This window comes from Hermetia illucens, chromosome 3 (assembly GCF_905115235.1).
Source record: "Hermetia illucens chromosome 3, iHerIll2.2.curated.20191125, whole genome shotgun sequence".
Lineage (NCBI taxonomy): Eukaryota > Metazoa > Arthropoda > Insecta > Diptera > Stratiomyidae > Hermetia > Hermetia illucens.
Window position 1 is genome coordinate 92,318,796 of NC_051851.1, and position 144,179 is coordinate 92,462,974.

Here is a 144,179-nt window from a genome sequence, read left to right on the forward strand (position 1 = left end):
TCTTGTTTCCTTTCCTGCCGATTTGGGTGGATACCAATGTCAGCTATCGTTGGTTCTACTGTACGTTCCCCGTTGTTTGGCAAAGGACAAATCTTAGAAATAAGTCGTTTGATTATGTTATTTTCTCTCCTTTGTCTCCAGGGTGACTACTCTAGTAAGTCCATCGTTTACAGGATGAACTGCCACAATTCTTCCTAGAGGCCATCGGCCAGACGGTTGATTTTCGCATTTAATGAGGACTAGATCATCCACATTTATTTTTCGATTCTCACAAAACCACTTTGCTCGTTGCTGCAACTATGTCAAATACTCCAAACTCCATCGATGCCAGAACTCTTGTTTGAGTCTTTGTACTAGTTTCCACTTTTTTGTCACATTGTCTTCTGTATTTCCGTCCGGCAGTTCAAACAGATGTTCCCCCCGTTGTCACTTATCAAGCTGTGACATATACCTCTCCTTGAACCTTGACCTTGAACCGTCTTATTGCTGCAATACATTTTTTCGCTGTTAAATTGCTAGCGAGCTCAAGATGTACAGCCTTTGTAGATAGACATACGAACACAACTATGAATGCTTTGGTGGCCTTGGGCCCTCTACCGTTACTCCATTTAATTGTGATTGGCCCAGCATAATCAATGCCCGTCCGAGCAAAAGGTTTTCCTGGCCGTACTCGTTCTTGAGGCAATATTCCCATCAGTTGTTGAATCGGTTTGGTGTTCATTCTGAAACAATGGGTACATTTCCTCCCAAATTGTTTCCAGTACTTCGTACGAATCGTCGAGTGTACTAGCTGAGCGGGGCCATGCAGCATCAGATGGTGGTAATGTTTTATGACCAGATTAGCCATATGTACTCGGGGTAGTAGTATAGGGTGCTTTGTATCGAAATTTACAGCTCTCTGCTGTATCCTTCCACCAACCCGCAAGATCTGGTCTGAATCGAGGAACGGTGTTAACCTAATCAGCGAACTAGTTTTGGCCAAAGGTTTGTTGGTGTTGAGTAGATTGATATCATCTGCAAATGCCTCTCGCTGAATCATCCTAATGAAAGCGGTTTCCGCTTGTCGGAGCTCATCTGACTTTAAAAATGGGTTGCAAGAGTTAGACCTCCATTTTCTGCAGTAAGCGATGACTCGTAAAGTTTCGTGAATGATGAGAATCGTTTCGTTAAATTCTCCCTTTCTTCTGCCTTTATAGTTGTCAAGCATGCTACCTTTTGTCGTACTTCTAAATTGGTGACTGCTTTGTTGCATATGAATCTTGATTTCGGCCATTTGTCTTTATGGTCCTTTAACCAGTCCGGGCCGTTCCACCACAGTACATGATTCTTCAAAAGGTTGGGGAAAATTCCACGGGATACGACATCTGCCGGGTTTGCTTTGCTATTTATATGTCGCCATTGTTTGGAATCGGAGGAGGAATGAATGTGGCTGACTCTATTGGCGATAAACACTTTCCATTTAGCTGCTGGACTTTGGAGCCATTGTAGTGCGATCATCGAATCTTTCCAATAATAGGGAATGACATCCTTCCAACCATGGGCTTCTAACGTAGTTGGCATCAGGCCGCACAAGAACGCAGCGCTGCACAGCTCCAACCGTGGAATCGATTGGGCCTTTAACGGTGCGACTTTGGACTTTGACGTTATGAGTTGAACAGTTGTGGCACCGTCACGTTCCTTAATGTTTACGTAGATGACTGCCGCATATGCTGCTTCTGATGCGTCACAAAATCCATGGACTTGAATAGCTGCAATATCACTACAGTGTAGCCACCTTGGAATAGTAATTTCCTGGAGAACCGGCAACTGTGAACGGAAGTTTCGCCATTTCGCATCAAGTTCTTCTGTGATCGGTTCATCCCAGGTTCTGTGCTGTAACCACAGCTGCTGCATCATTATTTTCCCTACAACAATATACGGCTGCGACCATCCCATTGGATCGAATAATTTTGCTACTTCAGAAAGTAATTGTCGTTTCGTGAGCACAGTACCTGTGATCTTCTCTAAGGTAACCTTGAAGAAGAAGCAATCCCTTGCTGGATGCCATCGGAGTCCTAGCGTCTTGATGTGATCTTCCTCATCGATGCTTAACGGTGGGTTCGCTTCTCAATCGGAAACAGGAATTGACTCCAACAGACTATCGTGATTTGCTACCCATTTCCGTAATTTAAACCCTCGTTTTTGTAGTACTTTGATAAGGTCTTGCTGTGAGGTCTGCGCTTCCTTGATTGTATCTCCGCCCGTTAGGATGTCATCCACATAAAAGTCTTCTTTAATGGCTCGACACGCATTTGGATAGTGCACCTTTTCGTCGTCCGATAGCTGATGCTAAGTGCGCATCGCTAAGTACGGGGCGCTGGCCGTGCCATATGTAACTGTTGTTAACTTAAAATGTTTAATCGGTTCGGATGGATGACTTCGCCACAGGATTCGTTGATAGTCCTGATCCTGAGGATGCATACTTATCTGTCGGTACATCTTCTCGATGTCAGCTGCTATCACGTATCGATGCGTTCTCCATCTCATCAATACACGAGTGATGCTATTCTGTATGTTGGGAGCGACGAGCAAGATATCGTTAAGTGACTTGCCTGTCGGTGTTGCTTGAGACGCATTGAAAACGACTCGAAGCTTCGTGGTGGTACTGTCATCCTTGCCTACGGCATGGTGAGGCAAGTAATATGTCTGTTTTGCAAACTTATCTGCGACTGGCACTTCCACCATGTGGCCTAGCTCAAGGTATTCCTCCATGAATGCTACATATTGGTTCCTTAAGTCATCGTCGTTGTTCAATTGCTTTTCCAATTGCGAGAATCGAATATACGCCTTTTGCTGCGAGTTGCACACGGTTTTTCCGCGGTCCGCATTTTGCTTAAACGGGAGCCGAACAATGTATCTGCCAGACTCGTCCCTCCTGGTCGTCTGCTGATACCATTCCATAGGTGCCTGCTCGTCCCTTGTTAACGGCTGTTCGCTCGGTATCTCGTTGATTTCCGAAAACCTCTTAACTAGCCTATCCATGCTGTCTTAAGTAGCGATAAATGTCAATATGCTCTCTTGATTGTTTCGAGCAGAAGTCCGACCGAGTAGAATCCAGCCAAATCTAGTATTCACAGCACAAGGAGATCCCTTTTTGAATCCTGCTAACACGATCTCGTTGTAGGTGTCTGCTCCAAGCAGAATGTCGATTCGTCCTGGAGTTCCGTATTAGGGATCAGCTAATTTTTTTACTGATAGTCCTGCTGGCAGCTTGACTGGGGTTTCGGTTGACGAATGCAAGTTCGTTATGGCCGGTAGTACTAAAGTTGACACGTTAGTTGTGAAGTCTCCATACTTTACCTTGATCACTAACTCCACACTACCTTTACTCTGCATTCTTGTACCTGCTCCGACTCCGCATATATGTATTTTTGAGAACCGCCTTCGTAGACCAAGCAATTGAACCGCTGATTCCGTGATGAAACTCCTTTGCGACCCAGAATCTATTAAAGCTCTCAAAGTCACAAATTCGCCCGAAACACTCTGTACATCAACTCGAGCGGTTCCGAGTAATACGGTTTGATCATTCGTTCCATCCCCAGCCAACAACGCTTGGGTAGTCGGGATGAACAGTTTAGCATCGACTGTCAATTTTTTTGAAATGCTTGTGATTTCACTGTTATCTAGTAACGAATGGTGCTTCTTCGAACATGTCCGGCAGCTGCTACTCGAGGGGCATTGGTTGCCGCCATGTCCCTTGCTCAAGCAATTATCTAAAACACAAGTTTTGTTTCCTTGCTTCATTTTTCCGTTGTTGCTCGTCCATCTCTCTGAACTTGTCGCACTGATTCACATAGTGGTCCTTGATGCAAATGCTGTATGCCTTTGTCGTTGTAGTCGTCAGTGAGTCAACCTTAGAAGTTTTCCGAGGAATGTTCAACGCCTCGAGTGTCCTGACCCGACTCGTCAGGAACTCAAAAAACGATTCCAAGGTGGGTAACTCTGCGTTAGCACCCAGTGATGCTTCCCATAATCGTGGAGATTGTTGGTCCAATTCCTGAGTTGTTTCGAAAATGACCAATAAGTCCCAATGTTCAGTGTTGACGCCGATACTGTTCATATTAGCGATGAACTCTGCGGTGGCGACCATTACTCATTTAATAGAGGAATCAGAATCTTCCTTTGCCATTGGCAAGTTATGGAACTTGTGCAAGTAATTCCATGCCATAGCTCGCTTGTTGTCATACCGTTCTCGCAGTATGTGCCTTGCTGCCTCGTAATTTTCGTTGTTCACATCGAGATGTTGAATGACTCTTGCAGCATCACCTTGAACATGTGTTTTCAAGTACTGCATCTTTTCAACCGCAGACAGCGTCTCGTTGCAGTGAATTAACGAATTGAACATGTCATTAAACATGCGCCACTGACTGTATTTCCCATCAAACTTCGGGATAGTCAATCTTTCCAATTGCAGAGTTTCGACGGCGGCATCTGGAAGACAATGGTAGCTATAATTAGAGCAACACGTAACGAATTTCAGATTCAAAGCGGAGTGAGTCATAGTCTACTCTGATTTGCCCTGACAATGGTATTAAACTTGATGTTAGTGAACCCATTAACAGCTCTAAATGGTTCTTTCCAGTTTGGTGGAGCGGCAGCAATCTCAATAGCAATATCAAGTTGACCCTGCTCCATGCCAATTATGCTTTATGGTACTATACTGGAGTAGCACATGGAAAGTAATCGCCATTGTTTCCCAAAACCTCCAAGCCTTCGGTAGCGCTTCTCTGCTTCGTGTAATCGGGTGTTCTGATCTGGGACAATAACAAAATAGGAACTTCGTTAGTGCATGAGCCAAATACCCGTGGATTTTCATGAGAAGGTGTTATTGAGAGGAGATATCTCCCACTTTAGAAATGTCCATTCTTGCTACAATGGCTGCCCTTGAATGGAGCTCACTATTCCAGGATAGTCTACTAGATGATCGCGCCAGAAACACGTAGCGCACAACAGCGGAGGAAGAGTGCAAGCTTCTCGGAAAATTCTCAGGGGAATTAACCGACATGCACCTTTAGGGAGAAATAAGAACCTTATAGAGCCTTGTGGATTGGCGTTTAGAATACAAAGTCTTCCCTGCTTGTCGTAAAAGCCATCTAAAAGCAATAGAAATTTGTCGGTTAGTAAACAGCAAATTTTGAAACTTTAATGCTACCGAAATGTCAACAATGCCTGGGATTGGGATTGACCTCTCGGTTAGGAACATCGGCTATCGAAAACGATGATTGGTTTCGGGAATATGTGCACGCTTTTTGAAAACGAAATCGAGCGTTCTCAGAATGATTGTCTTCTCCAACTGGAGTTTCCCGGCCCTAAGCGAAATATGATGGTTGGATTCTGGAGTATACTTCTTTCCCTTTTGTGACAATTTTTTATTCCGGAAAACTAAGTGACGGTCAACGCAAGACGCGCTCCCTTGACCTGGGAACTAGTTTCTGATAGGTTTCTGACTAGAAAATTCTGATCCAGATTGAAGACACAATTCCATAATGCTATGCACCAATAGAGATTTCCAATATAGTGAAGAAGGATGCTTCTTATAAGCAATTACACGCAGTTCAGGGGAGGCTTCCTAAAGGTAACAAGTTGATCGTGATGGATGATCTGAATGTCAATGTGGGCTCTGACCTTGATCGGACATGTGATAGGGAAGCACCGTCTTGGTGATCGTGGCAATGATTATGATAGGTTTGCGGATTTCTGCAGTTTCCATCGTCTCGTCATTAGTGGCACATTGTTTGAGCATGGAGAGGTGCATACATCGGCCGCGAAAAGGATCACTATCTGATGATTGATTACTTGCGCTTGCGTGTTGTGTCCGCTACTTCTCGCAGATTTGGAGAGCTGCGAACCCCCAAGTTTAACATTGACCGCTTGTGTGATCCAGCTATCGCTTGACAGCAGGAAAACTATCTTACTGATAGAACGGTAGATACACTGAGTAACCAGCCTGAAAATAACAATGAAATACTCTTTTCTCGGGTGCTTCCCAGGTCGGCGGCCACGTTTCGAAGGGTTTCATAACATACAGCTGACTAGGGAATCGTGGAAGCGGATCGATGAACGGAAGGGATTGAAACTGTATTGACCACTGTGAGCGATGTCGGACATGATGCGCTCGAACTCCGATACTCGGATATCGTGCGATTTCCTGGGAAGGTAAACGTAGTGTGCTTCGTGACAAAAGCGAATTTGTTATTGCACTGGTCAGGGAAGCGGAAGATGCCGTAGAACGCAACTATTTCAGAAGTGTATACCGCATCACGAAAGAATTAGCATATGGTTATACGTTCCCGGTCGACTCCTCATTCCTGTTGACGACCTGCTGCAGAAGTGGATACAGCACTTTACCACAGTTCCTAACCGAATTAATCGAATTCGTTCTCTTGTGGTTGAAATGCTAATCACCGAATTTGGAGAAATCATTTCAGTCATCAAACTCAAACAGAGTAAATTCACTGAGCTCGACGACCTCCTCGCAGAGTTGTTTCTGCGTGTGTGCGTTAATATTGGAGTAGCACATGAAAGGTGATCCCCAATGTTCTTCAAAAGCTTTAAGCTTTTATAAACAACTGTAAGCGATGTGTTATCGGAATACGTTTTTTGGGAGTTGGGTAGCTGAATGCGTTTACGCACAGAGTGTCCGACTCCCGCAACAGTACGCTGTCGGACTACCAATTAAAAACCTCCCTGTCATCAGAGAACTAGCCTGGAACCGTTTAACACATTACTTCCGCTCCCCGGCTTTGGGAGCATCTAAGCCAGGGAATCCTTTTCATCAACGGGCGGGCAGGGGAAGGAAGGGGTTGTTAGTTCAGGGAACCCCTTACCATCCGATCCCTCTGCCGGTCGAAATCAATCTTCTTCGCAATAAGAAGAGCCCGAACATAATACGCAACAGGATTCCAACTGCCAGCGCTCTTGAGCATTTCTCTGACAATGTCTGGAGAGAGCTCCCCTGTGTCTGCATAAAGCTGCTGACGAAAGCCGTCCCACCTCTCGCAAGAGCGTTATGTGTCCAGCGTTGTCCGCCACTCCATTGCAGAACACACAATCAGGTGATTGCGTCTTCCCAATCTTGTACAGGTAAAACTGAAAACCTCCATGCCCGCTCAGAAGTTGGGTAAGGAAGTAATTAATTTCACCGGGCATTCAGTTCAAACACGGGTCAAAATTGTCGATGAGCCGCGCAGTCCATCTGCCCCTTCGTTCATTTTGCCAAGAGAGTTGCTATTCGGTAGGGGTGTGTTGACATTCTCCACGGGCAACCGCCTCTCTTAAGTTCTTGCCCTTATGGCGGTAGATAACTTTACGCTCTTTGGCAAGGAGGGTAACGAGGATCCCTCCCGCGATTACCATCATGGCCGGTTCGGAGACGGTGCGATAAGCAGACGCCACTCGCAAAGCTCTCCGCCTCTGCACTTGAGCAAGGCACTTACGATGCACCTCATTGTCATCAGCCCATACCTTCGCGCCGTAGAGCAGAACTGACTGTGTTGCTTCCAAGAGGAGACGTCTCCTAGTAGATATAGGGCCCCCAATATTCGCCATTAGCCCACTCCAGCTGCAGCTCTGTCCGCTGCTGCTCTGATTTGCTCGAAAAAGCTCATCTTTGAGTCGAGCAATAAACCAAGGTATTTAACTACTGGGTTTGACTCTATAGTCAACTCGCCGAACGATATGGGACGCAGGTCGGGATTCTCCTTCTGGTTAAGATGACTACTTCGATTTTTTCCAGCGCAAGGCTGAAATCGTGACCAGTCATCTATCCGTTTACCCGTCGCATCAATATTTCAAGTCTGCTTTGCGCCTGTTTAACAGTGCGTTCGGCAATAAGTGCATAACCGACCAGGCGCGACTCTTCAGGCATATCGGCAGACTATCATAGGAAGCATTCCAGAGTTCCGGCCCTAGGATGCATCCCTGTGCTACTCCCGACGTGAATACCATCCTCGTTTGGCCCTTTAGCGTCTGATAGAGCTGGAAGCGACCTTTCAGATAATCCCTCAATATCCGTAAGAGATAGCTTGGCACGTGCACTGAGTTTTCTAATGTACCTGGCATATCTGTCGATCTTACAGGATTGAAGGCATTTCTGACATCAAGCGTTATGAGCAGCACTATCCGTCGAGATCGGCGGCTGCGTGCCTCGGCTCGATGAACCGTATCTACGACCTCCATAATAGCATCCACTGTGGAGCTCCCTGGTCTGAACCCGGACTGCCTCCGGGATAAGTCCCGGGCAGCGCGAGTCTACTCCTGATGAGCTTCTTGAGGACTTTTCGGGCCGTGGCAAGCATACACAGCGATCGGCATGCAGACGGGAGCTCCGGATCTCCTTTACCCTTGCTGATCAGCGCGAGTTTGGCCGCTTTCCAGCGACAAGGAAAATTGCCCTCTTTTAAGCAAGCGTTGAACGCCTCAAGCAGCAATTCTGGCTGTTGGGGAACACCAGTTTGTAAACTTCCGCCGGCATGCCATCAGGACCTGGCGCCTTCCAGTTTTTCATAGTGAGAACCGCTTCTCCGAGATCTCTCATTGTGAAAAAGGGACAATCCTCGACGCTTTCCACGCTATTGACATCAACCCATACAGGATGTCTGGGGATCAATACTCGTACAATGTGGTCCATAAGATCGGTACTTATCGTACAGATCGCAGAGCTCCAATTTTCCGGCGGGTAAGGTATAGCCAAATCCCCACGGGTCCTCGGTCACCTCGTTGACAAGGTTCTGCCAGCCGCGCATTTTGCTTTTATTTATAGCGCTGCGGAGTCTCCTCATTTGTTGATTTATACTGTACCTTCATGCGCATGCCTCCTCGTTGGCGTGCAGACGTTGTCCCAAACGGCGGAGATTATGACATTCCCTCTGTAGGTCAGCAATTTCTGCTGTCTACCTGTATATAGAAGACTTGTCGCGGCTGGGGCCCCTCCGGGGAATGGAAGCCTCACCCGCCGTCGTTATCAGGTTCATCACTGAATTTACGGCGGTGTCAGTTGCGACGCTACCACCCCCGGAATGCCCTCCAGCGCGGCTCTGCCTGCCCCAAGAGCTTCGACAAACTTCCCGATGTTCATCCTTGCGACATTCCACAGGCAGGGAGAACGTCGTGCTGGTGCTCGCCGGCAAATAGTGTTAATCACTTCAAACGCAATGCTTTGGTGATCACTTGCCGAGAAGTTTTCCAGGACTCGCCACCCGTCCACTGATGATGACAGAGATTCCGACGCAAAAGTGATGTCAGGAATGCTTCCTTCACAGCCGGGGCGCCGAAACGTTGGCGTGGATCCGGTGTTTAAAACTACGAGAACGATTTTCGCCACCATTTCCTGAATCCGTTTTAATCTGGCATTTGACTCAAGCATGCCCAATTCAAGGGCCCTGGCATTAAAATCAGCGCCGACAGGATTCGTCCTCCATGCTCGAAACGGCGTCCTCCAGAGCGTCAAGCCGGAGCCGAAAGTCCGGCATCGTCTCGTGTGGTGTCAAGTAAACGCTGAAAAACGTTATTCCTAAATACCGGCTCCAGACAAACGCGTTCCCTCGGCCTTTGGCAAGAACACGAAGTCGAACGTGGTCCCGAACCAAGATGGCAGCGGTGCTCAATAAGTCGAGATGCCATGAGGCCGGGTCCTTATTTCGGTATTGCTCGCTAATTAGCACTAGATCAACATTTACTTCCACAGCGAACTGTGCTAGCAACTGGTGAGCAATTGCACTCCGGTGCATGAGCCCGCAGTGTGTGCGACACTTTTACCAGACGCGGCACTATCCCTGCAGGGAACGAAACTCTCGCTTTCATTACAAGTCTTCGCTTGATGCTGTTGACGTGTGTCCATAGTCCAGACACCTGTAGTACTTGGTGGAGACTATCTGCATTCGTACCCAGCATACTCATTATTATCAACAGCGCCACAACCGGTATCCTGTCTAGGCCTGCCTTAATAAGGAACTCCAAACATCCCGGTTTTGTGCCGAGTTCCACCAATTCGATATTCCTAAATGTTGTCTGCGTCCTGACTTACGCCATCGCTCCATCTTAAGCAGGGTCTGTCTCGTCTTCTTTTTCTACCATAGATATTGCCGTTATAGACTTTCCGGGCTGGATCAACCTCCTCCATACGGATTAAGTGACCCGCCCACCGTAACCTATTGAACCGGATTTTATCCACAACCGGTTGATCATGGCATCGCTCATAGATTTCGTCATTGTGTAGGCTACGAAATTGTCCATCCTCATGTAGGGGGCCAAAAATTCTTCGGAGGATTCTTCTCTCGAACGTAGCCAAAAGTTCTCAATTTTTCTTGCTAAGAACCCAAGTTTCCGAGGAATACATGAGGACTGGCAAGATCATTTTCTTGTACAGTAACAGCTTCGACCCTATGGTGAGACGTTTCGAGCGTAACAATTTTTGAAAGCATAACTAGGCTCTGTTGGCTGACAACAACCGTGCGGATTTCATCATCGTAGCTATTATCGGTTGTCATTTTCGACCCTAGATAGGAGAAATTATCAACGATCTCGAAGTTGTAGTCTCCTATCTTTATTCTTCCCGTTTGACCATTGCGATTTGATGTTGTTGATTTTTGATCCTGACAGCATATATTTTGTCTTGCACACATTGATGTGCAGCCCAAGATCTCGCCCCATTAGCCTCCTGCTCGATCTGGATGAAGGCAGTTTGTAGGTCATGGGTCGTTCTTCCCATGATGTGGATAGCGACAGCATAGGCAAGTAGTTGGGTGGACTTAAAGAGGATGGTACTTCTTGCATTTATCTCAGCATTACGGATCACTTTCTCCAGCGCCAGGCTAAAGAGGACGCATTATAGGGCATCCCCTTGTTGTAGACCGTTGTTGATGTCGAATGATCTTGAGAGTGATCCTGCTGTTTTTATCTGGCCTCGCACATTGGTCAGGGTCAGCCTAGTCAGTCTTATCAATTCGTTGGGATACCGAATTCTCTCATGGCGTTGTACAGTTTCACCCTGGTTTTTTACTGCGGCGGCTTTAAAATCGATGAAAAGATGGTGCGACTGATGGCCATATTTCAACAGTTTTTCCATCGCTTGCCGCAGAGCGAAAATCTGATCTATTGCTGATTTGCCTGGAATGAAGCCTCTTTGGTATGGGCCGAGGAGTTCTGGTCATAAGGGGCTATTCAGGCTAGCAAGATAGCGGAGAATATCTTATAGATTGCTGCACTGTGTGATATTTCCCTTTTTTGTAGGAGACAGATCTTTGCCAGTCGTCAAGCATTGATTCGCTGTCCCAAACCTTGAGCACAAGTTGATGAACCACTTGATGTAATTGGTCGCCTCCATATTTAACCAAATCGGTTGTAATTCCGTCGGCTACTGGCGACTTATGATTTTTAAGCCTATGTTTATTCTATATTTGGTGGTGGTAGAATTTGTCCGTCGTCTTCAGTTGGCGGGACCTCAAAGTCGCTTCACCCTGCTGACTTGTTGGTAAAATTTCCGCGCCTCCAGCGGTTGCTCCCTGTACTTTTCGAGTTCACAGACTTGTTGGTTCTCCCAGGCTTCCTTTTTCCGTCTATTAAGTCGCTTCTCCGCTCGAAGGAGTTCGTGATAAGTCTCCATGCGCGTCCGCGTCCTTTGAGAATGCAGCATTACGGAGGTATGCAGCATTCTCCCTTTCCGTGGCTAGCTAAAATTCATCCTAAAACCGACCGTTCCGACTCTTTTTGCGGCTGGGGCCAAGTATCTTTGGGACGTGTGATAACGTTCTTCAGGTGGTTGTGAAGATCATTTGTTGATGCTTCATCTCCAGGATCTCTGCTGATTGTGGTTATTGCGGCATCCATTTCCCTCTTATAGGTGTTTCGGAGGGTTGTGTTGTGGATAGCTTCAGTGTTAACTCTCACCTGCTTGTCAGAAGGGATTCTGGGTGGTGTTGTTAACATGCCAACGAGATAGTGATTCGAGTCTATATTGACCCCCCTATATGTTCTGACATTCATCAAGGCTGAGAGGTGGCGGGGATTGGTCAACACGTGGCCAATTTGGTTGAAAGTGGTCCCGTCTGGAGGCGCACGTTTGTTTGTGGACCGCTTTCCACGCAAACCAGGTATTTCCAACAACCATTTCATGTGACACTGTAAATTGAATGATCCGCAGTCGGTTATCATTTGTATTTTGATGTAAGTTATGGGAGCCAACGTATCGCCTGAATATGGACTCCGTCCCTACTTGACTGTTGAAATCTCCAAGTATGATTTTTATAATCATATATACATGATTTTTATATCATACTTGGAACAGGCTTCTAGGGTCCGCTCAACTGCCTCGTAGAAGGTGCATAGCCTTTCGCTTATATTTTCAAAGCCGATAACAGCAGGTTTTATTTTTTGGCTGACTAAGGAACCTACTCCGAGCACATGGTTTACTGGATGGCCACTATAATATATGGTGTAGCGACTTTTCTCCAGGAAATCGGTCCCTCTTCAGCGCATCTCCTGTAACGCCGTTACATCATCCCGTTATTGGGACAGGGTGTTGACTAGCTGCTTGGCAGTTCTCTCTGAACAGGGAGCGCACGTTCCATGAGAAAATGCGCAAATTGTTATTCCTTTGTCGTTTTTGGGTTCGTCGTTATGTTATCCGTCCAGTTCGAGGCTCCTGTTGTGGCTTCGTAACTTCGGTTTTCCATGTAGGGTTGTCAGTCCTACCCAACCCCCAACCTGGATGATCAGTTGGTACCATTTGTCCCGTTTTTAGGCACGGGAGACTCTCCTTCATCCTTCTCCGTCTGCAGCTTTTCGTTAAAAAAGAGCTCCCAGCGGTCACCACGTGGAGGTGGAGATAGGATTTGGTAGTAGAGCTGATGGTGTTGGTTCAGCAGGCGTTTCCCAGGTTTTATGCTCCATCGCCCTGGGACCTATACTACCCTTTGACCACACCTTGCATACTACCAATCCAATTTCCTCGCATATTGCTCGGAGACTTCCATCACGGCGAGCTTTTGGCCTGGAGCACTTACAGAGGTGATACCTATCCGGGCATTGGTTACCTCTGGACATTCACGCTTTATCGCCTCCTCAACTTCGACCTTTTCTGTGAGGCAGTCAGGATCCCAGGATTTCTTGAAAGCACATGGGCTCTAGGCTGCAAGCAAGAGCTTTCTCTTCCAATAAAGCTTTGACTGCTTCGCAGAACGTATTTTTTCTAGTCGTCTTTGGGCCCAGTTCAACGAGGACTATGTTGAAATACGTTGGCCTAATACTGTTTGCACAGTCCTTTCATTCGTGGGTGATGTGATCAGAAGGCGGAAGTGGAAGTGGATAGATCACACGCTAAAATGGGGCGAAAATTTCATTGCTGGTTACGCCGTGTGTCCGGATAGCTAAGTGGTTAGAGCACAAGGCTGTCGTACGGAAGGTCGCGGTTCAAATCTCCCTGGTGGCAGTGGGATTTGTATCGTGATTTGACGTCGGATACCAGCCGACTCAGCTGTGAATGAGTACCTGAGTGAAATCAGGGTAATAATCTCGGGCGAGCTCAATGCTGGCCACATTGCCTCCTAGTGTACCGTTACGGTCTTGAATGAAGTGCTCTAACACACTTCAAGGCCCTGATCCAATATGGATTGTTACGCCAACGATTATTATTATTATTATTACGCCGTGCAGTGGAGTCCACTCTTCCGAAGTAGTCGATGAGAGGGTCCGAGATAGGGCCGAGATAGGGGAGGAATGCAAGCACCTCGATAAGCCCTGAGGAGAGTTAGAGCGGGTTTTATGTGGACTGTGAACCATGGCTCGTAGGTGCGGTTGAAGTACTGTACCACGTGATGGTGAACCAAACCAAGTGAGGAACACCTTATTTCCGCTGTTTGTTATCCATTAACTCCTCTGGTACGGTCACGGCAGCGCAAAGTCATCAGAATTTGAACTTCCATAACAATTTACAACAAGATTTGCACCAAACTTTCCAGTATTGCGCGCTTGGTTATAGATTACGTTGCTCTACAGGTATATTTGTAGTATGAAGAAGGATTTTCACGAATTATCAACTTTACTTGAGAAGAGCTTTATCAATATGATTTTTTTTTGGATTTTAGTTTTGTTGTCCACTCCCCTCCAATTAGAGTAAGCTTCAAAACGTGAGATCTGCTTCATAGAGTACTAACTGAGACCTTTTATTTGATATGAGCTATATTCGTGAAAAAATGTACTCCTTTTCTTTACGTCTAAGATCATAGCAAAATGATGTTGTATATTTGTGCGCGGGTTGGGTCAGAGCTGTCCGCTATATGATTGGTGAGCAGTTCAAGAAGGAGAAACGACTTTTGTGGGAATATGATGGGATAATCGAGAGGCGGAGCTGTCGATCCCGACGACTGTGATTTATGACCGCGAGCTTGTGTCCGAATTTGAGATAAATGCCTAGGACAAAACATAAATGCAAGAACTACATTATTGACATTGTTTTAGTGATGGTGCAATGGTGGAGTTGGCTGAGAGTCTGAATCTCGATCCAGTCGCATTACGTTCGAATACCGCTTAGTTACAAGTATTTGCATTGGGCTTTGTGTTATCCTGCTGCCTTGGGCGAATACAGCGTTAAGATGGTAATGAAAGTGAAACGCATTCTCATTGAAAATAAAATAGAAAAAAAAAATCAACATGAAGAAGAGACTATGTAAGTGCCCTGTATGTCAAAAGTCTGAAGAGGAGAGATACATTGGGTGTATTACTTTCCCATCGTAGAAAATAACTCTACACGGGATAAGGAGGAATGAACCAAGGAGGACCCTTCCGGTGAAGAGGGCATATCAAGCATTTATAACTGAAGGGGGTTGACGCTGTGCTAGTGAATATACTCGGTGTGGAAAACTACCTGAAGAAGATAGGTAATACCTTATCCCTTAGGTCAAGGCAAGAATATTATACGCAGGAAGAGCAATTTTAACGGCAAAGGGGCACCGAATCTCATTGTGCACTTTTCAGGTAGGGAGGAAGTATCAGTATGTCGATGTCGCCTAAATGGTGTTCTTCTTTGAATTTCTTCCTGGTTATATAACCAACTTTTGCATACCGAAAAAGGGTTCCTGGCAAGGAACTGCAAGAAAGGTCTTGAAAAGTTATTGTGCAAGAGTAGAAGCTGGAAAGTCCTTTACGCCATCGTTTCACTCCAAGATATTACATTATAAGGACAAGCTCCCTGTATATATACGAGTATATGTTGTATCTTTACATATTTATAGATCCTCGCTTGGGTACTTCATAATTTTTACGGCTTCCTCATGTTTACCTTAGAATATGTACAAGTCAATTTGATTTTATGTTCCATTTATTTCAAATTCTAATTTCCGTTACAAACATTCAAACATTCCACAATTGTTTAATGAAAAAGCAAAACCATTGTCTTCCAGATATTATACGTCTACACATTCATATATAATTTTGTACATTTTTGGCCGATTCAGTTTCACCTCGCCATTCATCTTAAAGATGACTTTTTTACAATCTGCATTGTTCGTTAAAAGCTCATTACGACAATATCATCTCAAAAGCCATTGGATACTTCGAACTTGAACAATATTTATCTTTCGGGCATTTGTATATATTTACATACATAAATATTGAAAATTATTCGCAATTTATCGGAAGCCTTGAAGATGGCACCTAACTAGCGATGGTAGCTTCAAGAGGTTCGCCTTGGTGTTGCACGTTCTCCTAACGTAATTAATACGATATAAATTAGCAATTTATGCATGAAATGTGTTGGGCGCTTTGTTGAATGCATATATGCAGCCAATAACTCAGTCAGAAAACATATTTTAACAGATTTTGGGAGGTAATTTAGAGCAAACATGGCAGCTTGAAATATGACTCCACTGATAGGAGGAAAGAGATAATTTCCGAAAATTAGAAAGTGAATATTACGGAAATTAATCTCATTGATTTATGTGGGAACAATAACCTGAAAGCGTGTTCTTCACCTACTGTTGATATATTGACGTACAAACATGACCAACGTTTTTATTTTCAATTTTTGTGAATAGATTGTTGTCTATGATTAGTGCCATCTTCTCGTCCTCATACATTGTCATATTCATCGTAATTTGGTTACCAATCTGGAACGCTTTTTGCATTCATTCTCGATACAGTTGCCATACAGAACTTTTGCCAGTTCTTATTCACTTAACGTTTGAGATCGAGATGCCACACTGGTGATATCTGTTTGGGAACAGTGTAAATATTATAATTAGCTTAACCGTGAATATCTAAGATTGCAATTCAACGAACCAGATTTTCCTTTCGGCTTTTCGATACTATTGTAATACTTTGACTTCTTTAATAGCCTCTACGTCATCTGGGAAAGCATTATCGGAAGTCCTCTGCGGGCAGTGCATGTTGGATCGATTCGAGATTGCCAGGCGACGAAAATTATCCGCGTTATTCACTAAGTGGACAGAATTCGAAACGTTTCGTAACAGCCGCAGCTCACATTCTTGCTCAATTATTTCCTGGGAAACGATTTTCATGTCGACTTTATGCTTCAAGTCATCCACCGTTTTGTGTTCACTAGATCTTCTCGTGAAACTGCGAGATAGGACACTGGATGAAGTGGTTGTGGTATTGAAGGTCGCTGTCCTGGGTCTCACCTTTAGATTGCTGTTGAAGGGTTGCCACCAGAAGCACAGCTTCAAGAAGCCTTTACGAAACTTCGATGACATAATATTGTATAGAATCGGGTTGATTGCTGAGTTAATGTATAGCATGATCCGGCAGAAGTATAAAATATTATAATATGCTTCTATCCCTATATTCATAAACGCTTCATGCGACCCGATTATGATCCAGAGGGTAAGGACCCGAAACGGAAGCAGGCACAAGAAGAACGAGAGAACAACAGCTCCGAGCATAAGAACAACCTGCTTCCTCGCTTTATAACTTAGTTCTGGTTTGTTTGGTCTTATCTTTACCATTCCGTCGTGTTTTGAGATCAGGTTACGCGCTATTAGAGCGTATAATACTATTAAGATAATGAGGGGCAAAACGAAAAAAATAGAAATTGTCATCAGAAAGAATCCCGCTGTCCATCCACTCGAGGCTTGTGTAAGACACACAGCTACGTACGTTCCGTCGATGTATTCCTCGAACTTGTATTCCGCAAAGAGTAGAATGGGGCTGAAAAATAGAAAAAAATGTTCATTTAGTAACTGCTGACATGATTATTTTCAACTAAAATTTTGATTTTTATAAGAGTCATTGAGCTATTTTTGGGACAAACTCTTTGATATTGATATTGAATATTACCCCGGTAAAAGAACCCTTTCATCATCAACGGTGCAACAACTGGTATCCAGTCTAAGTTTTCTTAGTAAGGAACCCCAAACACCAATTCGATATCCTTAAAAACTGTCTGGCGTCACTGCATTTGAGGCAATGTCTGCTACGTCTTCCTTTTCTATCATAGATACTGCCTTTACAGACTTTTCGGGCTGGATCATCCTTGCCCAGACGGATTAAGTGGCTCGCGCACCGCAATCTATTGAACCACTCTTTATCCCCAAACCAACAATTGTGATATCGGTCGTACATTTTGTCGCTATATAGGCTACAGATTCATTGGTCTCTTGTAATATCCTAACAATTCTTTGGAATTTTCTTTACTCGTACGTGGCTAATAATTCATAGTTTTTCTTGCTAGGAACCCAAGCTTGGCAAGACCATTGTCTTTTACTGTAAGAGCTCTGACCTTATGGCGTAAAGTTTCAAGTGACTTTTGTAAGCTGAAATAGGTTCTGTTCGTTACCAACGATAATGTACAGATCTCGTTTTTGTAGCTGTTATTGGATATTCGACTCTAGTTAGTGTGTTAGAGTGTTCTTGGGCAACCCATTCAGACAGCATGAAGAACGCCTCCGAAATAATATCGGTGGCGGACTCCGCTTTGGACATCAAATTTCTCTAAGATTTTACCTCGATCCAACCGGTGACATTTTGCGCCATCATATGTCGCTCTGATAATAGCTGTTAGATTTTCCGCAATGCTTCTAGTGCCCTTCTCCCCGTTCACAATGTTGAAAGCTTACACAAAATCCATGAAGAGCAAAGCGTAGATACCAATGCGAGAGGATCCAGAGCGGAGCCTTTTCTCTTTCGATTAATCTTTCTAGGTAATCTACGATGCGATTCAGGATTATTTTGCGGCGACAGAGCACGCAGATATCAATCCAATTGTCACACCCAAATCGGGTTCCCTTCTCTGAAATTTTAATGATCCTCTACCCCATTCCCAGCATTTCCGTACTAGTGGAAGTAACAGATCTGTAGGTGCAGCGAAAAGTAACTCCTGTAGCGAGATTTCGAGCCTAGCGGCTTTACTCCGTTTGAGTATATTGATGGCCGATAAGATTTCTGTCCTGCTTGGAAGAGCAGTTCATGGTTACTAACCATTTCAGCCACAAAAAAAAATCTCACCGGATGTGGTACGCGCAAAAATCATGTTAAAGCGTTCATCATCATCAACGGCGCAACAACCGATATCCGGTCTAGGCCTGCCTTAATAAGAAACTCCAGACATCCCGGTTTTGCGCCGAGGTCCACCAATTCGATATCCCTAAAACCTGTCTGGCGTCCTGGCCCACCCCACCGCTCCATCTTAGGCAGGGTCTGCCTCGTATTCCCTTTCTACCATAGGTATTGCTCTTATAGACTTTCCGGGCTGGATCATCCTCATCCATACGGTTTAAGTGACCCGCCCACCGTAATCTATTGAGCCAGATTTTATCCACAACCGGACGGTCATGGTATCGCTCATAGATTTCGCCGTTATGTAGGCTATGGAATCGTCCATCCTCATGTAGGAGGCCAAAAATTCTTTGGAGGATTCTTCTCTCCAACGCGGCCAAAAGTTCGCAATTCTTCTTGCTAAGAACCCAAGTCTCCGAGGAATACATGAGGACTGGCAAGATCATAGTCTTGTACAGTAAGAGCTTTGACCCTATGGTGAGACGTTTCGAGCGGAACAGTAAGCTGAAATAGGATCTGTTGGCTGACAACAACCGTGCGCGGATTTCCTCATCGTAGTTGTTATCGGTTCGGTTTCGACCTTGGATAGGAGAAATTATCAACGGTTTCAAAGTTGTATTTTCCTATCCTTATTCTTCCCGTTTGACCAGTGCGGCTTGATGTTGTTGGCTGGTTGGTTTTCGGTGCTGACGTTGCCACCATATATTTTGTCTTGCCTTCATTGATGTGCAGCCCAAGATCTCGCACCGCAGTTTGTACGTCTCTACGTGGTTTTTCCCATTATGTCGATATCGTCAGCATAGGCCAGTAGTTGGGTGGGCTTAAAGAGGATCATACCTCTTGCATTTACCTTAGCATCACGGATCACTTTCTCAAGGACCAGGTTAAAGGGGAAGCATGGTAGGGCATCCCCTTGTCGTAGACCATTGTTGATGTCGAATGGTCTTAAGAGTGATCCTGCTGCTTTTATCTGGCCTCGCACATTGGTCAGGGTCAGCCCTATTATTTTCGTCGGGATACCGAATTCCCTCATGACCGTGTACAGTTTTACCCTGGCTATGCTATCATAGGCGGCTTTAAAGTCGATGAATAGATGGTGCAATTGTTTTCCATATTCCAACAGTTTTTCCATCGATTGCCGCACAGAGAAAATCTGATCTGTTGCTGATTTGACTGGAGTGAAGCCTCTTTGGTACGGGCTAATAATGTTCTGGGCGTATGGGGCTATCCAGCCTAGCAAGATAGCGAAGAATATCTTATAGATGGTATTCAGCAACGTGATACCTCTATAATTCCTGCAATCGTATCGATTTTTTAGCCGATGAATTGCACGGATTGTTTCTCTTAAACTTGGTGGTGGCAGTATTTGTATGTCGTCTTCAGTTGGTGGGACCTCCAAGTCGCCGATGTTCTAGTTGTTCAGTAGCTCATCAAAGTACTCAACCCAACGCTCCAATATGCCCATTCTGTCGGAAATCAGATTTCCCTCTTTGTCTTGGCAGGATGAACATCGAGGTGTATAAGGCTTCATCCTGCTGACTTGTTGGTAAAACTTCCGCGCCTGATGCGGTTGCTCCCTGTACTTTTCGAGTTTACAGACTTGTTGGTTCTCCCAGGCTTCCTTTTTCCGTCTGTGAAGCCGCTTCTCCGTTCGACGGATTTCGTGATAAGTCTCTGTGCGTGCCCGCGTTCTTTGAGAATGCAACATTACTCGGTATGCAGCATTCTTCCGTTTCGTTGCTAGCTTACATTCATCGTCAAACCAGCCGTTCCGACTCCTTTTGCGGCTGGGGCCAAGTACGTTTGTGTCCGTATCCATGATAACGTTCTTCAGGTGGTTTTGAAGATCATTTGTTGATGCTTCATCTCCAGGTCCTCTGTTGACTGCGGTTATTGCGGCATCCATTTCCCTCTTATAGGTGTCGCGGAGGGTTGTGTTGTGGATGGCTTCAGTATTAACTCTCACCCGATTGTCATAGGGGATTCTAGGTGGTGTTGTTATTCGAGCTCGGAGCGCCATGCCAACGAGATAGTGGTCCGAGTCTATATTGGCCCCCTTATATGTTCTGACATTCATCAAGGCTGAGAGTTGGCGGCGTTCGATCAACACGTGGTCGATTTGGTTGAAAGTGTTCCCGTCTGGAGAGGCCCACGTATGTTTGTGGACCACTTTCCGCGCAAAACAGGTACTTCCAACAACCATTTCGTCTGAGCCTGCTAATTGAATAATCCGCAGTCCGTTATCATTTGTATTTTCGTGTAAGCTATTGGAGCCAACGTATCACCTGAATACGGGCTCCTTCCCTACTTGGCTGTTAAAATCCCCAAGTATGATTTTGATATCATATCTGGGACAGGCTTCGAGGGTTCTTTCTACTGCCTCGTAGAAGGTATCCTTCTCCGACTCTGCAGTCTCTTCTGTAGGGGCGTGAACGTTAATGAGGTTTATATTTCTAAACTTGCCTCGCAACCGCAGAGTGCATAGCCGTTCGCTTATGTTTTCAAAGCCAATAACAGCAGTTTTCATTTTTGGCTGACTAAAAAACCTATTCCAAGCACATGGTTTACTGGGTGGCCATTATAATATATGGTGTATCGGCTCTTCTCCAGGAAACCGGTCCCTGTCCAACGCATCTCCTTTCACGCTGTTACATCAGCCCTATATTGGGACAGGGTATCGGCTAGCTGCTTATCAGCTTCATCTCTGTACAGGTAGCGCACGTTCCATGAGAAAATGCGCAAATCGTTATCATAGGCAAGACATATCTCTCTTTGCTATGCGTACGTTCCTCTATATTCCTAAAATATCTTATTTTGTTAAAGTTTAAGTAAGTAAAATTTTGGGCCCGGAGGGAATCCCCCTTTTCTCTCGCCTCTCCTCCTCTAACTATAACTAAACTGGACTGCACTTTCCTCCATTGTGCTAAACTTTGTGATTAGCTCGATCCAGCATTCTGCGTTTATAGTGTTTTGGACAGAAGAGAGGCAAGCGTCTGTTAAGGAATTTAGGAGCAACCAGGTGAAATCCAAACTGGTATTAGAATGTCTTAAAAGATTGACTATGCCCGGCTTCCTTAACAGAGTCGGAAATTGGTTCATCACTACGAGCTGGAAAACGAAAAGGAACGGGCGTGGGAACTGTACTGCTCATGGCGGATACGAACCCAAACGTTAGAAGGATTGTTTAAACCTCGCCAATTAGAGCTTCCGAACCATATTGAAAATACTCACTGCAGGCTAAATTACCACCTGGGAAGCTGGGGATATCTACGCACACTGCGAGTAGATTCTGTGAGGAGAGTGACGAAACCTCTATACATGTTCTGGGATAGCGTCTGGCACTTGTGCAAAATAGATACTAGATAGATAAAAACTTCTAATAATAGATATATTTCACCAGTGAAGGGGCACAATAGTCCTTTTAGGACGTACTGAGACTTGACAATATTATTATCATTATTGTTAGGATTACCTGTCATCTAGGGCGTTAAGGATTAGTTTGGAAATGTGAAAAGTGTGTAAAGACGTTACTTATAACCTTCCTACCTAATACATGTTTTAAAACTTTTATCCTTACAAGTGTTGTTTTCAATCTGTAAAAAATATATTTTGAGAGCTGAATTTAAAAAGAACCCTCACAAAGTTAATCATGAATACAGAATTGAATAATCAATTCGCTACCAATAGCCCCAATTAGCAACTTTATGACAGAATGTATAAAAGTGGCATCAAGAAGCCGACAACTGTTATTAAGTCTGATTTAGCTATAATCGTCCAGGTATGGTGCCAAACCAAATTATGATTAATTTAATTACCGATGTTTGACAAATAGCTAAAAATTATATCTGCTACTTAGAGTTAGCTGTAATTTGTCTTGCAGAAAATGCACATGTTCATCAACATAACAAATTGTCGGTTGTTTAATGAACTGGAAAAACGGCTTTGACAAAATTACAAGCCGCATGCCCAAGCAAACTGCTTCACTTCTGCTTGCAACAGTGTCTATGATTGACTTCAAAAATATTTTATGCAATTCGAAATTGGCGTTTATCGCTGATTCTATTCCATATACAAATTTATTCAGTAGGTAATTGAAATATTATATATTTTATGCATATATCTCTGAACTAGTTTTAAACAATATTTATTATAATGAAGAGCTGGCTCTGGGAGAGAAGGCTTCCATTTAATACGCCTACTAGCCAGGTTGCATGCTTTGTTTTCATTTTTTAAGAACATACAAATGTATAGCTTTATTCAATTAAATTGATAATTTTCCCAATTAAATTCATAATTTTCCCCAGTAGACCCGTATTCTTGGCAACCAATCCTTTCCTAATTTTGGCATTGTTGAACCCAGCAATAAACTTGAACTTGAACTGAAGCCTCGCCCTGTTCATGACCGTGGTGTGATGTCAAAATAACATATGCTCGAGGTACCCCCTTATATAAAATACAATGAATCAGGGAATGTAGAGAAACAATTCAATTCAGCCATTCGGTGGACTTCAGTAGCCTTACGAGATGATCGGGTATCATATCTAATCTAATCTAATCGAAGGTATCCAATCATCAATCATATAATACTATCCTTGAAGACTTGGTGCGGCTAATAGTATCCTTGAAGACTTGATCGAAAATTCGATCAACATGTCAATTCACCAAATTTTGTATTCAGATTTCTCATTACAACAATAAAATCATATTCATGAAACCTCTCCAAGCTAAGACGTGGGATAAGTGTTGTCAGAAGCGGGCATATTACGATATTAAACAAGTCGGAATACCGGAAGCTGAACGCTTCGGATATAAAGATTGATTGTGTTCATCTTTTGTGATAAATTCTCTACCAGTTTTTCCATTCACCTCATCTCCAATTCAAAATATTCCTTGACATCCATATGTATTTCCAAGCTCTAACTCCGCCGTTCATATGAGTTCACTTTATATGATGATAACCGGGCGTCTTAAATCGGGTCCAGATCGGACGCGTTTGCGCTTCGCCGAATAGAAAATGGAAGCGCAGCGCTGAGCAGAGAGACGACAATCCGCGCAACATTGTGCAAACCCGAGCATTAACGGACACGATCCAGTCGATGTCGGTACATGAAATAGTTGCGCAGATCAGCGCGGCGCAGCGTAGCGCGTCCGGTGTGGACCCAGCTTTAGAGTGCAATAAATTCACGTGAAATACACAGTTTTGACCGTCCAGCAATAATTGAAAAGCCCGAGTTTATCAAGGACGAGCATAACGAGTATCAAGCCGTTAAAAACATTGTCTGAACTATTAGGATCCTATATAATGGGGGAAAGAGGAAGATAAAGATCCTGAAGAAAAGACGAAATCTGCTGCCCCAAAAATGTCACAGACTATCCCATTAATTCCAAACTACACTAGTTCCACAATTTAAGTTGGGGGAATTTGGAAACACTGTGACTACAACGATCACGAAAACGCAAAACATCTTGAAGATGTTGACTTGTACTTATGCGAAGCAATTAAGATTAGTTACAGAGGGCAGGACTAACGCTTGCGTACAAAAAAAGCGGAAGCGATGTTCGTTGTAGAATTGCAAGCCATCTCATCACGTCCAAACCAGTCAGTATAAGTAGGTAACAACAGCGATGCAATCGCCTCAAAAAGTTTGTTGGTTGATTCCTACTACTTTTGGGGAGCGGCTGGAGAGAAAGCATGGAGTGATCTGTTTCAATCCTCTAGGGCTTACTGGATTTATCTGACCAACTTCGTCAAGCCCGAAATGGTCGCAAAGGCTATTAAGCAGAGTAAAAACAGGATTTCAACCAGACTTGACAAAGTTGCAACCATTATCTACACAAAACGTTATGCAACCATTAGTCTCTTCGCCCCACTTCCCTGCGAGCTGGAAGTGTGGTCAAATCACTTCTATCCCCGGAAAGAATTCAAATATCCTCCAGTTGCAGGTCTATTTCTATCCTCTAAACCTCTGCTAAAATCTTTGAGCGGACCATCAAACTAATCATCAATGGACACTGTAATAGGAAAAATACTGTCCCAGATTTCAAGTTCATCAAACAAACAGTTAATTCGATTGAACACGTTGTCATCATCAACGACGCAACAACTGGTATCCGATCTGGGCCTGACTTAGCAAGGAACTCCAGACATCCCGTCCCCAACGACATAGACCAGTAGGGAGGTGGGCTTGAAGGGACTGGTGCCGCGCTCATTTACATCAGTATGGCGGATCACTTTTTCGAGGGCCAAGATAAACAGGATACTTGAACATAACATCGTAATACTCAACGTCGATACTTTTTTTAAGGTTCATCGCAAAGCACTTACAATTAGCATCCCTCCTGATTAGTCATTGACTGGCCTATAAGTTCAATAACATCGCGAGTTTCTATCCCCACACCTGCCAGGAAATACGAAATGGAAAATAGAGCTCAATTCTCAAAGCTATCAAGAACCTGTCCTTCAACTTCTTTTTTTTCTTCAGCCTTTGTTCTGTTTAGAAGCTTGGCTCGTCTTTATAGGGTGCGTCATTTTCCTCTGTCAAAAGCTTGTTCCAGGAGATGATCTGAAACCAATCGTGAATTCTACAAGTCCTAACCGCTAACAAATGGTCGAGCAGAAAATCTGTCTTTGGAATGCAAATGGCATCAGTCAAGACAAACTTGAGCTGTACAGATTTTTAATCGACAATTCTATGGAAATTTTGCTAATCTTCGAAACCCACTTTACAAAAAAGAACCACTTCCATACGCAAGGATGCACATTCTACGACACCAAGCACCTAGACGACAAAGCTCACTGTGGAATCGAATCCCGGGTTAGACACTTTGCTCTGAACCGTTATTAGCTTCAATCACAATAATGTTGGAGATCAAGACTAATTTCTCCGAAAGGCAGACACCATAAGCAAATCCAAAAGGCTTGATGTTATTTCTTCAGAATAGCCTATGTATCGACCTTATCGATTTTGGAGTTACCAAAAACATCCGTCGAGTTTGATTTATCTTCGGATCACTCCGTACAATAATCACTATCACTAGTCAAGGAATAAATTCAAACAGGCCCGACAAACTAATAAATAAGAGGACAAACTAGCTGAAGTAAAAGAAATGCATCAGCGCTCACCTCCCATTTCAGAGTTCAACTGAAAACTTGCCACGACATCGATAATACTATCAATCAATGGATCGTCTATAAGTAGTAGGAGAAGACGAGGCAGACCCTGCTTGAGATGGGGCTATGGAGTAGGTCAGGACGCCAGACCGCTTTTAGGGGTATGGAATTAGTGGACCTCAGCGCAAAACCGGGATGTATGGAGTTCCTTACTAAAGCAAACCTAGACCGAATACCCTGTATTGCACCGTTGATGATGATGATGAAAAGGCATAGCAAGGCGGACCAAGTTCATAGAATTCTAACGGAAATTAGCCGAGCATTGGAGGGTAGGAAGTATTTTTCTACGGTGTGCCTGGCTGCATCACTGGCATTTGATAGAGTATGGCTCAAAGGTCTGGTGTACAAAATAAAGAAACTCTTTCCAGCTAATTTCACAAGATTTTTGAATCCTATCTAATTGGGTGGAAGTTCATAATTCGGTACAAAAGTTTTACCACGCGTAACCACAACATCAATGTGGACGTACCACAAGGAAGAGTACTAAGACCCATGTTGTAGCTTATCTACGCATCAGACATGCAAATTCGCAGTAAAATAGTCACGTTTACATTTGCGGATGATACTTCGTTTCTGGTCACCAGTGTCGAATCCCGATTAGCATCTTGTGTCCTAAAGCGGCATTTAAACCGAATCGAGGAACAGCTGACGAAAGTCAATGAGTCTAATTGCACTCATATAACAATCACGCTCTCTCGGGAAGCTGTCCTCTAATCAATTTAAATGGAACCCAAGTTTTCCAATCTAGTGGTACCAAATGACCGGGATTGGAGAGATATTGGATTCAGAGAGAAACAGAAGACCATTAAAGCAAGGAGTCTACATTGTCTTTTAAACAAGCGCTGCATGCTTAAATTGAAGTAGAAGGTCTTTTTGTATAATGCAATCATACAGCTTATCTGAACATATGTATGGGATCCACTTATGCGGTTCTTTGAGAATATTTAATATAGAGCAATTGTAACGCGCATAATCCAGAATTCGGGGTACAATTACAGGGGCGCCTTAGTTTGTGAAAAGTAACTAGCTTCACAAAGACCTTCAGATACCCACAGTCTTGCACGAGATTGTAGCCTATACCAGTGTGTACAAACTGATAACTCAGCCCAACAGTTTGGCAAAGGATTTGTGGCGAAAGTCCAAAACTCGACGTCTCAAAAGACTTCAACTATTTGAAAAAACGATCCAGTAATATTAAAATTTGATGAAGACAGAACGTTCTACCAAGACATACATACCTCGTTGTTTGGAACCCTAGTATTAAGATTTGATTACTTAATGTGAGTTCCATTTTCTGTAAATGAAAGATTCATAAATGAAAGAAAATAGATAACACAAAACAAAAAGCTTAATCTGGATGCAGTCGTGATGCTTTCAAATCGCCATCCAGCGTATCAAAACAACGCTATTTCAGCCGTCCTGTTGGTCAATTCCCATCGACTTCGATGTTCAGATCAATCTTGCCAACTGAATTTTCATTGGTGCGAACAACATGACTTTACCATCGTCGACGCTCCCTTGCAATTTATTCATTTTTCGATCGCGGATATCCTCATTTCGAATGTGATCATGGTGTGTTACGATACTGGTCGTAGTCGGGCAACACTCAGAACCATAGAAGGCGACAGGGAGGACGACACTGCGGCAAATTTCGATTTGACACGTTCGTTGATACGTCGATCAGAAGGAACGCTAGTTGGGGAACGCCAATTCATTCAGGTTGCACTAATCAGTGAAACAATTTCGTAACTCAGTTCACGATTGGCAGGCAGCATTGATCCGAGGTATTTAAATCGGTCAGTTTTTGGCAAATCACTGCCACTGATAGTGAAAGTTTTTGTGATCGGTCCTTACCAATTTTGTTTCATGATTAACCACGTGCAGTACACGTGAGTAGTTCCACAGTTCTTGATAGACATTAATTCAATTCTTTCGTTTCAACAAACCCACTTCACAAAAGATTAAAACTTGCTGGTACAAACGGTTAATTAAAACTGATCGCTTTCGGATTCACCTTCTGGACAGATATCTGCCGTAGACATATAGAGAGACTACGCTTTAAATACAAAGTACGAGGGGCGACCCAAAAAACGGGAATTTCGTCATAACTTCTTTATTTCCCAATATTTTTACACCAAATTTTTATCACCTTCAAAGTATTCACCTTTGACTACAACGCACTTCTCCAAACGATTCTTCCGTTGTTGAAAACATTTTTTAAATTCTCTCATCGGGATGTCCTTTAAGCCTTCCCGCGATTTTTATTTCACCTCTTCTACAGTGGCAAAACGCTTTCCTTTCATATTTCTTTTGAGTCGTATCCATAGTACCACGATTCATCACCAGTAATCACCTTGGAAAAAAATTCAGAGTCCTCTTCGAGCTGTTTTTGAAGCTCAAAACATGCCTGAAGTCGACGCTCCCTTTGCTCATCTGTGAGAAGATGCGGGACGAATCTGGCTGCAACCCTTCTCATGTGCAAATCTTTGGACAAAATTCTCTGAATTGAACTCCATGACATTCCCGACATCTCACAGAGTAGATCAATGGTTCGGCGACGGTCTTCACGAGCGAGGGCATTGATTTTGTCGAAATTTTTATCAGTTCTTGGCGTTGAGGGGCGTCCTGAACGAAGTTGGTCTTCAATATACATTTCTCCATTTTCAAAACGTGAAAACCAATCGTAAACTCTGGTTTTACTTAAGGCAGCATCCCCATAACTAGTCTTAAGCATTATAATAGATTTCCGAGGCCGATTTCAGCAACAGGAAACAGAATTTCACAGCCGCGCGTAGTTCTCGACAATCTGCCATTACGTTTTCGCCGAAATGTAAAAAGTTGCTTTACTAAAAAAATGTCACAGGCGAACGGATACACTCTCAGCGACACAACTTCGCACACTGACGCAGGTGGCGTAACACTAACGGACATGTGGTCAAACAATAGGTTCCCCCACTCTCCCTCCCCACGACAGCGTAATTCCCGGAATTTATAGGTCCCCCCTCGTATATGTATATCCAGCCAGATTTTCTACGTTTCCTCTCAAAAGTCGTGCATCAATGCCATGATGCGCCATGACGTGGTTAAATTCTTAGAAAAGTGTTAATTACACTGCTACTCTGGGATCGAGGTGGAAAATTTCTTTCACAGGAAACAAGTTCCGCAAGTCCTTATTCTCTCAGTGATAACCGTCTGTTAGATGGTGAAGGTAGGATAGTCCTTTAGGTTCGCTACACCCAGTGTCAAGACGGCCCAAACTTATCCCCTTCCCATCCCCAAACCGTATTTCATCCCTCTTCCTCTTCTCCTTAGCCATTGGTCTAGGTAGAGCGCATCAACTTTAATCAACATAGTTACATTTTATGAAGTCATAATTATAACTGCCACAGTTTCATTATTTATTACCGAAAATGTGGTTTGAGTTTAATCTACTGCCAGAAAACTACGAAGCGTTCATTATAGACAGGAATTGATCCTTCTTGCTTACTAGGCTACAAAAATATGTAGTTTTGATACGTCCAGTTTTTTTAAGCTAGTATCTAGGAACTCGTTTCCATATTCTGAACTAAATTAAGCCGCATAAAGTACCTTTGTGGTCTGATTTTGTATTTGTCCCAAAAATATATCGACTTATAGACCAAAACACATATATTATGTCAGCAATATATCATATCTGAAACCTCGGCTAAAATTTAATTAGAGTCAAGTTTCCGGATAAATTTTCCAAATGGTATCTGCCTACAAGGAAGAAGAACGAAAGATACGTCACATATGGAAATTTTTTAGTTGCGTAAGATAAGAAGCCTCGAATTGCTCGTTTTCTTTTACTGGGGACATTAGCCTCGTTTGCATATCGTAAAGCCACACTTGAAATGAACGAGCACAGGTATCGCCGCCTAACAATCCAACGAATCCCCAAAGCAGCTCCTATCCACAGTATCTAAACATTCAACAATTGTCTGTGCCTGGCTGGGAACTTCTTATTGAATTGCTCAAAATCGCGTACAATCGCATTGTGTAGTACACAATGAAGCGCTATTCGCCTATTTGCTTTATATCCAAGGAATGAAGTGTATCTTGTGCGTACTCCACATATTTCCGTCATATCTGCTTTCTACGGTTCGCTTGGCTGCCGTTGCCCTCCATAAGTTGCTATCAAGAAATGGTATACGTCATGCGGGAGGTTATCGATTGTACATATTTCGCAACCAACGCCTATACTGTATAATACTCCACGCTTAACTGCTTCGTTTTACGACGCTCCCGCAATAAAATCAGAATAGGTGCAGCTCTAGATGGCTGTTTTCTACATGAAAAATGTTTCGGCGAAGTGCGATTAAAGCACCCTAAAAGTGATGGGTCTGATGTCAGAGGGGAGTTTTTATACTTTCAAAACGAGTTGAGCGAATATTGGTACCGGCAACCGCTGAATAGCAACCCAATGCCTGGTGCCGAATTAAAGTATTAACAGAATTACACACGAGCCTTGATAATCTGACACCGCCAGTGGAGTGGTGCGAAAACAGATGGATAGCAGCATCTTCTGCAGCATCATACATCATAAGGAATAAGGAGCATCGTGGGTAATGTACCAAGTGATTGATATGGCTTCCACATTAGGCAGTCATTTGCAAGCCGTGCTCCTGAAAGAAGATAACATTAGATACTTCCATTGTCGGACTCTATTTTAGGTTCTTCCTTTCTATGAACGCGTCCGTCCTTTCAAGTGATACATAAAACTGAGCTAACAAAATTTTTTTGAACTATGTTCCTCGAAATGGCGGGGGTATCCCATCTTAGAGATTACTTCCACCGTTTTGGCTTCCAATCATGGGAGGGTTCAATCATTTACTTCATACTGGAGGAGGATTGAAAGTCGAAAATTGAGTTCGAGACATGAAAAGTTTTATGGATTTCTCCCGTGAGTAGATTGGTAAATTCCACAAAAAGATTCATTCAAGAAAAAGGCTAAAGCATTTGCTTTTACGATATTTTTGGAGCCAGAATTAGTGTTATCATCTGCGAAATATATTCATGACGAGCGGTAAAATATAAAAATAGATCAGGTGCACTTTGATCATTAATGATTCTTTAAGATTTGTGAAAATCGACTCAATGTGTTTGTGTGCCTATCTCTCTGCCTGACAAAGTCAATTTGCTCCAAACTGGCTTGTTCTTTAATACAAACGATTAGGTGATGTATGTAATATCACATTAGGTAATGTTTCTGATATTACTTTGTAATATCACTTTTTTCAGAAAGTGACATGATATTATGTCGCTTACTAGGGTGATATTACATGTAAATCTATTGTTTAATGGGCTTTCATTCGGTGGAAGGCCGAATGAGTTTTTCTACTTAATTTGGTGAAACATCATATCAAGTCACTACAAGTGAATGTATTAAAGTAGTGTTTTAGCTTCCTCACTAAGAAGAAAAGTAATAAGTCGTTCGTTTGGAAATGTGAAATGCACTAAAAGTTTTAACTACCGGATATGCCTTAGATACTAGTGAAATCACTTACATTCTAACTGTGCGCTTGTACACCATCCAATGTGGGTTTAGAGTCCTTTATAAAAAATGTTTACCAGCGTTGAAGATGCCCGAATTTTCGCTCAGAGCCTAAACAAACAAGTCTGGCCAGTTGGCTGAATCATTTTTTATTCAATCATCGGCCACCTGGACAGTCAAAACTGACAGATCAATTGCATCTCATGCACATTACCGGGCACCAGTCAGCTGTGGACTCTCAGGCGTAACTGACAGGCCGAACTGAACGTGGATAATAATAATTATAATTGTTGACGCAACAATCCATATTGGATCAGGGTCTTAAAGTGTATTAGACCACTTCATTCAAGACCGTAACGGTACACTACAGGATTACAGTACCCTGTAGGAGGCAATGTGGATAGCATTCCGCTCGCCCGAGATCATTACCCTGATTTGACCCAGGTACACATTCACACTTGAGTCGACAGGTATCCGACGTCAAATCACGATACAAATTCCACTGCCACTAGTGAGATTTGAACCGCGATTGTACGACAGCCTTGTGCTCTCGTAGATGGCAGGCTTTAAGGAGCAAGTCAATCGCTATTCTTGACTGAAAGCAATTATAAGTTGTTTGTTTACGCTTCTAGTAAAGATAAATATTCCCGCGGCTATAATACCCCAGAGTTCAACTCTGCCAAGTTATTTAGATAGCATGTTGGTCCCAAGACAGGTAAAAGAGGAGGGTTTGGGGAAACAAACTTTATACCACCTTCAGCAAAACGAAAATAAATTGCTGAGATCAGGAAAAAAGATAAATAAAGTGTAGCTGGAGTTATTTCACTATGCCCAATTCTACCTGATCTCCCTGCTGCGACATAGAACGCGAACGCAGTAAAACTGGTTATAAACTTCTGTATTCTGATATCCCACACACTCAATAAGGTGTTTGCATAGCCATCTCTGACGCCATTAAACAAGTCGGATGATTCTATGAACGGCTGATGAAACTCACCATTATATTAGCTGATCGCACTTATTCACTTCTTCATCGCCTAAGCACCACAGGCAGGGGGACCTGATGCCGAGAAGGATGCCTTGATGCCTGTAACGCGCCCACTGATGATTGTATCATCATGAGGGTGAAAAGGCAGAAGGTAATAAGTGCCATGCGGGAAAAGGATTTGGAGCGTACAATGAGGGTGGCGGGGGTGTAGTTGATTTTGAGGACACCTATCACCATGCAATTATGAATCCATGGTTCATCAAACGATTGCCTCATCTTCCTACATTTTATAGTGAGAAAACCCAAATCTGCTAATATTCTCATAAGACGCCGATATTTTACCACCGGCAGTGACAGAAAAGCCGTTTTCTATGAAACCATCACACCTCCATATTGACTGTTGATTACCCTCTTGTGAATCAAGCCCCCAACAAAACAGCTTAGGAACGCACTAGAGACTTGTATCGACTTGCCAAAAGTCGACACAAACGCACACACAATATCGAATACTTCTGTTGTGTTAACGACAAGAGCGGTACTTTGCTTACAACCGACGAGCTGCGACGGATGACGAGAATATTTCGAGCAAATTTCGAGAATATTTTGAGTAGATTTCAACGGAAGAAATTGTTCATCGTCCACTTTCACTGACACTGCGCGGTTACACATATAGAAGCACCGTGAAAAACATCGCCCTTTTTACATTTTTGGATCCAGACAAGGTGTTTAACCGCGTTTGACAACAACGTCTAGTAGCAGAGGAACTCGTGCGCAGGGTTAAATTGCTCTACTACGAACCGAAAAGTAAAATTCGGAGTGTGGCGGGTGTATCAAAACCGCTTCGAGTCTCTGTCGGTGTTCATCAAAAAAGCCCCCTCTCACCTCTCCTCTTTGTTCTTGTTATGGACATTGTCTCACAGGACATTTAACGTCCAGTTTAATATACGCTTTATGCAGATGATGTTTTCCTAGCGTGCCATAGCAGAAATGATTCCGAGCAACTTGTCCAAAAATGGAATGATCGTCTCATGCAACACGGTCTCAGATTTAATTTGAATAAAATTGAATTGAAGACCGATCCCCATGAAACAGGCACTGTCACTGTTAATGGCAAGTGAATTCTCGTTAGCCCGAATTGCGTGACCATACCATCGAAGACGCCTTTCTCGCAATTTTTCCACGCCCGGTGTAACCCCATAATATTCGCGGATATGCTCCTTTCGGATGTGATCAAATCGTGTCACACCACTAGTGCAACGCAACATCTTTGTCTCCATTACCGCAAGACGCCGTTCATTGTGTTTTATAGTTGGCCAGCACTCAGAACCGTAGAGGACGAAAGGACGGACGACATTGCGATAAATTTTAGATTTGAGACGTTCGTTAATACGTCGATCACAAAGAACACCAGTTGTGGAATGCCACTTCATCCAGGTCAATGATATTAGTCAATAAAGAACTGGGTTTTGAAATTGCATCACGTATTAACGCAATCTGGATGAAGTCGCGTTCAATAACTGGTATTCTTTGTAATCGATATATCAATGAATGCCTCAAATCTCCACCCGACCCCGCTTGTGAACGGGATAAAGGTTAAAGAAAAAGAAGAACTAATGCCTCAAATCTAAAATTGTCCGCAATGTCATGGGTCCTGTCGCCTGCTATGGTTCTAAGTGTTATCCGATTATAAAAGACAATCAGCGACGTCTTGCAGTAATGAAGATGAATATGTTCCATTGGATTAGTGGCGTGACGTACTTTGATCACAGCCGAAATGATGGTATCCACGATGGATATGGGGTTGCACCGATTGTGGAAAAATTATGAAAGAAAGGTCTTTGATGGTTTGGTCACGTAATTCCCGTTAAGGAGAATTCATTCATTCATTCATTCATCAATAGATTACTTAGGTCTATGTCATGGCTCATGTTGCTACATGGTAGTGAAACGAATTCAGCAGATTGCTCGGGAATACTTGATGCACTTGAACACAGTTCAAAATTTCACGTAGTTCAGTGATACCACTTCCTGCTGGGGTCACCTGAGTAAGTGTTGTCCTTAACATTGACGCTTCAACGTTGTTTATAATAGTAAGATTCTTTCAAACCTTGACAACATTATACCTTTTATCATGAATTCAATCAAAGAAAACAACAAAACAAATATATTACTAACAATTTGTTCCTTCGTAGCAAAGAGCAATTCATTATCGACTCGGTAGTTGTAGGACAAGCAACTAGAGGCCAAAGAAACCTCTTTAGTTGCTATATCGATTATGTCAAGGCTTTTGACAGCGTTCCGCATACCTGGCTAATCCATGTCCTACGACGGTATCGCATTAATTGATATTGAAGTTTTTGACGACAGTCGTGGAAGGGTGGCACACCACCTTATCAATGCGTTCATCTAAGGGTGGCAGTATCTCAGAGCCCATCCAAATACAGAGAGGCGTCTTCCACACAACAAGCCTGACGGGCTGTTAGTTGGCAACATTAAATGGAAATATGTCGAACTATGAGTCGCGGGCTCGGGAAATCAAAAAAATGTGGGGTCTCTAGCGGGTGGTGGTAGTTCCCAAAATGTTGTCAGCTACAGTTGTTGTACCTAAATCCCTCACGGCTTCTCTTGATGTCCTGGGACTCTCACAAAGTGTGGTTTAAACCATGGACAAGTACACCATTCTGAATTTCTGCTTGATTTTGCAGGTAGTTCTCGACGAATTTGGCACTTAGTGCTAGTATTAGGTAAAATCCGGTATCTGGCGAGATTGTAATAATTCTGAAAATAATAATAATAATTATGGGATTGGTTGTGAGAGTGAGACCTGTTTCATATTTCGAGATACGCATTTTGGCTAATCAATCCTTGTTGGTTTGTCCACCCCGTTTAAAACCCCACATAACCATGTTGCGCCCCTTTTCGTATACATGGTGAGCAGGTTGTCAGGTTAGTAGACTTGGGAGAGAAGCAGTGAATAATCGCAAGATGGAGCAGGTAATTGGTTTCTTTCTGTATTTCCCATTATACCAGAGCTAATAAGGACAGGAGGATTTTACCCCTAGTCAAGGTTAGTCTCGAGTCCCAGTACTTGTGGTTGCCATTGAAGTCCCCAGATACAATAAAGCTTCAAATAAGCGTATTAAAAAGTTTAAAAACAGAGACTATGAATCCCGGAGAGCAGTACACAGAAGAAATTTTGGTAAGATCACCGCATTTTACTAGACGTATAGATGTGACTTGCACATTTCTTAGTAAAATGTTCCATGACATAGTGCTTTATGTGATTTTAAATGAGAATCCCAGGGCCTGCATGATCTTAGTAATCAGGGTGCTTCGTATTGTAGAATCAGCAGCCGGGTACCGAGCAGCCGAGATTTATGACTCTTCGAAATCAAGAGGATGCCGGTCCCACGGTTGACGAGGAATGCATTCAACTCCGTTCCAGGAGAATGAATATCATTCACATTTCATCAACTTATGAAGAATCAATCTAGCTTCGCATGAGTTTTGGCATCATGTTTTGGATTGATAAATGAATCGGTGAATCGGTTCGTGCTCTGAATGAGTTGGGCCATTATGATTCTAGATGCCCCCTTTGAAACTCCACGTAAATTTATGTCACTCAGTGTATGCTTGGAATTTCATAGTTCCCATCTGTCCGCCAAATTTCGTTGGGATCGGTTTTGCCGTTTTGGAGAAAAGTGGGTGTGAATAGACAGACAGTGAATCGATGTAAATAAGGTTTTGTCTTACACAAAACTTTAAAAAAAATGATAAAAGAAATTGTAGCTTAAAACGATTCAAGATACCTCACCCAGAGTTCTGTTTGATTACAATGTGCTTTTATGCATTTGTTTCTTTTATAACTGCACATAAACTAAGAACTCTCTGCAATTTGAATTAAGTACACGCCCCTTCCTTGTCGCATATATATATAAAAAAATCTCTTATATCTACTGTTGATAGTCACATAATCGGCAGTATGTAGTTGCTACCGCTACACTCGGAAAAAGAAGTTATGCACGACTTTTAACCAATCACGCTTCACCCACTGAAGATTATGATGATCGTTGGAGTTGCACTCTGGCTTCTCACAATATTCTCCATTTGAAGAGATGTTTCAAGTTACCTTGCTTCTTTTCATTCACTCCTTCTGATAGGTATCTTATCGCCGGGCAGCAAGACATCGAACTAACTATATTTCCCGTTGAGTACCTATGTTTTCTTTTTCGCCGTAATTTAACCTCAATGCCTCCTAAATCCTCTTTCAAACGCCTAAACTCGTAAACCCAATATCTGCAGTGAAATTTTTAAGGCCCACATACATACATTACGTACCATATGAAGTTTAAGTAAATCACTGGAAATTACTTTAATATACACTAACTGTTACCACTGTTATCTCTGAGCCACTCAAGAAAACCGTTTTAAAACAAACTTCTCCTTCGACTACTTATCGGTCTACTTTTTCCCTCCAATGCCACCTTCTTCCCCCCAAAACTAGAACAATTTCCTTTTCCCAATCCAATGGCACTTTCTTCCTCGAAGTGAATGAACTCCCCATGTCCAAGTAGTCAACTGTCCATCCAATCAGCCGGTCCCGGTCCCGCTAATCCTGATTCTATGGAACACGGCCTTGAACTTAAAAGTCCACGCCGGCTCAACGAAAACAGCCATTGCACATTATTGCGTTGTATTATATGACATGCAATTTCCCCAACAACGATCAATCGCCTGCCTACATCTACAAGCTACGGGTGCCCTCCCCCCTCAATTTTTGGCTCGATCGTGGCGCGAAATTGTAACGATATAATTTCGGACGAAGAACTAGATTGAAAGACATCTGGTGCACAATAGACTAATTAAAAGCGAAAATATCATTGAATGGATCACACATTAAACAGTCACGGTGTGCCAAAAAAACAGTCGCTCCCCATTAATATATTGTAGGAATTTAGTTGTTGATTGTAACGGACATTTTAAATAGTTAGGCCCGGAAAATGAAGAACTAATGCTTTTTTGGATAATTTTGGCAAATTTATCACCTTTTTTGGGCACCCGTATGAAAAGTGCAACACAAATATTCAAACTTTCCAGGAAAGAATATTCTTCTTTGTTCCGAAGAGCTTCATTCGTGGCTCCACAATAAAGCGAGCTAGACTCTAAACATATTAATATCTTATATGCAACAGCTATTTTCATTTCCAAATCCATATAACCCAACTTACTGCTTCACATTGTCTTAATTTAAATATTCCAACAACAACTACTTGGCAGACATCATAATTACCTGGTGAAGAGTGCTGCAATGGTCCAAGAGATAAAGCAAATCAGCAGAGCCCTCGTTTTAGTGCAAACGTATCCCGCCTTTAACGGCTCGCAAATTGCATAATACCGCTCAAACGAAATGGCTAGAATGGTTAAAACGCTGGCGTGCGCAACTGTTAGCTCCACAAATGGCACGGCTTTACCTACAATAATAAAATGCTAAATTATTATTACAATCGTTTCATATAATCTGAGCAAATGGTTAGAAATTACAAAACCTACACTTGGCGAATTTTATATTAAAGCGAGAATTCAGCTGATGCAAGCACCATAAAATGCAGGCAATAAATTTTATCAAGAGATTGAAAGCTGAAATAAAGTATTTTGAAAGCTGATGAAGTCGATTATAATCTTATCTACATAATTTTTTCAAATTTATTTGTATGAAATTGCACGAAATGTATTATGGACATATATTTGCGGTGATAGAAGCGGACCTCATAAAAGGAGTTATAACACTCGAGTGGATTGCGAGCTAATGGAGCCCTAAAACGAAGCTTCGAAAGTGTAACCTGAGCTATTATGTGGTTGTCTAGTGCCTCGAGGTTGACCTCCTATGTAAAAAATGCCAAAAAGAAAGCCCAATTTATCAGCCGAATAACATGAAATTTTGCACCGCGTTGACTGAAAAAGAGCGGAAGAAAACATTTCTTCACAGCACAAACGCATCCCAAACAATCACCGAAAAGATACTTAAATCTGATTAAAAGCAAAAATGTAGAAAAAGTTAGGAGCTTCAGCTATGATAGGTTTGCTGTTTTTAACGTAAAAAAGTTAAGGCGCGCCTTCAGGATAGCGGCCTACACTAATGTACCACCTCTAATTAGTCAAAGAACCCATTTAAGAGTGGAAAAAGAAAACTCACTGCCGCAACGTCAAGCCTAAAAAAGTTCTCTCTCCTGTTCAACACTTCATATAGGCGCTCAATTGTGGCTGCAAGGACTTTCGGGAAACATCCACGCGAACCAAGACGTGTGTGCAGACATCCAGATCCTTGGGGATGTTAACCTTCGTCGAAGAATGACGGGAAAGCAGCGGTGATTTTAATTTTGCAACGGTATCCCGGAGGAAACGCAGAAGTTCAGTAGTGGAAAGGGCTGACCAGGTATCGAACACAGGATTGCTGAGGGGTCTCAAATTCCTCCGTATGCTAACTCTGCGGAGCTGGCGGCGAACTCTTCACGGCGGGCTATACGTAAGACAAGTAAAGCGAAAGCCAGGACTTGCAATCACGAAGAGCCATCGTGTGCCATTAAAGCGGCCTTCAGGGTCTTACGCCAGCGTTTCAGCATCCCATTGGAATGCAGGTGATACGCAGTCGTCCGGGGCCGTTTGAAGCCCAGGAGTTTGCCCAACTCTGAGAACAGGGTAGACTCGAACTGCATTCCCTTTTCAGTAATGACTTCGGTCGGAGCTCCAAAGTGTGGTATCCATTCCCGACAAAGGGTCTCGGCGCACGATTGTGCGGAAATGTCGACCGTCATCGATGATTGTGAGGCAATACTTGCAGCCATGTGAACCTCGCATGGGGCCAATGACGTGGATGTAGATCGTCTGAAAACGCTTTATAGACCGAGGGGATCACCCGACTTCTTTCTGTACATGTTTGGTGAGTTTGCACTTCTGGTACGCGATGCACTGCTTAGCCAAAGAGTTAACATCTTTATTCATTGAGGGTGAGTTAGTGGCAAGCCGATTCGTTGTCCGAATGCAGCGCAAGTACTGTATGGAATACTTTCTTACGAAAAGCAACCGGAATATATGGCCTAGGTCCCTTTTTAGAGGTATCGCAAAGTATTTCAAACGTTGAACCGAAAAGGAGAAACTCCCGAAATTTGTATTTGGAGTTGTCGCTGAGGCTCTGAAGCACTGCGTTATTCTTCTGTGCCTCGCCGATTGTCGAAAAATCGACTGTAGCAAGGATTTTAACCTCTGAAACGCGTGACAAAGCATCTGCAACTACATTAACCTTGCCGGATACATGCTGGATGACCGAACTAAAGGTGCCAAAGTTGGCGAGGAGACGCTTTTTCTGGCTTCTGCTTAAAAGCGAAGGTAAGAGGCACGTGGTCCGTGAACACTGTGAACGAACTAATAGCGGCTAATAGCTCATGATCATAGGTACTGTAGTTCAGTTGAATTGTATTCAATTTCATGGAAACAAAGTCGACGGCTGCCAGATTTGGTTCACCTTTTGATGAAGGGCAGCACCTACTGCGATGTCTGAGGCATCGGTGAATACGGCTAGGAATGCATCTGTTTGAGGAAATGCCACGAGTGTAGCGTCTGCCAGCTGTCGCTCAGCTAGCTCTCCGTAGACCACGCAATCCCAAGTGAGTTTTTGGTATTAAGTGCAGACACGTAGGCATTGAGGATCGTTTGATATTGTGGGTTGGTTGGATTCCCTCAGGGGAAATCGTGTGGCCTAAAGCTGCACCTGCTGCCGTTGAAGAAATTTGCACTTTTCAATATTAACAACAAGACCGGAGACGAAAAATACATTCAAGATGTTTCAAATGCTCAGATTCGGAGGAGGAAGCCCCCAAAACATCATCCAAGTACACGAAACAAAACCTAAGGTTTCGTAGGACAGACTGAAGAGTTTGCGCCGCATTGCACAGACCAAAACCGTTAGACTTTAAGACCATGTGTAGTGGAAATGACCAGCGGCTGTTTGATGGTCTGCAAATACCTTACTTTAAAAGTGTGTCGAATTCTTTCTTAGCAACAACGAGCTTCTGGGGTGGTAATCGACGCACCTTAGAAAAGAGCGTGGAACCAGAAATGCGATGTCGTGCTCCACACCACGCTTAGCTGGCTGAAAGAGACTACTTTCGGTAGTTTTGTTGCTGAATTTTTAAAGAAGCGCGAGAATGCGAGGGCCGGCTACTTCTTCAAAACTGATTAAAAGACTGACAGTGGTGCAATTGGCAAGTTTTCATGAAGACCTGAGCGAAGTTACGTGATCTATAAGAGACCAATTCTGCAGATCCACTAGCAACCTATTGTGGACTAGAAATGTCCGCAACAACAAAACGTCATGAAAATGCCGGGGCTCCCAACGAGTTTAGTTTTTGGAAGTCGCGAACGTGCACGAGCTGATACATTTCTTTGCTTTATCGATAAAGATGCGATTGTACCAACAAATTGCAGGGCTCGTTGAGGTACCCGACGCACGACTACTCGCTCACCCATTTCGATTGGCGGACCGCGAACGTTTTCGGGACCCACCACCCGAACGCAAAACTCCTACTGTTACCTCTAGCTTAGAGACGGTAGCCGAGAGGATTGCCACCGTCTGCTGCAGTTCCCAAATTTGGCCTGTGACTTCTCGCGATACTTCACTGACAGAGCGCGCTTCCAACTCATAGATGTTATTCGCTAATACCGCAAGTATTCGGAATATATATACGCAAGCCAAGATGGCCTGGATGCTTTCCGGAAGACGCTGCAACCACAGCGACCTAAACCTAAGGTGAGCTCCGTCAGCAAGTGATTCAACTTTACTGACTCACTTACCGATAGTCGCTTGATGAGGGTACCCTTTAATTTTGAGTAAGAACACTCATCTAGAACGTCGACGACGAACCCAATCCACTCTTCATCCAGGCCGACCGGCGCGGTATTAAATCGGCGAGTGCGGAGGAGCCGGAGGCGTTTGCCACGCTGTTTTGTTTTGTTTTTTGTTTTTAAAATCATTTTTATTTTTAAGAAATAGGTAACAATAGTATATAGATTGGAAAAATGAACAATAAGAAACAATCTTTTAAAATAACAAAAATAACTTAAATCTAATGGCCACTGTGGGCTCTCAAAATTTTTGAATAACGATTTACAGACAGAGAAGAGAAACAGTAAGAAATGAAAATCTAATTTTACAATAAGTTGTCGGGAAATGGTCAAAAACCCGACAGAATTCACTTGGCCTTAGTGGCAAATAAAGAAATATAAAAGTAATAATAAATATTTGATCGCTTCAAAAGATATTTTTAACTTAAATTATTGTTCTTAAAGCTATCATAATTATATATTTTATATAATACATTTTTTCTTTTTTTTACAATAACAGCCACACAAAAAAAACAAAGAATAATAACGTATGTATTTATAAGTTACAACTGGAGACAAAATCAGCACCCGTTCAATATGTACATATTTACTAAGCCCCACCAAGAAAGAAATGGCAGATCTGAGCACGGCCACCGCTAACCGGCATCCCGCAGCCACCAGTACCAAGATTTCTTTTTTTCATCCCGCTTAATATCAATTGCTCTCGCTCTGGAGTATCTCCAGTCGAATCCCGGAGCCCCCACTGTCAAATTCGGGGGGTATTCTATCCTTTTGTCCGTGCCCCGTCTATGTATATGATACATAACCGGATCACCGGCAGAATCAAGAATTAGACCATTCCTGTCAAGATACACGAACGCTTCGGGAGGAATGAAGCCTGTCGTGAGAGTTTTCTCGAAATACCCATCATTTGGGTAGAACGGCTGCGAAACCCAAGGGTTCTCACCATGCGAAGCAGATCGCGCTATATGATTCCGAATCAATCTGACGATAACTGTGTCGATTCTTGGCACAGCAGCAGCTGCATACATCACTTCATTAGTTACATAGTGCTCATAGTTTGACGAAGCAGTCCTATTAAGCCCCGTGCAAGCACGCAGACATTTCCTTTCAAAGATCCTTATTTTCTCCATTTGGCTAGCACTCAAATTAAACCAGATAGCACACCCGTAGGTGAGCACCGGTCTAACCAAAGTAAGATAGCAAATAATCTTAACCTTCCGGCTAAGATGTGGAGCATAAAAGAGTCTTCGGAGAGACATGAATGCCTTGCGAGCGCTCTCTAGCGCGACTTTAACGTGCTCGTTAAATTGGAGACGCTCGTCAAGACGCACACCCAGGTATCTAACGCACTTCTTATGAGGAATGCGCTCAGAACTATCCTCGTTCGCGACAATGTGGAAATCTCTCCAATTCCTTTTCAAGTTCCTACTGGCATACGCCAAGGAATTTCGAAACAGAATCGTTTCACACTTTTGCGCATTGATTTTCATCCGCCAACTGTTCGTGAAGAACTTAATATCATTGAACATCTTCTGAAGTTCAACTTGCACCTCAGTTACCTTCTTGTGCGCCGTGTAGGCTATCAGATCGTCAGCAAAGGCAACCAACGACCTTTTAGGAGATTTATTAAAATCGAAAGAATTGAGCAATTCGCCGGCAAATACCGCAAAAAGTGTAGGCGCAGTCACTGTCCCTTGCTGTAATCCATTCAGAACATGAAATTCTCTGTTAGTAGTGAGATTTCCGTCCGTAATGACAAAGCACTTGCCATACAGCATACTACACATCATCGCTACGAGGTGACTGGGAAACTCATTCTTCAGGAGCCTGAAAATCAGTCCATCCAACCAGACGGTATCAAAGGCTTTCTCCATGTCTATAAGGCAAGCGCCTACGCACTCACCATTGTTAATCCGCCAGCAAATATCAGACGTTACCTTCGTTATTGCATGTATTGTCGAATGTCCAGATCGAAATCCGAATTGCGCGTTCGGCAATAATTCCTTCTTCTTGATATGCCCGTTCAAGGCTTTCAATACCAAAACCTCAAACACCTTGCTGATGTTAGGCAGCAAACTGATTGGGCGGTAGCTTTGAGGGCTGGATGAATCCTTCCCTCTCTTTAAAATCGGGAATACTCGGGCTTTCTTCCATTGTCCTGGAAAGAAGGAATTGTTCAATAAATTATTGAACAAAATGCAATAATTACGAATGGCAATGTCTGGTAAATGCCTGAGGACCACGTTGGGAATGCCATCCATACCGGATGATCTCTTATTGTTTACTCTTCTGAATATGGAAGTTAACTCAACACATGACACAAAGTAATCAAGCAGATTATCACTCGGTATGAGATCAGCCTGCAACGCAGAGCTAAATTGGAGAACTGTGGTGCCGTTCAGGCTATATTTGAAATTGTGGACATCTCGTTCTACAATTTCCGAAAGTCGCGTTGGCTCTAAGTCCGTTCTGGGCCGATGCACCGATTCAAAGTGCTCCCCTATAAGTTCAAGTTTCAGAGCATCATCCATCACAATGTAATTGCCTTGCGCATCAGCAGTTACACTATTCGTGTCTATACCAGAGTTAATAAGGTGTTGTATCTCGCTGCCACCGACTTTAATTCTCGGCACAGTTATTCGTGACTTCTTCCGGAATAACGTATTTATCTTAGCAAACATGGAATCTGGATCGCTTGGTGAAATACCCTTTAACTTCTTCCGCCACTGGGAGTTCACTTCATTTACGTAATGTTGACGGATAAGATCCCGCGCGATCTTTAGAAGTGATTTGAACTCAACCAATATGGGATGATGATAGTCCCCATATCTCCGATAGATTTTGTTGACGCGGGTGAGCAGAAGGCTTTTCACTTTTTTCAACCGTTTTATGGCTGCAGTTTCATATCCTTCCATATTATTGCGAGGTTTAATTTTAGGGACGACTTGTTCAATTGTTTCCAGCGTCAAGTTCTCCAGCTTGAGAAGATACTGAAGTATTTCCTCGTTGCTCAAGTTCCTGTCACCTGGTGCAATTGTACTATCGTTTTCCCCATCAAGAGGTGGGCATTCCTCTCGATATCCCCGAATAAACCTCTCTTGGAATTACTTCCAATTTGTTTGTTTAAAGTTCAGCCTGTGGACGCCACTGTCCATCGGCAGAAGGCGAACTCTTCGTCCATCAAACAAAACTTCAATAAGAATAGCGTTATGGTCGCTATCGTAAGGAAGAGTCTGTAGTTTCCGTTGAGGATTCCTAAAATTAAAATTCAAGCGCGCCTCAGCAATGCACAAATCCAGATAGGAATTTGCCCTGGGCCAGGTTGGACTCTCTGACCCATATAATTCGCATTTATACTCTATCTGGTATTGCTCTATCCAAGATTTGAGGAATACCCCTCTGGTATTGTTTGTTTCGTTTAGCCACGAGGTATGCTTAGCATTCAAGTCGCCAGCTATAATATAGTAATTATGCAGCCTATTCAGTTCGAGTATCGTAAACAGAGAATGGAATTCCTCCCTGAACTTGGCTCGGTTGTTTCCCACTGCATAGACTGACAGAATGTATAAATTCCCTCCTCTAGGCAGTGAAAAAAGAATACATGAGACTTCGATACACTCAAAGGTTTCAAATTCAGGCCTATTAATATGCCTGAAACGATAATGGCGACCCACAAGTATTCCGGTACCACCTCCCCCATCACAATTTCGTCTATCGTTCCTCACGAATTCAAAATCCTTGAATGTTATCGAATGCCTCGGATTGAGGTGGGTTTCTGAAATCAAGACTATGTCAGGCTGTTGTCTGGCAGCGAAATCAAGGAGCTCCGCTCTTCGATGGATTCCTACGATGCAATTCACATTAATGTTTGCCACGCTGTCATCAAACGACATTTGCCATAACGATACCCGGAGAAAACGGAGAGTGTCCGATTTCCACAGCGAACGGGAAACCCAAAAAAAAAACTTAATAACGACCGAAGCGGAACTCACCCTCGAAGTAGAAACACTCGAGCACCACCGTCGACAGTAGAATGAGAATCAAAAGAACCAACGGAGCAACAGATTCATAGCCTACCGAACTTCCTTTGATTTAATATTTTAATAATTTGATAAAAATTTCATATAAGAAAAATGAAGTTAAAGTGTTTTACCATCCGATCGTTGCAGTGCTGTTTCGCCCACGATGGAGGAAGATTGCCACTGGAAAAAGAACCGGGTTCAATTGGTGGACGCCCTGAATATCCCACGGCTTTGGGTGAGTTTGGCTTTGATTCGGGGAAAGTGGCAACTCCACGTTGTCGTTTAGTGCTGACAGACACCTGCTGTGAAGTTGAGTTGATGTTGTGGAGAACCCAATACAGCGGTGTCGTGAATCTTCATCGGTTTCCCTTCAATTCCAACAGACCTTCGCAATGTCAAGGTAAAAGTTGTTTGGAGGTGGAAAATTGCGCATCCAAATAAGAAGTTGTGGCCTATAAGGTTGTTCACGTTTTCGAATTCCACACAGTACAGATGCAGCGTCTGGTACGGGGCGTTCAAGTCTGCAGCACAAATCTTCCTTGGATTACACTTACCGTTCCTTTTGCTCTGCTCGCTTTTGATCGCATGTTGCTTTTTCACAGAATTCAGGAGCTGAACTTCCATTAGTACCAACTGTTCGTTTGCATTCTAATCCCCTTTGCACGGTATCTATATCACATACGCAAGCAATTTTTGTGTCACGAGCACGTCACGTCACGAACGTGTCACGGCAGGCTAACTTTCCAAGATCGCTTGGTCGGCCCCGTGGCCGTCAATCCGCTACCAACATGTAGGCGAGCCACTCAGGTGGGTGAGTTTCGCTTGTGAAACCGTTCTGATGTGAAGCTCAGACGAATGTCCGCTAATCGACTCCACACTGCAGCGCCTCCACACGGGCATCAGCAAACGTACGGCACTATATCGGACTGGGAGAGATTTATTCTGAAAACTTCAAAGCTGTTTTTTAGGCGAATTTCCTATAAATCGCTATCAACCTGCGCTGTCGTTATTCGTTTCACTTTTCCACTCCCAGAAGCCCTCTCTAAAGATTGACTCTCTCTTTATCTGCGCATGGCGGCATCCTACTTTCCTCCTGATCACGGTCGCTGACAGATTTTCGTATCTTATTTTCACAATTGCAAATTTCCCCACACTAGTCATTTCCACTATTTAATGCCGGATACAATTGCCAAGCCTCAACAAATCGTCGCTAATTTAAACGTTTGATAGACTATTTTACTTGGTTTGTGTAAGTCCGTAAGCGCTTGCAACCGATCCCATTAAGTGTTGGCTTTTTAACATAAACCGGGGAATTTGGTTGCCTACTCAGAAAACACTAATACACTTGCAAACATCTGGAGGGCGGAGTTTGGTCACCAAAATCAAGTCAATCGTTTGTGGAGGTTTGGAGTTTGCGGCAAATGTCAAGCATGTGGAGCCGGAATAACACTTTTCACGCGTATTTTTTTTCAAACTTTGCTTCAATTAATAAAAACAGCCAGCTTCACAACAGTGATCGTAGAAATATTATGAAAAAAAATAAAGCAAGCAATGTTCATGTTTTCCATTCAAATTTGCTAGAGGGCACTATTGTAACGTTTATCTAGTCACCACTAAGTACTACACTGCTGCAAAATTTTATGATGTTAGAATAAACTTAGGCAGAATTCCTAGTTAGTTCCCAAAGTATAGTATATGGTTGCCATCTACCCCTTGGTGGAATATAGTGCTGTCGCTCGCGGTTACCTGAAATGTGCTTCAGTTCTCCCCACGACTTCCCGAGATGCCCACATTCCATCTCTACTGTTCTGCGGCAAGTGTCCTTGGGGCGACCCGCTCGTCGGTCAACTTGGAAGAGTCGATTCCACTGCATGGTGTAGCCAGCAATTGAGTTCTCGCCCCTCGTAATGTGTTACCTATCCACTTCCACCTTGCGATCACATCACGTGCCAGATTTGTCTGTCGATCAAGCTCTTCATTTGTAATAGTATCACGCCAGCATACTCCGATGATACGTCGCAGACAGCTGTTCACGAAGGGTTGATGCTTTGGGAGTGACAGTAGGGGTTTACTTTCCATGTGCTACTCCCATATAGTAACAAAGAAAGAACACTTTGAACTTGATCTTGATGTTGAGATAACTACATTTCCAGATTTTAGATAAGGTAGCGAAACCGGATCTAGCAGTGTTTTTCGATATCTAAGTCAGTGCCGCCGTCGGCGGAAACCATACTTCCAAGATATATAAATTGATCGACGCTTTCGAGGCTCTGCACATTAACATAGATAGGGAGAGTACTATGATCCGTCAGACGGAGTACCGTGGTTTTCTTGGTATTTATCTTCAGTCCAACTCTACTTGTCTCTCTTTCCAAATCCAGAACCGTAGCAAACGACATAGCAAACAAATGTCATCAGTGTAGTCGAGTTGTTATAAAAAGATGGCTTAACTCCTCCACAATTCAAAATTCTCTAAAATTTTATCGCGGTGCAGCGCTTGACATTTTGCTCCGTCATGTGTCGATTTGATAATAAATATCATTTCCGGAATGCTGTTACAGCGTAGAGCACGCCTGATACACTTTTTGTTCACAAATTCAGAAGCTTTTTCGAATTCGATGAAGATTAAGTGAAGAGAAAATCTAAATTTCGCGCACTGTTTCAAAATTATCCGTGGGGTGCTGATATAGTCAACACAGGTGGATTCGGAGATATTTTTTTGATGTGTTCCGGGATTACTTCTGCTCTTATCTTTGTGAGAGCATGAAGCACGCAGAGTCCTTTTCAGAATTTTAGCTATTATCCCCTTCTTCCACTCTCTGAGAAAGGTTCCGGGTTCTCGAAATTTCTGTACGAGTGAAAGTAACAGATCTGTAGAAACTGCTGGTGGTGAATCACAAGTGGAAGAACATCACCGGATCTAACACGCCCTGCTAAACTGTTCCTCATCGTGGATGAGAAGTCGACAGGACCATCGAAAAGCTTGCGACCGGTACAAAACTTCTAAAATCATTGCGTTCTGCGGTACCTTCCACTTCCCTGACTGGCTCAATAGCAAATTATCTTTTGTCAAGGCAGACACTACGTTGAACTTCATCGCATTTCACTCCAGCTCTCCTTTCGAGGCAAATGCCAGCACATTCGCACATTCAGAAGAAACTCTTACATTTACTGTTGATAGCAAAGAGATCAATCTGATTGCTTATATGGTGTTTGTCGGTTGAAAACGAACTGACCTTATGACAGTCTATTCACTAGTAATGTACTATCAATGGCAAAACGATAGGAGTTGCAGAAATCGATGAACGTTCCACCATTATTGTTACTGTCGCCATGACCATTTTTTTGCCTTCACATGTCCGAGCTGTTGTCAGAGCTCACCTTGGCATTCTGACCATGCATCACGATCACAATGTCACCTTTAAGAAGCCTCCCCTTAACTGCGTGTAAATTGTCGTAAAAAGTATTCTTCTCCAGTATATCGAAGGTTTCCCTTAACTCTGTACAATTTTGATATTCTTTAACTTGGACCGGAATCTTGCAGTCAGAAGTCTGTCAGAAACCGGCTGCCAGCTTAGAAATGCGTGCCTCTTAGTACTAATCAGAAACCAGAATACGAAAGCACATTGCCTTCAATGAGGGGGAAGAATATTCTCCAGAGTTCCACCATCTTACTTTGCTCAGGTCTAGAATGTCCAGCTTATATCGGTGGAATTCCGCTCAAGTTGGAGAAAGCGAGCATTCTGGGAACCTTCGGGACCGTCGTCGAAGAGCGTGCGAACATTGCAGAACCCATAACAAATCCTATTCTGTTTTTGACAGCCGTGTAAAGTCAATTCCCATCCGCGGCGGTCTTGAAGTTCCGGTAGCAGTAAAGGTTCAAAATTTGCCCATTTCTATTGGATATGTTGATGAAAATGTTAAAATGGCAGAAAGAAAAGGCGGCAACAGCAGAAGAGCAGAAGGCTAGCGTGGGATTCTCGCGGAGAGGGGTAAAGCACATACCGTTGAACAGGTAATGCGCAGTGGATGCGCTACGCTTTGTTTAGGAGATATTAACCATCATATCCTATTCCCTTTACACTCAATTCCAAAACTTTCATTTGTGTTTTTTTGATATCCCAAACGACTATATTCGGTAAAAAAATACGCAATAAAAAATAAACCCTCCTATTAAGCTCAATGCAACATATTGTCATCCACTACATACGGCCATCCACAAGCAGCCAAAGAAATGGTAAGAACTGTTGTACCGTTTTATAACAGGCTCCAGGAGGAGAAAGCACCTCCCAAAGATCAGGCAAAATTTGCTACCTCAACAGCATCACAAACGACTTAAAAAACACTTAACTGTACCGCCACCAAATGCAAGGAAGTGTCTGTCATACGTGGAGATAGGCGGGAATGTGATCAGGAACTGCTGAAAATATCCCGATTGGGCGGAGGTAAAAGCTTTCGAGTTTAGGAAAATCCTATGGAATCCTGCAAATGAGGCAGTCCCAAGTCATCCGGTCCACCAGAAAGCAGTCATATAGTATATGTTGTTATGCCCCATGAATTTGCACACTGTGTGGATTTGAAGACATAGTTGGCAACGTTGCTTTCGACGCAAGGAGCCCAAGCTCAAAGGTGGATTGCCTGTGGGCGAGTAGGCAAGCAAAGAAACTAACGCAAGGAGGCGCAGATTATTAGGAGCTTTTGTGGTAAACGAAGGCGAAGTAAACATAAGTTTTAGATCTCGCTTCTGTCAACTCACGTGTACCACTCAGTTGTTAAAAATTATACAGAGGTTTTTCTTTCAGCAAAAGAGGTGTGTAGGTGATTTCTAGTGACATCTGGATGCAAACACAACAACCAAACATGAGCTGCTGGGGATCGGTAGGATTATAGGGGACAACAATACTTGAAAAGCATACCGAGGAAGGATCTGATACTTGAAGTCTAGATCAGACGTTTTCGCTCAGTTGTTCGAAGCGTGAATGTTGAAGAGAGTACTTCGTGCATTACGTAAGCGATAGCGATTAATGCTATAGCTCAAAACTGGTGAACTTCAAGACCATCCACCAATAAACCCATATGTCTTTGGGCAAAAATTTAAAGCCGATTATTTACTCGTTGCTCCCGTTGATAAGAACCAAAATAACCGTCCTGATGGGCAGTATGGGTTCCATGATCAACAACACGATTCACGAAAGGGATACTACCAGTAAATATTGCGTGGTATTGACGTCGCGCATGAGAAATTCCTTATATGGGAATTTCTAGTATTTCTATTTATCTCGTTGCTATTGTTGATAGCTACTTAGAAGAAAGATGGCTCCGGGATAATCTCGATGATGGCTCAAGGCATACGTTGTCTCCGTCGATGTCCCGCAGGTCTTCGCACTGGATGTGGTGAGGAACATTGTAAACAATGATGTACTCCATCTCCCGATTCTCGAGTAAACCATGATAGTGGATTACCATGACGAAATAACACTGATTTCGTTGCAAATGTTATCAAGCGGTAGAGGATGATGAGTTACACCTACGCTGTTAAAGCATGGTTAGTGGGTGCTGGACTCGCTTCGAAACTGAGAATCATATCATCACCTCCATAAATATGTGTCACCTACTGAAGGAATGTCTCAGATGCTACACAGCAGGTAGTGAACATGTACAACGTGAGGATCTATAAATAGATGACAATAGCGCTAGGAACGCACAGGAAACGGCTGGTGGAGGCAAAGGCCGGTTCATGCCATCAGATAGTCATTGGAGAGGCGGTATGGGGACGTCAATTATAACCTCACTCAGTTTCTCACAGAGTAGACTTTTCATGCCAGGTTCAAATAGGACAATTCGCTAGATTAGGCAAGCCGCGATAGAGCCCCGGAGAACCTAAAGCTTGTTTTTTTGAGAGTTGCAAACGGGAGGAGAAAACTAGAGGAAGGGATTGGAATACGATCAACTTCACTATTGGATGTATTTGGCACAATCTGTGGAAAGCATAGAAGACCAAAAGAGCGCGTGATATATATAACACAGGAGAATTAGCCAGCCCGTTATGTAATACTTTATGAATATTCCACAGGGCAGACGTCGTGTCCAAGTAGATGCCTTCCTTAAGAAAACGACAGGCAGATAGTAAATCGATTTTACAGAGGGTGGCCAAATTATTACAGCCACTCATATTTTTTATCCAAATTTAAGAACAAGATATTTTTTTCATATTAAGTATGTATTATTTATTTGTCATTATTATTCTCTTTGAAAGAAGTGTTCTATACCATACTTTGTTATACTTTTCTTGAAGGTTCTGGCGATAATACGTTGTCATACAATAGTTATTTCGATGTACACGAGTTCTGCATTCATTTTAAGATTATTTAGATTGATTTTAATTAATTTTGTGGATTTCATCGCTCTACTTGATCAGTACCTATTTATTCATTACTTATTTATTTGAAATAGCTTATGTATGACACAGTTATATAAACACTCATTATTTTATGTTTTTACTACGAAGAAAAATGAAGATCTCTCACGTCAATAATTTCGCAGATAAAGACGTTGATTTATGAGATAAAAAAGTTGATAACCAATATTGACAACTTAAATTGATTGATATCTCACATTTCGCGGTCAGAATGAAATGAACAGTTATTGCAAAACTACAATTGACACTAAATAGGATTGTAGGGGGTTAACCTCGCCTAGAGGTAAGTGAAAAAAAGGGAATTTGTGTACAAAACAGAAAGGCTTCTCTCATGAGTATAATGAAACAGATCCAAAATGCCGGTATTTCAATATCAATAAGGACAGCGCGTTGCCGCATAAAAGAATTAGGTCCTTCACGTCGACCTCCAACAAAGAAACCACTTCTTGCCCCTACGATGACAAAAAAGTGAAGTTAATAACATTTGAAGTGGACTCTTGATGATTAGTAGTAATAATAATCGTTGGGGCAACAATCCAATTGGATCAGGGCTTTGAAGTATATTAGAGCGCTTCATTCAAGACCGTAACGGTACACTAGAAGATTACAGTAGCATATAGGAGGCGTGAGTTTGTGTATTTGAGGTGGAGGAGAGGCAAAGCGTCGGAGCACTCAGACCATAGTGGTCCATTGTACTTGATTCCCCCTTTCTAACGAAATATCCCGGATTCGTCTATGTATCACAGGATTTCCGTTAGTGGATATGATGCTACCCGTTATAGTTGGAGCACATTAGCATCAAAAATCTGATGTCTGATACCTCGATAGGCGGGCAACTTACATAGAAAATGTTCCGTGGATTCCGCTTTCTCATTACAGGATGGACGTGTATCATCTTGGAGAATTCCTATGAATTATGACCAGTCAGAATGCCCACAATATTTCTGTAAGTCTTAGTGCTTTTCGACAGGATAAACTTTGCGGTATGTTTGTTTGGTTCTGACAGGAAAAGTTTGGTGTGTTTAACAACATTAAGGCTCAATCACCTGTCATTATGGGAAGCTTGTTCCCAGTTTTGATAGCAGCATCAGCCAATGCCAGGTGGTCAAAGTGTAGTATAAGTTCCAGGAGGAAACGTGGATTGGTACCCACGGTGGAGCATAAAACCTGGGAAACGCCCGCTGAACCAACACAAACAGCTCTACTACCAAACCCTATCTCCACCTCCACGTGATGACGCTGAGAGCTCTTTTTTAACGAAAAGCTGCAGACGGAGAAGGATGAAGGCGACTCTCCCGCGCCTAAAAACGGCACAAATTGTTCCAAGTGGTCCTCCAGTTTGGGGATTGGGTAGGGCTGACAACCCTACACGGAAAACAACTTGTTACGAAGCCACAATAGGAGCCTCGGACTGGACGGATAACACAACGAACCCGGCAACGAGAAAGGAATAACGATTTGCGCATTTTCTCATGGAACGTGCGCTCCCTGTACAGAGATGAAGCTGATAAGCAGCTAGCCGATACCTTGTCCCAATATAGGGCTGATGTAACAGCGTTGCAAGAGATTCGATGGACAGGGACCGGTTTCCTGTAGAAGAGTCGCTACACCATATATTATAGTGGCCATCCAGTAAACCATGTGCTCGGAGTAGGTTTCTTAGTCAGCCAAAAAATAAAACCTGCTGTTATCGGCTTTGAAAACATAAGCGAACGGCTATGCATTTTGCGCTTGCGAGGTAAGTTTAGAAATATAAGCCTCATTAACGTTCACGCCCCTACAGAGGAGACTGTAGAGTCGGAGAAGGATTCCTTCTACAAAACAGTTGAGCGGACCCTCGAGGCCTGTCCCAAGTATGATATCAAAATCATACTTGGAGATTTCAACGATACGTCGGCTCCCATAGCTTACATAGGGATACCAATAATAACGGACCGCGCATTATCCAGTTAGCAGTATCGCACGAAATGCTTGTTGGAAGTACCTGGTTTGCGTGGAAAGCGGTCCACAAAGATAGGTGGGCCTCTCTAGAAGGGACTACTTTCAATTAAATTGACCACATGTTGATCGAATGCCGCCACCTCTCAGCCTAGATGAATGTCAGAACATATAGGGGGCCCATATAGATTCGAATCACTATCTCGTTGGTATGGTGCTCCGAGCTCCAATAACAACACCACCCAGAATCCCCTCTGACAATCAGGTCAGAGTTAACACTGAAGCCATCCACAACACAACCCTCCGCGACATCTATAAGAGGGAAATGGATGCCGCAATAACCGCAGTCAACAGAGGACCTGGAGATGATGCATCAACAAATGATCTTCACAATCATCTGAAGAACGTTATCATAAATACAGCCACAAACATACTTGGCCACATCCGCAAGAAGAGTCGGAACGGCTGGTTTGACGATGAATATAAGCTAGCAACGGAACGGAAGAATGCCGCATACCGAGTAAAGCTGCATTCTCAAAGAACGCGGGCACACTCGGAGAGTTATGACGAACTCTGGCGAGCGGAGAACCGACTTCATAGACGGAAAAAGGAAGCCTGGGAGAACCAACAAGTCTGTGAACTAGAAAAGTACAGGAAGCAACCGCATCAGGCGCGCAAGTTTTACCAACAAGTCAGCAGGATGAAGCCTTATACACCTCGATGTTCATCTTGCCGAGACAAAGAGGGAAATCTGATTTCCGACAGAATGGGCATATTAGAGCGATGGGTTGAGTACTTTGATGAACTACTGAACAACTAGAACATCGGCGAGTTGGTGGTCCTGCCAACTGAAGACCACCAATAAATACTGCCACCACCAAATATAGAAGAAACTTAGCGGTGGCTTTTAAATTCCTTCCTTCCTTTCTACTAGCAGCAAGGTTGCCAAAATTACAGGACTACCCTTCTATATTTCTGTTTTAAGAGCCATGGATTTGGTTTAGCAACGACCTTCTTCATGAGAGATTCTCAAGACTCGGCGTCGTGATGTCAAAATATTAGAGGCCATGTTAAGACAATTCTGTTACCAGGCCCTAATTACAGTCATTTTGCAATACTATATTAATAGCAAGAAGAAAAATGTGATAGTTGCATCTGCTTACTTATCCTATGATTCGCTGTGTTCTCTGCAAGAGCTACGGGATTTGGTAGAGTATGCAGAATCAAGTAGACATGAACTCTTGATGGGCCATGAGGCGAATACTTAATAAATTTGTTGGAGGAATAGCAAATTTAGTCCAAAGTAGGGGCCAACAGGAAATGAAGTAATTGACCTAAAAATCTGCGCTTCAAGGTTGATAAAAATCATTGGAGACTGGCGAGAGCTACAAGAAATATGACTGTCACACTAACATTACTTGTAAATTAGTCTGACTTTTGCGGGAAACAGGCTTCGATTGAATTAAGTAAAGCTCAAAAAAATGATTGGCAAAAAAGTGCAGCTCATAAGACGACTGTGGACCCCTTGGCGATAGAAGCTTCATTGGAAACTCTTGTCCTATTACCTGAGGTAAATGTGTTAAAACCGTTTCCTGGTGGAAACGAGAAGTGTAAAAAGTGGCGACCTCTGAATTCTGCTTATATAAGCAACAAGAAGGAAGAGTGCTTTAACATTTAGAATTTCACTGCGTGAATATAAGTCACTCGTAAATCTCTATTCATTCGCCAGCTTTTCTGACGTCTGAGAAAATGACTGTTCAAGCAAGAAGAAAGAAGTCACCGCAAAACATAAAAACAAAATATTTTTTGTTGACGCCATGTGTAATATAAATGTTTAACATTTTTTAATAAAAAAATATTAAAAGATGTTCAATGTATGCACTTTAAGATCATATTATGATCGTTCTAAAAAGTTTGAAAGTTTTCTTAAAAAAATTCGTGGATATCATTTATTTTCTGCGCAACAAGTGGGGTTTAGCCTTTAATCATCATCATTGTCCAAAAACTGTTGCTACCATAGAGTGGTGTCGATAATATTTTAATTAAGTGAATTTATACTATGCCAATTCTCTGGGTTTTCATCGCTAACTGACATTTAAAGTAGAAAAAGACTGTAGGGATATTACAAGGATGAATCTGGCAACGAAAATGGACTAACGATTTGTGCATTTCCACATGGAATGCGAGCTCCCTATAGCGTGAGCGAATACTACCCAGCAGCCAGCGCATATCCTGCCTCAATATAAAGTTGATGTAGTAGCTTTACAAGAGATGCACTGGACCGGAACCGGTTTTCTGGAGCCTGAAACCACCACACCATATATGTGACCAACCAGAAAACACTTTTCATTTGCGAAATTTAAGTTCAGGCCTCTACAGAAGAGACTGCAGAGTCAGAGAAAGATAACTTCTACGATGCATAAGAGCGTGCTCACCAAGTCTGTCCCAAATATGACATCAAAATCACACTTGCTGATTTTAACATTCACGAACCCTCATTCAGACGATACGTCGGTTCCCATAATAATAATAATAATCGTTGGTGCAACAAGCCATATTGAATCATGACCTTGAAGTGTGTTAAAGCACTTCATTGAAGACAGCAATGGTACACTACAGGATTACAGTAACCTGTAAGAGGCAATGTGGTCAGCATTGCGCTCGCCCGAGGTTGTTACCCTGATTTGACTCAGGTGCTCATTCACAACTGAGTCGACTGGTATCCGACGTCAAATCACGATACAAATTCCACTGCTACCAGTGAAATTTGAACCGCGACCTTCCGTACAACAGCTTGGTACTCCAACCACTTAGCTATTCGGACCGGTTGGTTCCCATAGCTCACATAAAAACGCCAATGATAACGGAAAATGGATTATTGAGTTAGCAGTATCGTAGGAAATTGTTGTTGGAAGTACTTGGTTTACCGGAAAGCGGTCTCCAGAAGGGACAACTTTCAACTGAATTGACCACATGTTGATTGAACGTCCCCACCTCTCAGCCTTGACGAATGCCAGAAAATATAAGGGGGATCATTATCTCGTTGCCATGGTGCTCTAGGCTTGAATTATAACAACACCTAGAATCCTCCTCTCAAAGAACGCGGGCGGTGCAGAGACTTATCACGAACTGCGTCGAATGGAGAGGCCATTTTCCAGACAGAAAAACGTCCATGATAGAGTTCGACAAGAAGATGACCTATTACGCACCTGCATCCTCTTTAGCCTGGCAATCCTGATGGAAATGCGAGAACCATCATCTTCTGCAAGTTTACTCAACTATTAGCCTTGGTTACGATATTGACATTATTGGGAAGAACAACCCGAGATGAAGAATCTTCCTTCATCCACATCGGAAAGGCGGGGGTCTTAGCTTGAACATTAATAATGCAAGATGGAGTGCATGGTAGCAAAGGAAAGAATGAACAGTACTAATGACGGTCAAATGAGAACAATGTAGAAAGGAGACTATAACTTTACGACCGTCGATAATTTCTCCTATATAGGGTCGAAAGTCCCAACCGATAACAGCGATGACGATGAAACCCGCGCACGGTTGTTGGCTGCCAACAGAGCCTATTTCAGCTTAAAAAAACTGTTCCGCTCGAAACGTCTCACTATTGGGTCAAAGCTTTTACTGAAGAGGACAATGATCTTGCCAGTCCTCATGTATTCTTCGTTGGCTTGGGTACTTAGCAAGAAACATTGCGAACTCTTGACTACGTACGAGAGAAGAATCCTCCGAAAAATTTGTGGCCCGCTACAAGAGGGTGGACGATTCCTCGGCCTATATAGCGACGAAATTTATGGTCGATATCATGACTGTCTGGTTGTGGATAAATTTCGGTTGAATAGTTTGCGCTGGAGTGGATGGCAGGCTTATTCGGAGCGGAACATCTATAAGGGCAGTGTCTAGGTAGAAAAAGGAGACGCGGCAAACCTTTTCTCGAAGCCTCGTAAGCCATCCTGATCAGACAGCTTTAGAGATGAATTGGGCACTTGGACACTTGTACATACATTCCTATCATTAGGAGGTCTGACGAGAGGAGATGAAAAGGGTCTGATTATTACCCGATGTTCAGTTATGCATTCGTAGTGTGGTGGGTTAAGGTAAAACAAAAGAGTTTTCAGTGTAAACTAACCTCTTTGCAAAGAACTGTGTCCGGGTATTACTGGTGCCACAAGAACGACGTTCGGCGGTCTTCTAAATGCATTACTGAATTTGCAGCTCTTGGTTTTATACATTCAGAGCATCGAAAGAAGAGAGATAATGGGCTAACTCGTTTAGGCATTAGATGCATGAGGAAGCAATGAGCGTGGGGGGACACAGAGCATTGGAAGAGTTAATGGGAAAACCGGCTCCACTTTTTGCAATGCTTTTTGATTCTCGGATCTGCACTCACCTGCTTCGTAGAAGATATGACTTTATCCTCAAACGTAGGGAAAACTGTGACTAACCAGGATAATGCGTGTCACCATATACTATGGTCCTCTACACCGTTGACTCAAAAACAGAACAGGGTTCTATAGCAGGAGTTTACCTTTCGAATAGAAACGAGAAGTGGGCTTTTCCTTTGGGACAATATGGCCTGCAACCTTGGTGACTGACGAGTGATTGAGGGGCATGAGGGAATACAATAGACTACTTCGCTCTGAATGCTATCCTGCATCTCATACACACAAGGCTTTACTTTCCACAAAACCTTAAAAGGCATGAAAGGAAACTGCTTCTATTAATCGATACTTGAATGTAAAATCTTCAATCGTTAATGAATCATGGAAATCGAAGAGAGGCTGCTTTTCTGGTACTTTTTAATATAACCAGTTTCGCTTTCGACGGTTAACTTTGAAAAAAAATTGGACAAGGACTGAAATATTAATTGTGAATTAACCTCCAACAGTTGATGTTCATGTCAGTTTCGAGTACCTCTGAACCAAACGAAGTACTCATAATAAACGAGTATTTAGACTACCTGTGTGGAGTTGCCAAATCTCCCATCAGGCGCGTCCCTTCGTGCGGATAAGGGAATGCTCGGCGAATGTGTCATGGCCATGCACATGCACGCATCCGGAGATGTGCGTGTATGGGCATGTTTATGCGCAGGCCGGGTAGGTGGGAAATAAACGCCCACCCGTGGATAAAAATTGGCTATGGGAAGGATACCCAGAAATAAAACCAAACATGGAGGAGCAGAAGAAGAATGAAGTTACGGTGCAGGGCTTCGGAAACCCAGTACCGGCGGTTTTTGGTAGTGAGCAAGCGGGCTCCCGGCCGTCGATATCCAACGACCGCAGTGCCTCAGTAGTGGGAATCTTGGCTACTGTGGCATCTAATGTTACAAGCGTACGGGAGGAACTTGAACTGGCTCCAGTGATGGATCAGTCTGGAGCTGCCTTTACTGCCCTCGGTAAAAAGATCATGGAGCTGTGTAAGTTTATAAAGGAGCGCAGGAACATTCACCAAAATATAAGGGCCATGATAAGAGGCATCCGTTTGACGTATGGCAAGGCCCAGAATGAACGAGTAGGGAAGTCGCCGATTGGAAAAGTGAACCAGGCAACTCAAGTAACGCCGGTTCAAAACACAAAAGGGGAGAAACCGGGAAAGAGGCTGCGCGAGAAGCTGAATGACTTAACAGGCCAGTAAACCCCGAAAAGAAAAAAGGACTCAACTCCCAAAAAGGCGGAGTTCATGAAAAGTACGTCTGAAGCTACCAGTGAAAATACTGCAGTGGCTACCTCGAGAAAAGGGATCGAACCTTCAAAGGCGGATGCGGAAGCTTGGAGGAAGGTAGAACCGCGGAAAAGAAATTATCGGAAGATTAGACCGGAGGTGATTTTCATTTCCAAACGAGGCGAAGGGTCATACGCCGACATTCTCAGGAAAGTGAAGGCAGACCCCGACCTCACCAATTTGGGAGACAACGTCAGCCGCATTAGACGGTCCCAGAAGGGAGATCTTATGTTGGAACTTAAGAAATCCAAAGATGTAACCGCGGACAAATTCTTAAGCCAAATCGGGAAGACTTTAAGGCAGGAAGCCGACATAAGAGCTAGCAGGCCGGAGATCACTATAATCTGCAAAGATATAGATGAAATCACGACGAAGGAGTAGGTTCGCGAAGCGTTGGAGAAACAGTTCGATCTTGCCGGATTACAAGAGTCAGTGGTGGAAACGCTAAGGAAAGCCTATGGGGGAACACAAACCGCCGTCATTAGCCTACCAGTGGAGAACGCACTCAAACTGTTAGCAGCAGGGAGAGTGAGAATAGACTGGGTTATGTGTCGCCTTAGGGAACAGGTGGCATTAAAACGGTGCTTTAGATGCCTTGGCTTTGGTCACATTGCGAAGTCATGCACTAACCCAAATGACAGGTCAAAGCAATGCAGGAGATGCGGAGCTGACCCAAATTGTCTACTGTGCAAAGGAAATGAGGGTGTGGACCATCGGCACATTGCGGGCAGCAGCAGGTGCCCGGAATACAGGAGAGCCCTTAGCACAAATCGCAGATGAAGTTGATAGAAATGCTAAGTGAACCATACCGAAACCGCGGTGGTAGCGTTTGGGTCAAAGACCAAACGAGCCAAGCAGCGCTGTGGACTTTTGGAGAACAAGCCTTCCAGGAAATAATGGAGCACCCGGAGGAGGGCTTCATCAGAGCGAAGGTGAAGGGCATCCACATCTACAGCTGCTATGCTTCACCCAGCGCTACACTCGTCGAGTATGAGCGGATGCTTGCTGCTCTTGTTTTGGATGCAAGAGGACGTTCACCGATCATAATAGGAGGCGATTTCAATGCGTGGGCAGCCGGATAACTAATGTGAGGGGACGTGTTCTCCTCGGAGCATTCGCGGAGCTGGACGTGGTACTCTCGAATGTTGGGTCTTCGTACACTTTCCGGGGAAGGGGCCTAGGGTCTATAGTGGACCTGACATACGTGAGTGCCACTTTAGCCAGTAGAATCGCTTGGCATGTCAGTGAGGACTATACTCACAGCGACCACCAGGCAATCTGCATAGAGATCAAGGGCGGATCGAGCTCGAAAAAGAGTTTTCGCAGAATGCCGGGTGGTATGCTTGGCTGGACAGTGAAAGCTTTCGAGGGGGACACGTTTTCCGCGGTGCTCAAATCCGACATATCCCTGAATGGTACGCCTGGAGAGAAAGCCACCCAGATCACTCGATGGGTGACGGAAGCATGCGATGCTACTATGCCCAGAAGGCGATTGCTCCCCAGTAGGCAACTCAACTACTGGTGGAACAACGAAATCGCAAGTTTGTGAGCCGCATGTTTTCGGGCAAGGAGGCTTTGCCAGGGGCTCAGGGGAAAACCCGGTGGCGACGGTAGAGAGGAGGCATACAAGCAATTGCGTGGCCGCCTAAAGGAAGCCATTCGGAGGAGCAAAAAGAACTGCTTCAAACAGCTGTGCGACCATGCCGACATAAACCCTTGGGGCGAGGCTCACAGAGTGGTAATGAAAAGGCTGTGGAAATCACCCCAGGTGACCTGTCCACGCCTCCTGAAACAGATTGATACCACTCTGTTCCCTCACCACGAAAATAGGGGAAGGCAAATTTTTGTCCAGCTAAATGACGGCATAATACCGCCTGTAACTGTGGAGGAGCTGCGGGAAATATGTGGTAGGTTCGGTGACAACAAGGCCCCAGGTTTGGATGGCATCCCCAACCGAGCATTGAAACTGGCAGTGAAGACTAGGCCCGAACTTTTCGCCAACACCTTCGAGGCGTGCCTAAAAGAAGGAATATTCCCTGCCCAGTGGAAAAAGCAAAAGTTGTTGTTGCTTCCGAAGCCTGGCAAGCCACCTGGAAACCCAGCCTGTTGGATACAATGGGGAAGATGATGGAGAGAGTTATCTACAACAGACTCCTGCCCATCGTCGAAGCCAGCAATGGTTTGTCGGAACGCCAGTTTGGTTTCCGACGCGCCACTCTACGGTGGACGCAATTGGCATGGTGGTCAACCTGGCAAAAGGTGCACTGATTTCTGACGGCTGCTGTGCCGTGGTGGCGTTGCATGTCAAAAACGTGGTGGTGGCAGGCATGATCCCGGTTGACATTCTGGCCAAAGAAATGAGTGTCCTGTACAATGCAAGACATATGGAGGGGCATGCACAGCGTAGAAATGCGGCAAGGTCAGAGTCGCTTCTCTGGCAACGCAGATGGGAAGAGTCTGCGAAAGGTCGGTGGACGCACAGGCTCATTCCCAACATTAGGGTGTGGCTTGAGCAAAAACATGGGGAGACCAACTACCACATTACCCAGTCCCTCACGGGGCACGGTGGTTGCTACAGGCAGTATCTGCGCCGCTTTGGGTTGGATGATTCTCCGAACTGTCCCAGATACGATGGCATACCGGAGGATCCATAGCATGTGATGTTTCACTGCCCACGATTTGCGATGAGGAGAAGGAGCTTAAACCAGGTGCTGGGCAGGAGCGGGACCCCGGAGAGCTTGGTTACTGAGATGCTGGAGTCCGAGGAGAAGTGGCTTGCGGTTGGCTCCGCAATCGTCCAAATGCAGGAGGAGTTGCTGAAGGAACAAAGAGGGAGGAAAGTTGCAAATAGGAGAAGGATGAGTGCCTAAGAGCAAACCTACCCCGCGAAGTGATACCTCAATGGTGGCCCCGCGGGGCTGGGGCTGAAGAGACCGGGGGTGGTTTTTAGTGGGTGTGAATCCCACACGCGCCCGCTGTAGTTCCGCCGTTCGGGCGGCGGAGCTGCGGCGGACGTGTCTTTCTAAGATTTTCCACCTCCGTGTACGCACAAAAAAAAAAACAAGTCGGGAAACCGGAAGCTAGACGCTTCAGGTATGAAAGGTTTTGTGTATTTCTTTTATAAAGAAATTTGGGTGTGCATTTGTCCCATTAGCATGTAGCACGTAAAATATGCATATATTATGTGAAAATAGCCACTTTCATGTGATATTGACATTCATAGTCTTGAATTTGCAGAGGAGCACAGATTTGACCTAGTATAGCTTTGTTAGTAATAGTGCGATTTTCACCAAATTTGGTAGGATCATGATCTATACTGTAGCCTACATTGCTGCAAAATTTTGCGATTCTAGGGTGAACCTAAGGGGGTTTTATTGTCAATTACTAAAATTATAGTAATATACTATTATTAACTTTATTTGAACAGGTATCGATATGGAGGGTATTTCGGGCCTAGGCACCATATAGTGGCAGCCCCCTGATTTTTTCCAGATTTTTCGGTTTGGTAGTTCCTGAGAATAGGTTCGTTAAAAAATGACCACTTTCAACCCCCCGCACTTCCCACCTTTTCAGCGAAAGTCAAAACTAATACCGGCTTCGAAAATTACTAACCGAGACCTTTAATTGGATACCCCACATGACTATATTTGACGAAAAAAAAAATGTACACCCCCCTTTTGCATGTATGGGGACCCCCCCCTTAAATTCGTCGTAAGAGGATGTAACTTACTATATGCGTGAGCGTTCACAGTTCCCACCTTTCTACCAAATTTTGTGTGAATCGCTGTAACCGTCTCCGAGAAAAATGCGTGTGACGGACAGACAGACAGACAGACGGACAGACAGACGGACAGACAGACGGACAGACAGACAGACAGTAAACCGATTTGAATAAGGTTTTGTTTTACAAACAAAACCTTAAAAAAAGACTACCTGAGAATTCATTGATTTATTCATCCAAGCTCATTAGTGGTCCTCAATGTGCTCTATTGAGAAGGTATCTGTTCTCAATGCAATGGGTAGTCATGTCTATCATAATGTCCTGTTGCTTTTTTCTGTGCAACATCTGCTATGTTAAATTATACATATTGCGTCTTTTGTAGATATGTTTCCCTAAGAATTTTCAATATTATCTTTGGCATAAGCGTACATACGTGGCGTATACCTACATACATAATAGATACATTCGCCCGGATGTTCAATCCCTCCGCCGTCCGTGCAGATATTCCATAAATTGAAAGCATTCATGGAGAGAAAACGAACTTTCCTTCTACGCAAATGTTAAATAAATTATTGTGTCAGTTTTATTTTGTCGTGGGAGGCACCAACCCGTGAACTGATAATGGGGTCGAAAGCGATAAAAATTTGCTTGGGTCATTGTCGGTTACGACGAGTGAGTCCAGAACCAGAGACAATTTACAATTTCCATCGATCTCAAAATCAATACATTTTCTAGTGAACGCCAAACACATTTTCAAGGAAAAATCTTGAAATGAAAATCTGCCACTACCAAAAGAGGTCGTGCAATAAATTAAGCATAAACTCATTACAAAGTTCGTTTTTCTGCTGTCGAAATGAGTCTCATTTTCCCACTTAATGACGAATTTATATTCATGCGATCTGTTTCGGGGAAAAATCAGAAGGCAGTGCTACTGTACCACACACAACACCTATTTGCTATTTCTACTCGGAAAATCGGTAACTAATTGCTAGTGTCGGTGGAATTCGAATTAAGATCAAAGCCGGTGCAAAACAAACAAATACAAGCAAATAAACTGGCGAAAATTTTGGACCTGGCACAGGAGGAAACCAAACATTCCCGATACTCAAGTCGATGGACGCTTTGGATATTAATGGTTGTTGATATAACGGCGAGGTGTGGGTATGAATCATAACGCTTCCAGCCTGATCTGAAACCAGAATCGATCTAAAATAATGTTTTTCGGATACTACACAAGCCAAGAAGACATCATGCCTTCGCCAGCTCTCAATCCAGAACGCCACATCAAATATTTGATACTTTTCATTTAATTTCGCGTAAAGCAACATAAAACTGAATTGGGCTCGGGATATTTCTGACCGAAAAAAGGTTGTAAATCTCGTGCAAATGGCAGAATAAAAAGTGGAAAAGAAGGACCGCAAATAGGACTCTTCAGTAAGCCACCCTCCTTTGTAAACTCTGTTGTAATCGGTGTGACTTCACCCTAGCTTCGCAAACATCATGGACTTCGCTGTTAAATTGTGTCGTGCTTTAAAAAACCACTCGGCTAACGATGCAATTGTACTTACACATCTCCTGTCCCAGGACCCAAGTCTCCGGCTTAGTGTTCACTTCCACAAGGACGGTGGGAGTGCAGACGAGCAACACGAGCAGGTCGGCAATGCTCAAGTTCGTGAGGAAGATGTTGGTGGAGTTCCGCATATCCTTCGTTTTGATAATCACAAGAGGCACCTAGAAGCAAAGCAGAGGGAAAGGCGTTATATCGAAATGGCGTGATTTAGGCGGACATTAATATCCCTGCCAAATAGATTTCATTTTTCGAGCGACACTAACCATTATGTTGCCAATCACTCCCAGAACCATTATCGCGATGCAGAAGACCATGGAGGTCACACGGATGTAGGAGGGAATCTGCGGAAGTTCGCCGCCGTCGAAGGCATCTCGATTGCTGGCCGTGGCGTTGGACGGAAGCGGATTGGAATCAGTTGCGTTGAAAAGAGCCGAGAGGTGGAACAGGTCCGTGGATGTGACGTAATCCGGAACAGTGGCATTCGTCGTAGTGGCTGCTACTGCCACCCCACCGCCACCCACGCCGCCGCCGTAATCCGATGTCCGGGCTGGCGGAGGGTGGTCAATCACATTTGTCGCATTACTGTGTAATTGTGTTATGATGGAGGCCGGCAATCCGAAGCTTTTGTCGCCAGGAGTTCTTGAGTATTCCGTGTTAATGACTTGCAAACACTCCACTCACTGCGGTTGGCCACTTAACTGATTCTTTCCGATCATATTTCGTTATTTTTGGTTTGTTTTAAACAGAACAAGTTACATACGTACACAGCATCTTTAATTCAAGGCTAGATATCGCCGGGATACTGGCTTCTGCTCAGACACTTTTCAAGGAGCGTATGGGACACGTTTAACTCGTTATTGGCAATGCAGTTTATATTGTCGTCACATTTTTATATACCGAATTTTATGATTTCAGGCAGCACAAGTCTTGATTACGATATATTTATGTAGGTCCCTAGAATATGAATGAGATAATATTTTAAGCCATTAAACGCAAGCTTGCGCCCCACATTAAATGTTGTTACTTCATCATCCAAAGAAAACCCCATTAACTTCTTCCGTACGTGAAAATTATACGGTCTTCCATCTTACCACTTCCATTTTAATGCTTTTATGTAAAATTTAAAAAGTTCATTGCTAATTCCGCCGTGAACTTCTGAACACATTAAACCAATCCTTGCATCATACCTAAAGCATGTTTCCACTTTGTCCTGGACTTTCCTTGTGCGGTGATTCTAATTACAGAACGAGAATGCCCGGCGGCATTCATTTCTCTGAACCTAGTGAGATTTGGGTGTTTTGAACTCAAAGCAAATTAGTTGCTGTCGGTTCAACTTTGCATGGTTCCACCGAAAATGGAAATTATTTGGAGCCATGGAGGAGGAAATGGAACAAACTTCCATCCCGCCTGCAGATATACACACACATATATGTTTTTCTAGCCAATAATGGAACAACTACAACACGTAATGTTTCTTAAAAGAACAAAACTCTTGATATCTATCAACTGCTTTATCTGTAACTGCGGCGCCACCGAAAATCATTTTGAAAATACAATCAGCGGATATAGAGCACCATGAAATTGACGATGGTGTGAAAGTACAATTAATTAAATCTTTCTACTCAATTAAACGGTAGCAGTTGCAAAAAGGATGCTCTAAAAAGTCGGTATTTGATTCCATATGGAGAAAATCAAGAATTTCAGACTCTCCTCGCAAATCAAGCAGCCGCCTTCGCTTAGCAGGACCTATCATACCATTCACACCTAGTGCTTTGCATTTATCAAAACAATTCATCTTCCAAATATAAAAGAATATTAACATCGGGAAACCTTTACTAACCTTATAATGTACAAAGCACACAAAAGTAGCTAAAACGACTATTGATTAAAAGTATTAACGGAGAGAAACAATTTTAAGCGTAGCTTCTTCGTGCTAGCGTTCTTTTGGGAAAGTGCGAATTTCGATACAAAAAATGTTTCACTTAAAACGCGCTTACAATATCTCTTAAAGTTGGGTGATCCTTAGTCTATTCCTTTGATAACCTGTTCCTTGTTTTAACAGCCACGATCTACGTTCATAATATTAATACTATTAAAGAACAGATGACACAGATGGAAGAGGAAAGGGTGGATTTTTTTATCGTGCAAGACTTCGGAAACTCAGTACCAGTGATTTCTGGGAGTGGACAAGCGGGTTATCAACCGTCGTTCAACGACCGTAGTGTTTCAACAGTGGAAGACTTGGCTACTGAGGTATCTATTGCTACAAGAAATAGAAGTGAAGTGGAAATTAAATCCAAACCGGACCCCTTTGGGAAGAGATCCAAGTTTTGGAGGCCACCATTAGAGAACAATGGCTACTAGTAGTCAAGATTTGCCGCGGGATTTCGAAAGGAATGTAGGTAGTCCTTGCATAGAACCAATTATTTTTAACGCAAAGCATGAGAAGAAAATGGATGAAACCGAAACCTCTTTCACTTGGAGAATCAGTGCTGTACGTGAAAGACTTCCGGTTTTATCCACTGTGCGAGTTCATTAAAGGAGCGCGGAATATCCATCAAATCATCGGCGATAAAGGGGATTTTCTGTTTCAAAATTTTCAATAAACTGATTTTTTCTTTTTCATATATGAGAGCGCTAGCTATTTCTTTTCACATTGTATGTAGGTTTTGGAATTTTAGAATTTTCCATTTCAAATTCAGACTTTTCCATTTCAAATTCAGACTTTTTTTCCATATTTTACCATCAATGCAGCCGTGATTATAATTATAATGATAGTTGGCATAACAATCCAATTGGATCTAAGCCTTGAAGTGTCTTAGAGCACTTTATTCAAAACCGTAACGGCACACTGCAGGACTACAACAGCCTATAGGAGGTGTTCGCCCGTAATTATTATTCTGATTTAATTCAGTACTCATCGACAGCTGAGTCAAGTGATATCCAACATCCCGTCACGACACAAATCACTGTGCCACCAGAAAGGTTTGAACCGCAACCTTCCGCTACGACAGTCAAGTGCCTTAACCACTGAGCCATCCGGAGCTGTGATTCTTTAAAAAAACTCAAAACTCATAACTCATCAACTTTCCATCATTATTTGCTTTAATGAACTGGTCTGAGAATACAATGGTCCAATGGCATTCTCTAAGACGGGCAAGTGTCTGAAAGTAATATTAAGGCCACAATTTAAACATCTTAATACTTGGAAAGTCCTCTCGGTTGTCAGTAGACATTAACACAGGAAACGGAGCCGCAGTTACGATTTTATATCTAAAGGTTTTTTCCCACACCACAAACAAGTGTTAATAGAAAATTGATGAGATTTTGTTGAAAAGATCCCAGCGCCGTCTTTATCCAGTGGAAAAAAATTGGTATAAAACTTGATAGAAAAATATTGAAAGCTGAGTGGCTAGAGCACAAGGCTGTCGTAAGGAAGGTCGCGGTTTGTACTGGTGGCAGTGAGGTTTGTATCGTGATTTCACGTCGGATACTAGTCGACTCAGCTGTGAATGAGTACCTGTATCAAATCAGGGTATTAATCTTGGGAGAGCGCCATTGTAGGAGAACACACTAAACCCAACTTTGAAATTGTAATTTTTTAACAGACCTGCGCCCATTAAGTTCATTCTCTCGGAATCGATGTTGTGCAAAAAGCACAGAAATTTGCCCATTTTCGAACGACGCTGATTCTTCTTTTAAATTAGCCGCTGTCTGAAAACCAGCATTGAAGAAGGACACACGTTGTGTCCGAAACACTTGCTTCCAATTTAAAAAAAAAAAAAGAAAATAAATCTATTGTCAAAGTGGAAACTTTTCCTTTTAATAGTTTTACTTTTTGTCCTAATAATATAATATAATGTCCTAATTATATAATTATTTGAGCAGATATTGTTGTGAGGAACTGTTGTTATTTGCTTAGCATGCTGGTCCCAAGGTCAGGTAGAGGAGGAGGGTTTTAGGCAACGTACTTTGTACTATCCTCAATAAAACGAGAATAAAATGCTGAGATCAGGGAAAGAAATTAATAAAGTAGTTGGAGTTATTCCACTATGCTAAATCCTACCTGATCTCTCTTGGTGACAAGTCCCGCGACAAAGATGATCGGATTGGGTCAGAAGCCTCGCAGAAATGCTAGAGCATTCACTTGCCGAGAAATGGGCAAGGTTGCGTGAGGACGTAAGTAAATTATTCCGAGCAAATCAAGAATATGTCTGCACAATAAATATTGGCACCCGGCTGGAAAGATCGAGAAATTCGGAAAAGGCGCATTGATATCTGCCATCTCTACCAGAAACTCGATGGTCCAGCGCTAAAAGTTGCGACATAGAACTCAAACGTGGTGAAAATGCGTATATACTTCTGCATTTTGGTACCTCACACTTTCGGTGTTAGCGTTACCATCTGAGAGGATTTGCGTGGCGCCATTAAAGAAGTCTAACGATTTGATGACTTCTTCACCTAGGAAGCACCACAGACAGGTCGACCTGGCACTGAAAAAGATGCCTTCAGGCAACTTCTCAATGCAAAGATAACGCCTGCTGATGATTATATCATCATTGCAACCTCAATGGTCATGTGGGTGAAAGGCTGACGGCAACAAGTGCCAAGGGGGGGAAGTGTTTGGAGTGCGTAATGCGGGTGGCGAGCGTATAATCGATTCTGCGAACACTCATGGCTTTGTATTATAATTGATTGATAATCAAAAGATGGTCTCATCTACATTTTATAGTGCGAACAGTCAAATTCAAATCGACAATATTCTCATAAGACAACGAGATTTTACCACCGTCACTGGTTGCAAAGCCGTTCCCGATAAGACCATCGCACCTAAACACCAACTCTTGATTATAGTCTTGCGAATTAGGCCACCCATCGTGGAACTAAGTTAAAGACACGATCCACAAAGCGACCTATGCAACACTCGTGTCCATCAAGCTAGGTATACGGTTCATCAACCGAGGTAATTGGCTTTGGAATGACGATGTTGAAATAAAAAGAAACGCCTCTAGCACAAGTCTCTCAATGAAAAAAGACTGGCCAATTGGCAAATTTACAAGCAGAGACCTGTATCGACTTGTCAAAAACCGACACCAACACACGCAAGTTAACGAACACTTATGTTGCGTTAACGACAAAAACGGTACTTTGCTTACCGTCCGTCGAGCCGCGATGGCGAGAAAATTTTGTGCAGATTTCAACCAAAAAATTTGGTTATCCTCCACAAATTGGTCACGAAACCTTACCAGGAGTATACTGGCACCATGGGAACCGGGAAAGCCCCTGGACTCACATACTTCGGGTGAACTCCTGTTGTATGTGAGGACAGCTCGGTTATTTGCGGTTGGCCCCCCTAGTGGGAGTTTCATGGCGGCTGTGGTTATGCTCAAGCGAGAAGAGACCTTCGGGCCTCGACGTGGTGTTGCGTATCAACACGGGTGCCGTACTCCATAGTTCGGTAGAGATTTAGGTAATTCTTGCATCCACCAGTATGAATGCTAAACCATGCACTTGGTATAGACTGGTACCGTTGTTGCTTGTCTCAGCGGGGTTCTGATTGTGGTCACAAACTCAATCCGTGTCTGAAGAGGACCGTAGGATTAAGTCTCATGACAGGTGTCTACGTAAAACACTATGGGCTTCACTGTCAGCGCTACCGGGTGTTCTGAGGTGGTGGGGAGGAAGGCGGGGCGGCAACCCTGTTGGCTGAACCAAAACCAAGTGGTCGAGGAGAACCTCCACGTGGTGGCACCGGGAAGTGCTGTATCGCATTGGCTTGCCGACCGTGATGCAGTAGGCGAATGCTCCAAGGCTTAATTAGGGCGATCAGACCCGAGTCTGCACAGGGACTCATCTGAAGTGGCTTCGATCACGAAACCTTACCAAGGGTATACTGGTACAATGGGAACCGGGGTAACCCCTGGACTCATATACTTCGGGAGAATTCCTGTCGTATATGACTACAGCTCGGTTGTTTGCGGTTGGCCCCATAGTGGGAGCTTCATGGGGGCTGTTGGTGATGCTCAAGCGAGAAGAGACCTTCGGGCCTCGGCGTGGTGTTGCGTTTCAACACGGGTGCCGTACTCCTTAGTTCGGTAGAGATTTAGGTAGGTCTTGCATCCACCAGTACGAATGCTAAGCCATGCATTTGGTATAGACTGGTACCGTTGTTGCTTGTCACAGCTGGGCTCTGATTGTGGTCCCAAAATCAATCCATGTCTTAAGAAGACCGTAGGATTAAGTCTCCACGGCAGGTACCTACGTTAAAACCCCAAGGACTTAACTGTCAGCGCTACCTAAATCGAGGAACTTCTAAAACGAATAAAATAGAGGAAAGCAACTGGACTTGACGACATTGCATTTGATCTCTGGAAAGCGAAGAGCTGGGCCCTAACAATGTGGCTCAGTGAATACTTCATTATTCAGGAAGAAAGAACACCATCTGATTGGCAAGAAAGTACCACAGTTCTAATACGGAAAAAGAAAGATAGTCCACCAGAATGTTCAAATTACCGATTACTATCTCATGCCATGAAGATTTTTGATTGCATTCTTGATTACCATATTCGCGGAATCGTTAAAAAAACCGTGAATCAAGCCGGATTTGTCAAGAACTGCGGAACTACATGAAGAAACACCGTAAGATGCGTCAGCCTCTTTACATTGCATTTCTGGAAAGTTTAACGGTGTCCCCCACGAACTCATTTGGTTTACTTTACGACAACACCTAGTACCAGAAGAACTCATGCGCTGCGTTCAATTGCACTACCACGATCCGAAAAGTAAAATTCGAAGTGTGACGGGTGTATCAAAACCGTTTCGTATCTCTGTAGGTGTTCATCAAGCAAGCCCCCTCTCAAAACTCCTCTTTGCTCTTCTTATGGACACTGTCACACGGGACGTCCAGCACCCTATACACTGCTTTATGTAGATTATGTTTTCCTAACATCTAATAGCAAAAATGATCTCGAGCAGCTTGAGCAGATTGAATTTGAAAACTGAATTTGTGACGACCGATTCCCATGAAGGAGGCACTTTCTTTGTCAATGGCAGCGACCTGCCGAGAACTGAGCGATTTAAATATCTCGGTTTTATCAGCCAATGAAAAATTGTAATTGTGAAATTACTTCACGCATTAACGCAACCTGGATGAAGTGGTGATCCACGACTGGTGTTTTTTGTGATCGACGTATCAACAAACGTCTTAATGGTTCTGAGTGTTAGCCGACTATAAAAGACAGTGAACGGTGAACGATGATGTTGACATGACATTTAATATTAACTATTGCTAAATTTTCCATAATTTAGCCCATCATTTCTTCATATGATTTCAAGCTGACATTATTTTCAAGAGACTTTAAGAGCATTAAGGGGGAAACCACATTAAGAGGTTTTTATGATCGATTTTTTTTATTGCATTGATAGTTAATTTAGTTATGGTCGTTGATTTAGCTACCCCAGAATACACTGCAAAAATTTCAAAGCGAAATTCGTGTTTCTTTAAATTTTATGAGCCTATAACCGAGCAATTATCGAGTACAAGCTCGTACGAAATCTTGTAGGGCTATGTAAATAGCGTATTTATAAATGTTTTTTTTTTGTAGTTGCATCTTTTGCAAACAAAACCTTATTAAAATCGGTTCGATGTCTGTCTGTCCATTTGTCTGTCTGATGGAGAGAAACCTACCGTTGGCTCCTGCCATGCGGTTATGTGAGACTTTTGCTCACTAAAACCACCTCCTTCTTCTTCGCTTACCCCGCGGGAGTGCCATTTCGGTATTACATCGCGGGGCAGGATCAGTTATGAACTGCGGCTTCTGTCGTTATTTGTAACTTTCCTCCTAAGCTCCTCCCTCCTCAGCAGATTGTGGATCACCTTCATTAAATTTTCCACCGCCTTCCAAGATGTTTCAGAGGCTAGCATGTGGCCCACGATATTCTCGGGTGTCAACCGTGCCTCGGCGTCAATTTCCGCCTCCGCTCTGTGTGCAGCGAATCGCGGGCAGGTAAAAACAACATGCTCCGCATTTTCCGGAATCATCACGCATGTCGGGCAATACGGGGAGTCGTCACGCCCTCCGTGTCCGCTTAGGAATTGAGTTAGGTGGTAACTAACCTCACCGTGCCTTCGCCTGATCCATTTAGAGACATCTGGAATAATCCTGTGTGTCCAGCGTCCTTTAGGTGAATTATCCCACCTTTTTTACCATTCCAAAATAGAATCACTTCGTGCCAATTGCCGACGATTGGAATAGGATTCACCGATTGCATATGATGGGTCATAGAGGCGTCGGTCCTCGTTCGCCAAGATATCGATGGGGATCAAGGCGGCTATCACACAAGCTGCTTCATCTGAAGTTGTACGGTAAGCGCATGACGTATGAAATGCGCTCAATCGATATGGGGCTGCGATTTTTCTTCGGTTTGCTTCCACATTCAAAGACGATGCCCAGACTGGAGCTGCATAAAGCAAGATGGAGTTAACAACACTCGAGATCAGGAGCTGACGGCTTTGCCTAGGACCACCTATATTTGGTAACATTCTTGCCAACAATGTAGCCACTCCGGAAGCCTTGATTGCTAAATTTTCAAGATGAGACTTGAATTTCAGTCTTTGGTCAACCATGACTCCTAGGTACTTAAGCGATGGCTGCGACTGTATTATGTGTTCTCCAATCCTGTCGTAACACAATATCCTCTCCCGGAGAAATTTCATGACTATGTGCACCAGATATTTAGGAGCGCCCAATTTGGCTAAAGCCGCAATTATTTTGCTCCACTTACACGTATTAAAGGCATTCTTCACGTCGAGAGTAACTACCGCATAAGATTTATTGGCCTCCATTGCTTTTTCCGCAATTTCCGTCACCGTGCTGATGGCATTGACAGTAGATCTTGCCTTTCGGAATCCGAACTGCCTGTCTGAGAGACTACCCTCCCTTTCGGTGATTGGTACAAGCCTATTGAAGATGACCCGTTCGAAAAGTTTGCCGATGCCATTTAGCAGGCATATAGGGCTATAAGACGAAGGATCACCTAAAGGTTTATTTGGCTTCGGGATTAGCGCAAGCTTCTGTTTCCGCCACTCTTCCGGGAAAATCCCATCTATGAGGCATGTCGTAAATGTTTCAGAGAACCACCTTGGAACTGTCTCGACGGCCACTGTCAGTGCTTTATTCGGAATGCCATCTAAACCTGGGGCTTTATTTTCGGCAATCTTCTTCGCGGCTTCCAGGCTATCTCGTGAATTTCACCAGGATCTACCTGGACAGTGGGTAGGTTCGACTCACTTGAAACTTGTGGGAAGAGAGTGCTAATGATTTCCCGCAGCAAATCAGAGTTGGTGATCGGCGGTGAGCGCTTTCCCTTAATTGTTGCCATAACTGTCTTGTATGCACCTCCCCCTGGGTTGAAGTCGGCTTCTTTGCAGACCCTTTTGAAGTGTTCAATTTTACTTCTAGAGATGGCTGCTTGCAATTCTCTCCTTGCTTTCTTATATTGGTTGTGCATCTCTTCAGACTCAGACCGGATTCTGCTACGTTGGCTGTATCTTCTGGCTTTAAGGCAAACTTTACGAAGTTCTTCGATTTCAGCATTCCACCAGAAGTTGGGCATTTGTTTTTTGAGTAACGTGCGGCGAGGTATGGAAGTGTCACAAGCTTTTTGTAACTTTTCAAGGACCTGCACCACCTTTTCTCGTGCATTTCCCACCGGCGTCGCTTCCTGCAGAAGTATTTCCTCTTCATCAAGTTTTTTGGATGTCCAACCCGATACTGCTGTGTTCTTGATTCGCTTTCTCGTACGCTCCATTTGGGAGATGATAGCCTGATGGTCACTGTGTGTATATTCCTCCCTTACCTGCCATTGGAGGTCCTTAAATAATGAATCGCTAACAAAGGTGAGGTCTATTACCGATCCCATATCCCGTCTCCAAAAAGTATTGACGCCGCCAGTATTTGCCAGAACAAGGTTCAGACGTGAAAATACTTCGAGCAATATGCGGCCTCTAGCATTTGTTTCGCGACAATCTTCGGCCCAAGCGTTAAATCGCCAGCTATTGTTATTGGGTTGTGGCGGCTTGCTTCGGAAGCTAATTTTTCCAACATCAATGCGAATTCATCTAGCGTGGGGCTCGGCGCAGCGTAGCAGCTGAATACGCGAATGCCGCCTACCTTAGCTCGTGTGAGCTGTCTGTTTGTCTGTCTGTCACAAGCACTTTTCTCAGAAACGGATATACCGATTGACACGAAATTTGGTGAGAAGGTGGGAACTGTGGACCCCCAGACATGCAGTAAGTGATATTCTTCTAGGTTGCGATTTAGGGGGGGGGTCCCCATACATGTTTTTTCACCAATTGTAGCCATGTTGGATATCAAATGAAAGGTCTCGATTAGTACTTTTCGCAGCCGATATTAGTTTCGAGATTTGTTAAAAAGGCGGGGAGTGGAAAGTGATAATTTCTTTAACGGACCCATTCTCAGAAACTACCCAACCGAAAAATCTGAAAAAATTCATGAAGGTGCCTCTCCATATCGATATCTAATCAAATTAAGTTGATAATAGTATATTACCATATTTTTGGGGGAATTGAGTAAAACCTCCCATAAGTTTATCCCCGAGTTATAAAAGTTGGTAGTAGTATAAAATATCATATGAAGCATATTATCCCCAAGTTTGATCGAAATCATACTATTACTAACAAAGTTACAGTGGCTCAAAATTTGACTCTCCCCTGCAAATTTCCTGCAACTGAATATCAATATCACATTGAAGTGGGTAGTCAGACATGCTAAATGCCAATCCATAACGGGCTACCTACAAATGGCATAATTCTACACATAAATATACTCACAGAAGAAGCAAAAAAAACTTTCATACCTGAAGCGCCCAGCTTCCGGTTTCACGACTTGTAAATTTTATCCGAAACCCGACTTTTCAAACAATTTATTTTTTCCAAACCAGCTTTCCTAAAAACGACGTTTTTCACATTTACGGGAATTCTAACTTAAAAGTAATAAAGTGATCATTATGAAATTTGGAGGTATCATTCTCTATAAAATTACCAAGGATATGAATATTTAGGACAATATCATATTTGAAGAATGTTTTTTTTTTGCATGAAAGTAGATTTTTTCTTCAAAAGAGACAGAATTTTTAATTTTGATTATTTTCACCTGAATTGAGGTTCATATTATTAGAAACTATTTAAATTTAGTAATTCAAAATTAAAAGTTTTTTTGGCTTCGGATAAAACTGGAGTCGCTTTATATCCCCCAGTTGGAGAACTCCAGTAACGACCTTCTTCGGAATAATAATTTAAAAAAAAATGTCAAAATTTATTCAGAATACGACTGATAATGTCCAAATTTGATTGGAATCCAATTAATTTCCTCCACTAAAAACAATCCCAAAACATACGTCTTCTAATGTGGTTTCCTCCTTTAAGGAGAGGCAACGTTTAAGACTTTCGTTAATCATCGGTAGATAAAATTTTCTTCTTTACGTCAGCAAAAAATGGGCATAACTATCGCCAAAGGAGTTATTATTCTGAACTCCTGAAGTGGTATAGGCACAGATACACTCCTTTGACCATTGAAACCAAACCAAATACAATTCGCTGGATAAATATAAAACGCAAGTGGGTGTCCTTAATTTATAATAATTTCTTTCTTCAAATTAATTCAAGCTTGGTCCAAACTAAAAGTGGAGGAATTCCATTGAATAAATTTCTTACAGAATCATCCTTTCCGAAAATCTTCGGGTTGTGTCGTCTAGCGCCTTTATTCAAGGTTCAATTTCATACAGCAGCAGGAACTTTGGGAATGGACTGCATCCAATTCAATTCAAGTTAATTATTATGTCAATTCTAAGGGAATTCTGCTCTTTTATAGTGTTATAACAGTGCTGATTGAAGAACTAGATTATATTAATCCCTACTGAAGCCACAATGCAAAGTCACATCTAAATACATGGTGCAAATTAAGGGTTTATTTTCGTTGGTTTGTATTACAGTCCAAGCAAAGTTCCATTCATAAGTGCTATAATTCAATATATGGTAAGGAAATCAAATATTAGCTTTGAGAAGCACTCACTGCTGGTATTCTATAGAACAAATTTGCTAATGAAAACTCACTCCTCTATTCCTGCTGGAATAGCTACGTCAAATAATATACATAAAAACTGGTTCAAAACAAATGACCCTTAATCCTAAAAATTTTGAATAGGGAATAGATGAACTAAACTAGCAATCATTCAACTCTTTCAATGGGAGATAGTTAACCAACCGTACATCAGCAAGAAACTAATTCTCAAAATGTGATCCTAGTGTATATAGGCATTTATATGGAACCAAAAAATTACTCAAATGTTCAATTTGAAGGTTTGATGACTAACACATATAATATATGTATTCGCATCCATAGGTATAGGTATAATACTTCTAAATCAAACAATAAAACAGCAAACCTGAAAATTTGCAATTACTCCTTATAATCAAGGTAAATGAAAATTCTAGTGAATTCTGAGTTCTAGGCCAAGTATCTACCTGTTGGCAGAAGGTTAAGGCAAACTTTATACCGAAGCTTGGGAAAGGGCTTCTAGCTTAAATGTCTGGAAAGACTGACTGAACGTAATATTTGGAAGAAAGTCCCGTGAATCCGTCTTTTGTTCCTTGGTTTCCAAGATAACATAATCGAAACCTCGGAAATGTGTGCAGAAATAAACAATGCGCCGTTGATTTGACTGACAGCTAATGCCCCATAAATGCGTTTCCAATAGATCCAAATAAAACCAAATACAAACATATAGAGGCAAAATTAAAATGAGCTTATGGGCTCTGTAGGCGGAATTTTGCTTCGATATGGGACTTAAGGGGTTAACACCTTGTTGCGTAAAAATAGGCCACTTTGACGATTTTTTAAGAAAGCTACGAAACTTTTTTAAATTATCAATATATCATCATAAGGTGGTTTTCTACCTGCAAGCGTTAATATCAATTAATTGAAAAGCAACCATCTTATTTTGTTATATTTCATATTAATAAATGTTCCGTTGGCTACGTTTTCCCGCTCCGGATTTTTATTATTTTGAAATTTGGCAAAAATATGCATCATTTTATAAAAAAGTTGTAATTTGCACTTTTTCAACACTTCAGTTCAGTTCAATGGAACAAAATAATTTCCAAAAATTGGCTCAGAAAGTCATAGTGACATGCCTACTAGACAACTGAAGAAAAACTGATTGAACTTGATAAATACTTCTGGTAGTATTGATGCTCCAATATTAAAAAAGGTCAACTTTCGAAAAAGATGTTTAAAGATGAAGAAAGATATAAAACATGATTGCAGAAACTGACGCCACGCTCGGAGCGGTCTATAGGTAGCAATTTCAACCAGACGTTCGTCCCAGTGTAAATGTTTTAGAGCCAAACTCCAACTACAGCTTGTGAGAGATTCGTTGTTTTAAATGTGTGTACCCAAACATCCTAATACTCTATCAAAAGACAAATTCTCGTACACCGATTTCATCAAATGTTCAATCCGGGATCCTTGGGAGTTTTGTCATGTTGAAAACTTGTAAAAGTCCCTTGGAGATGACTGCAGGTGTTCGTATTTCTCCTCCGAAATACTCGTGAAGGAACGTGCTTTTTACAAAATCCTTTTTATGGCGTAATTTTAACATCATCTACTTTTAAAAGATGCAAAAAAAAATAATCAGTTTGTTGAAGCCGCGACGGTAGAAGACCCCTTAAAATGCGTAGGTAAAACCACTTTCGGAAATTTCTTTCCTTTTCAAAAATATGATTTTTTATCTTTATGTTTTGTGGTGACCATTATTGTGTCGAACGAAAGATGTCGATAAATTTGGTTAAATTACAGTAAAAACCAGTTTTTGATCCAAGGATTTAAAAAATACGCATTTTTCCTAAAATGATGGACATTCAAAGTTAATGGTTCAATTTTAACTAAAAACCGGTCGTTTTGCCCTATAAAATAGCCAGTTTTCAATCGAAAAGATCCCTGAAGTAGTTTTCATATAATTTTGGTAACCAGTTTCAAATATTAGGTCTTCCGGAAAGTTTCGTCTGTTTTCACAGTAAAAAAAATAACAATTTTCTTATACATAGAATTAACTAATATAATTATTTATGATTTTTTGCTAGCGTAATGACAATTTGTATATCCCATTTTTAAAAAGCGTCTTATCAATGAAGCCGAAAATTTTGACCTGTGCTTGTCTGACATCTTTGTTTTTGAATATTTTGCCCAGTAAACAATTCTGGGAGGGTACTACGTAATTTACGTTGTTTTCGTTGGTAATGCAGTTATGATCCGGTCCACGAAAGGTTCCACTTTGTTCCGTGTAAGTAAATATGTACATGTAATGAGTCAATAATTTAAATTTTTTTTTGTTAATTCATACGGCGCCTTTTTCGAATGTTTCCACACCAATTCTAATTTCTGAATGTGGAACCAAATGGTTTGTCGAGTTGAATTGAGCTTTTCGCGATCTTCGATATTGTCAGAAAAAGGGGGTTTCATACAAAAATATTAATCACTGTGGATTGGAACTTTTTGCGACCGCATTGTACGAGCTGCAGAATATTTCAGGCAGCTTCATATTCTCGTTTATTTTTTTCACCTTCATTCAATTCTGTCATTTGGATGATACCAATTTGGCGGTTTTTGTTATTCTAGAGTTACGAAGCCCACGTTGTCGTGCATTTGAGAAAGGACTATTATAAGGCATGTCAACTTTTGCTATATTGAAGTTGAAGGGTGAACATTTCAACGACCCCTCCAACATTTTTGAACTGGCTAGCATAGAGGCATTCAAGAGCGTGTCAACTGACTCTTCAGGGGATTTATGCGCGGTTAATATTCTGTTCTGCTTAACAAAGTCAACATGACCTCTTGACCATGGCAAACGAAATGCCGAAAATTAACAGCATTGGTTCCAGAGTGACAATGTTATTCTTTCATTTCAGGGTGTATTCCGGCATGAAATATTAAAAAATTAGATCTGAAATGTTAAATGCCAAGTAAATTTTTCAAGTCTTTTGAGGGCATGGAATAGTAGGTCGCATACGGATACAGACAATCTATCTAGGACGCTCTACACAGAAAGTGCCTTACTGAAAAACTAATAACTATTATCAGAGCGAAATGTAATGGCGCAAAATATCACGTAATTCACGAGATAAAATTTCTGATGAATTTTAAGTTCAAAGTAGAGCTTGACAGGATTTTATTCTGTCAATGATAATGGTCCTTCTTCAAAAAAAAGTAGTATAGATCCCAAGGCCTGCTAACCCAACACCAACTACCAAACCCTACCCCCGCCTCCACGTAGTAATTGCTGAGAGTTCCTTCTTAGCGAAAACCAGCAGATGCATAATGATGAAGGCGAATCCCCCGAGCCTAAAAACTGGACAACTGGTCCTCCAGGTTTGGGATTTGGGTAGTGCTGACAACCCTGTATGGAAAACAACTTGCTACGAAGCAAGAAACAAAGCCGAGGAGTGAACAACGAAAACAGACTAACGGTTTTTCCCATGGAACGTGCGCTCCCTGTACAGAAAAGTAGATGCTAACCTGCTAGCCGATACCCTTTCCCAATATAAGGCTGATTTCCAGCGTTACCAGCGATGCACCCAGTTCAGGCATTCGACAGAGCCAAATGGTGAAACCGATCGGGACGAGCTCACCACGCTTGTCTTTTTCTTCAGCCTTTGTCCCGTTCACAAGAGGGTGGGCTCATCGTGATCATTTTCGCCATTTGGCTCTATCGAATGCCTGATCTGGGTGCAATCTCGAGGCTTTTAAATCCCCATCCAGCGTATCAAGCCATCGTTGTTTAGGCCTGCCTTTTATTCGTTTACCATCGACTTCGATGTTCAGATCAATCTTGGTAAGTGAATTCTCGTTAGCACGAATTGCGTGACCATAACATCGAATACACGCCTCTCTTGCAACTTTTCCACGATCGGCGCAACTCCATAACGATCGCGGATATCCGCATATCGGATGTGATCAAAACGTATCACGCCACTAGTCGCAAGACGCCGTTCATTGGCTTTTATAGTTGGCCAACACTCAGAACCATAGAGAGCGACTGGACGGACGACATTGCAGTAAATTTTTGTTCAATCTGAGACCGTGTTGCATGAGGCGATCATTCCATTTTTGGACAAGTTGCTCAAGATCATTTTTGCTATTAAATGCTAGGTAAACATCATCTGCATAAAGCAGTGTGTAGGGCCTGGACGTTGGATATCCCGTGTGACGGTGTCCATAGCAAGTACAAAGAGGAGTGGTGAGAGGGCGCTTCCTTGATGAATACCAATAGAGACACGAAGCGGTTTTGATCCACCCGCCATACTTCGAACTTTACTTTTCGAATCGTGGTAGAGCAATTCTGGCACTAAGTCTTGTCGTAAAGCATACCAGATGAGTTCGTGTGGCACACGGTCAAACGCTTTCTCTAGATCCAGAAAGGCAATGTAAAGAGGGCGATGCTTCTCACGATGTTTCTCCATGAGTGACCGCGCAGCGTGTATTGCGTCAGTTGTTCCGCAGTTTTTGACAAACCCGGCTTGATTCACGGTTATTTCAACGATTTCGCGAATACGATTATAAAGAATGCGTTCGAAAATCTTCATGCTATGGGAAAGTAATCGGATCGGACGGTAATTTGAACATTCTGCTGGACTTCCTTTCTTTTTCTATATTGAAACAGTGGTACTTTCTTGCTACGCTTGTGAACGGGACAAAGGCTGAAGAAAAAGAAGAAGACCAGCTATGCACAGGACAAGAACCGGCTTCCTGGAGAAGAGCCGCTACTCCGTATATTATAGTGGTAATCCAGAAAACCTTGTGCTCGGTGTAGGTTAATTAGTCATTCAAAAAATGAAAACTGCTGTTATCGGCTTGGAAAGCATAAACGAAAGCGAGTTTGAGTTTGCGAAACAAATTCCGAAATATGAGACGCATTAACATTCTGGCCCCTACATAGGAGACTGCAGACTCTGGGAAGCCCTTCTACAAGGTAATCGAATGAACCCTCGAAGTCTGATGATAATGTAAAAATCATACTTGGAAATTTTCGCAGCCAAGTAGGGACACCAACAATAATGGACTGTAGATTATTCAATTAGCAATGCCGCACGAAAAAGTTCTTGGAAATTCCTGGTTTGCGCGGAAAGTGGTGCACAAAGAAAGGTGGGCCTCTCCAAACGGGACCACTTTCAATCACATTGACCAAATTTTAATTGAACGCCGGCGCCGCTCAGCCTTGATGAATGTCAGAGTATATAACGGCCAATATAGAATTGAATCACTATCTCGTTGGCATGGTGCACCGGGCTCGAATAACAACATCGCCTAGAATCCCCTCTGACAATCTGGTACAGCTATGACCAACCGCACGACCTGTCTTTATGGAGTCCGCGGATTATTGCGGATTAGCGGTCAGATTCCCTGGAAATGAATTATCGACAAATGTCCTTCACAATCACCTATTATATTGTCATGCCAAAATTTGGATCAAGGCGAAATTTTATTGGGAGAAAAATCACTGTGTATCTTTGACCACGACGGTAATTGTATGTGCATCAGTGTGCCCCCACGTTTTTAAGGGGTTGAAATGTAGTTAGTTGTAGTGTAAGCTCCCGACAGAACTGAACGAAACTGCACATATCTTTGGTGATTCGTGGAAAACTAAATGATTTTGACTGGAAAATTTTGATCCGTCGCACTTTTCTTAAAAGTTTGTTTCAGGAAAAAAGCAACTGAAAATATGGGCATTAACGAACGCTTGTCATGAATTTATGGCCACAAATAACAGAAATTCTATGAGAATAGAGCCGTGAATGGTGAAGTAATCACGAAAAGCTAATCTAACGCCTGGAACAATTTACAACCAATCACAAAATATAAAATATTATTACCTTTTCTTAAAAAGTCATGTGGGACAATAGATTTATTGGATGCAAAATTACATTCTTCCAGTGCAGTGAAATATTCTGCCATCCTACAACACTATGGTATTACATACACAGTTGTTATCTCTATATTTAATCTAATCAAGAATTATTTTGTTGGATTTCCTTATGAAAAAAGTTAGATATTTATGATATATAAGGCAACATATGTATTGCCCTTTATCTAAGTGACAAATCTACTCTATGGACGTCTAATATTCCTAGCATCGCATTCCACAAATCGCTGCAAGTTCTAACTTCTTCAAATTTTTACCTCAAGAAGGTGCAGTATGAATATTTCGCTAATTGCTGACAATTTCGATGGAACAAAATTATGTAGGCTCACTTTTTTATGCTCCTATAAACCCCAATAGAATAGTCTCTCTAATTGGCTCTATCAACGCTCCAAAGGTCCAACGTCCCACTTAGAATTCTACTCAGTTCCCATTCTTAATTAAAAAGTAAATTAAATGTATTTCCTGAAATACCAAAGAAATTTTGCTTTGGTTGAGACCTGAACTGCATACTCAACGAAATTTTCACTTCCTTGCAGGAGAGGCCCTCACAACAACTTCCATAAATACATTCCTAGTTCGTCCATTGCTTTAACTTTGACGGTAGTTTTCGCAATTGAGGCTTACCGAAGTAAAAAATTGGCTTGTCAGTCGGTGTACTATCACTAATTCAGTGAAACAAGGAGTTTCCTGGAAAGTAATGACTTCCAAAAAACAATCCTTTGAAGTGGAAACACAGCTTCTTGCCGGTAATATTAAACACTTCACAGGCTGTGCACTGCTCTGATAAAAAAAGAACATTTTTTAGTTTTGTTATTTGTATTGCAAATGCTATTGGCTAAACGCAATTCCAATAGCGGTTCGGCTGAAAAAGAAGCGACTGGAAGGTTTTCAGCATGAAATGAGGAATGCAAGGCTGAGTTAATTATAATAGAATCTTTTGTTCCATAGCATCCAAGGCAGAAGGGAGTACATACAATAAAAGGATATTAGTGTACTTGTATGTCAGTATATCACCTTCAATTTAGCCCTGGCTTACCGACATATGATTTTCGCTTTTGGACAGCAAGGACTGGATTAATGTCCGTTGGTGGAGGTCGACCGTTTGCTTGAATTACTCAACGAGATGCAAGAGTGTATTATCGCTTTTAATTGAAGTTGCAGGACTAGCAGGCAGACTGATAGGATTACCTTTAGCTACTTTCACAAAGTGAAGTCTAGTGCTCTTGTGAAAGGTAAAATCCCTTATTAGCAGCTTTTTCACCATCCTTTCAATAAAGACTTCTCACAAATAGCACACATAGAAGAATATGCTCGATAATCTCAACGTAAGAAAAAAAATAAAAGGCACATCGACCTCTCCGAATTTATTAGGATTTTTATATGCGACCACAGGGCAATAATCACTTCTGCAAAACTACGTAGAGAATCTTCGCCACTTCTCAATTTTCAGGTGTAGTTGCGCCCTCGATGACTGCAAATGTCCGCTTCTTTCAATATTCTAAGCACAATAGTGTCCGGATGGCTCAAGTGGTTAGAGCGCTGGGCTATCGTAGCGGAAGGTCGCGGTTCAAATCTCGCTGGGGGCAGAGGAATTTGTTATCGTGATTGGATGTCGGACACCAGTCGACTCAGCTGTGAATGAGTACCTGAGTCAAATCAGGGTAATAATCTCGGGCGAGCGCAATGCTGACCACATTGCCTCCCACAGTGTACTATGGTGTACCGTTACGGTCTTGAATGAAGTGCTCTAACACACTTCAAGGCCTTGATCCAATATGGATTGTTGCGCCAACGATTATTATTATTAAGCACAATACTTCTCAGATTCCATCCATTGTGTTCATCATCATCAGTTAAATCTAGATATAGTGTAGAATATATGGGCACAGTGATTTTTGATATTCGAAGTCGTTCGGAAATTATAGGTAAAATGTCACATGCCAGGTTTGGCATTTTGGTCACGTTACGTAGACGATATATTGGTTATAATCCCAAACAAAGACATCGAGAAAACACTGGAAGCAATAAACAACATACTCCGCAACATAACTTTCACAATGGAAAAGGAAGATGACCAACGGATAGGATGCATGTGGATTCACAGTTTCCACCAAATTTGGTGTCAATCGCTATAACCGCCTCCGAGAAGAATGCGTATGACAGACAGACGGAGAGACAGCAAACCGATTTTAATAAGGTTTTATTTTACACAAAACCTTAAAAAGGCAAATGTGCGAATTCGCCCAGAAACAATTGTGATCTCCAGCAAGGAAAATTTGACCTTCGCGGGGATGCTGAAAAAGGTCAAAGCTGACCCCGACCGGCGGAAATGTCAGCAAGATTCGAAGGACCCAGAAGAGTGACCTCATATTTGAGCTGAAAAAATCCAGCTTGGAAAAAGCTGATGGCCTCCGAACTCAACTTAAGAACTCACTTGGGGAGAACGTCACAGTACGGACCCAAAAACATGAGGTCTACATACGGTGCAAGGATCTCGATGAAGTGACACCCAAAGGAGAAATTTGTACTGCCTTGATGGAACAGTTTAAGTTGGAAAAACTTGCCAAGGAGCCCATTGTAAATTTGCGGAAGGCCTATGGTAATAATCAAACAGCCATATTGCGATTACAAATACGCAGCGCAGCGTAGAAGTTATCACCGGCCGGTCCGATCGATTTATTCAAAAAATTTCAATCATTCCAGCATCGCTCAGGATTTACTCCAGGGGACCATCTACGAATTTGAGTTTGAAATTACCATCATTAGCGAACCCTATAGAAACCGTCACGGTGACCTATAGTTTACAAGTCCGACTAATGAAGCGTCGATATGGCCATGCGGCCCTCCAATGTACTCAGAGTGGGACAGCCAGCGGCTTTGCGTGAGCTAGAATAAACGGGGTGTATATATACAGCTGTTACCCCACTAAGTCTGGCATAGTCCGAATTCGGGGATACGCTTGACAATCTTCTCCTCGACACAAGGGAATGGAGTTCAACGGTGTTTGCGGGTTTCTTGACTGCTTGGGCCCTTGATTGGGGTAACAAAGTTGCAAATACAGTTGGTTGTAGTTCTACCCAACCAAGATAATGTAAATACTTTTCAGAAACAGGTCTGTCTCTATTGCAGGACTAACCTTTGTCAACCCCGCACCGGCGCGTGGTATGCCCTGGTATGTCCGCGAGGAGTACACCCACAGCGATCACCAGGCAATCTTCGAGCTATGGGTGGAGCCACAGTGGTCTGCAAAAGCTTTGGGTGGACAGACTTTCATTAAGTAGGTGCTAGACAAACCTAATAAAGCATGTGACACGACCATGTATAGTAGGTGCCCATTTCCTAATAGAAGACCGAACTAATAGTGGAATGGTGGCTAGAAAAGTGGGTCAGAGGGCACTATGTTGAGTAAAACAGGCGTTTTCTCTCCGCAGATCACATGCCGTACACTCTTGTTAAAAATCATCCGGGGGTTAGTCCCCCAGGAGGAAGAGGGCGCCAACACCTTCCAACAACCTCTGAATGCGACGGTAATTCCCACCAACACATGCAGTATTCTTGCGAGAAAGCAAGCACTGCAAGTATGGTCCCAGAAAGGATGATGCCGAACGTGGGAGGGCGACGGTATGCTTTCAGGTTGCTTATAGACAAAGTAGTGAGTTCAATTCTATTCTATGCAGCTCCAGTTTGGAGAAAGGCATTACAGGTCACATTTAACGCTAGCGAACTAAATGCAGTCCACAGAAAACCAGACCTAAAAGTGTGCTCTGCCTTCAGGACTGCATCAGATGATGCTGCGTTCGTCGTCTTATTGCAAACAAAGAACGCCGATAGGGAAACATCTGTAAAAAGATGGCGAGAGCATTGGAAACGTTCGGGAAAGGGTTGGTGGACACATAGGCTTCCAGACAACAGTTTTTCCCCACTGTTCTTCGCAATTTCAAACAATTTGAAATAAAATATTTTCGATTAGTTTCATGCGAAAATTTCAGTCTATCCCGCTCTAATTCTTTCCGTCCTTGAGGCAAGGGCAAACCAAAATTTTCTGAATTCAAGGCCACTTTCAACTTTTTATTCCTCTTGGTCAGTTTTCCTTCTGAATTGCCATTCGGAAATTCATTAACGTTTTGATCTTGCTTATACCGCTGTACTCTTCTCGACGAACGATTCCGACTATTTAATGGCCGCTGCAGAATACGATATCAGGGGCTCCTTTCTGTGTATAAAAAGAAATATTGCCGCACAGCGCTTCTAGCGCTACTACTACTCTACTATTGTAGTAGTTAACTGGCCAGTCTTCGATCGGCTTGCCACCAGATAGTTCCGATAAGGGCAAAAAGGGCATACCTAGAAGAAGGCCCGCAAAAACCTCAAGCTTGTCATCCAGTGGAGTAAGGGGAATATTTTAAGCTGCTCTGTTCGGAAACGGACATAAACACATAGTGGAGCGCCTACAGAATTATCTCTTGTCAAAAATTATACAGTCATCCCTATCAAAAAGGCGACACTGACGCTGCTAGAAAATTTGCCTGCAATTCCAGAAGTCACCAGAAACGAGATGCTGGAGATTTGCACTAGAATAGGCGACAATTAAATCCCGGGTCTGGACGGCATACTCCACTGTCAATAGTTACTTGAAAGCATGTAGGCTTTGATATGAAACCGATGGCGAGTCCGTACTGAGCCCGTTGCAGCGTAATATCATGGACAATTATGTAATCCTCTCCTTAATCCTCTGATTCTAAAGGAAGCCACGGTCGTAGGTCTAGCAGACAACATAGCACTGGTTGTCATCGCTTGGTTAGTTTTTTTAGTTTTTAGTTTAGTTAACTGGGGAGAGCCGCAGCTCCGAGCACTCAGGCCGTTATTAGACCCATTGTACTATCCCCGTAAGTTGCCTATTCATGGCTTCCCGCCTACGGTGTTCGCAGGCTTTAGTGAATCTGAGAACATTCTCAAGAGGCAGAGAGTGTGCAGATTCTTCATTGAAGAAAACCTTGCCAAGGTGTCTTCGTCTGAGATCTGAGGATGCCGGGCAGCTGCATAAAAAGTGCAGGGCTGTCTCCTCCTCCTCCTCGCATTGGCTACATACAGCCGAAACCACTACCCCAATCTTTTCCATATGGGAGTTTAAGGGGCAGTGTCCCGTCAAAAGCCCTACTAGGGTTTTCATGTCCCACTTCTTAAGGGACAACAAAAATGCCGCTCTAATGGCCCTAGGCTCCTTCACAAGGATTTTCGCTTGCCGGCAAGAGTCCAAATTTCTCCATTCGGTTGTGTGAATCCTTGCAATTTCACCCTTCAGAGTAGACTTGACAGTAGATGATCGGATTCCAAGAGCTGGTTCTGGCCCCACCATTGTGGATCCAGATCCTCGGCGAGCCAGTCTATCAGCCTCCTCATTACCGGCGATGTTAGAGCGCCTCGGCACCCACATCAGGAATGTTTCGTTCGGTCGGCCAAGTTTCAGCAGCACCTGATGACAACTCCACACCAACTGGCTTGATATGTTGTTGCCATTTAGTGCTAATAATGCCGCCCGACTGTCGGAGCAGATTCGAATGGTGCGATCCCTTCATTTTTGTTGCAGACATTCTTCTGCTGCCAATGAAATGACATATATCTCCGCCTGGAATATGGTCGTCATTTTTCCGAGGTGTCGGGCCAGCTCTATAATCGGATTCTCCGAGAATACCCCTGCGCCCGATTCATCCTCCATGACTGACCCGTGAAGGTTATTAGGTCTGTAATCTGAAAAGACTCATGGCCACTTGTCGACCATTCTTCTCTTTCGGTGATTACGACAGTGTATGTCTTTTCAAAGACGAATCTGGAAACCATATGATCGGTCGGCATCAGGGCTACCGGATGCTTTTCAAGGAATTTCCAGATAGACGCGTGCCCGTTGGATTGGTCGCCTTTCCACGCCCCAATGGTATCGAGCCTATATGCGTCGTTGGCTGCTTTCCGTTTCACCTCCAAGTTAATGGGGGGTAAATTTAGGATAGCTTCAAGTGCCGCAGTCGGCGTAGTACTCATTGCTGCAGTAATAGTTAGGCAACCAAGTCTCTGAATCTGCGTTAGCAGCTTGGTGAGAAAGCACTGGACTGGCAAGTGCTGAGGAAAAGGCGGAAACCCAATTGAAATTATCACTTCTAAACAAGCCATCACATACTTGTAATTGAGAATGGATGTAGACTTCAGTTTTAAACAGCACGTAGAGTACATTTGAGAAAAAGCACCCAATACGGGTACGGCACTAACAAGAATGATACTGCAAGTAGGTGAGCCGCGGCATATTTGGGTGGTAAGTCCCATGGAGTGCCGGAAGACCCAGAACAGGTCTCTTCCAATACCCAGAATGCATGGAGGACTGGAGATAACGACAGGAAACTCCATGGTATCACTCGAAAATTTTGTGCGAAATACCAAAAGAATTGGTATGCAGGCAACTGCATGATCACATCGATCAATAACAGAAAGCCGAAGTGATTACAAACGCCGCGCATAGAAGAAAGGAGACCTAGCTAACATGAGCTAACTCTACCCGGTGATATATTACTTAACGGCGGTTCCACGGAGCAGTAAGATGAGTCAAGAGTGGTTTTAGTGAGTAAAAACCCTACAAAACGTACGTGTCCAGTGCCTTTTGATGACTTCCACTTCCTTAACTGACAGACAGACAGACCGATTTAATAAGGTTTCGTTTTTTACAAACCTTATAAAATAGGGTTTCGCCTTTCCCATATAAGAATACTTTGGGGAGCACACTTGAATTTCTATGTGGACTTAGATTTTAAGATAATACTATCATTCAGTCACCTTTGCAAACGGTATAAATATAGCAATATCACATAATTCCATTAACACTGGTGTAAGTTTGATCAAACTTTCCACTTGGGTTTGGTAGTGGGTAAATAGACTCCTTGCTGCTCGTCTCCAAACATTTTTCAAGACGTTACACCTCATTGTTAAGCCCTTTCGGCAGATTCAATAGATAATAAATATTTGCAAATATCGTGTGGCGTGCCCCCATTTCTTTAATTGTAGCTACCTGTAATATGCAATTTCTTCCGATCCTTCATCTCTGAAAATAGCCCTCAAACACTTTCATTCTCTCTTACATGCAGCCAGGCCGAAAAATATTTGATATGTGTACTCTTTTCAAGCTCAGTAACAGTGTAGTGAATAAGTTCGCCCTTTTAGATAATATTTACCGCGTTGCTTCTCGTAAGACCCGTAGTGCGAACATTTTCGAAGTTCCCTTAGCGTTTCTTGATACCCACTTTCACTACCCGATCTGCAGATTACACCGGTACTACCCTCCCTCTCTCTAGTTTAAAGCATAGAATAAATCATTTACCTCCTCTTCCCTCTGAGGATAATACGTAATTGGATATAATTCCATAATTTCATATTCTGTGCATTGTTCTTTCAAAAAAAACAAAGCCATTTACTCGATTAAGAAACTTTGACATTCGAAGCACTTTAGCTCCCCACATATTTCCATTCCTTTTAATCACTTCTGAAAACATTCAAGTTGTACGGGACACATTCACCCTTAGTTCACAAAGATTCCCTAGATGTTCTTAATGTGAGTATTACTAACTACTTACCTTTGCTCAAGTATCCACCCCGCCGATATATTTCATGCGACTGTCAGATATCTTTTCATTTTCCTCCGTGTGGGTGTACAAGTGGGGATAAAAATTGTTGGCTCGCATTTGGGCCAAATCATTGATACAAATCTGAACTTTCACCCCCAAATATTGAAATGAATTTAACTTCCCAAAATATTTACTGCAAAACGCTGGAAATATTTCGCTTTATTTTCGCTAACAAATATCTATTATATAACGATTTGATTGGAAGGATAATACAGTATTAAACTTCCTCTGTTCCTGAATTTCAAAACAATTCAAATTTGTACTCTACTCCGTGGACAATTTAATTGGAACTGTGCTTAGAGAAATTTAAATTCAGTTCAGTTCGATATACAAATATGTACGTTGGGAAACCAAAAGCTGGAGTAGAAAGGTTTTGTGATTTTCCTAAATAAGAATCTTTTCGCCAAACGTATCCGCGGCCATTGTTCACAAACAGATTATACTTGCTATCGTCACTAAACAACTCTTTTTAAGGTTTTGTGTGAAACAAAACCTTATTAGAATCGAGACGGTGTCTGTCTGTCCGTCTGTCCGTCTGTCTGTCTGTCTGTCTGTCTGTCTGTCTGTCTGTCACACCCGATTTATTCAGAAACGGCTAGACCGATTGTCACGAAAATTGGTGAGAGTATGTAATCTGGTGATCCCTTTACATGCAGTAAGTGGCGCCATCTTGTGTTAAGTTTAAGGGGGGGCTCCCCGTACATGTGAATGGAGGGTGCAAATTTTTTTTTCGCAGAATGTAGCCATGTAGGGTATCAAATGAAAGGTCTCAATTAGTACTTTTCGAACCTGGTTCAATATTTGATATTAGATGAAACATAGGGGAGTGAGGGTTCAAAATATGACCCACAAAAAGTGTAACAGGTCTCGTTCTCAGAACTTATCCAACCGAAAAATCTGACATAAATCACAGTAGTGCATCTCTACGAAATCTAGGCCTCAAAATATATCCGGTTCCGATTTCTGCACAAATAAAGTTAATAATAGTATATTTCCACATTTTAGAAATTTACCCGGCATCCCCTCTTATGTTCATCACAGAAGTACAAAATTTGGCATGCGTGTAATGAAGAATATAATGCACAGTTTGGTCAAGTTTGAAGAAAATCCAACTATTATTAACAAAGTTGTAGGGGGTGAAACTTTACAATTTTTTGTGAATTTCGTTCACTCTACAACCCGTCATCATCACATATCAATTCGTCAATATCACAACGAAATGAGTTCTTACGAATTGGGTCGCAGACAATTATTTTGTTTTAGTTTTTTAGTTATTTGTCAGCCAGACATGTGTGCATGTAGGTATATAATATATGCGTGCTAATGAACTTTGCGGGTAGTGCCTAATTCAGTTAGATATAAGACGTAAATCGGAAATATGGGTACGATAAGTTTAGATACGTGCATATATGTGTACAGTAGGTAATAGGCAGTTTGTTTGTTTAGGGTGAGCGTGATATCTATGGCTCTAATATGTACGTATGTCTCGTATTTTGGAAAAATATGAACGATTATGTTGGATTTGTAGCTATATACGGACAGAAAAATGTGCGTCTCTTACATAAGATGAACACAAAACCTTTATACCCGAAGCGCGAGCTTCCGGTATTCCGACTTGTTTCATTGATATTAGGAGTTCTTTAATCAATTTTGGAGAATTTATAGTCAGTTCCTTTCGCACCTTCCGGTGATCGACTGCATTCAACCATTGGGGTCTCTTCCTGATGGAAATTCTCCTAACGTCTTAATTAATTCGAAATTCCAGGAAGTTCAGCGTAATGTATGTTGTGATAAAAAGGCAAAGGGATGGCCCCTCCTTGGGTATTTGTATTTCCGGTTTGCTTATTTGGAGTTGGCCCCTTACAGGAATTTCATGGTTGTGGCACCATAACGCGAGCAGAGTTCCTCGTGGGAGCGTAGAAATGTGCTCTGCAACTTGGGGTCATACTCCTTTATTGCAGCAGAGGTATTAAGTAGGCTTCGCATCCACTGGTATGTTGTACTTGCATGCAGTGTAAACCAGTACTTCTGTGCTAGTCAAGGTAGCACTCTGATTGTTGTTATCAAGGCAGTCAGTGTACGAAGAAAACTCTGAGGCAAAGAACATGCAGGTTATTGCAAGTCTTTCGATTGCGGAACGTTAACTACCGACTACTCATATATATATCTAGAAAAGAAGACAAGCATTGTTGAACTGCAGAGAAAACCACCAAAATCAAAGTCTTCAAACTAATCGGACGTCGGTGACACCGAATTTTATATCGCTCGTCTTACAAACAGCGTTAGATCTGCTTTCGTTGCTAGGCCTAAAATATGGAGATGCAGTTCTATTAACACCAGCATCTACACAATTGCGACTGTTCCATGATAATGTTCTTCTTCGGTCCTTGTTTGCTGTTCATTTGGTGGAGTGTAGGGCGTCCACACACTGAGATTGTGCTTCTGTTTCACTATCATCACAGTTAACCCTGGACAAGTGATGAGCTGACCACTATATAGGAATAGCACATGGAAAGTGACCTCTCCTGTTACAACACAACAACACTGCGTCGTATCACCGGGGCATTCTAACCGCATACTGACATGTTACCTGTGGAAGAGTTGATCAGAAGACACAAGTAACAGTGGATAGATTATACCACAGTATATCTAATAGTCAGTACCCACATTAACATGCCCCGACTTGCGAATGTGTTGTAGAAGCTTATCTGTACACCACGAAGACGCTAAACAAGGACAAGACATAATATTCGTCAAATCGCATTGGTAAGAAACAGATCGGTGAGCTTTTACTATTCTGGCACTACTACTGTGCTCACCCATATAGCAAAAAGAAGTTTCACGTATTCACTTATGCATAGGCGAAACCTTGCCGATCTCACCAATATATTGGCAAGTCCGGGCGGTATGTGAAACACAGCTGATCGGATTTTCGTTATATCTTGCTCATGCTCAAGGGCAAACAAATTTTTAAATCGTGTGTACCCGTTCTGGTTTCATTTTTTGGGGGCAAGGGGGAGTGTGGTAGCTGTCTAGTATGGGGTTACACATTGAAGAAGACCAACAAGATTTTATCATGGTGAAACAGATATTAATTTTGTAAGAAAATTAATGCATTATTAGGAAATTGAGAAAAAAAATATTTACTAATTGCAATGAGCGATCACCTGGCAACCAGTTAGTCCGGTAACTTTGGACCACCCTGCCTGCCCGAATCACTTGAGCGTTGCTTCTGGAATTGCGAATTTCAAAAAAATCATTCTCATTTTGGATATTAGCCAATTTGCCAATTCTTCAAATTTGCCTTTAACCAACTGCTAGCTACGTATAAAAATAATGCCACCACTTTTCTGTACAGCCTGTTTTTTCCAGCTTCATTGAGTCTTCTTTCCCAGTTGCCGTGAATCCGTCCCCATTCCAATAATTCAGCATTTACTACCCTTTGGCAAAAATCAACCATCAAGTAGTTGCTAACTTTTGTCTTTCATTTGGAAGCGTTCACTGCGGTCGTAATATGAGGTGTTCCTACGGTTACCAGCAAATAGCTGATTTAAAATATAATACGGGTCACCAACACCTGTATGCACTTTCAGGCAGTCCCACATCTAAATGCCAAGCATTAAGCATATAACGCACTGCTAGTGTAAATAAGACTGGGTCCTCCACCGTCCTCTCTACCCCTGCTGCTGATCGCCATAGATCTTGCTCTCTCGGTACAGACGGGAACATATTCCCAAATTTCTCATATTTTCTCTTGCAGACTTTCCTGGTACCCTAGCTTTATCGGAGGCACATTTTTGTTTTGTCGACATTCTTCTCTGCACTGACGATTGTGTTCGTGTTCCACTACTTCATGCCGAACAAAATCTTGCAGTCCTTGGATACATATTTCTTTCCAAGGCCAGATTTGATAACCACTGGTTGTCTGCAAAATCTTTATTCCCATTGCTACCATCATTACCTTTAATTGCATCGGTTACCTTTGTTTTTGATCAATCCAACGACTGTAAACCGCAAATAGTCGCCGAAAAGTATCAGACAATATCTGTCCCCGCTTAACGTTTTCGTCTAAATCGGTCTGCACAAGTCAAAAGGTTACCAATCCTTAGCCCATTTTCTTTACTTCCAGAAATTTCAACTGACCTGCCTTTCTCTAGGTGTTGCTCTCGCAAATTCATTTATTCTTGGAAGGAAAAATGCGTATTCCTGTTGGTTGTTTCGAGATGGTCATTTTCTTGACCGCTGTCCCAGTGGTCGAGACCGCTCATGTAAGGGCACTGCGTCTGTTGTTAAACGTGTGCTCTTATTGCGTCCTTAAGTTTGAGCCCATATAGAATGCCGTCGCGACCCTCCTCATCTACAAACTGTTGTCCTTCGAGAACCAGCCGTACATTACCATTCAGTCCTCTACCTTTTTATTAAGGTTTTGTGTAAAACAAAACCTCATTAAAATCGATTCAATGTCTGTCTGTCTGTCTGCTTGTCACACGCATTTTTCTCCAAAACGGCTAAACCGATCCGGACGAAATTTGGTGGACAGATGGGAACTATGAAATCCCACGCATACAGCGAGTGGCATAAATTTAGGTGGAGTTTAAAGAGGGGCTCCCCATACATGCAAAGGGGGGATATAGTTTCACCGGATATAGTTGTGTAGGCTATCAAATGAAAGGTCTCGATTTGTACTTTCCGAAACTGACATTAGTTTCGGCATAAATTGCAAAGTGCGTGAGTAAGGAGTCAAAATGTACGCATTTGAAGTGAGACAGGACTCATTTTCGGAAACTACCTAACCTAAAAATCCAAAAAAAATCAGTGTGATGCGCCTGAATGAAATCTAGGCCTCAAAATATGTCCCATTCCGATATCTGCTCAAATAAACTTACTAATAGTATATTATTACTTTTTAGAAATTTACTGAAAAACCCCCCTTAAATTCATCCTAGGACTTCCGAATTTTGTACTAGCATAGGGGACAATATTTCGTATATACGTGCTAAATTTCATGGAAATGAGGCAATTAACGCCAAAGTTATAGCAGTTCAAACTTAGCAATTTCGAGTGAGTTTACTGCTTCCAAAGCCATGCAAATCAGATGCTGACGTCATAATTACCCGGAATAATTGACATTCGCGTGGAATATTAAAGTCACATTTATGAAGAATCTATTTATATGCAGCCCTTTTCAAGGTTTTGTGTAAAACACTTATGTGAAATCTAATCTTCGAGAGATGTCCCATTCCGGTATCTGCTCAAAAAATTTACTAATAGTATATTATCAACTTTTAGAAATAGACTAAAAAACTCCCCTTAAGTTCATCCTAAGTGTACTAAATTTTGCACCGATATAGAGGACAGCCTCGTGCATACTCATGCCAGGTTTCATGAAAATCCAACTATTAGTGGGAAAGTTATAGCAGTTCAAGCTTATCAATTTCGTGCTAATTAACAGCATCCTAAGCCATACAAATAAGATGCTGACGTCATAATTAACGAGAATAATTAAAATTCGAGTGAAATATTAAAATTCCATTCAAGAAGAATCTAATTCTCCCTAGCCCTTTTTAAGGTTTTGTGTGAAACAAAACCTTATCAGAATCGATTCGATGTCTGTCTGTCTGTCTGTCTGTCTGTCACAGCCGATTTATTCGGAAACGGCTGGACCGATTGTCGCGAAAATTGGTATGTATGTGATCTGCCGTTCCCTTTACATGCAACAACTGACGTGATTTTCTGTTAAGTTTAAGGGGGGGCTGCCCATACATGTGAAAGGAGGGTGCAAATTTTTTATTCACAGAATGTAGCCATGTGGGGCATCAAATGAAAGGTCTCAATTAGTACTTTTCGAAACTGGTTCAATATTTGATATTGGGTGAAACATAGGGGAGCGAGGGCTCAAAATGTGACACCCAAAAATCAGTGCAGTAGTGCATCTCTACGAAATCTAGGCCTCAAAATATATCCGGTTGCGATATCTGCACAAATAAAGTTAATAATAGTATATTTCCACATTTTAGAAATTTACCCGGCACCCACCTTATGTTCATCCCAGAAGTACAAAATTTAGTATGCGTATAATGAAGAACATAATGCACAATTTGGTCAAGTTTGAAGAAAATCAAACCATTATTAACAAAGTTATAGGGGGTAAAACTTTACAATTTTTTGTGAATTTCGTGCACTCTACAACTGGCATGACGTCATCATCAAATATCAATTCGTCAATACCACAACGAAGTTAGTTCATATGAATTGGGTGGAAAATGATTATTTTGTTTTAGTCTTTTAGTCATTTGTATATGAATATCAATTATTCCAACGAGACATGTGTGTATGTAGGTATATAGTATATGCGTGCTAATGGACTTTGCGGGCAGTGCCTAATTCAGATAGATATAAGAAGTAAGTCGGAAATATGGGTACGATCAATTTATATACGTGCCTATATGTGCACAGTATTCGGAAATAGGCAGTTTGTTTGTTTACGGTGAGCGTAACATCTACGGCTGTAATATGTACGTATGTCTCGTAGTTTTGTAGCTGTGTACGGATAGAAAAATGTGCGGTGAAATTTCTTAGATAACACAAAACTTTTATACCCGAAGCGCGAGCTTCCGGTATTCCGACTTGTTTATATTTGATGCTGGTTAAATTGTTTTCATTCGCTAATAATATTAAACTCAGAGCGTGAAGCGTATGAGGGTGACCATTATCAACACAGGGCTTTCCATCAAATGATTTATTTAAATCGCTTTCTAGAAAATAGAGGGCAATGGAATTTTTAGCTATATTACACGGAGCTGTCGTGCACTCGTCGCTCCTCACATCTTTTTCTTTTTCATCAGCCTTCAGTTCACAAGCGGGGTCGGCTCGTGATGATCGGTTTCGTCATTTTATTTTATCAAATGTACCATCAGGATGTAATCTGATCAATACTGGTTGTTGAATTCTCGTTAGCGTGAATTAAGTGACCACACCGTCGAAAACGCCACTCTTGCAGTTTTTCCACGATCAGTGCAAACCCATATCGATCGCGGATATTCTCATTTCAGACGTAATCAAAACGTGTCACTCCACCAGTGCAATGCAACATCTTCGTCCCCATTACCGCAAGACGCCGTTCATTACCCTTTATAGTCGGCCAACACTCAGAACTATAGAGAGTGGCAGACGGACGACATTGCAGTAAATTTTAGATTTGGGACGTGCGCTGACACGTTGATCACAAAGAACACCAGTTGGGGAATGCCACTTCATCCTGGTTGCATTAATGCGTGAAACAATTTAATTACGCAGTTCTCCATTGGCTGATAGCGTTGACGCTGACCATGATGTTTCATCCATTCGCCAAATAAGTTGTCATGTTTAAATCTCGAATGTTGTCGAAGAAAATTTCGTCATGTGACTCATTGCCTTGGGGTTCATCTTCTAATCTTGGGTCATCTATCATTTCAAAGAGAAAGAATCGTCATCTGGTTTTTTCGACCTTTTATGCTTAATCTAGCGTATTCTTTCTTCGAATTGTACCAACCAAGTCCCGCGCCCCTCTGTTTGTCTTTTCTTTCCGTCGAAAAGCTTTTGCTAAAATTACTCTTTTTCTGCTAAGGTTTACCTGGAGCAACTGACTTGAGAGTCATTTCTGAACGCTCGCTGGTGGAACCTTGAGATTCTGTTGTTCTCTGATACTCATCCACGATCATATTTCCTGTTCCGTACCTGATTGTAAGGTCCTTCTCGCCACGGCTCTGAAGCGCTGTGCCTTATCCCGGGTATGATTCCGGAATACTCACCGTAGAATAGCTACCACCACCTTATCCTCGAGCTGACACTGCGTTGCGCTTCTCGTACTTGTTCATGATCACGGGTTTGTGACGTCCTTTTGAGATGTGCCGAATGTTCTTCTAATGGCGGCTGGTGTTCATCAATATAGTTAGGTGGGTTACCTAAAGTTTGTGCCGGTTTTACATAAAGAAAGCTTCCCTACTGCAAGACGGTAGACGGATAGCGAAGGTGCCTTATATTGAATTCGGGGCATCGATGTTATATTCCCCTACGAACCGAACTAGTAATAACACGCAAGCGATGATAGTGCCTCTCGAAGAGGATGCCAGCACCTCTTTTGTTACGCACATTCTGAAGAAAACTACTAAACCTACTGCTAATCGTGATATGCTCCATTTAATTAGATATTCTTTGCCGGTCTGTCGAGACCCAACTGACCTTATGGCAAACATCCATGGGACAATACGGTAAAAGTCGCTGAGATCTACAAACCATTTACTATTGTTGTTACAACTACCTGGATCAGCGTCTCAATTACACACCCAAGCAAAGTATAGTCAGAACTATATTTTTCATTCAGATCACCTGTCACAATATCACCCCTTGAAAGCCTCTCCTGAACTAGTTGTAGATGCCCACTTTGATGCATAACACTGCACGATTTTATATTCCTTAAAGTGAACCCGAATTGAAATTGAAAATCATGTCAGAAATTGGCCCCAAGGGTTCGCATCTAGTTTGACTTAATTGATGGCAAGACACTTCTCAAAGTCCTATCTTACCTCGCTTAGAATCACAGTGTCCAGCCTAGAAGTTTTGACTCAAGTTAGAGAAAACGAGCATTTTGGGAAATCTCGACACCGTTGGAGTTTGCTTACAAATCAAAACCCATGGGCTGTGCCAAGTTTTAGGGGTAACGAGCGTCCGGGACACCTGCGGTTAAGGGCAAACCGAAGTGGCAGCGGTTGTTGCACGATCCCAATTCTTCGACAGAAAAGGCAGCAAAGAGGGCTAGACTGGTAACAGCTAATACTTCATATGCAGCCAAGGCTATCGAAGCCAATGGTAAGCGTATACCGTAACATGTTACGGGTAAAGTTTGCCGACGAAAATGCGAGCGAGTGGCTGAGCCAGTACCACTCCTCCTTCAACGATAGCTGAAAGGGTGCGCGACTAACCCTGAAAAAGATCTCTGAGCTACTATCATTCAAAAAGTACTTTCTCCGGCTTCCAGAGGAAAAACGTAATGGTCTTGAGATTTCGGGTGAACTTGGATGCTGTTAGGGTAGCAAAGCAGAGAAAAGAGCTTATACGCCGGGAACCTTCCCTACGCTGAGAATGTTTCTGAACAGGACGCTGAGAAGGTTCGCGAAGAAACGGGCTACAGGCTCTACTACACGCTTGAGACCGTCACGTTACAAGTGTCGCCTCTTGAAATAATGAAAGGACGTGCAGTCCTTGGTATCTTCATCTAAACGTAGGTGAGGTTTCCACAGCGGAGATTGCACTAATCAATACTCGGATCAATAGCTATAAGGCATTTATATAACTCTTACACGAGCCATTGGTTCCTGGTGGAGTTGTATGCTACTGGACGCTCCTGCATGGCAGTTTCAAAAGACTTCGACACTAACTAGTTTAACGACCTTTATGATGAAATAAGAAGATTCTATGAGGCTCTGCTTATTTCCCTTATGATGCAAATAAAGTCTTCAGTGGAAAATTTGCCAGAGCTTTCCAATATATCAAAAGCAATGACTAGGGGGTAATAGCAGGATGTGATGTAAACGCCTACTACATATAATCAAGCGATACCACACTCTCGAATCACAGTCGCATTGATTCTGTAATGATTCAGCCGCTACCTAGAATCGATACGATCTAGTATGCAAACTAGTAACACTGGAGATAGTAAAATGGGCTTTCATCTCATTCCATAGATACAAGTCTGCAGGTCTGAATGGCATCTTTCCTACTGTAGTAATTAAGGAAAGCATGCCCTGGGTCTAAATATTTAGAATATGTCCATGCCTAGCTTATATTCCAATTAGTTGGCGTAATGTGAAGGTAATGTTTATTCCCAAAGCAGGGAAACCCACCATCATCAGTCTGCCTTCCTTTTTACTAAAAGGACTGGAAAGACAAGTAGATCGGTTCATAAAGGATACATACGTTCCTAACTGGCTATTTCACTATCAGCAACAAAGGCAAATTCATGGAAACAACAGATGAACACACGACAAAAATTGAAAAGACGATGTCCACAAAAAACACCCGTTAGGGGTATTCATGGACGTCGAAGGTGCCTTAAATTATACCTCATACGCAATGATTTGTGATGCCGTAAAACAGCATGGAATCGATCCACGGTTATTCGGGTTGATCTTTCACATGTTGGTCTGGAGATAATTCCACATATTGGTCGGATAGAAGCCTATTGAGGCAGGATATTAAGAGCAACCCACAGTGAGGGGTTCTCTTTCTTCTGTTATCACTCCTGGTAATGTATACCTTATTATGGAGGGCACAAAGATCTTCTCGCAATCATTTGCGGACGATCTGACCCTAATAATTATGGACACTTTCATCACATCGGTCCCAAGCCCAGGTAAAGGAGGAGGGTTTGGGGCAAAGTACTCTATACTATCCTCAGTAAAACAAAAATAAAATGCTGAGATCAGGGAAAGAAATAAATAGAGTATAGTTGGAGTTATTCTACTATGCTAAATCCTACCTGATCTCTCTTGGTGACAGGCCCGGCGACAGGTCGACCAAGATAATGCATACAATGTCGTTACAAACATGATGATCGGATTGAGTCACAAGCCTCGGAGAAATGCTAGGGCGTCCACCTCAGTCGACGCGGCAGGACAGGCCCCGGTCCTGTCGAGAAATGGGCAAGGGTTCTTAAAGCATGGACAGCGTCAGGACGTAAGCAAGTTAGTCCGCACACAACGAACAAAACAAACACGTGTCTGCACGCTAAACGTTGGTACCCCAACTGGAAAGACCGCGGAACTCGCAAGAGCCCTTCGGAAAAGGGGCATTGATATCTGCGCTCTGCAAGAAACCCGATGGTCTGGTGCCAAAAGCTGCGACATTGAACGCGAACGCGGTAAAAATGGCTACAAACTTCTCTATTTTGGTAACCGACACACTCAATATGGTGTTGGCATTGCCATCTCAGAGGGCTTCCGTGATGCCATTAAAGAAGTCGAACGATTTGATGATCGGCTGATGAAGCTCACCATTATATCAGCTGATCGCACTATTCACTTCTTCACCGCATATGCACCACAGACAGGTCGACCTGATGCCGAGAAAGATGCCTTTTGGCAACTTCTCGATAAAAAGACTTGTCACGTGCCTGCTGACGATTACATAATCATTGCTGGCTACCTTACTGGTCATGTGGGTGAAAAGGCAGACGGTAACAGATGCCATAGGGGAAAGGGTTTCGGAGCGCGCAATGAAGGTGGCGAGCGTATAGTCGATTTTGCGGACACCCATGACCTTGTACTTATGAATACATGGTTCATCAAACGATTGTCTCATCTTCCCACTTTTTATAGTGGGAACAGTAAAACGCAAATCGATTATATTCTCATAAGACGCCAACATTTTACCACTGTCACTGATTGCAAAGTCGGTCCCTATGAGACCGTCGCACCTCAACATCGGCCGTTGATTGCCGTCCTGCGAATTAAGCCACCGATAAAACAGCGTGAGGAACGCACTGGCCCGCCGCGCATTAAATGGTGGCAATTTGGTGAGAAGAGAGAAGAAACACTCATACGATTGGCAACCATTACGAATGTGGGAGAATCATTGAACCAAATGAAAGACACGATCCACAAAGCGGCCTCTGCAACCCTCGGGGTCACCAAGCCGGGTAAGCGGTACATCAACCGAGATACTTGGCTTTGGAATGATGATGTTGAAATGAAGGTCCGTGAAAAGAAACGCCTCTATCACAAATTTCTCGACGATAAAACGCCTGCTAATTGGCAAATTTATAAGAATGCCAACCGGGAAGCAAAGAAAGCGGTCGCTGTCACCCGAACGAAGCATTTCAAAAATCTTTACGATAAACTGGACACTCGGGATGGCGAGAGAGATCTGTATCGACTTACTAAAAGCCGTTATGAACGCACAGAGGATATCGAACACTTCTGCTGTGTTAATGACAAGAACGGTACTTTGCTTACCAACCGTCGGATACATGGCGAGAATACTTCGAGCAGATTTCAACTGAAGAATTTACTCATCCTCCACTTCCACAATCATTGGCGACATTTGGAGCAGTTCCACCAGTCAGCGCAACTGAAGTCGAAGAGGTAAGAAAACAAAGGAAAGCGACAGGACTTGACGACATCGCATCTGAGCTCTGGAAAGCGAAGAGCTGGGACCCAACAGTGTGACTCAGTGAATTCTTTAACCGGGTTATTCAGGACGGAAGAACACCATCTGACTGGCAAGAAAGTACCACTGTTCCAATATGGAAAAAGAAAGGTAGTCCAGCAGAATGTTCAAATTACCGTCCGATCCGGTTACTTTCCCATACCATGAAGATTTTTGAACGCATTCTTGACAACCGTATTCGCGAAATCGTTGAAGTAACCGTGAATCAAGCCGGATTTGTCAAGAGCTGCGGAACTACTGACGGAATACACGCTGCGCGGTTACTCATGGAGAAACACCGTGAGAAGCATCGCCCTCTTAACATTGCCTTTCTGGATCTAGAGAAAGCGTTTGACCGTGTACCACACGTACTCATCTGGTATGCTTTACGACAAGACTTAGTGCCAGAAGAACTCGTGCGGTGTGTTCAATTGCTCTACCACGATCCGAAAAGTAAAGTTCGAAGTATGGCGTGTATCAAAACCGCTTCGTGTCTCTGTTGGTGTTCATCAAGGAAGCGCCCTCTCACCACTCCTCTTTGTTCTTGTTATAGACACCGTCAACCGGGATATCCAACGTCCAGCGCTCTACAGCGCTGTTTTCCTAGCATCTGATAGCAAAAATGATCTCGAGCAACTTGTCCAAAACTGGAATGATCATCTTATGCAACACGGTCTCAGATTGAATTTAAATAAAACTGAATTTTTGACGACCGATCCCCATGAAACAGGCACAATCACTGTCAGCGGCAGTGATCTGCCCAGAACTGAGCGATTTAAATACCTCTGATTTGGCGTTCCACAATTGGTGTTCTTTGTGATCGACGTATCAACGAACGTCTCAAATCTAAAATTTACCACAATGTCGTCCGTCCAGTCGCTCTCTATGGTTCTGAGTGTTGGCCGACTATAAAAGACAACGAACGGCGTCTTGCGATAATGGAGACGAAGATGCTACGTTGGACTAGTGACGTGACACGTTTAGATCACATCCGAAATGAGGATATCCGCGATCGTTATGGGGTGGCACCGATCGTGGAAAAGTTTCGCGAGAGGCGTATTCGATGGTATGGTCGCGCAATTCGTGCAAACGAGAATTTACTTGCCAAGATTGGTGTGAACATCGAAGTCGATGGAAAACGACCAAAAGGCAGACCTAAACAACGGTGGCTTGATACGCTGCAACCTGATCTGAAAGCCTCGAGATGGCACCCAGATTAGGCATTCGATAGAGCCAAATGAAGAAGCCGATCCCGCTTGTGAACGGGACAAAGGCTGAAGAAAAGGAAGACTTTCATCACATCGGATCATTGGATCCTGGTGGAGGAACTGCACTTTGCTAACAGCAGGAAGCTATTGGCGCATATTCAAAGGTCTGGTTGCCTAAGTATTATGGAACAATGAGTGCTACGTCGATTGCGGCATTCGAAGTTATCCTAAATGTATCCCCCACTCATTTGCAGATGAAATAGATATATGTCAAAAATGCGTATGAACTCCATACCATTTGCGCGTGGAAAGACGGCCAATAATACGATCATGCGTCTATCTGGAAATTCAGTGACAAACATCAGGTTGCTCTGGTGCCGACCGATCATATTCTTTTGAGATTTGCCTTGAAAAGACATACTCTGCCGTAATCACCGAAAGAAACGTATAGTCGATGAATAGCCAAGAGCCTTTTGGGATTGCCGGATGGATCCGAATGGGGGTGTTCTCGTGAAATCCGATTATTAAACTGGTGCGGGACAATGGAAAATGACAACCATATTCTAGGCGGAGATATTTGCCATTTCATGGGCAGAAGAAAGATGCTTTCGACAAAAATGGCGACGGTTGGACAGTGTGACCAGCACTAAGCAGCAAAAAGAAGCCAGTTGATTTGGAGTTTCCACCAGTTGTTGCTGAAACTTGGCCGATTAAACAAAACATTCTTGATGTGGTGGTAATGAGGAAGCTGACAGACTCGCTCGCCAAGATTCTGGATCCAGAATGGTGTGGCCTGAGTCGGCTTTTGGCATCTGGTCTTCAACTGTCAAGTCCAGTCTGAAAGGGGAAATTGCAAGGAATAGAGAAATTTGAACTCTTGCCGGAGTCGAAAATCTTTGTCAAAGAATCCGAGGCAGCTAAGGTTTTTAACAACACACTCCTGCTTAAACTACCATATGGAAAAAGTGGTGAGGAGTGAGGAAGTCGAGCAGACAGCCCTGCAAATCTCGGTAAGATTTTCTTCAACGAAGAATCTGCATTTTCTCTGCCTCTGGAGACTGTTTTCAGATTCGTAAAAGCCTGCGAATGCCATAGGCGGGAGGCCATTGAAAAGACGATTTCTGGGAATAGTGGGAGTAGGCCTAACAAAACGCTTAGGTGCTTGGAGCTGCGGCTCTCACACTAAACTAAACTTAACTCCTTTGTTCCCTCTCTCAACACAATTGAACATTTATATTCTACTCCGGCGATGATTCAATTAGAACGAATATTACACTAAATGTACTACTAAAAATCAAAGTTCGATCCAATTGGATACTCGAGAAAAGATCACGTACGGGTATTAAAATGCGTGTACACATTTGTAAGTCCTTTGGCATTCTAATCTTACTTTGTGTCACTTTTCCGCCCGATAGCGATAGCGAAAATTGTGTGAACCTTGCCGCCCTTTCCCTATTTGATCTTTACGAAGCCATGAATATATTACATTCATCATGTCTTATGTTTGGTTTATGTGTTTATTTGCCAACTAGAAGGGTTATAGATTTATGTGCCTTTTTCATGAACGCCATTTTCTTGTCGTGCATGAAAGTAAATGTATTATCTGTAAGATATCCTCGTCGTCCTTCAGAAAAGAAAAGGCTCAGATAGCGTAAGCTATCTCCTCCTGATAGACTATCAACGTATCAACGCGTGTGAGGCTATCGACCAAAAGAAAGTCGCATAATCCATTCATTTTCTTTCCCACAGAATTTGTAAAGTAAATCATCATCATCATCATCAATTCAGAAGCCCTACGTATGAAGGATTTAGTAAGAAGTCTAATACGATTAGTGTGGGCGACAAATCCTTTCGTATGGAGTATGCTGCATTAAGCTCGAGTATGGACTGCGTTACGCAACGAATAAGCCGTTCGTTATTTTTATCTGTAGCAACCTGATGAGAGGGACCCAAAGCCCCATAATTCATGCATATCAATTTCTTTCCCTATAGTAACGTCTTAGATGTATTGTTCGCTTTAACAAGAAAGAAAGGCTGAAACTTTGCTTTTCAGGTGGTTTTGTATGTAAATTTAAGAATTTCATTATCAGAACCATTTACGTTTCGTACTCGCTTACATTTTAAAAATAACTCGACTTTGAAACTTAATCGCTTAAATGGAAATATCTCAAGATGCTTTTAATTCTTTGACTACTTTGAAAGAAAGTGCTGTGGTATTCCGCTTTAATGCCCTCCCACTGAAGCATATTCGCGAATCCACTAATGATCTTAAAATGAAACATATTAGAATTTCTAAATGGCTTTTCATTTTCGCAAATTTTTGTCGGAAGAGCTTAACTTATCAGACATTCTTTTCGAAAAATATTCTCACGTTCTTTGTTCACGATGAACTCTGGCGTTCCTAACTGAAAGCACTTGAAGTGGGAAGGACTTTGTGGTTTTTGCATGTAACCTGCTTTTACGTGTGGATCATGACAAAAAATATTGCATCTACGTTTGTATGTTGTACACAATAATTTATAGAAGACATAAAATCTAAAATGTGAATTTGTGCTTGTCGGTATAATGTTACCTTTCAAAATATTTGAAAGAAAGACGAGAAACTTTCTCATAGTTATTTGTTATCACAAAGAAAAAATTAATGCACTCGTTTCAAAATCATCGATACGAAAGGATTGTGCAATTAAGATTGATTTTAATGGAATGAAACTACAAAACAAATTTGGGTAGTATGGTTCAATAATTTAAACTAGTCCCAGAAATTAATCAAATTAAAAAAAAAATTGATTTTATAATCTAGAGCAATAACTCTCTGGGGACCAACCTATCGCTCGCCAGAGGGTTGATATGTGGCAAACCAAAAGCTGAGCCCCTCATCTACCAAAATTGTTAATGCCTAGCACATCCTGTACACGATGACCTTATTATTAACAAAACGCCACGGAATGGGTAGAGGCTCTTTAGAAGGTTCAATACAGACCTAAGCAAAAAATCACTCGTGTAGGGGAGGAAATCACCGAAGGCATTTTCTTCATGCAGAAGTACGAGGGATGAAGTGTGGAGCTTGGGTCTCAGATCTTATACTGGCACCCATGTTGATTTCTTTAATCGGAAAGGAGACCTGTTGCATATAGAGGAGGAGAAATTGGACGACCTAGACTCGGATTTCCTTGTGCTCAAGAGGGATAGTGAATTACAGAGAAGTGTAGTGACGGAAGAGGAGGATAATATCCAGACATTTGAGAACGGTTCTAAGCATTAATGGAGCTAAAATCGGTCAAAGGGTAGTTTAAGTTTCAGGGCGAAACGAGAATTCGCGCACACGGTGGAGCATAAAACCTGGAAAACGCCTGCTGAACCAACATCAAAAGCTCTGGTGATCGCTTGCAATTTTTTCTTAATGACTGCAGACGAATAAAGATGAAGGCGAGTCTCCCGCACCAAAAAACGGGACAAATTGAGCCGACTAGTCCGTCACGTTGAGTAGGATTGACAACCTCACACGAAAAACAACTCGCCTCGGATTGAGTGGATATTACACTGGCGAACCCGATAACAAAAAATTGAGCATTTCCTCATAGAACGTGCGCTCCCTATACAGAAAGTTAGCTGCCAAGCAATTGGCCGATAGCCCATCCCAATATAAGTCTGATGTAACAGCGTTACAAGAGACTCGCTGGAGATTGACCGACTTCCTGGAGAAGAGCCACTACACCATATATTATAGTGGATACCCAGCAAGCCAGGTACTTAAGGACTGCGGATTATTCAGTTAGCAATAATAGACAAGATGGCTGTTGGAGGTATCTGATTGAACGGCGCCGCCTCTTAACCTTGACGAATATCAAAACATACATCTGCTTTGCATAGTGCTCCGGATTCGAATGATAATCAGATGAAAGTGAATACTGAAACCATCTATAACGAAGCCATCCATAATACCTATAAGGGGGAAAGGGATACCGCAATAAACGCAGCTAACAGAGGTCCTGGAGAAAAACATCATCATTGAAACAGTGATGAAACGGTGATGAAACCCTTGCAAAAAAAAAGTAGTGACAATTGGTTCGACGATAAATGTAAGCGAGCATCAGAACTCAAAAATTCTACATACCAGGGAATGCTACAGCCTTGAAGAACGCGGGAACTCACAGAAACTTAATATGGATTCCATTGAGTAGAGAAGTGACTTCACAGACAGGAAAAGGAAGCCTGGGAAAACCAATAAATCTGTACGGTGATTGGTGCGAGATGCTGGACTGCACATGATTGAAGGCAAAACGAAGTGAATGGTGGCAATGTCAACAGCAAAAACGTAAGAAGCAACATCATCAAACGGCGTTGCTTAAATGAAAATGAAAAAGAAAGGAGACTACTACTTTGATAACTTCTCCTATCTAGGGTCGAACCGATAAAACTACTACGACAATAAAATCCGCATACGGTTGTTGGCTGCCAACAGAGCCTATTTCAGGTTACAAAAACTGTTTCGCTCAAAACGTGTCACCATGAGGTCAATGCTTTTACTTTACAAGACAAAGATCTTGCTGTATTCCTCGGAGAGTTATGTTCTTGGCAAGAAAAACTGACGGCTGCGATCCGTAGCCGTAGCCTATATAACGACGAATTTTATGAGCGATTCCATGACCGCCTGGTGGAGGCGGACAGGAGAATACTCTTCCGAAAGCGGACTACGCATCAATCCAACCAAAACCGTCATAGTACCATTCACTAGGCAGCACAAACTTGATAACTTGAGAGCCATTAGATTGCATGTCATAGAAATTAAGTAAGAACAGAGGTTAAATGCTTGGAAATGACACTTGACCAGAAACTACTATGGAAGACGCATGTTGGAAACATATGTGGGGAAGCTTTGATGATTATACATCCCGAAAATACTACGCGAGATATATTCTGCGAAAGTAACGCTATAGAGTAGTAATCTGAGCAAAACGAACGAAACTCGGTACAACAGTCAGGGAGCCACACAAATTTCAAAAACTAACTCGTTTGTGTATCACTGAGGCAATGAAGATATGAATAGCAACATCCTTAAAGGTCTTTCTGGGATTAACTCCTCTTCGTGTTTACATACAGGCTCAGACAAAGAGTACAATTTTCAAAACGAAGCAGTTGCCTAAGTCGAACAAAAATGGACATGTTTTCTTGACGATTCCTCGAATTACTGATATCAAAGGATAGCATCACAATGAAGTTTCGTTTCGACAAGAAATGCTAGGAAAAACCGAAACCACTTTGCAGAATCGCGAAAAGACTGATGGTCATGACGTTAACAAATGAAGGAACGGTTGAGAGATCTATCTACCAGGAATGGAACAGTCCAAGGTGCTCATAGGAAATAAACTGAAGGACTCACAAAATTCTTTAAGGCCCACCAGGATGATAATGAAAATACTCACGGACCATTGTAGGCTGAAGAAAAAGAAGAAGAAGGTAGTGATATCTGCTGGCACTGCCGATAGATGCTGAAGGGACAGAGATGAAACATCCATACATATTCAGGAATACAGTTCAGCACAAATGCTAGGGTTAAGCAACTAGAAATAGGAGACATGTCGACAGACTATGGTTAAAAGGTAACCAATTATCACTAAAAGTAATTCTTTCCAGACGCAATGAAACTTCCCGTAATTATAACATTTCCGATTTGTCACAATTTCGGCAGATTCCAGACTTTACTTAACACTTAGTGCTAGTCCCAAGGAAACTCCGATGGACATATCCAATTCACTTGAAAAGAATAGAGGGGCTTTGGTGCTGGTGACTGGTGGTATGCTCATATGGCAACGCACGACAACTCCCCACGTGCCACCAAGGACATAGTCATTGACTCGAGTTCACAAAGTCCACCGAAGAGATGATGGGAGAATCAGAATCATCACCATCGGCCACCATGGCATCTTTATCTTTCCCCGGTCAAAGTTTCGCAGATTCCTTAGAGCATCTTCGGTCCAGGAAAACGGTAAATGAGAAGCGCAAAAGACAGCTGCCGAGACCATCGAAAGCAACACGGAAAACCATAATTACATACTACATGTAGTTACCGCAGACGTAGATAAATCGAGGCTGGTGTGAGTTGTATTGTGGCGAAGCGGCCGAAGAATCAAGGGTGCCAATATTCACGTAGGCATGAGTATTATTAAACTTAACAATCCTTTTCCTTTCGTTAGTGATGATGTTTACTCAGAGGTAACCTACAATTCCGCCAGCGCTCACAAGTTAAAGGAAGGTTTTTTTCCGGTTTTTTTCGAAAAAATGTTTTTTTTTTTACAAAAAAAATGAAAGCTAAATATGTTTAGAATATGGGTACAAAAGGATATTCCGATACGAAACATATTTAGCGAATTGGAGCGTCTCAAATGCGTCTTTCTCTTGCACAAAATGCTCAAGTGCCAGTCACTGTGCGGCTCCATTTTCTATGTACTGGAACGAAATAGAGTCGGTATTATTCCACACTTGTACGTGTTGGAATGCACTATAGGTGGCAACTTATGCGAAAAGTAACCAATAATTTATAGTCGCCTATCGAGGAAGCATTCTGGTACGGAATATCCGACTAAGGTCGTAATGTCCTAATGTCCCTATCCTAATCCTAGCATATTTGACAAGAAATTCACTTTCTGCGATTGCGGAAATCTATAAGAAGAATTTTTGGCCGCCAAGTTAGATTTGTAACCTTTGGTTTTAAAAAATTGACGATAAATTCACAATTGACGACCGTCATATTTGATCTGTCATTTTGAATTTTGCTAATTTGACTCGAGATTCGTAATCAACGACCCCAAAACCCCATCAGAATTAATACTAGTCATAACAACTGAACAATCAAGAAAGTTATCGTAAGACACACTTTTCTAAAAACTTGCATTTTTCTCGAAACCATATTTTTCATCATAACTCCAAGCAGAGGGTTTGAGCTATTGACCCGATTCTTTTTATTCTGCTGAAAAGGATATACTTTTCCGTGTAGCTTATACCTAAAACGAGAATCCAATCCCATATGTACGTAGCCCGTTATGTATATGCATTTAGCATGTCTGACTACACAATTTAGTGTGATATTGATATTTAGGTGCAGTAAATTTACACAGTAAAGTCAACTTTGAGCTACTGTAACTTTGTTACTAATAGTATGGGTAGTTTCTGAGGTCTGTTAAATAAATCATCACTTTCCACCCCTCCCACTTCCCGCCTTTCTAAAAAAAACTAAAGTTGATAGCCTACATGACTACATTCGGTGAAAAAAAATTGTACACCCCTTTTTACATATATGGGGACCCCCTTGTACACCCTTTTTTACATATATGGGGACCTCCCCCCCCCCCGAAATTTCAACGTGGAACGATATCACTCAATGCATGTTTGAGTGTTCACAGTTCCCACCTTCTCACCGAATTTCGTGTCAAGTGGTATAGCCGTTTCTGAGAAAAGTGCGTGTGACAGACAGATAGATAGACAGACAGATAGACGGACAGACACAAGTGAATCCAACCTACCCACTGTCCAGATAGATCCCGGTGAAATTCCCGAGGTAACCACGAAAGAAGTCCTGGAAGCCGCGAAGAAGATTGCCGAACATAAAGCCCCAGGTTTAGACAGCATTCCGAATAAAGCACTGACAGTGGCCACCGAAACTGATGTGACACTCGTGGAGCATAAAACCGAGGTAGCGAACGAAGCAGACGTCGATAAAGATGCAGATTGGTGAACACATCATACAGCCGCAGTCATGGTCGACCAAAGACTGAAATTCAAGTCCCACCTTGAAAATTTAGCAACCAAGGCTTCCGGAGTGGCTACATTGCTGGCAAGAATGTTACCAAATATAGGTGGTCCTAGGCAAAGCCGTCGGCTCCTGATCTCAAAAGTTGTTAGCTACACCTTGCTTTATACAGCTCCAGTCTGGGCACCGCCTTTGAAGGTGGAAGCAAACAGAAGAAAAATCGCAGCCCCATACCGATTGAGTGCAATACGAACGTCATGCGCTTACCGTACAACTTCAGATGAAGTAATTTGTGTAATCGCAGCCATGATCCTCATCGATATCTTGGCGAATGAGGATCGACGCCTCTATGACCCAGCATATGCAATCGGCGAGTCCTATACCTATCGTCGGCAATTGGCGCGAAGTGAATCTATTCTGGAATGGCAAAAAAGATGGGATGATTCATCAAAAGGACGCTGGACACAGGATTATTCTAGATGTCTCTAAATAGATCAAGCGAAGGCACGGTTAGGTTAGTTACCACCTAACTCAATTCCTAAGCGGACACGGAAGGTACCGTGCATACCTTTATCGCTTCGGCCGTGACGACTCCGCGTATTGCCCGACATGAGTGATGATTCAGGAAGATGGGGGGCATGTTGTTTTTAACTGCCCGCGATTCGCCGCACACAGAGCGGAGGCGGAAATTGACGCCGAGTCACGGTTAACACCCGAGAATATCGTGGACTACATGTTAGCCTCTGAAACATTTTGAAGGGCGGTGGACAAATTAATGAAGGCGATCCGCAATCTCCTGAGGAGGGAGAAGCTTCTGAGGAAAGGTACAAATAACAACAGAAGCCGCAGGTCACAATTGATCCTGCCCCGCGATGTAATACCGAAATGGCAGTCCCGCGGGGTAAGCTAAGAAGAAGGAGGTGGTTTTAGTGAGTAAAAGTCCCACATAACCGTATGGCAGGAGCCAGCGGTAGGTTTTGAACCTTTCCACCTCCTAACGTATAAAAAAATACCGACAAACAGACATACAGACAGATATTGAACCGATTTTAATAAGATTTTGTTTTGAAAACAAAACCTTAAAAACATGGATAAACATTTCTTTTTTTTAGATGTTCAGAATTTGAATTATTTTTGTCCAAATTCATTCGAATTAGGTATAAGCTATAGAGAATATTGTAAGTTTGACGCCTTCTTTGAACCGCCATATTGAATTTCATCGTAGTAAAAATTCCCATGCATTTAAGAATGATGGAATCATAAAACCGTCTAAACCGCAACTTTGTATGCGATTCCATTATCACACAAAAAATTCTCAAACTTTGCTTTATTTTCCATCAAAAACTGGAGGGAGTGCTTAGATGGGTTAACGACATGGGTAAATGGGATAAAAAAGTGGATCGTAGTAGTCAGCGGTTCAAGCCGTATCCACAGATAAGACACAAATAATAAGATAGACTTCGTGAGAGTGGTGTTACTGGTCAGCACTATCAACGACGTGCTTTCAATTAGCACTGTATACTGTAGTGCACCGTTACGTTCTTGAATGAAGTGCGCTAACACACTTCCAGGATTATTATTATTATACAGAATGTTTGAATAAAGCTATTACCGCCTTTTTCTAATGCTGCTGGGTCAATGGTCTTTTTCCGATCGTTCCGGTCAAAGAAGCGACCGCTCTAGTAGAGTATTGCCTACATCAATGAGACAATGGTCCACAAAGAAAAGATAAGACAAAACAATATATGAAGCAAGTGAAGCAAGGAGAACTATAACCAGTTGAAAGGTATCCCTTTGAGAACCTCCCTCTCCCGTTCATCAGCAAGATCTCCATCTCCAACCTAGAAACGAAGTTAGATTCGACCACTCTGATGTAAAGTTTCTGGAATACGTATAAGGATGATGTCTGCGCTATCATTAGAAAAGACGAAGTCAATAATGCAATGCAATAGAGTGCACCCAAATATCTAATTGACAGTAAAGATGGAAGCGAAAGGGCAACTACCATTCATAGATCTGTTAATGCGGAGGAAACAGACAAAACATTAAATGACGGATACCACTTTAGTGCATCCACATGATCCACTGGTTAACAGAATGATGTAGCTCACTTCCCACAAAATTTGGTGTCAATCGATACAACCGTTTTTGAGAAAAGTGCGTGTGACAAATGAGCAGACAAACAGACAAAAACAGTAAACCAATTTTAATAACACAAAACCTTAAAAATTGGTATTTCTGGAAAATAGATGAAATACAACGTTATGTAGACACATACAATTTGGATTTTTAAACAATGTATTCTACAGCATCGGCTGGGAATATATCTTTCAGTTGTAAGATTTGGAAACTTACTGTTAGTTTCTACTTTGGAAAGATTCACTGAAATAAACAATGTTAAAAACTGCATCTGTGAAACCATCTCCCTTAAGAGCAACGTACAATTATGCTATTAATGAATGAGTGGCGTTCATTTCAGCACGACTTGCAAAAATAGCGCACCAATTTTCGAATGAACTTCATTTTATACCTGCCTGGCTAGATGCCAAAACTCAAAAATTGTTAAGTATGGGTTTTCCACATTTGAAAACTTAAGAAAAGACTCTGAAGAATCTATATGATTTTGGGTCCTTTTGAACCTAATCCAAGTTTCTTATCCTATTTTCATTTCATACTTAGTACTCAACCAGACTCGCTTTGAGTAAAATATCTACAAAGAATAGACAGGGAAGGCGACGGCCAGTGAATACGCTTGCTTTCCAAAAAAATCCTCAAACGCCATGGAAACTCAATATCATAATCTTTATACTCGTTACAATTGCACATATGCTCAGAATGGCAAGTATCCATACTTCCACTAGTTGTAATAATATAGCGGACCATTTATAGGCAAGGAAACTTCCTTGATTTTTCGGCCATTTTTGGCCAGGACGTACTCCAATACCTTTTATCTCTTTGGTTTCTTTGCATCCTGTATTGTAGATATGAAGGAAGAAGGGCGACATCTGCTCCCATTAGGGAAAATTATATACACAATCTCAGCAATTTATTTGCAATGGCTCAATAATAAAAGAGCGAGTCGTAGAAACAGAAAATTATACAGTAAAAAGTTGCTTATGGGAAAATTCGAATATCGTCCAACTCAGCTTGAAAACTTGGAATCATATGTTTAAGGAAAATTAAAGTTGAGTAATTTCTGGCAAATTAGCTTTACCATAAGAGCTATGACATAGATAGCACTCATTGCATTGATTTCAAGTAGCTTGTAGTATCTATCCTTTCATCTATCACATGCAATTTCACGGAAACGGGAAACGACAACGGACTTACTTATTGGATGGAATCTGAATGTAATTCTCCAGGCAAGAGAAATTAATGACTTAATGACTAAAGTCAATCCATATGGGTATAATAAAACTTCAATAGAATCGATGATAATTATGGAAAAATTGAAAATAAAAATGTTATCTTTACCTACAGTGCAGATGAACGAAGGTCAAGTTGGGCAAAAACGAACATTTTAATTATTACAGAAATCATTCAATTATAGATAGTGCGTGCTTTGTCTAATAATGACTCAAGTTAAGTCTGACCGCCAGCCAAGTGGCCATTAAGGCAATGCATAAACACCCTGAAGATCATTCTCCTCTGGGTTCCCAGTCAGATCAACGTAAAGGGAAATGAGCGGGCTAATGGACTGGCGAGGCGGGGCTCTGCTCTTGGCAACTCTCCGGCGGGTACAGTCTATGGCGACTGTCAAAGATGGCATCTACTTACACTATTTAGCAGCCGCGAAAGCTCGTGAGCCAGACCCGCGCAAATGTATATAAAATTACAACGGTTTGCAGGGGGCACTGACATATAGGAATCCATGCCGCCAGACTCGACATACCCTACAATTCGTATTCCCGAAGCTGCGGAGAAGAGGGAAAAACCGTTAGTTATTTCCTTTACGATTGCCCAGCTCTAGCTAGAGTCAGACTATGGGAACTAACTAAACCATTCTTTGAGGAACTCAGAAAGATCTTTGGCTGTAGGGTGGGAGAGCTACTTTCCATGAATGCTACAAGCTGGTGCCTAGTGGCGTAGTGGCTAGTGGCCACCAGGGTGGATATTTCTTCCGGATTACCTATACCTATCGATCATTGTAAGATACTGGGCGGAAGTTGTATCTCCTTACCAAGCTTTTCATGATTTGGGATAGAAGATATATCTCTCTTTGTACTGAACTGACATTCTAACAAAACACCCTCCCCCCCCCCCTTTTATAGCGCGAAATATTGTGTGCTACATCTCCGATAAATTTTATATTTGAAGTCCATCAATCTGAATCACCACATATTTTCCCAAAGGCTTCCACTAAGCAGATAATGTGTTTTTCCGGCAAACCTTCGAATGGATTTTAGCTGTTCTTTTTCCTAGCCAAGTATGATCATACTATTAAAATGCTTTTGTCGCAACTTTCTTTTAAGGGTCCGCACCCCACTGTACTAGCTACTAGGTTTAGATCGGTGCGGTGCAGTGGTTGTGTAATGTTTGGTAATGTTTGAATCGTGCTCGGTGATAGTGAAGTGATATTACATTTTAGATGATATTAATTTCGTGATATTACATACACCCTTCCGATCTCTAATGACATCAGCTCCATCATCACATCCACTGACATTTTTTCGAAGTATTCCTTCCATCTTCCGAATTGGTGGACCCCGGCGCAAAACCAGGATGTCTGAAGTTCCTTATTAAGGCCTAGACCGGATACCTTCGACCTACCCGTCAAGACTCGCTGGTCTGTAAGCAAGTTATTATCCTCAACAAAAGCACAGCAAAATGGTCGATATCCTGGAGCCTTTAATGCTTCCCTTTACCCAATTAAAAAAGACATGGCTCAGCGAACCAAGATTCTATTTTTTTAGGTGGACTGAACTGCCCGAGGGTTAATCGTCGCCCAACTTATTGCAAAAGCGGCTTCGGAACCTCGGTATGTCGTTTTGTGGAACATACTCAGATTCGGAAATGTAGTAAAATTTAAGTTATTTTATATAATAATAACTCTATAGTAATTGCATAAGAAATATTGAATTAAATCACATATAGTCGCCTGCGGATGAACGAGAGAAAATAGGCACAAATAAATATACACGCAGCTGATGATTATATTCCACAGCCAATACAAAATGGGTGAGCTCCACTGATTAAAATATATACTAAAGGTGTTCTACTTCTTCTAAAAAATGTACAATCTTATAAGTCCTTTCAATATATGTACATATATAAAAGCAACCTTTTTTCTTAAGGTTAACCCGAAGAAACCCTACAAAGTGAATTCAAGACCGGCGGCCTCAGGGTGCGAATGGAATACATATTGCAGTCTTCAGTTACAAATGTGAGTGGCTGCTCCTATTTATGAGCACCATTTCAGTAAATGAGTTACGGAACAAGTGCTACTTTGACTTATCCCGAATCATCTGAGAAGTCGAGAGGCCAAACCAGAACTTTCCCTACATATAAAAGATGTCAGGCCGTAAACATCGATTAACAACACACGACCCGTAAATTGTGAAAATTTATTCGCGGTTACTGGAAAATTTCTTCCGAGAAACAGCGGTTTCTCACCAAAGGTACTATGATACGCTTTTACGTAGATACTGCATAAATACATATATCTTCTAACGCCATACTTGTATTATGTGGCTATTTGTATTCTAATATGCAGATGTATCCTCTTACATCAGTAGACCGTTTCCTTGGCATTAATTGCATTAATAAATTTATCAACGCACGTACGTTGCCGCTGCCATTCCTTACCACAGAGCTGGGGTGTTGAACAGTTTAATAATTTTTGCTTCAAAAAGCTTTACTCCTTACAGAACGTTCATGCCACTTAGAAGCATAGAGTTTCCCTCCCTTTGACTAGTTTTATAATGAGCTCAGCATCCCAAAATTGAAGCAGGCGAAAAAGGAAAGCAGCAACGTCAACTTAAAACAAGTGAACAGGAAACTTTCGTCGACGAAAGGCAACGTTTTAAATGGTTGCGTAAGAACTAAAAAAGGAGCCCAATCACTTCACCTTTTTACGAGTACTATCGACCTGAGCAACGTCTCCGAGAAACGCACCTGTGTTTCTTACCGTAATGGTCTTGAGAAAATTATGCAGGACACAAACTTCTTTTCAGCCTTTTATTTTAATCTGGATAATATGAAGACAGAAAGATGACAATCATATTAGAGATACTGCAGGAATCCTTGAGTCCTTCGGGGAGGCTATTATGCCTCCGTCATCAATGATTAAACAATATCCATCGTTTGAGAGATTTTTCACCACATAAATTTTCTAGGCAAGAATTTGAGGTGACAAAGAAGAAAATTTATGTTTGGTTTTTTCTACCACGTCAGTGAATGCTTATGAATTTTTTCATAGCTGTCCAGAGAGCCGTTGTCATACCAAAATAGAAAACAAGTCGAGGAGAGCACACGAAGAATGAGGGACGTTTCCTTATGAAAAATGACTTTCGTACTGAATGGATTGTCACTTTTTTCCTGGATAACGACAACTCATCCTCAAATTCGCGCTATATCTTGCTGAATTAGATATGCATACATATATGTATAATATATACATGCGATGGTTCTTTTTGACTCAAAAGATTAGAGTAGAAATTAGTAGGATGGATTTCTGTGGTTAGTTGAGAATATTTTAGACTAAATAGACGGAGTATTTTGTTGACGAGCTTTCTTTCGTTTTGCATGGCAGTTTTATTCCACTTACACTGTGACATACTAATTATAATGCTTTCAAACATTTCTTCGGCACAAGAAACCTTTGTCACATATTCATAATAAACACATTAAGTTTATCCCAAAGTTTTCAGTTGTTTCTAAAAATTCATCCACTAAACCTAAATTTCTAAAATTGTGAGCCCACTTTAATTCAACAGGAGGATGGTCAGGGTCAAGGTAAATCCAAAAGCATCAAAGTGTCTCAGGCAAGAGGAAAAAACAGGATAACTCATAACTCATTGCATAAGCTACGAGAAGCACTCCCAATTTCTCCACCGCTTGCAGAAGTTTGGTGCTACCGCAATTCGAGAGCCATTGACACGAAATCTATGAGTAAGACGCCTATTATCTGCTCTTCAACCGATTATGACATCGCCAAGTATTGCGGAAGCAATGTTAGATATAATCTTTCAACATCAAAATATTCTCAAAGCAAGTAGTTCAACTATTACCAAACCAACTTGCAGAGTTGTGAATGGAGTTTCACGTGGTCAAACAAAAAGCTCATTCCGTAGATTCTTCTGGATGTAACCATCAGCGTTTCCGGTCCTGATCAGGTACACTCTGCAAGTCTAAACGTAACTGAACTACGAGGAACAGGAACAACCCCATTTCATCTTCGCCTGTTTATAACGATAATCGTTGGCGAAACAATTCAATTGAATCAGGGCCTTGAAGTATGTTAGGGCACTTCATCCAAGACCGTAACGGTTCACTACAGGATTACAGTGCCCTATTGAAGGCAATGTGGTCAGTATTGTGCTCGCCCGAGATTATTCTCCTTCAAGGGCTTTCAATAATCACGGACGGAGTCGCCAACTTCATGCTCGGCGTTTCTAAACCCATAGTCAGAGCAGAGTTCTTAGCACTTTACGGACTTTTTCCGGCATGCTTGTCTGTGAAATTCAACAACTCAGCTTACCTCCCAAGGAAAGGTCGCTAGATGTGCAATACAATGACAATTACTGGAGGAACCCTTTGTCATGACATTCTACTGGAGTTTTCGGAAATAATTCGCCGGGTTGGGCTGAAAAAAGGCGCGCCACCGAAACAAACATCGATTAGCTCCGGAGAACCTGAACTTCATGCAAAAAGAATTCAATATCACGATTCAGCTGGGATTAGCACCATCATCCATGGGCTGCAATTTTGCATATGATACTTAAATAGAATAACGAGTAGACACCTTGCGAAGATTACAGCGTACTTTAACAGACAGCAAGTATTCAGTTCGATATATTCAAGATATCGTCGCCCAAAACACTCAACGGGGAAGTGTTTTTTCAACAATAAACCTGTTAAGAGCCCGTTTCAGCGTTCCATAGATGAGACTTTGGAAAATTTGGATTTCTGCTGAAGAGGACGTCAACCACTTAATAACTCCATAGATTGAAACAATACGGAATAGTGATGAATCCAAGTAAATGTATTTTTAGTAAGCAAAACCTTAGTTTCTTCTAGAGGAGACCACATTTGCTCCGCCGGCCAAAGTCAAACCAATCCACTCATACCCGTAGTCCAACAACGGATCACTGGTAGCCGGGGGCCATTTAGTTTATTCTCATAGTAGGTCAGTCAGATGGAAGGTAAATATGAAGCTCACGACCCGGAACTTCTGGTAATGTACTAGCAATAAAACACTTCCGGCATATAGATAAAACAAGGGAGTTCACTATTTTACCGATCACAAGCTGAAAAATATCTCAAGAATCAAAAGTGATTCATCGAACTACTGCAACAGTCGGGACCTTCACGTTACCATCATCCAGATTCAAGCAGACGCAACTGGATCTTATAATTATGCCTTAGTGGGAAGGCCCTGTCTAGCATCCGACTATGATGAAGTTATCAGAGTTGTCAGAGCATTCTTCCACGAAAGAATTCTCAAATTCGGCATATAATTTCGAATCACATCAGATTAGCGAAGGCAGTATGAATCGAAGTCATTCATCAGGGAATACACTCACTCCAATTCAAAATCCAGAGTATTTCGGTTAAAGGCCTATCTGATGATTACTCACTACAGTTAAATCAACCATAAAAAGCCAATAGAGAGATGAGGAGCTTCTTTGGTGCCCTGCTTCTTCTTCCTTTAACGAGGACAAAGTTGCCAGCGGAACATTCATTAAAGGTACCCATATATTAAGAGTAAAGTCATTGGGGTAATGGTAGGACGTGATGTTAGCGCCTTTCATAACTGTTGAGCATTTTTTTTAAAATACATATACGTCACAGATAGATGTGCCTCCTTCAACCTCCAAAGGAACAAAAGGCGGCAGAACATTGGTATTCGGACCGACCGACAGGTATTAAGACAGTTAGGTCTAACCTGGTGTACTCTAAACTGTTACGGGAATATCTTAATAGATTGAATACAATCGGCTCGCAATATGTGATCTGGATACTCTGGATTCCTATTGTGTTAAACAGCAATGAGACCCCGGGTGAGCTGGCCAGTAAAGGAGGAGAAACGGCGCCATAAACGGCCACCAGAACCGTTTTTGTAGAATCGGAGAGGGGTTCACGGCTGTGGCGTTAAGGAATGAAGAGGAACGGCTAAGGGAATTGTACTGAACTAACTTACCAAGAGCGAAGCAGTCCAGGGTACTCATTTAAACCTCACCGAAAAGAGCTGATCAAAGTAGAAATACTTACTGGTTATTGCAAGTTGAATGTGGAAGCTCGCGATATCTGCAGATCTGTGTGAAAATTAGTGAAATCTCTATATATATAACCACCTCTTATACAAAGTAGGTGGAAGCACCTGAAAGAACACTTAATACCAGGTGCCATACTTCCACACCTTTAACTACGGAGCATCTTAGAATTCCTGTTGGTTAGAGGCTTGATTGACATACTCTTGTTATAGGTATATATTAAATGCAGTGCAACTTCCCATGGTATTATTATTATGATCAGTTTGGGACGTTCTAACGTTAACATGAGACGATTGATACCATAAGTATACCTGAAAAGGGCCTGCAGTTCTTTAAATTGGGTAATGAAACAGCTTCCTCCAATGCGAGTAGGAAAGAAGTCGTCGACATAGCGTTTCTTGTCGTAGAGTGGGTAATGTTGAACCTTATCACACTCTCAGATCACAGATACATTGATTTCCTACTGAGCATGGATCAATCCCCAACTTGGTTTGAAGAAAAGCATAAGGCCGACAAAACAATTTTCACGGAGACATTTTTGCAAAGAGACTCGTTTGAAACCACCTCCAAGTTGAACCGGATTCTTATCAAATAACGTGGCTAACAAGTGGGTAATCTGCGTTTACAGAGCGAGAGGTACTCAAAAAAGGACGGAAAAATGCCAAACCATCTGCATGAAGTGCATTTGCCACACAGCATCCAAAATCCCAACCCAGGACCGACAACTGCATATAGCATTCAACCGAGAGGTTGGGCTTTTCAATTCAACATAGTACCAGTTGAAGGAGAAAAATAGGCATTTAACTCGATCGTCAGATACAAATCTGCGGTGAGAGAAATAATGGATGCCCTGGGCCCACACACTAACTGGAGGGATGTGAAGGTTATATTTATTCCGACCTACATGGGCGCAAATAGCTTTAGGGTGATCAGCCTTATTTCCTTTCTAGTAAATGCCCTGGAAAGATTACTGGTAGTAAATCAGTTCATAAGTAATACATATATTATTAGGTGACTGCTTCACTGTAGACATCATACCTACCAAAAGGACAAATCTACGGCAGCAGTCTAGAAGTCTATGAGCTCACGTTAAAATTGGGAAACGAAAACCGAAAAGAGTTACTCCTTAGGCGCATTCTTGGAAATCAATATATATTCAATTCACGACGGACGCACGAGGGAAGCATGTAATCGATCCGCTATTAATCTGTTGGATTCTTCACATGCTCCATCTATCTCCTCTGTTATGAGTACTGGTAATAAACACCTTGAGTGCTTGAATGGAACTTTGCAAATAATCCACAGTTAGTGAACGTTATGGAGAACGGACTCGCGGTTAACGCTAGAAAGATTGGAGTAGCTATGTTCACTAGAAATCTCAGTCGGGCCATCACACACCACTCACCTTATCAGAGGTGAAAATCCAGCTGGTACAAATAGTTAAGTTTATAGGAATACATCTAAATCATATTCAGGAATAATATCAGAAATCCTGTAAATTGCTACGGTGCTGTAGGACAGCGGTAGTTGGAACCTGAGGAATTTCACCACAACAGATTCATTGTATATACGCCTCTATAATAAGGCGCATGTTAATGTAAGCATCCATCGTCTGGTAGTCGAGGCTGAACCCTACTAATGTCAGGAAGTTGCTGTTACAGATCCAAAGGTTCGGATGCTTAAATATTACAGTAGCAATGAATATGCAGTCGACATAATATTTATTGCACTTGAAGCTATCCTAAAACAACCCTTCATTCAGCAGCTAATGACCTATATGGGTTCGATATCATTAAACTTAATAATATTCGCCGACAGGTCAGTCATGAAGGACGAATCGAGCTCAGCGGCGCTCTCGAAAAGTCTTAGTCTGAAACTGATGCGAACTCTCGGAAAAATTAATTTTAATGAGATATATGTCATTTTATTAGCAGCAGTTTTTACGTTAAAAATGGTGTGGTCACACCACTCCGACAGTTGAGCAAAATTCTCAGCACTAAATAGCAATATATATCAGGCCAGTTAGGGTGTTGGTGCCACCAATTGCTGCCGAAACTGAAAGACATATTCTCCTCTAAAAAACAGGACATTAAAACTCTGGTGGGGCTTTTAATAGAGCAGTGCTGGAGTAGTGGTCTCGGATAATATTAGCCAATCTAATAAAGAGGAGGAAATGATCCCGTACTCCTCAGGCCTTAGATGAAGATATCTCGATAAGGCTTTCTCCAGCTAAGAATGTGCACATTCTTAACCTTTGGCCTAACAAGGCTTGAGTTCCAGGAAATGCGGCTACCTCCACCAAATCAAACCGATTAATTTGACGGAACAATCATAAGCCATTTTTTATTGTCAAAGGTGCCGTGAGGTCTCAGACGTTGTTGAAATGTCAGTAGGAAGTCTTCAGGTTGCTAACCCACAAACACCTATGACTTTGAGTCACCTTTTTTGACAGCCAGAGAAGACTTTCACTGTATCCTTAAGCCCCCAACTCACAGAAACCAGAACAATTTTGGAACACAAATAGTAGAATGTTGGATAAAAAGTACGGATATGATTTCATTCCTGGCAAGTTTCTATATTAAGGGGGTCATCCGGTGTGAAGGCCATTTTTTTTTGGCTTTTTTCAGAAATTTTTTGTGAAGAACTGGATAAAGACAAAAATAAGAATTGTTTATCATAGATTTATTAATATGTTGAGCGTTCATAGTAATTTTTCCAGCCCGATTGCATAGTTCGTTATTGAAATACAGAGCAATTTATACACCCATATCCAAAAGAAGGTGTTTTCCTGCTGCTACGCTAGAGAAGAAAAGTAAACGGTATTTTAACATACACACTCAACTACAGTCCGCAAACTAGGATTATTAACAAATACTAAAAGGTAAATTTTTGGTGCTGCGTTAAACTTTTTTTCTGAAATTTGGTGTCTTTTAAGGCTTCTTTAATGAATAAAAAAGTCGGGAAACCGGAAGCTTGACGCTTCAGGTATAAAAGGTTTTGTGTTTCCCTATGTGAGGAGCATAACGTAGTTCTCCATTGGCTTATAGCATTGACCCGAGATAGTGAAATCGCTCAGTTCTGGGCAGGTTGCTGCCATTGCCAGAACTGAGCGATTTAAATATCTCGAGGGGCACGTTACTGCCATTTCCAGAACTCAGCGATTTAAATATCTCGAGTCAATGCTATCTGCCAATGGAGAACTGCGTAATGAGATTGTTTCACACATTAACGCAACCTTGATGAAGTGGCAGTTGGGGGTTCTTTGTGATCGACGTATCAGCGCACGTCCCAAATTTACTGCAATGTCGTCCGTCTGCTGCTCTCTATAGTTCTGAGTGTTGGCGACTAGAAAGGACAATGAACAGGGTTTTGCGGTAATGGGGACGAAGATGTTGCATTGCACTGGTGGCGTGACGCGTTTTGGTGTGGTCACGTAATTCACGCTAACGAGAATTCAACAACCAGTAACCCCAGTGCTAATAATATTGCAAATGCCAACAATTTAACCAACATCAAATATAAACAAGTCGGGAAACCGGAAGCTGGACGCTTCAAGTACGAAAGGTTTTGTGTATTTCTTAGTACGTAGCACGTAATATATCCATATATTATGTGAGAGTATCCACTTTCTGGTGATATTGACATTCATAGTCTTCAATTTTCAAAGAAGCAACAAATTTGAGGTATTATAACTTTGTTAGTAATAGTGCGATTTCCATCAAACTTGGTAAGAATATGCTCTATATTATAGCCTATATCACTGCAAAATTTCATGATACTAGGATGAACTTAAGGGGGTTTCTAACCAATTACAAAAAATTGTAGTAACGTACTATTATTAACTTTATTTAAACATATATCGGCATGGAAGGTATTTCGGAGCCAAGGCACTATATAGTGGCAGCCTCCTGATTTTTTTCAGATTTTTCGGTTTGGTAGTTTCTGAGAATGGCCCCCTTAAAGAAGTGATTCCCTTCAACCCCCCCGCGCTCACCATCCTTCCAACAAATGTCAAAACTAAGATCGGCTTGGAAAAGTACTAATCGAGACCTTTAATTTGATACCCCACATGACTATATTTGATGAAAAAAAATTTTACACCCCCCTTTTGCATGTATGGGGACCCCCCTTAAATTCGACGTAAAAGGATGTAATTCACTGTATGCGTGAGCGTTCACAGTACCCACCTTTCTACCAAATTTGGTGTCAATCGCTATAACCGTTTCCGAGAAAAATGCGTGTGACGGACAGACAGATAGACAGACAGACGGACAGACAGACAGAAAGTAAACCGATTTTAATAAGGTTTTGTGTTTACACAAAACCAGAATAGGACATCTCTCGAAGATTAGATTTCACATAAGTGTTTTACACAAAGTCTTAAAAAGTGCTGCAGATAAGTAGATTCTTCATAAATGCGACTTTAATATTTCATGCGAATGTCAATTATTCCGGGTAATTATGACGTCAGGATCTTATTTGCATGGCTTTGGAAGCAGTAAATTCGCGCGAAATTGCTAAGTTTGAACTGCTATAACTTTGGCGCTAATTGCCAGATTCCTACGAAATTTTGCATGTACATACAAAATATTGTCCTCTATGCTGGTACAAAATTCGGAAGTCCTAGGATGAATTTAAGGGGGTTTTTCAGTAAATTTCTAAAAAGTAGTAATATACTATTATTAAGTTTATTTGAGCAGATATAGGAATGGGACATATTTTGAGGCCTAGATTTCATCTTGGCGCACCACTCCGATTTTTTTTGGATTTTTAGGTTAGGTAGTTTCCGAAAATGAGTCCTGTCTCACTTCAAGTGCGTACGTTTTGACTCATTACTCACGCACTTTGCAATTTATGCCAAAACTAATGTCAATTTCGGAAAGTACAAATCGGGATCATTTGATACCCTACACAACTATATCCGGTGAAACTATATCCCCCCTTTGCATGTATGAGGAGCCCCCCTTTAAACTCCACCTAAATTTATGCCACTCGCTGTATGCGTGAGATTTCATAGCTCCCATCTGTCCACCAAATTTCGTTCGGATCGGTTTAGCCGTTTTGGAGAAAAGTGCTTGTGACAGACAGACAGACAGACAGACATTGAATCGATTTTAATAAGGTTTTGTTTTACACAAATCCTTAAAAAACAAACTACTGAATGAATCGCAATTATCCTAGTTTGCGGACCGTAGAAATATGTTCTGAATAAGTCGTGAAAATTTCATAGATAGATTTTGGGCTATGGTGGCAGAGGATTTTCAACATGCGGTTTTTAGAAAAACGCATTTGAAAAGTTGAATACAATTTTTAGCCACAAAATCTTAACTAACCATTAATCTGCTATACCTAGCCCACAAACCTTAGGTGTCTTCAAGAAGCACATGTACAGCCTTGGCTTCAATTCTTGTCCTTTTAGCGAAGTCATTCGGATGTCACTCGGACCGATAAATACGAGCTTTATTATGGCGATCGACGTAAATCCGGTATGTGACTTATCACATGGTTAACACTATAATTTCGGAACAACTCAGAATATCAAAAAATCACTTTTCCCATATATTCTACACTATATCTAGATACAATTGATACCGAAAAAAAAATTCGATTACGCGGACCCGACACACGGGATGACCCCCTTAATTTAGAATACATTATTCCATAAAGAGTGCACCAACATGATATTTCAACAAATTTTAACGATTTCGCCGTTTCCACGACAACCAAAGTTTATTCAATTTCTTCGGCTAGAATATCTCTACGACGATACGTCCTCTACATTGTTGGTTTATGGCTATATTCAAGCATTTGCGCAAACCTATATGCTAATGTATACTATAGGTTTTACCTTTCCAATTCTGCGATGTACATATGTATTAAACATAAAGATAACGTGTAATTCAAAAGAAAATAAATCATAAGCTGGATCTAATTATTCACAATTTTATTAGTCACTCACTGTATAATGTGCTATAAATATATCCTAGAACTATTAAGAATATTTATATTCATGCATTTCTATAGCATTTATGTATAATAATAAATGTCAGTTCCGAAGTCTTCGTGTTGTAAGCATATGGATATGATAAATAATAAACTAATTAGACATTCTAATGTTGACTTATATAATTCAATAACGACCATAGGAATTTGCATTCTTTGGTTACTCGGTTACTCGGGAAGCAATATTCTACACCTGTTTCAAAAAAAGATGCATTATAAAAGGGTAATTTTAATAAAATATAAACAACCAGCAAAAGACGCTTAAATTTATTATGATAGGCCCATATCTCCAGATGTACTACATGTTAGTTCATGAAAAACCGGCATGCATTGCAAGACTTATATACTCTGTACATATTGCGATACTGATTTCCATCCGAAAAAATAAGGTGAAAGCGAACTGAATATAAAATAATTAAGTGGAACGAAAAACAAACAATTCCGATATGTTTCCATATACACAGGACAATACGAACAATATCTGCACTGGAGTAGGAAACAAAGCGTAAAATGCCTCGATTCTGAGAAAAAACTCGTCCTCCAGCATTACCAACGAAAAGCTATTTATAGAGAAAATCCCAAGATCCAAAATGACGACATTCCATGATTAGCAAAAGCCGATTTAAATGTAAAGAATAAAACACATAGCCAAGGACACGCAGTGTAAGCTTTATGTCGGAAATTTTCTCAATATGATGACCTTATTTTGAGAACATTAAATATATATATGTAAATAATACAACGAATCAGCAAACATCCAATAAAGAACGACATTTCATTTGCCATTATATAGCAAGACGTAGAAGAAGAAAAGGAGAAGCTCAAAGATTAGCATAAAATCATAACATATCCTATTCCGGAAGGGAACAGAAGTTATGTTCTGTCTGCTTTTTTCACCTCGCAAATTTTAGTGAAAATATGGAAGAGTGGAAAGATGCTTCACTCTGGACAGGAACAAAGAAACAAATTGGAAACCGAAAGATAAGTGCTTCAGGTATAAAAGGTTTTGGACTCTCCATATGTAAGAAGTCTCAGGTGATCCATTTGAAAGTAGCTCAAAATTCAATTGTGTACTATCGACTTGTGGACTAGCGTGTAGGTTGTTCTCGCCATCTCTTTATGTTCTGGAAACACAGACGTCTCATTTTCGTCAATAGTTACTTCTCGATAACGGTATCGAGACTCCCTAGAATACTCGCTTGTTCCAACATCAGTAAGAATTCCGGCGAAGCAAGCTGAACACTGTGTGGTTAGGTGAGATAAGACGGTGGGAGTGACTCTTTTTCCTCTTGCGGCATTATACTATTATACTCTGGCAAACCTGCCCGAAGTACATTTAAATCCGGCATCAGATTAATGCTTACTGCATCGGTAACCAGCAGAATATTAACTGCTCGCAGACGAGTTACGGTTTCGTCAGGCAACTAATCACTTCTTCCCTCTGGAGTAGCGTGGCTAAAGTGGTAACTAGGTGTTATTCGCTTCCTTATGTAGAGTCGAAAACTCGACGTGGGTGCCACCTAACTACAGCTGCCACGGAAGGAGAATTCACCGTTGAGGCTGCATTGCTCCGCTTTGCCACACCATGGCATGGGACTTTTATAATATTTAGAAAGAAGAAGAACGAGAGGGACTTTGTTCATGGCCCACAAACGGTGAAGACTGGACATTTCGAGCTTTTGTGGGACGACCGTGTAAAGCTGGTTTTGTGTACTATTTTTGTCCCATAAACGCAATATCGCGATCAGAAAACAATAATCCTCAGTGTTCTTCTTTTTCTTTAGCATTTGCCCCATTCACAGCCGGGGTCCGCTCGCCGTTATCGGTTTCGCCATTTGGCCCTATGCCTGATCTACAATCTCGAGGCTTTTAAATCCCCATCCAGAGTGTCAAGCTACCGTTGTTTCGGTCTGCCTTTTGGTCATTCACCATCGACCTAGATGTTCAGACAAATCTTGACAAGTGAATTCTCGTTAGCATGAATTACGTGGCATACCATCGAAGACGCTTTCCTCGGAGTTTCTCCACGATCGGTGCAACCCCATATAAATCGCGGATATCCTCATTTCGAATGTGATCAAAACGTGTCATGCCACTAGTTCAACAACATCTCCGTCTCCATTACCGCAAGACGCCCTTCATTGTCTTTTATAGTCGGCCAACACTCAGAACCATAGAGAGCGACAGGATAGACGACATTGCGGGGAAATTTTAGTTTTGAGACCTTCGTGAATACGTTGATCACATAGAAGACCAATTGTGGAACGCCTCTTCATCCGGGTTACGTTAATGCAAGAAGCAATTTCATAGCGCTGTTCTCCATTAGATGATAGCGTTGACCCGAAGTATTTAAATCCCTCAGTTCTGGGCAGGTCACTGGTTCATGGGGATCGATCATTAAAAATTCAGTTTTATTCACATTCAATCTACAGACAGAAAACACAGAAACAGAAACACGAAGCGGTTTTGATACACCCGTCACACTTCGAACTTTACTTTTCGGATCGTGGTAGAGCAATTGAACCCAGCGCACGAGTCCATGTGGTACTAAATGTTGTCGTAGAGCATACCAGATGAGTTCGTGTGGCACATAATCATAATTCTCAGTGTTACGACGACAATACAAATAGATAGCTGAAAATATTAAAATTAGAATCAATTCAAAGGTAGTGGAGTGCAACCTGTAATCAAGATTCATGGTTCTGTTAAGAATTCTCCTACTTCACAAGAAGTATTCGCACTATGAGTCGTTGCACCCAGCACCAAATATTCAATCCGTCTGCTTCTTCCGTGGTTTTACTTTTTGTTTGGTAAAAAGAAATAAAGTAAATTGAAATCTAACAAAGAACTTTATTAAATTATTATTTTAAAATTTTGAATTTCGCTCGTCGGAAGACTGCACCCGTCTACACCGCTTGATGGGCGAAGAAAAAGAGAAACGATCTTCTTTACCAGTTGCTGACCAACGGAATTTTCACCGTTGGTTCTCCGCCCTCGTGGCGAGTTCGAATCAGTCACGAAGAGCGCCGGCGGCGTCATCTATCTGTTCGCATTAACGACAAAATTCATCGCCCTTGATCAAAAGCAATGTACAGAATAAAGATTAATTGAGCGTGACGAATGGTAGAACGTAAAGGACTTCACGGAAAGTTGAGTTGCATCATCGCTTCTAATGCGTTTGAGGAAGTAACGACTAAAGTCAAGTCAATGGAACTCTTAATGAGTTCATTCATTGTACTTCACTTGCTGCGCCATGTCGAACGCTGATCGAGCCGACAAACATTTCAGCGTCGACTAGTAGTTCTAAATGTAGCCAGCGTCATAGACCCAAAACAAATTTCGACCCTCTCAAAAATTCTGCAAGATTGTGGCGATAAAATGTTATTTTACGAGTTCATTTTCACGGTTCCTGAGAAAAATTTGATCAGGGCGACTCCATTGGGCTAAACGTCAACTCGAATCGTCATCAATTAGGCAACTTCAAACTTACGATTATGGGTAGGGCTGCATCTATATTCAAGGAAATAAATCTGGTGCTACAGATAAGTTTTAAAACAAACAAAAACAACAACTTTAATAAGTAATGTGAAAACACAGATACTAACATGTGTATTTGTAATACTTTTTTTGTTGTTTTAAATTCTTTTTTTAAGGTTTTGTGTGAAACAAAACCTTATTAGAATCGAGACGGTGTCTGTCTGTCCGTCTGTCCGTCTGTCTGTCTGTCTGTCTGTCTGTCTGTCTGTCTGTCTGTCTGTCTGTCTGCCACACCCGATTTATTCGGAAACGGCTAGACCGATTGTCACGAAAATTGGTGAGAGTATGTAATCTGGTGATCCCTTTACATGCAGTAAGTGGCGCCATCTTGTGTTAAGTTTAAGGGGGGCTCCCCGTACATGTGAATGGAGGGTGCAAATTTTTTTTTCACAGAATGTAGCCATGTAGGGTATCAAATGAAAGGTCTCAATTAGTACTTTTCGAATCTGGTTCAATATTTGATATTAGATGAAACATAGGGGAGTGAGGGTTCAAAATATGACCCACAAAAAGTGTAACAGGTCTCGTTCTCAGAACCTATCCAACCGAAAAATCTGAAAAAAATCACAGTGGTGCATCTCTACGAGATTTAGGCCTCAAAATATATCCGGTTCCGATATCTGCACAAATAAAGTTAATAATAGTATATTTCCACATTTTGGAAATTTACCCGGCATCCCCCCTTATGTTCATCCCAGAAGTACAAAATTTGGCATGCCTATAACGAAGAATATAATGCACGGTTTGGTCAAGTTTGAAGAAAATCCAACTATTATTAACAAAGTTATAGGGGGTGAAACTTTACAATTTTTCGTGAATTTCGTGCACTCTACAACCTGCATGACGTCATCATGACATATCAATTCGTCAGTACCACAACGAAATGAATTCTTATGAATTGGGTCGCAGAGAATTATTTTGTTTTAGTTTTTTAGTTATTTGTCAGCCAGACATATGTGTATGTAGGTATATAATATATGCGTGCTAATGAACTTTGCGGGTAGTGCCTAATTCAAATAGATATAAGAAGTAAATCGGAAATATGGGTACGATCAATTTATATACGTGCATATATGTGTACAGTATTCGGTAATAGGCAGTTTGTTTGTTTAGGGTGAGCGTGATATCTATGGCTGCAATATGTACGTATGTCTCGTAGTTTGGAAAAATATGAAGGATTATATTGGATTTGTAGCTATATACGGACAGAAAAATGTGCGTTGAAGTTTCTTCCATAAGATGAACACAAAACCTTTATACCCGAAGCGCAGGCTTCCGGTATTCCGACTTGTTTCTAATTACTGAAAAGAGCTTTGAATTCATCATGGCTTCGTGCTTCATTTCCTCCGCTTGGCTCAATATTTCTAAACTGATTTTTCTTCGCATTTTCCGTCCAGAATGACTTTTATTTAGGAGTTAATTGTTTTTCTTTGGGACAATTGTTCAAACTGTCCTTGCGGAGATAGTGAAAAAATAAATAAATAAGAGGTAAATTAAGTAATGATAATGAATTATAAACGCCAAAACTAAAAAACAAAAATATAATACACCGAGAACTTAACAAAATGAAATATTGGAAACGATTAGAAGATATATATATATCATTCAACATTTTGTCTCATCAGGCAACGTAAAATTGAAAGTTTATTCTGAAATGAATAATGTGGTACTCGTAGAATAGGCAATGAAGGAAAAATGCCAATAACCAGCTTCAACTCACATTATGATGATATTAAATACACATTCATTTTTCTTCCCTTCCCTTTAATGATAGAGGACATTCCCCAATTAAAGGGTTTGTTTACGAATTCTTTTTCTTTAAGAAAATAAAAGTAAATGCATACCTAGTTTTTACGTAAACAAAAATCTAAAATTATTTTGAGCTAATAACTGTATTCGATATTTATTATGTATTGAATGGCAATGAAAAGGAAATAAGGTTTAATGAATGAACTTTATACATTTACTTTAAGAATTATGGAATTTATTTATTATGGTAAAGAAATAATAAGCATGCGTTAAAGTAAAGTTGTTTGTTGTGTTATAGCCCTCCCTAGGAAGGCGTCAGTCTTCCCGGGTATTTAAGATTTACTCCATTATGTTGAAAGCGGTAGGGGGCAAACAATTTGGTTGTGGTAGGCCGCCGCAGGGCAACCATGTCATCTAACCCCTATGAAAAACAAAGGTAGAGGGAGGCTACTTACTTCGTAGGTGCCAGAATCAACTCAGGGCTTGTATTTACTTAGGTTTCTTGTGATTTTTTTCCCGACCCTTATTAGGCTGTTTGGCAGTTTAGATCCCTTGGTGAAGAAATCTTCCGTGATATCTACCCGCCGCGTCACTTCACGTCTCTATTAAAGTAGTCTACCCCGGGTAGCTGTTTTGCTGTTTTGACTATTCAGTCTATACACGTAATTAAAATCTCTGCCCCCTAAACAGGGAGATAATATTTGCCAGCCAAAAACCCTCATCTCACCGAACTGCTAACAGGTTAGTTCCAGCACGTGCCGTCCGGTTCCATATATTATCTCGCGCAGTCGACGTTCACGGATGACAAACCTATTAGGATAGTTTGGTTGGCTGGCAGCTTTTATGAACGTGTTGGTGCCAAGATAATGCAATGCCGGGCTAAAGGTGACTACACCGGTACAAAGAACTTTCTCGTGGAGAACAAAGCATGTACTTATTCTATTCGAGCTGTGGATCACATCTACTCCACATTGGAGATTTCTGAGGATTTGAACACTCAAAGCATCTTCAGTGTGCTACCTGTCAAACTCCTCATCACATGCAAGGCGAAGCAGAAGGACCGAAAACTGGAGGTCCAACTATCGTACTATCTAACTAACTATCGCCTTAACTTCGTCAATGTGATTGCAAACATGAAAGCCCAAAAGCCTCTTCATCTTTTTAATAGTGCACTTATGTGGAGTACTACCAATACAAACCTACTTTTCGAAACTTCAACCTTACCCGACACCATCCTAACCAAAGTTCTTCATACCTTGCCGAAACGGCAATGCTGATCTTCGACCAACTTTTCTCAACACAATTATTTCTAACCACCAATACTCTTAAACCCTCCTCCTCAATCGAAACCACCGTATACGTCGTTGCTCTCTATTGTCAAAAGTGACTCTTCAATCTCCTCAATATATCCATCATCAATTCCATCTGAGCAGACCAACGCCTCCCAAATCGTCATTGATTTTAAGGGACGGCTTAAAAACCACCCATACCTCTATCTACAATGTACGAAACACTCATTCGCCTCTGGCATTGATGACCACGATGCCATGATCTTTGACATCCAACTGCTCGATCGAGCTATCAATCACACTGCACCGGGTTGTAGCATTGCCAAATGCCAAATCAACCCCAGAGAGACGTACTGTCCCAGCTCCTACTCCCACAGGACTAGCAAGTTTCCAACGCCGGTTCGTTAATATACCACCACAACTCAGAAGGTATTTGACGAATTAGTGCCAACCCGGTCTGTTCCGGGCGATATTCTTCAAGATGTCTACTATAATAAAACCCTACCGCCCCAAATAGATTAAAGATAGATATTCTTCGCAATACTCTATCTAATGAATCTCATTACCTTAATCCCTGAAAAGAACTTGAACAACTTCCATAACCGAAACGTAGCTTCCCTGCAAAAATAAATGTCTTTGCTAATCATTTCATGAAAGCTCAAATACCAAACCAAATTGAAGTCAATGCAATAATTAACTCCCTTCGATCCTCACTGTCTTACTCTACAACAACTAGCTAAACCTGACTTTTCTAGGCTCGTCTACCCCCTGGCTCAATTCCACAAATCAAATTCAATAGCCACAAAATAGTCGCAATGTTCATCAAATAGAGCAAGAACAAGTCGTTGATCGAATTTGGCAAAATTCTATCCATAGTACTTACAAAATGATCCGTATCTATCAATTCTTCTCTGTCAATGTTATTCAACAGATACTTGTCGAACGCCCATTTCCTTTCGAGCAGAAAGTTTATAAATATAAAATATAATATAATAAAATATAAAGTCATAAATCCACTCCTTCCTGATAGCTACATGACGATCTCTATTTTTTTAACCTCCGCCAACATATTCTAGCGAACCATCAAGTCGATGATAGATGAGCCCTGCGTTCAACCGTTTGGTTAAGCTTGCCCTGTTAGTATTGAAAACACACGTCCTGCTCGGAAGTAATGGCATCAACATAAGCTTACAAACAGCAAGTGACATCTCTGCAAGGCACGCTTAGAATAAAGGTGGCAATCATAAGTAAATGTTCAGTAACAACTGTCCTCTTAAAATGTTGTTTAGGAATTGAAGGATTAAGTCCGCCATCCACTTAATGGCGGACCAGACTAATTGGAAGGCAACATGCTTTCGTGGTTGTGGTCCACAGAACCCTCGTTCTTGGGCAAGCACCCAAGATACAAAATTTAAGACTTGCGGTTTCGTCCAGGGCAGAGGCAACTCATCAGACGCTGCCTCACCTCTGCCCTGGGAGCAGCGTGACGGAAGTTGTTACAAGGTGGTAGTTGGTCCCCTAAAAACACGTCATGTGTATGAATTATAACGAACAGAAATCCGCCTTGTAAAATTTTTTTGGCATAAGCCGCCCAAAACTAAAATAAAGTTTTGTTTAGGAATTGAGGGCCGACTTAGGAATCCCTCAATTCCTAAACAAAGGCGGATTTCTATTTGGTATAATCCATACACATGACGTGTTTTTGAATTAATAAAGGGGAGCAAATACCACCTTGTAACCACTTCAGTCACGCTGCTCCCAGGGCAGAGGTGAGGCAGCGTCTGATGATGAGTTGCCTCTGCCTTGGACGAAACCGCAAATCTTAACTGTCCTCTTCCTGCACCAATCCAGCTGAAATCGCACAAAATGTCAGTCACCTCCGCATCGGAAAAAATTTAAGTTCAAAGCAGAGTCCGACAAGTTCGTATGACGACATCGATATTATTCTTCTTATTATCGGCTACGTTTTTCATGCTGCCTTTCTCAGAGGACGTAGAAAACTTTTATGAACCACGGACATCTTTTCTCAAATAACTCGATTACACTGGGGAGATGGATTAAGAAAGAGACCCAAGAATGGCACGTCAACCACACTTACGCGCCACCACTCCCAATTACCTGAAATGCGATTCAACTTCCCTCAAGACTTCCCAAAACGCCCGACCTCCTTCCCTACTGTTCTGCGTAAAAATGCCCATGCCATCTTGGGAAAGTGGATTCGATTACATGGCATAGCCAGCAATGCAATTGTTGCCCTCACCACACATAATGTGTGCCCCTACCGTCTTCTGATCACATCGCGCACACATGCGAGGCTTGTGTACCGATCAAGTTATTCGTTTATAATAGTATCAGGCCAGCGTATTCCAATGACACGACGTACACGCGTGTTCACAAAGGCATGGAGCTTTTGCATAACAGTGGAGTTCACTTTCCATGTGCTACTCCCATATAGCAACACAAAAAGAACACTAGCACTGAAAAGTCTCAAGTTGATCTTGGTGCTGAGATAACTGCAATTCCAGATTTTAGACAGGGCAGCGAAAGCAGATCTGGCATTGTTAATGCGTCGGGCGACATCCAGTTCTATGCCACTGGCCACAGAAACCACGATTCCTAGATAATCAAATTGATCGACGCCTTCGATGCTCTAACCACTAATACAAATAAGGAGAATGCGATGACCCGTCAGACTGAGAACCTTGGTTTTGTTGGTGTATATATTCAGTCCAACTCTACCTATCTCACTTTCAAATTCCAAAGCCATTTGATTTGGCCAAATTCCATGATCTGAGGAAAAAGCAAATAGCATAGTCGAGGGGTTTGTTTTCTCGTAGAAGGCAGTATGACGAACGTCACCGATAACAAGAAGAAATGATATCGATGACAGGATCCTCCGGCATTTTACGTCGGTAGGGTAGGTCAATGTATTTACACACAGAGTGTTAGCCTCTCGGAACGGTATGTTGCCGAGCTACCATTTAACTCCCCATCGTCAGAGAACTAGCCCGAAACCGTTTGTCACATTACTTCGGGCTAGTCCCCGAACTATCCCGCCTTGCGGAGTCTTCAAATCAGGGAATTCTTTTCACAAACGGGAGGGGAGAGGAGGAAGAGAATTGTCAGCTCAAGGAACCCCCTGCAATCCGGCTCTTGCACCGGTCGAGCTCTATCTTCTTAGCAACGAGAAGGACCCGAACGTAATGGGCAACACAGCTTCACCTGTCAGCACTCCTCAGCATCTCCTCGACAATGCTGTCTAGAGAGTCAATGCTGTCAAGAGAGTTGCCACTCGTCTAGGGTGCGTTGTCGTTCATCACGAACCTTGGCTCTTCTCCCTTGCAATTGTATATTTCTTGACGCTTGTAGTGACCGCGGCTGCGCGACAGGAGCGGAATCTCATTCAGCTCTTTCTTAATTAATTTGCTTAAACAATGCATTTAATAGTGTGCAATTGCCTTAAGGTTCGCCGCAGATTATTGAATGCATTCGAGCGAATTGATCTTGACAAGAGGCGAATGATTTGCCGCATCCGCAGGCGCATGCGCATGTTGCCGCAACATTGCCTAGCGAGTGAGAAAGGCTATGTAGCGGGAATAGAAGCGGTGCACGAACAAAGAACGCGGAGAGTGTTGCTTGGTGAAGAAGCGGTGCGGAGGAAAACAACGAGGAGTTTGGCTGAGTGAGGAGAAGGTTGCTAGAAGTTCATTATGGTCATGAACATTCCTGAGATTAATTTATAATGTGAATTGGAAAGTGAGTTTAGTTCATTATATATAGTATATTTTGTTTTGTGAAATATGAATATTTGAATTGAATTAATTTGAAGGCGTTGCGCGGAAAAATAACCGGGGGTTGGATTTTTGGCGGAGTGGAGAGGACAAAGAAGTTTTTGGGATCGAAGGAAGGAAATAGGAAGTTTTGGGATCGAAGACAAAGGAAGTGACGTTTTGCAGAAGAAAGGGTTGAACGCCGGCTTCAAAGAGTGCATGAAGGGTCGTGAGCGTAGTGAAGTGATTTGCCAATTGCGTTGTGATTCCGTAAGATACTTAAAACTTCACCTCGCCTACTTATAGCGGAACCGCCAGAACAGTTTGTGGGTATAACTGGCTCGATACGTTATTTTATGGATGAGCGGAACTTTTGCTGAGTGAATTCAGTGATTTTGCAAATGTTTGACGGGGTCGATTCCAGGACTATTCGTGGACTTGCTAGCGCTCCCTCCTTGAAGTGAACGGGGTGCAAGTTGAACACTCCCAGAAAACAAACGAAAATCTTGTGTAAATTGAGTTTTCCCACCTACATTTTGTCCAGGACGGAATTCCAAACTCAACTTACAAAATCTCTCGTCCTGTCCTGTTGGAGTCGTGCGTAGGTTGGTAATTCACTTCTTTTTGCACAATAAGTTCGAGCTTTCAATTGGAGGACGGACGCAGATCTGGTTTTTGCAGTACTGTTCTCCCCAGTCATTTCAGTTCCTTGTACTGAGGCTTCGAATTTTGATATCTGGATGAATATTCAGTAAAAGTGTTTCGTGTACTTCCTGGCGTCAGGACGACTTCAGTGTGCTGCTGTTCATCTGCATCACATAAAATTAAGGTTACTAGAATAAGAACATAATGTAGAAAGGCGTCCAAGCAATTACTTAAAAATAGAGTGTAAGCAACTTTGAACAAAGTAAACCAGCATCAATCCGAGCTCGGAGTGACACCTGGGTAAGTCATTGTTTTTTATTTTCTTTTCTATTTTCTTTTTTTTTCTATGATTTTATTTCTTTAAATTTTACATTTTGTTTATTTTTATTTTCATTTTTTTTTGTAATAATTAATGAATGCTTGAACAACGAACAATGGTGATTGACTAATCTAATCGTAGTTTGAGGACTTCCTCCCTTTCGTTCCTCCTTACTCCCGCGGAATTTTTATAAAGGGACATCCTCAAAGTGGATAACTGGCCTGAGGATGTCGAGGAAGGGTGGGAACCTCAGAGGCCGCGCCTCATACAAGATCTGAGGCGGAAGAGACAGCAATTGAGACGGTGATCCGTCGTGGATCTTCCCCTCCTTGATCGCAGCACTCGGGTCCGGAGACTTACGGCTCCACACGCGCGGTCGAGCCGGTTTTTTTTTTCTATTTTCCAATTTAGTTCGCGTTCTGTTTTTCATTCGATAGGCCATCGCGAAATCCTAATTAGTGTCGAGTTTTGAATCCGTTGCGGACCCACGCATCGGAATAGACACGTTGGTTTTTAGTAATGAAGCGTGAGGGATCAAAGCGCTCAAAGGACCCCCCCCACATTCCCGAGCCTGGCTAGCACAGAGGCGTGCAAGAACGTGTCGACCGAGCACTTTGATAGAGCTTCAATCTTTGTGGGCGGACCTTCACGGTCAATTTAGCAAATTGGCCATCATATGTGGCTCTGATCATGGTTATTAGTTTTTCCGGAATATTCCTCTTACGTAAAGCCCATTAGATACACTCTCTGTTCACACCATCGAAAGCTTTCTCCAAATCGAGGAGATGCTGGAGCAAAGATCTAAACTCTGCACACTGTTTCAAAGTGATCCGTAGGGTGTTGATGCCGTCAATGTAGGAGCGGAAACCAACCTGCTCACTCTCGATCAAGCTTTCGAGATGTTCTTTGATGCGTTCTAGGATTATTTTGGCTTTTATCTTTGTGACGGCACAGACGACGCATGTACCCCTCCAATAGTCGCACTCGAAACAGTTGCCCTTCTTTGGAATCTTAACGATCATCCCCTTCGGAAGGTGTCGGATTCCCAAGATTTCCGTATGAGTGGAAGCAGCAAATGTACAGACACTGCAGGTGCAGCAATAACGGAGGAACCGTGAAGCCCAACGGCTTGGAAGAACAGTTGGTATCCGCATGTTACGATGGCTAGCCATTTCATCCACAAGAGAAAAAATCTCACCGGATCTTATACTGTTAAGGACCCGGAAATGTTTTTCTTCCAGCTGCAGTGTTAAGTGACAATTGGATCATATAAGCAGTCGATTTTAAACTTGGGAGGTCGCCGCTCTCCAACTCTGCGAGACGTGGCAGACATAACCCGCAAACAAATGTAAGCGACGATGAGATGGGGATCCCTTTCAAGATCTCTGACCATTATCGTTCCGGTTGCCAAGACCAAACGTCTCAATCACATCTCCAAGTGAGGTATTGTCAGAGCCCACTTTGGCATTCAAATCACCAATTACGGTCATAATGCCACTTTCAGGAAGCCCCTCCAGAACTGCGTGTAACTACTCGTAGAAAGCATCCTCCTCCATTATATTGGTACTCTCCGCGGTATATAGTAATTGCGATGCTCCTTAACATGAATTGGAGTCTTGTAATTGGAATTCTGCCAGAAACCAGTTTCCAAGTCAAGAATGTGCGCGTTGCGATAGCCGTCGGAAACAACCTGACACCGGATTCGCGTCTTGGTTTCCCAAAATACAAGAGCATATTGTCATTGGGTGGCAAAAGACAAAGGAGGAGTCTCCATAGTCTCACCATCTTACTACGCTTAGACAAAATATGCAGCTTATATCGTTGGAATTTCCCGTCGACTTGAAGACCTTCGCTACCGCTATTAAGGTGCGTACGCATATTCCAAAAACCAGTCACAGCCCGTTTTTTATAGCCAAAGATTTTCGTCGTGAAGTCAGTTCCTATTTGAGCCGTTACCGACATTTCGGTAGGAGTAAAGTTTCAAAATTGCAGGTTGCTAGCCTACAAATTTCTATACCTTTTAGTTATAATTAAATATGTATGGATATGCATTTTCTTGTGTATAAACAAATCATTTTGTGAAAAAAAAATCTTAAAAATTTGTTAAAATATACCAGGCGGCCTTTAATCAAAATATTAATATATGGGTACCATCAGACTATTCACTTTAGTGTGACAATTATATTCTAGAATGTCTTCGGGTACAGTAAATTCACATGCAAGACACTATAACTTTGTGAACAAAAACAGAAGTTCCACCAAATTTCCGAGTAGTAGGGCTGAGACTTACTACTTACTTACTTACTATCATACAAAGTTTGCACTTCTATAATCAACGGGTTTCTTGCCAATTTCCATATACATAAAATAGTATTATGTACTTTATTGGAGCATACATCGAGACTAGATGTGTTTCTGTGAATGAGTCCTGTCTCACTTTAAGGTTGTATTTGGAGGCCCACCCTCAAATTCCAGACAAATTCGTGCCTCCCACTGAATACGAATTTAACAACTTACATATGTATCTTCACCAAATTTCGGCTCAATAAACATAACCGGTAACCATTACGGAGAGAAGTATATGTGGGAGACAGTCAGATAAAACACCCAATGCAACAGGGGTACTTCAGAACTCTGGAACGAAATAAAATCAGCAGTAGGCCCCACCTTCCATAGTGATACGCTAGTCAAGGACTCAAACCTCGCGCTGCAATTAAATGAGGCCAACAGAACAATGATGGCTTTGCCAACTAACGTGATGCGCAAATGTTCAAAAAAGCACTTTAAAAGGACATATTGTTCCTGGAAAGCCCAAAAGAAAAGGTTTGACAGGTCGTGGAGAAATTGTGACCCGCTTTCAACATCTCTACGCCTCGGCATACCACTTTACAGCACATAGTAAATGTGCCGTATAGAAGAAATCGACTTGAATTCGAGAAGTTGCACGTGCGACATAAAAATGCGAGCAAAGAACTTCAAGTGACCATAACGAGAAGAGAACGAATATTTCAAGCTGATATCTAATGAAGTCTGATCCATGGGCGGCGTGGGGCAAAATTCCCCACCGATCACTTGTCCTAGTTGTTGCAGAACGTAGTTACCATTCTTTTCAACCCTGACGGCCTCTGTAGTGTCAGATGCTGTGCATACATGTTGGGTAAGATGATATCCCGAATATCTGGCCAAATCCGGCACAAAAAGCGGTAAATGTAAAAATCTAATATTCAACACCACGCGGGGTGATAATATCAGCGACTTGCTCTTAATAATTTATTCAATTGCCCGTTAGTGCTATCCTTAACTTTGATAAAGTTTTAAACGAATGAAATGCCCTACAAGCGATATGCCTGAAACAATGAGATAAGAGGAAGAATACATGCAAATATCCGACCCTTAGCTATCTCTTTGCACGCAAATCCCTTCTCAGCCCGCTACGGTGCCGCTGTCTCCATAATATTTGCCAACGAAACAATCTTAGCCCCAATCGGCACCCAACGTGGAATCAAACAAGATACCAATTTGAACTTTAATTTACAACTTTTGATGATTAAAGCAATCTAAAACCAGACATGCAAATGATTGGCACACAATTCTAATTAGGAAATTGCAATCATGATTAGATTCACAATAGCACAGGTGTAACAAACTGAACAACTTTCAGAAGTAATTAATTTCCTTAATGTGCCTGTTGTTATACAGAACGCTCTGCAAAAAAATATGGCCGCAATTGGGAAAAGTTATAGGCACTTAGCGTAAGCAGCCAGGCGAATATTATCCCACATATTGCGCAACTGTGACTTTATCCGCTTTTAGTCCCCAGTCAAAATAAATCACAATATTGAGTGAAAAATTAAATTGGCCTGTTCCTGTTTTATAATACGTAGTTTAATTTTTAGTCCCTCAATCTGTTGGTTTAAATACTAGGTCGAAATGTCGGGAGTAGATATTTTCCTAACTGCATATATGTATATCGGAAAAAAGCACTCCTTACTTGAGTTCATGAATGATTTGTTGTGAATTAACCTCGTTCAGGCAACAGTCATAGTAACCAATCTGCACGCGCATCCGGTGCATGCAAAAAATATTTGCATGTCATCATCATCAACGGCGCAACAACCGGTATCCGGTCTAGGCATCCCGGTTTTGCGCCGAGGTCCACCAATTCGATAACCCTAAAAGCTGTCTGCCGTCCTGGCCTACACCATCGCTCCATCTTAAGCAGGGTCTGCCTCGTCTTCTTTTTCTACCATAGATATTGCCCTTATAGACTTTCCGGGCTGGATCATCCTCATCTATACGGCTTAAGTGACCCGCCCACCGTAACCCATTGAGCCGGATTTTATCCACAACCGGACGGTCATGTTATCGCTCATAGATTGCGCCGTTATGTAGGCTACGGAGTCCTCCACCCTCATGTAAGGGGCCAAAAATTTTTTCGGAGGATTCTTCTCTCGAACGCAGCCAAGAGATCGCAATTCTTCTTGCTAAGAACCCAAGTCTCCGCGGAATACATGAGGACTGGCAAGATGATTGTTTTTGATAGTAAGAGCTTTGACCCTATGGGGAGACGTTTCGAACGGAACAGTTTTTGTAAGTTGAAATAGGCTCTGTTGGCTGACAACAAACGTGCGCGGATTTCATCATCCAATTTAGAAATATAAGCCTCATAAACGTTCACCCCCCTACAGAGGAGACTGCAGAGTCGGAGAAGAATACCTTCTACGAGACAATAGAAAAAACCCTCGAAGCGTATCAAAATCGTACTTTGGGATTTTAACAACCAAGTAGGGATGGACAGAGAGCGTATTTAGGCAATACGTTAGCTGCCAAAACTTACATAAAAATACAAATGATGATGGACTGCGGATTTTTCAATTAGCAGCGTCACACAAAATGGTTGTTGGAAGTACCTGGTTTGCACAGAAAGCGGTCCGGAAACAAACGTGGGCCTCTCCGGAGAGGACCACCTTCAACCACTTTCAACCACGTGTTGATCGAACGACGCCACCTCTCAGCCTTCATGAATCTCAGAATTCATAGAGGGGTCAATATAGACTCCGATCACTATCTCGTTGGCATGATGCTCTGGGCTCGAAAAACATCAATACCTAGAATCTCCTCTGACAATCAGGTGAGAGTTAATATTGAAACCGTTCACAGCACAGCCCTCTGCAACACCTATAAAAGGGAAGTGGATGTCGCAATAACCGCAGTCAACACAGATCCTGGAGATGAAGCATCAACAAATAATCTTCACAATGACCCGACGAACGTTGTGTTGTCATGATACGACCACAAACACACTTGACCCCAGTCGCAAAAGAAATCAAAACGCTGGTTTGACGATGATTGTAAGCTAGCAACGGAATGGAAGAATGTCGCATTCTCAAAGGACGCGCGGAGACTTATCACAAGCTCTGTTGAGCGGACAAGCGACTCCACAAATGGAAAAAGAAAGCCTGGGAGAACCAACAGGTCTGTGAACTCGGAAAGTACAGGGAGAACCCAGAAAGTACCGGAGCAACAAAGAGGGAAATCTGATTTCCGTCAGAATGGACATATTGGAGCGATGGGTTGAGTATTTTGATGAACTGCTTAACAAGGAGAAAATCAGCGAGTTGGAGGACCGCTAACCGAAGACGACAGACAAAAACTGCCACTATCAAGCATAGAAGAAACCGCGCAATTCATCGGCTTCAAAATCATAAGTCGCCAGGAGCCGATGGAATTACAGTTCAATTGGTTAAATATGGAAGCGATCAATTACACCAAGTGGTTCATCAACTGACAGGCAGGAGAGCAAATCAATCATGAGGGAATTCGGTATCCCGACGAATTTAGAAAGGCTGACTAGGCTGACCCTGACCAATGTTCGAGGCCAGAAAAAATCAGCAGGATTACTTTCAAGACTATTCGATACCAACAACGATCGGCAAGGGGATACTCTATCATGTGTTCTCTTTAACCAGATCCTGGAAAAAGTGATACGTGATACAGAGGTCAATGCGAGGGGTACGATCCTCTTTAAATCCACCCAACTAGTGGTCTATACTGAAGATATCGACATCATGGGAAGAACCACCCGAAACGTACAAACTGCCTTCATCCAGATCGAAC

General features: G+C 42.2%; 2 protein-coding genes across 2 annotated transcripts; both read right to left on the reverse strand.

The window, feature by feature from the left end:
- Positions 1-2,328: 2,328 nt before the first annotated feature.
- LOC119652059 lies at positions 2,329-3,021 on the reverse strand. The gene has a single exon (XM_038055997.1). The coding sequence runs from the start codon at positions 3,019-3,021 to the stop codon at positions 2,329-2,331; it is 693 nt and encodes a 230-aa protein (XP_037911925.1).
- Positions 3,022-15,356: 12,335 nt separating this feature from the next.
- On the reverse strand, positions 15,357-65,288 carry LOC119652060 (growth hormone secretagogue receptor type 1). The gene is made up of 6 exons (XM_038055998.1): positions 65,282-65,288; positions 64,781-65,193; positions 64,516-64,678; positions 37,505-37,685; positions 16,312-17,196; positions 15,357-16,242 (listed from the first exon to the last, which is right to left on the reverse strand). Exons 1-5 carry the CDS (start codon positions 65,286-65,288, stop codon positions 16,338-16,340), a joined length of 1,623 nt encoding a protein of 540 aa, XP_037911926.1. The 3' UTR covers positions 15,357-16,242; positions 16,312-16,337.
- Positions 65,289-144,179: the final 78,891 nt, after the last annotated feature.

Coding starts and splice junctions, on each gene's coding strand:
- LOC119652059 (XM_038055997.1), bottom strand. CDS start 3,021: ATGGATAGGCTAGTTAAGAGGTTTTCGGAAATCAACGAGATACCGAGC.
- LOC119652060 (XM_038055998.1), bottom strand. Junction 64,679..64,780: donor GAGTGATTGGCAACATAATG/GTTAGTGTCGCT, acceptor CTTTGCTTCTAG/GTGCCTCTTGTGATTATCAA. Junction 17,197..37,504: donor ATTGCAGCACTCTTCACCAG/GTAATTATGATG, acceptor TCTATTTTTCAG/CCCCATTCTACTCTTTGCGG.